Below are 142,176 nucleotides of genomic sequence, written 5' to 3'. Positions count from 1 at the left end.
GATCTTAGTGGAGCTTGCAGGGAGAAGCTGAGACTGTGATCCTGCCTCAGCAAAAATTGCTTGCAATGGGATGGATCAGGTCCCTGTCTAACCTGGGGCAAGCTCAAATATTCCTGAGGGTCTTCCTGCAAAATGCCAATGGGAGATTGGAAGAGCAGGTCTCGTGTGTGCATACCCAATAGCAGTCTTCTTAGGTCTCTAGGATAGGAAGTTAGAGGGTCTGAGACACCTTAAAACAAAACCCTCATCAGAGCAGAAATGTCCAGCTTCCTGTCAACACCAGCAGTTAAATAACTCAAGAGAAGTTAAAACAATTGCTTGGACCAGAGGCATTGCAAGCATCTTTGCTCCCCTAGTTAAAGACAACTCCATGAAGTCCCTGGAGAAGGGCAAGAACAAACATGGTACTTGTTATTAGACAAGTGAATTATTGTCCTCTACCCTCACAGATGGAAAGTGGTTGGTAGTGATTTACTGCTGAGGAAGAGTCATGGCATATGCTTTCCCAAATCAGATTTTCAATGTTATTACATAAATATTATTATATGTATCACTAATGGTGAAGGGTCAAATTAAGATTTGGAGTTTTCTTCCTCAATTACTTAGTTTTTCCCCTCATTTCCTCAATAGCTTTTACGTGATTGACGTCAGCAGAAAGCTTAGTTGTAGTCACAGGGTTATTTCATTGAAAATCATTAAATTACTGCAATTTTCTCAGAATTTGGGCTTATTCGCATAGTGTGTACGTCATTTCTTCCTACTAGACTGTTTCTTCTGCTTATAGAATCACAGAATGGTTTGGGTTGGAAAGGAACCGAAGATCATCCAGTTCCACCCCCCTGCCATGAGCAGGGCTGTATTTCCGTTTGACAGAGAAGATCCACACTAGAACTTCCGAATCGGGATCTTCAAAACTGAGTCCGAGTTCTGAATTTGAAACTAAGAATTTGTACCTTGGATCTCTTGGTGCTTTCATTGGACAACCCAGTTCCCAAATATGAACATTTCCAGTTCTCTTTTTGCTCTCCTGGCCTTTAGAATGTGTTTTCCACTCTATTTTGCACTAATGACTTGTTGGTTGTTTTTTCATGAGTGCTTGCAGAAGGCAAAGTTCAGCTACTAAACATGCAAATGTGTTTGCAGGAAGGTTTGTGCCAGACATTTTCATGGGTCGCTGTTCTGCTCCCGATAGAGCAACCACTGTGATTTATTCATTCTCCTTCTCCAATTTGGTTGAGAAATGATGGAGCAGAAAAGAGTTGGGAACAGGAAAACAAAAGTCCCTCTGACTTCCCCGCAAACAGAAATGTACCCGATGTTCTTTCATTGTCTCATTTTAAACAACCCGTTGCAAGGTAGCTGATTCGTGAGGAATTAATAGGCTTTTAAACCAAATGCTCTTGTGGGAAAAAGATTTGGGAGGGGTTTTGTGGTGAAATATTTTCTGTTCCTTGCATTGCAAGGAATTGGTGAGCAAATTGTGTAATAGTGAAGCTTTACTGAAATGTGCTTCTCCATTTCAGGCTTAGTTATCTTCCATACCTCTCACTTCCCCCATTAGTATCCTTCAATCTCTTTCTCTACTTCCCCTTGGCCTTCGAAAGAAGTAATATCAGTGACACAGAACATTTTAAGCCTGAAATAGTTCCGCTTCTAGGTTTTGAGTAATAAGAAAAGCAATTCAAGGACATAGTTATTACCTTCTTCTCCTTAATCTCCACTGGCATTGTTTAGTATTGACTTAAAAGACTAAAGATGTGGACAATGCAAACTAGTGCCAACCTCAGCATCACCTCACCTGCCCTCAGTCCCTGAGCTCACCCTCCCCTTTGCATTGCACAGCATGTTTAGTCTGTGTAGGTGTTGCTTGAGGAGCTTACATCTGGTTCATGTGCTGGGGCAGAACTGCTCTTGTTTGTTGTGCTCCTCAGGATAAAGTTTGACAGAGCTCAGATGTAGTAACAGTGCTTCTGTTATGCCAGAGACAGAAATAAAACCTATATTAGAGCTAGTTCAGGTGGTCAGCTGGGAGAACAGCGCCGTTTACATCAGCTCATGTGAGATCCTCTATTCCAAGCACACTTTCCCTCCATCCCTCCAAATAAAATGAGTTTTAAAAGCTGTATTGCCAAACGTGAAATTACCCAGCAAAGACCTGGAATATTAGCTCTGTATTCCCTAAAGTATTAAGGAAATTTAGATCAAATCCAACAGGACCAATCCAGATGCTGTTGGGAAGATCTAATTAGATTTTCCTACTTTTGTAAAGCACCTTTTATTTCTGAAAGGGCACGTAGCTGCTGTTACATCTCTCAGCAATAGTGTTTACAGCCGACAGTATTTGATTTGTGTGTGATATGGAAACTGAAGGCAGATATCCAATGTTCTAAGAGCTCTTTAGGCTGCACAGCAGCCCAAACAGAAAGCCAGCATTGCTGGGACCAACCTACAGTGTACTTCTCGGTACAGAAAAATTGGTGTGCTTGATGGTTCTTCTATCAAAGGGAAAAGAACAAATGGAGAACAAGGCTGAAAACCCTGTTAGTAAACACGTGGACAAATGCCTCCCAGCCCTGCCTCAAGTATCCACTTTTGCTACCTTGTGATGTAGTGGGGCCATCTGTAGATCTGACTTGCTGAGAGGTTTTCATTAAAGCATCAGTTGCTGTGGTAACAGCATGAAGAGCAGATCAAATGGATGCCAGGACCAGATGGGTTTCTCTAAGAACTCCACTCACAGGAATGGTTGGTGGTGACCCAATTCCAAAAGGTTATCAACACAGATTTACACTGCAGCTGACTTGACGTTGCCGTCTCCAGGGGTCTGGACCTTGTTTCTGGTCCTATGGGATGCTCATGAATTAGCAGCCCCTGGGGTTTCGTCAGATGCTCATGGACTTGCCACAAAGGAAATGCTGGTGGATTAACAGGAGTGATGCAGTTTCATACTCACATGTTTGTGCTGCCTTCTCATTGTCAAGGGCTGGGCTGAGCTGAGCCTTGGGCTCTGTCAAAGTGTTGAGTAATTATCACATGGTAATCACACACTGCAGTTTCTCCCAGGCTTAATCTGATTTCTGCACCCTGGTTGCTTCCAACCCACTTGAATTCCACCCACGTGTAATTTAACCACTATAACTGATTAGATTCAATTTTCCATGGTCAGAGCCATGTTATGTACAAGGTTCATCAGCAAGTATTTAACCTTTACTAAGGTCTTTGTGGTTGGTTCCTTCGCATTTTAAACTGGCTCCTTTGGCTCTTGTGAGTAGTTGGGTGAAACCAGTGATCTGGTGCCTACTGTTCAGTACAATCCTGACTTTCCTTTCCCTGTTTTGGAAGGTTTGGGTTTCTGTTTCGCTTTTGTTTCCCCCAGAAATGTGTGAAAGGAGTATGCATGTCATGGTTTAGACACAATTACATGGGCTGGGCTGGGCCAGTGTTCCAGCTTTATCTGGAAAGGGGATGGAAGGCAACTCCTTAAACATTGCTTATTTCCCTTCCTTTCCTACCTCCAAAATACATTCCAACCTGTTGATTTGCTGAAGCTTGATCCAATCTTAATTACGTTGGGGTTTTTGGAGAAATAATGTTATCTTGAAGGTTAGGGGGTATTTTGGAATACTCTCAGAACAAGGTCCTGCCTGTTCTGTATGGTAGATGTGAGTCCCTTGTCACTCTGGCCTGCCAACAGCATGTTGGCAGCTCCACTGCCCTGCAGTTGGGTAGATAAGGAGGTGTGGATCTTGGCTTAGAGGGGTGAAACTCTAATTTGTAAAGAGGACATTTTATATTTGATAAAAACACATCAAAGTTCATTCACAGAATTGGGGAAAGTTCTCAGTTCTGCTTTAAGCTGCTGCATGCTTACTAGTTTGGAGTTCCGTGTTAGACAATTCATGCCTAGGTGTGCCATGTAGGTGGCAAGATGTCCTCTGGTCTTTAAGCCTGTTGCTTCATGGCCTCGCCAGAAGGTGTTCAGCCCATGCAAATGGCAGGTGATTTTGGCCTCCTAACATTATCTTGTCCCTCGTCAGCAAGCACAGTTCTAAAAACGTCTCTGTCAGGAAGCTGGGAATAAGTCTCCACATCAATTAGATGCTCTCAGCTTTGCCAACCACTTAAATCAATTAGATCTGAGAACAGGCTGGCTAAATTTACATGGAGCACATCCTTTCTTCCTGCCTCTTTCTCACATGTATTAGATCGTGTTGCAGCTGGAGATAGACTGCTAGTACCAGAGAGCATGTTGTGCCTCCAGCTCTGGTCTGTGTGTGGAGAACAGCCCCCCAGTTCCTCTGGTCGTGTCTCAGCAGATCTGTGTCTCCATGTTGCTGTTATGAACCGTGATGTGCTGGTCCTCACAAGAGACAGGGTCTGCTCCTCCATGGAGAGAAGCTTCAGAAGTGATTCATTTCTGCATTGTTAGCTTTGTGCTTTGAACATACGGATGAAGAGGAAATACTGGGCAATTGGTAGAAAACCAGAGAGCAGCAGACCAAAAGAAACAGCAGAGCTGTGGCAAATACCTTGGAGTACATGGAGAGATTGGGGAATTTATGGAACAAGGTCAGTGAGTGAGTTGGTGGAATAGTTCATTTACATACCTGTGGCTTTGGACCTGATTTTATGTGACTGCAGCAAGTATGGGAGATGTTCTCATCTCTGGACTCAGAGTGTTCTCATTTCCACACCTTATGATGGAAATGGCAAGATTTCAGTATAGGGATCACTATGAGGGTGCTGAGGCGCTGGCACAGGGTGCCCAGAGAAGCTGTGGCTGCCCCATCCCTGGCAGTGCTCAAGGCCAGGTTGGACACAGGGGCTTGGAGCAGCTGCTCCAGTGGAAGGGGTCCCTGCCTGTGGCAGGGGTTGGAGCTGGATGAGCTTTAAGGTCCCTTCCAACCCAAACCAGTCTGTGATGATTTTATGATTAAGTTTAGTCTTTCCAGAGAGTCAAAGCTCAACTTGTCACGTTTGAGTTTTAGGCAGGCTGTTGGCTTTGTGCTGGCTGCAGATGCCATGCATCAGTGTTTGTCAGTAGGCTCAGTTATCTGTGTACGTGGAGCCACGTTGTTAAGTCCCTATGGTTGAAGCTGCCTCATCTTCAACTGAGACAGACTTTGCTTTTCCGAGGTTAATTTAGCTGTTGCTTGCTGAAGTTGCTCACTGCCTCGCAAATGAAGTAAAATTATCAGGTGATGGATTCTTCCCTTGGCAACTTGGCCATAAATTATTCCCAGGAGAAGAATCCACACGCAGCATCTGCATCACTGAAAGCTCCATTTGCGACCTGTTTTGGGGAGCTGATGGGTCTTAGGTCTCCTGAGCCTCATCTGGTGCGGGATGAGTTGTACTCACAGGCAATTACTAAATCAGCATTAAGATTGTTTCATAGATTGTCTTGATTCCTTGATCTTCCAGTGCAAGCTGTTCAATACAGCTCTGGGCTATTTAGGAGAATTTGCTGGCTGAGAGCCTTCTTGGTAACACTCCTGTGCTGGTTTCCAGACTGCTTTTGAAGCATTTTAAAAGGATCTTTAGATCTTGCTGTGCAGTTAAAGCTTCACGCTTCTCACTCCCATGTACAGATGTTTCTTGGATATAGAAAGTGGGAATGTGGAAAAAGCCCTTCCCATTAGAAGTTAGTGGATTTTCCCTGTTCTTGAGCTGTTTTTGGTCTGTTTTTCTTGATCTGCAAAATACACTGCACCAGTGAGCAACGTGTAACCACTGTGGAAAATTGGGATAATCTGAATTTCAACAAGAGCTTTTTGAGTCACTTAATGATGACCTTTTCACACTGTGAATTGGAATGAATGCCCAAATAAATGAATGTGTAAGGTTAATTCTGTGTGAAAGGCAAAGAAGCAGAACTCATCATTTAGATACAAATCTGAATTGGGGAAAAATATCCTTCTAATTCTAACATCTAATTAAATGTTGTATTTTATTTCAAGAACGCTTTCCTCCATCCTCTATGGTGGTTGCTGGTCACACATAACAGAACTGGGCTGCTTGGCATGGAGAACCCAGCACAAATCACACTCTCTTCACTTCTGCACTGAGCTGCTGATAAAAGAAAATAGCAGCATCATTTGGAGGTAAAATGAAACAGGAATGGGGCAGGGTTCCTAGTGTGGAATCTTGATTTGGAGCTCTGCAAGCATCTTCATATGTAGGTAAGGGAGATTTTAATCTTAATAATGTTCCTAAAATCACAGAATCCCGAGGGTTGGAAGGGACCTCAAAAGATCATCTAGTCCAACCCTCTGCAAGAGCAGGGTAACCTAGAGTACATCACACAGGAACTTGTCCAGCCGAGCCTTGAATATCTCCAATGTAGGAGACTCCACAACCTCCCTGGGCAACCTGTTCCAGTTGCTCTGTCACTCTTACAGTAAAGAGGCTCTTCCTGATGTTAACGTGGAACCTCCTATGCTCCAGTTTACACCCATTGCCCCTTGTCCTACCACTGGATACCACTGAAAAAAGCCTAGCTCCATCATCCTGACACCCACCCTTTACATATTTGTAAGCACTGATGAGGTCACCCCTCAGTCTCCTCCAAGCTAAAGAGACCCAGCTCCCTCAGCCTCTCCTCATAAGGGAGGTGTTCCACTCCCTTCATCATCTTTGTGGCTCTGCGCTGGACTCTTTCAAGCAATTCCCTGTCCTTCTTGAACTGGGGGGCCCAGAACTGGACGCAATATTCCAGATGCGGCCTCACCAAGGCAGAGTATAGGGGGAGGAGAACCTCTCTTGCCCTACTAACCACAGCCTTTCTAATGCACCCTAGGATGCCATTTGCCTTCTTGGCCACAAGGGCACATTGCTGGCTCATGGTCATCCTCCTATGCACCAGGACCCCCAGGTCCCTTTCCCCTTCACTCCTTTCCAGCAGGTCAACCCTGCTCTTCTTATATCTTTGAGATCCATCTTTGAGTACCCGTCTTAAAATACCAAGAGGGAGAAAAAGCTGGTGTTGTTAGGCTCACTGACATTGACTCTTACCTGGAAGGTAGGATATGTTACATATGTTTTATGTATATACATATTCTGGATGAGAATGTAACATAGGAACAGCCATAATAAGACAGAACATGTAGTCTCTGATAGAGGAAATGAAGAGGGCATGCACTCCATGACAGTCCTCCAGTACATCTTCATAGCAGCCAGTGCACTGTAGTAATGCTGCTTCTTCAGCTTTAACTGGGACCTCACATGGATTTTCCTGTCTTGGGTTTGCCTAATTGCTTCTTGAACTGGTAAAAACTTTAGCTGGAACTTGTACTGCTGCGAAAGGCAAGGAATTGAATTCTGAATGAGCTGCTGCATGCAGAAGCATCAGTTCAGAGGGATAAAGAATTGATCTCAGCAGCTAAGCCTGCCACCATGTGCTAACTGTGCTTAAGAACAATCTTTTGCTGCAGGTGTCTGGAGTCAGGCAGTAGGCAGTGGAAGGAAAGAATGGAGCCCCGTGTGAAATCCAGAGCCAGGGCACAAGCTTTGCAGGAAGAATGGCTATTCTTCTGGCCAAAGACAGGAAGATTTCACATCCTGCTTTGCTAAAGGGAGGCTTCCAAAGCAGAGATTGCTACCAGCTGAAGTGAAGCTTTCATATTATACACATACTAAACTGGGCAAACAAGCTGGCTTTTGAATGGGAATTTCCTTTATGTGCTGCAGGTTGGGTTTCTGAAGAGAATCTCCTTACAAAGACTACATACAGAAGCACTGACTTCTTCCCCATTCTCCTCCCAGCTAGCTCACTGGTGCTCTGCTCCTACGTTCCGTTGGCTGAACACGGAAAGGTAACTTGGAGAAGTAAATGATGCTTTCTTTGTGAGAGTCCTCATCTTGTTCTATAAAGAAAGAACCCACATTTGAAGTTTTTAATTGAAACTTCAATTTTGATGAAGACAAGAGAAACATTCATGGAAGGAAACGCCATTTGATCGATTGCAGTTATGAGTTTCACTCACTCATCACTGATCTTTGTTAATCCTTTCTCTAAGGATTATAGGAGAAAATCCTTACCTGTATTTTTGTAGTACCAGGTACTAATAACCAAGACCCAGGGAAATAAAGGATGCGGAATACTTTGTGTGAAGGGTGCAGTGAATGAAGGTAGTAAGCAAGATGAAATATGCATGTTTCCTGGGAAATAGATGGCTTGTAAGCCTTGAGTTTTACCTTTGCATTTTTACTGTGAAATATTTCTTCTGCCTTTTCTGATATAAAAAGGCACAACACAACAGGTTCCTTAGCCTGTTTAGTACCACTGCTGCTCTCCTGTGCAGCGTTTATGTCTTGCCTAAAACATCGTGTTTGAATTTCACTCACTGATGGAAAACTACATTTTCTATGAGACTTTTGATGTCGTGAGGCATTTTGTAGCATATACATGGTACAGGTGAGGAGGTAGCTGGAATGTTGTGCTTCTGCATGCAGATAGGGGTGGGTTTTAAAGGCATTTTGGGCTTTTTTATCAACATCCTTCTTATAGGAATGTTGATTTTTAACCATCCTGATATTGCCATTACACAGCCTGTTAGTGCTGTGTCAGGAACTCTCATCATCACGTTCTTAGGCTCGGCTCACAGCAGTGAAGAGGAAAACCAGCTCAGGGATTCCCTTTTCTCTATCCGAAGGAATGATTGTGACAGTTGGAATACTCGCAGGCAACAGGGATTTGGAAACTCCTAAGTCTGGAATCTCCCTGCGTCCTTCCTTTGTCAATGCATGCTGGAGACGCAGCCTGAGGAACAGGTTTGTATGAAACCATTTTGCATCAGCACACAAAGTGCAGCAGTGTGGCATGGGTGTCTTCCTCCAGCCCTGCACCCAGACAGCAGAAATGATGATGAATCATGTTTGCTTTGGCAACCTCCTACTCAGGTTCCTTCTCAAGCCTCCTATTGGAGATGGGTGCCTTTTGACATCCAAGTGGGAAAGCCGGCATCGTCACCCTTTACTCCTGCTGACATCTACTGGTAGAACAGCCTCAGCCTGTGCACTTGCAGAAGGTAGCTTAGTTATACATCAAGTTTAATATATGTATCTGAATGCAATGCAGAATTTATTAGTGGAAATGTTCCTGTATTTGGGTTATTCTGTGAGCAAACGGAGGCTGATTTGTAGCAGGACGGCAGGGTTTTGACAACATTAAAATGAGAACAGAATAAATCACTGCCGTGGGTTTTATAGGCAACACTTCAGCTGAGCTATGAATAAGTGGGATTATGCTATCGTTGCCTCTGTGTTCGTTTAGTTTGCTTGTTCTGCTTTCCTTACACATAGGATCTTTTGGTAGGATGTGTCACACTATGAGAGGTTACTGAAAGCCAGGTTGGCTATGGGAATCTGAGGTGGTACTTTTTGTTTCTAATCAATGCTTTCTGGCTGCAGCATGTCACAGTCTGTTGGTTTAGGAAACCAGGGTAAGGCTTTCTCTTTCTGCTTATGGCTTGTCTTATGTGCTTTATTTTGCAGGTTCTTGGCAGTAAAAATGAACCCCCTGATACAGAGACCTTCAGAATACATCAAAGAACAAAGATATAAGCGGAGAAAGAGCCCCAAAAGACATTTTTCTCTCAGCCCCTTTGGCAGCCAGAAAATAGGTATTTAAGGATGATATCCCTGTCCATCTTATTAGTGAGATTGTGTTTACTTTGTTCTATGGATTCAGAAGCAAAATGCACTGTAACTACAATGGTTTAGCTTGGGGGACAGGGGGCTTGAATTCTCTTCATGCACTTGATCTGGCTTTATCCAGGGTTAAGTCCTCTGCTTGTCCATCTCTTACTTTCCTCTTGTAAACTTGAACAAGGTACTATATGGCTCAGTTAGTGCTTCCTAAATGTGATACCCCCTGCTCAAGAGCTGAACTCAGGCTGGCTCTGTTCTGAACGCTCATCAGTATGCACCCAATTAAGCACAAGGGACCAGCTGTGTGATAAGTTCTTATTGACCCCTGTTCTGAAGCTCTGGAAATAGAATAGAAAAGGCTTCTTAGATTGAAAGCTCTTCACTGGTGGGAGAATAAAGGCATGCTCCATCACTGTAAAGCCTGGAGTTGGCAGGACATCCCCAGTGGTTTGTGCTTTTAGTAAGTCCCTACAGGAGGCCTAAGGATGGTAGTTGAGATGGAGTACTACTAAGCAAGGCAGAAGGGGAAGATAAGAAATTTAAGCTCTCTATACTTCAGGGACAAATATAGAGGTAAATTTGATATAGACAAGCACATTGATGGCCTGCTGAGAACTGGAGCTTAGGCAGACCTCCACATCCTGTGGGGCATATTTAGTGCCATGAGTAAGAAATGATCCTGTGCAAGGAAACTGGAATCATACGAGTTTTAGAGAGCCCTGGAAGACAAGATTGGTAGGAAAAGTCTGTGTTTGATGTATTATCCTCTATGAGTACATTTGGCTTTGCAAGAAGCAGACATAAAAACCCAACACAAATGTAGATTTTTGAGGACATGTGAGATGTAAAGACCTTTTAGATTGTTTGATGTCTTCTATAATAATAAGTAAGTTAGATATGGTTATATAAAAATATACTTAGCCCATAAAGCAACCATATCCTGGGCTTCATCAAAAGAAGGTCCAAGGAGGTGATCCTGCCCCTCTGCTCTGCTCTTGTGAGACCTCACCTGGAGTATTGTGTGCAGTTCTGGTGTCCTCAACATAAAAAGTACATGGAACTGTTGGAACAAGTCCATAGGAGGCCACGAGGATGATCAGGGACTGGAGCACCTCCCATATGAAGACAGGCTGAGAAAGTTGGGGCTGTTCAGCCTGGAGAAGAGAAGGCTGCATGGAGACCTCAGAGCAGCCTTCCAGTATCTGAAGGGGGCTACAGGGATGCTGGGGAGGGACTATTCATTAGGGACTGTATTGACAGGGCAAGGGGTAACGGGTTCAAACTTAAACAGGGGAGGTTTAGATTGGATCTAAGGAAAAAATTCTTTACTGTTAGGGTGATGAAGAACTGGAATGGGTTGCCCAGGGAGGTTGTGAATGCTCCATCCCTGGCAGTGTTCAAGGCCAGGCTGGACAGAGCCTTGGGTGCCATGGTTTAGTGTGAGGTGTCCCTGGCCATGGCAGGGGGGTTGGAACTGGATGATCTTAAGGTCCTTTCCAACCCGAACTATTCTGTTTCTATGACACTTTAGAGCTATATTCCTAGCTGTTAAGCAGGATGTTGGTATGTCCTCACAAAGTCAGGTCATTATACAGTATGTGCTTGAACTTGCCTTTTAATTATGGCTTGAGAAGATTTTATCCAGGAAGTTTACTAAACCAGGAAATACTGCTCCCAGGAAGACACAAATGCCAAAACAAGTAAGAGTTTACCCAGTGATGCAGGTACTTACTATGTTGTGAATGGAGATGGTTTTGCATGGGAGCGTTCTCTGTTTGCCTCCATTACTCTTGTATAAGAGGTGAAAAAGCCCCTGATGCACAGCTGGACAAAGATCATTCTGTTGCTAAAGAAAACTCATGGATGGTGATGAAATAGAGCAGCTCACCTTTGTCTGTGACTTTCCTGGGATGTGTCTCTGGGAATGGACCCACATTGGAAAGGGCTTTGAAAGTTTTGTTGTTCTGCCTCTGGAAAAGAGCAGTGTTTGTATACGGGCTTTTATTTTGCATTTCAAAAGCAAGCCAAACAGATGTCCTGAAATTGCCCCTACCAACAGAGCACAGAAGATAAGGGACTCCCAATAAGTCCTGTGCTCCAGCTGGACTATTCCATCTTTCCATATCTGTTTTCCACAGTTGTTATCTACTCCGTATAACTTACAGGGAATGACACATTTGTCACTGTGTGAAGACCATAATTACCATTGCAGGATAAATAATGCTGTGTTCTTACACAGTTCTTTCCTTCCCTGTGCATGCAGGCTGAGATCACAAGGTGGCTGGAGACGTCAAGGCTGTCTTGTGAGCACCTTTGGCTATTCCTGCCGACAAGGGCAGCTATTTCTGTCAGATGAACACCCAAATTAGGGGACTTAAGGATTCATTTTCTCTGTGCAAGATGTAAGAAAAGTAATGAGTCATCTCTTGATAGATACTTTAAAGATGAACGAGAACTCTTGTAATTAAACGCACTACTCTTAGTTAATGCTGTTAGACTGTGCCCTGTCTACACTAACTGTTCTCAGTCCTAGGAAGGTTGTAGATCTGGGAACACAGGCATTGAGTGGTGTTGTGTGATGGCCAAGTCAATGTTTGCCTGTGTGTTGTCTCACTTGTGTTCCTTGTTCTGTTTCCCTGCTGCAAATATTTACCTTGTTTTTCCTTCATTTCATTTCTGCGGCTAATGTCTTGCCATTTCCTTCTGCTCTCATAGAATCCCAGACTGGTTTGGGTTGGAAGGGACCTTAAGGCTCATCCAGTTCCAGCCCCCTTCCACTGGAGCAGCTTGCTCCAAGCCCCTGTGTCCAACCTGGCCTTGAACACTGCCAGGGATGGGGCAGCCACAGCTTCTCTGGGCACCCTGTGCCAGCGCCTCAGCACCCTCACAGGGAAGAGCAGTATTTTTGTCAGGTCATAGCAGTGGAAAGGCATAGTTAAAGGCACTAATTTTCCTTGAAGATCAAGCCTTTGGGAATGATGCTTTTCCTGCAGTGTTGTGCAGCAGCCGGGAGGTGGGGCACAGGCTTTGCTATTTAATGTTGGTGTGCCAAGAGGTTGCGCAGTCCTGATGCTGAGCATCAGTCTTGAGGTTTATCGGGTGCAGTGGAGATAAAGCGGCAGCAGGTCGCAGAATAAAGCTGTGAAAGTAAAATACTGGGATCTCAAACGGGACCTAAATGCAGCCAGTTCTTTTGCCTTTCTCTGAACCCCCCTATGGCACCTCAGCGTCTCTCTTGTAGTGAGGGGTCCAGAGCGGAACACAGGATTCAAGGTGTGCCAGTGCAGAGGGACAATCACTGCTCTGGTCCTGATGCCATGCTATTGCTGATACAGGCCAGGATGCTGTTAGTCTTGTCCAACTGGGCACTAGCTGCTCATGTGCTGCCACTGTCAACCAACACCTGCAGGTCCTTTTCCACCAGGCAGCTTCCCAGCCACTCTTCCCCAAGCCTGTGATATTGCATGGGGTTAATATATAGGTATATTGCACAACTTGTCGTAAAACCTGCTGGTAAATTACACAACCCTTCTGTCTATCAGAATTAAGCCTTATTAAATATTGCTCATACCCTAGAAACTGTCATCTTCCTCTGTCCCCCATTTTTTAGGTAAAGAAGAGAATTAACATCCCATTTTCAGTTACCGGTGCCACGATGCTATTCCTGACATTGCTGCCAATGCAATCAAAGCCGGTCAGTCTCCCTCAGGTCTGAGAGCCTAGTCTTTGGGAAGAGTGAGTAAAAGCAACTCCTCTAAGTCAGGTAAGGTCCTTCCTTCTCAGCTCACTTTTAATTGCTGCCGTCTTCCTTTCTTTGTGAGGGCTGCGAATCCAGTTGGGGATCTGGAGAGCTGATCTCTGACAATATCAGATGCTCTCAGAACTCTTAATCGAAGGCAGCCCATGAAAGCACCCCAGGGAGCGCTTTGTTCTCTGTGTTTAAAAGGACATGAAAGTACAATAGTTCTCTTTAGAAGGGTACAAAGCAGCCAATTGATCTTGTCAGTTTAATAAATAATACAATTGCTTCCATCAGACACTGTTAATAGACTCCTGTCTGGACTAATGTTGTACAGAATTGTACAAGTACAGAAATGTTATCTACCTCCTTCTGCCCTGGATTAACCACCTCCTCCTTTATCACATAGAGGCAAAGCTTCCAGCCGGAGTCCCTGAAGGGCATCAGGTCCAATGATCTTCATCTCTTCCTTCATTTTAATGTGTTCTCTTGGAAGAGACGAGCTAATTTCCTGATGCATCTATTGTCTGGCTGGTTCCTCGCATTTGTACAGCTTCAGAGAAGCTTGAGCATGTAAAATAAGCAGATTTGGGGGTTGTTGGGGGTTTTGTTTGCTTGCTTGTTCATTTTTAACCATTTACGGTGCAGTCTCAAGGCACAAACCTGGATCATGCTTTTCATACATTGCAAAGGTGCCAGGAAGCTCAGATGCAGCTTCTTACCAAGAGCATTATGAATACAAGGACAAGACATCAGCAAAACCGATGCAAGGCTTTGGTTCCTGGAGCTCACAGCTCAGGGGGTTGGGATGTATATACAAAACCCATTAAAATATAGGTATGTTTATACATGTAAATATATATTCACACACATATGTATAAATCTACTGTTTGCTGTCAGAATCCCCCCCGGTTGTTGCCTCAGATGACGAGAGACCAGAGATGCCTCTGAGTGTTGCTGAGTGCTCTGACTCAGCCTGTCAAAGGAGACACTGTGGTGAGTAAAAAGCTGGTTGATCAATCCCCTTCTGGGTGTTTGCAAGAAGAACACATGTGACCTTACTGCTGGAAGCAGTTATTCAATTGTTGATAACATATTGCTTATCTCTAATAACCTGATTGTATAAAGCAATGAGAAATGAGTAAAAAGAGCTGCTGTTGATAAGTTATTGAGATTCCTTCTGTTTTGATTTTCCCTGATGTAAAAAGTAAGAAGTAACAGTGCTGGAAATCAAAGGGGTGTTAGAAGGATAAATGCATGACTTAGATTGGGCTGCTGAGGTATTTTAGGTGCTGGGACAATACATGAAGCCAAAAGATTCGTACTTAAGCAGAGAGATCTTCTGATTGAGCAATGAGGTCCTACAGCATCAGGAGAAATCAACACATCCTTTTGGATCCATGGGGAAAGTGATTTGTGGGAATCGAATTCTTCATCCCAACAGCCTTTTCCCCTGGATCCCTGTGTGGTCAAGGCTGTGCTTGCACAGATACTGCTCTTGAGTTGCTGTTGTGCTGCTTGCAGAGAAAACACTCGCGCTGCTGCCCTCCTACTGTGAGATGAACTCAAACGCTTTGATTTTAAACTCAAAACCCAATTGTAATCCAGATTCCTTGGCTAGCTTCAGGTAGGACTTCAGAAAGAATAATCACTGCTTTAAATAATAGAACGCTCATGTTGAAAATCAGTTTCCTTTGCTCCCACATCCATTTTGAACGGAGGTTACTGTGTTTGAAGGGTAAGACCCAATAATGCTTCTAAAGTCACAATCAGCGGTTGAAAAGCAGCTCTGTGCTCTCCTTTGAGTGCTATTGATGCTTTCAGCTGTGGCATGAAAGACCTAGAACTCTGATCTCTGGTTTTGGCAAGTCAAGTCGCTCAATTCAATTTCAGAACCACGCAGCTGTGAAGCTTTACAGTATTTGATGTTTAAAAGTGAGGGATTATTTCTGTTCCCTGTGATTTGTGAGCAACCGCTGCTTCTGTTAGCAAACCCAGGCAGAAACCTGTCTGTCTGATGTGCATGGACTGTTAGTGATACCTGCACACACACCTGGGTAGGTATTACACATCTGGCTGGTATCTCGGAGATCAAAGCACTCTCTGATACTCTACTGCCCTTTGAACAGCATTTAATTGGCCATGAGACCATGTTTTAGGGCCCGGGACTGAGCTTTGCCTCCTTGGGTCACTGGGTGAATCCAGCCTAGGTCTGTAGGAAATTGGTGAGTGTTCTCAGCCTCCTTTCTAGCAGAGAGAGGGCTGTATTGTTATTCCTGTTGCTCCAGTTCTCTTATCTGCAAAGAGCTGTTGTGAAGATGCTGAGTTTGCAGTCCCTGCTCCTTATGTGGGGGGTTCTGCAGGTTGATGGAAGCACATTAGCATGGGCTTTTAGGTTGGTATAACCCAAACGTCAGAGTCTCCAAAACCCGGTTCCCTGGGGAGTAGATGATAGAATCCCAGCCTGGTTTGTGTTGGAAGGGACCTTAAAGCTCCTCCAGCTCCAACCTCTGCCACAGGCAGGGACCCCTTCCACTGGAGCAGCTGCTCCAAGCCCCTGTGTCCAACCTGGCCTTGAACACTGCCAGGGATGGGGCAGCCACAGCTTCTCTGGGAAGCTTATGAGAGATGGATGGGTGCTAACCTGGGTATGAAGCTGGAATTCAGGGTGAATGAACAAATCTGGTTTTGCAGCCACTCCTCACCCACCTCCTCCCACAGTGGGACTGGGAAATAATCCAACGGCCTTTTGCCAACCAACCTTGTGCTGGTGCTGTTGTGGAAGCCCCATTTGCACTGATAGAGAGGCACAGATGGGTGCCAACTGGTGCCTACCAGCCTCCTGAGCTTAGTGATGAGCCCTGAGCTTGGTGTTCAGTGCCTTACTGATGTGGCTTGGATGATGGGCACGCCTGGTGTGTGGTTGCCATCCATCCCAACAGATAACTGCAGCAGCCTTCATTTCCAGTGCTGTAAAACCAGCTCCATGATCTCATTTATGGGGGCTTCTCTCCAGGGGATTTTGGTGCATGCTCTTCTCTTTTCATTACAAATAGAGGCCATTTGGGTCAGCTGTCTACCAAAACAAGTGAATGGAGAGCAGGGATGTGAACACAGGCTCTGTTCTGCAATCAAGGCAGGCTCTTCCAGATATTGCTTCCCCTCCACTAAATAATGCAGCATTGCAAGCATGTCTGTGCTGGGTTGATGTGCTGCACACATCTTGCTGCAAAGACCAAACTGCTCTTTCATGTACCAAGGGAGAGGTACAGTGCAGACCTTGCTCATGGGACAGGGCAGGCTCTGATTGTTCCCAGTGCATACTAGAGGAAAAGGATCTGGCATTGAAGATAATGGTGTACCGGGGATTCTATGCAGGAAAACCAGTCTCTGCATGCTAACCCCACACGATGGACTGCCTGCTGCTATCTAAAGTACTGTTGTGCATTGCTGCTGAATGGCAATCTGTGACTCTTGACAAGCATGGTATTTATTGACCGTATGATGCAAAAAGCTGCTTAGGTCCTTCACAGATAGATCTGAGATCCAGGTCTCTTCCACTTTGCACATGTTGTGGTGAAGAAGGAGAGGGGGAGGAAGGTGGGACATGGGCACTATGGAAGGGAGAAATCAAAGTCATCCCACTGGATGTCACTTCTGAGCAATGGATGCTTCTAAAGCTCAATTTGGTGCTATTCTGCACCCTGCTGTTTGCTGCCAAGTCTAAAAGCACTGAGGATATCAGTGCCTTGCAAGATTAAGCTCTTTGATTCCTATCTCTTTAGCTAGAAAGCGTGTTGTTTTGTCTAATGCTTGTCTCTCTCTCTGTTTCAGGCTGTGGCGCCTGCTGAGAACAGGTATGCATAATGAAATGATTAAATCATGCGTCTCCAAATAATCAAAGTCACGCTGATCCAGCTATGCAGAAATCCTGTTCCTCTGACGAGATTCAGGCTTGCTTTGGGATTTGTATTTCTTAGAAGGACTCTGAATGAAAAAGAGGACCTGGTTAAGGCCAGTGCTTCTCTCCTGTATGCCCATGGCCAGACAGGGTGACATTCATATTCCTCTTGTGTCGCTGCAGACACAAAATAGCTTTGCAGTCTGATTTGATGCTCTAAAGGAAATCATTCACACTGTGACAGCACTTCAAAATATATTCAGTCCTTATTCTGTGTACGCTGCTGGCTACGACTGCAGTGCAGAGGAAAAACGCTTCACTGAATCAGGGGTTATGGGAAAGGGTAACATTTCCAAATCATTCCTTTCCATCTTCATTTCATAGCTAATTCCTCATCCCTGCTGTAGCTCCACTTTGAGGTTCCTCCCCTGTAACACTGCAAGCTCTGGCATCCCTGACATGGGTGCTCAACACTGCTTAAACATTGCGCATGGCAAGGTCAGAGGGTGCTTTATAGGCTGCTACCTATAGAACCACTTCCTGATCGTGGGAAGTCTCCCTAAGGAAGTGCACCCTGGAGCAAGAAGTAAAGGGAGGGTATCAGAAGTACCCTTATGATCAGAGTGCAGAAACTCCCTCCCATCCACTAAAGGTCTCTTTTTACAAGGATGCTGTCAAGGCTGACTGACCTAAAATGAAGCCTTATGAGCTTTTTTGAGGGATGGGTATGCATGTGTTCCCATGTTCTGCTGGTTTGGGTCACTCGTAGGAGCGTCTGAGAACCCAGCTGGAACCAAACAGGAATGTTGTTATCAAGGAGGACTCTGACCTCCCAAGTTCATGGATGTGACAGTGCACTGATGGAGGTTAATAGGCTTGTTTTAATGAAGGGACTGTATATACTGGGGAGGTGGCACAGCAAATACAAGGGGCTGCATCACCAGATGCTCTTACAGGTTAGTTTTTGCAGATCCTAAATACAGCCTCAGGGTGAAGAGAAGTTAGCAAGTCCCTCCCTCCCTCAGAGAGCCACATTTAGCAACTGGAATAACAACAGCAGTCTCTCTAAGAAGGCAAAGAAACTTAATAGGAAAATATCAGATCTCCATTTCAAACAGAGAAATTATCTTTTGGGGCCAAGCTGAAGAGCTTAATTTGAACAAAAGGAGTTATAAGAACTTATCTACTTTACCATAATGGAAACTGTCACCACCAGTCTCGTTTGTATTATGGAAGTGTTGCTCTGAGAGACTTCGGATCTCAGAACTGAAACACCTCGGACCAAATGACACCTGGCAGTTTGAGAGAGCCACAGCAAAAGAGCTGGAGACCACAGAGCTGGGATGCCTGCCTTGATCTGCAGATCAGATGTTGGAGACAATGAGGTGATAAGACAGAAGCATTACTCCAGCAGAAAGCATTAATCAGGGACATTGAAAATGACAAACCTGAGCAGCCATGAGCAGACAGCAGATGGAGATGGAAGAAAAGGAAATGATCAAATTCTGCATTAAGGCAGACACAGCTTAGACAACTGCTTGCGTTTGTATTCATCTTGTAAAGGGAATTTGCTAAGTTTTACTCTAGATACAGATTCCCTTAGATAAAACCCCAATGGGCTAACATACACACACAGCATAGCAGCAGTTCAGAGCAAACCCAGCATTCGGAAAGCAGAGCAGAGTCTTCCCTCCAGATGAACCAAGCTGGGTGGTTACATTGGTTGCCTTCAGCTTTTAAATGCTGCTGCAGAGCAGAGCTTGATGCTGCTCTCTTTTGCTCTGCCCACCATGGCTTTGTGGGACAGGGCATTATGGAGAAACCCATCTTCACAAAGCAGCTTGACAGCAACTCACAGACCTCATGTGAGGCTTAAGCCTTTCCCAGCTAGGAGTTAACCAGTGCCCACATTCCACCTCTTCCTTGCACAGTTCTGCCTCATCCATTCAACTGCTTTACCTCCTGCTTGAACCTAAGCTTTACCCAGCAGCTGAGAGGAAGAGTTGTGCTGGGTTTAGAGTCCTCAATGCCATCTCCTTGAAAAATGTCTATTACTAAAAGGTATAAAGCCTTTAGCAGTCAAGAGTACAATGACCTTGTGTAAATAACATATTATACCTGATTGTCCAGACTGATTTTTCTAGTCTGAGAAATGCCCAGGTCCAATGTGCTCTTTCTACAGATCAAAAGGTGATATTTCAGACACTCCAAACTTGGAAGAGCTAAACCCAAAGTTTGTCTTTCCCTGCTCCATCATTGCTGCAAATACAACCCTTACAGTGAAGACACACCTTACCTTGCCTTATCTTTGTGATGCTGATCCATAAAGCTTACTTTGTAAATGAGGAAAAAGCTTCCCAGCTCCATAAACCAGGCACGGCTCCAAAGAGCAATTGCAAGTTAAAGGCACAGCCATGTGCAGCTTGTACCCTCCCAAGCATCCCAAATGCTCTGGTGTATCGTGCACCCTGCTCCCACTGCCTGACCTACAGACTCAGCTCCCAGGGGACAGGAGCGTGTGAGGTCTGCACTCTTCTCACCAAGTGTGGATTTGTGCATACAGCATTGACAAGGAACACAGAGCACTGTGGAGCAAGGGATGGAATCACCTTAGGATCAGATGATCCCACTCTCAGGTTGGTACCTTCATTCTTAATGCACTGTGGGGCATACCCCTCCTCTGCTATGAGGTCCATCAGGAAGATCCTTCTTTCTGCCAAGGCATCAGTGATGTTGCTTGCTTGGGATCCATTGGCAGAGCTGGCATCAGTGACACCTCCAGCCCTGCAGAGGTGCAGGTTGTGAGGAAACCTGGAGTGGGCCTCACATCAAACCTACCTTAAGTGACATTGCACAGCCAAGATGATGGAGTTTAGGAGATGGATGAACTTAACATTCATGAGTGCACTCTGGGAGGATTCTTAACCTCTTTTCCACTAACAACAACAATAACAGCATTGGCATTTCAAAATACAGAGATGATAACAAATACCAAAGGGGCATCCTATTGAGGGAGAGAGGAAATCAAGTTGATTTGAGTCCAGAAATAAAAACTGAATACCTTGAATAGCTCTCTCTGCACAACTGATGTGTTTTTTATCATTATGGTCTTTCCAAACAAAAACTACACTTTAATTTTCTATTTTATTATTTCCAGCATTAATTCACTCTCTGGGTCACGCAGGAGGAGTGAATGGTGCTGGCTTTCATCCTTGGACTTTCCTGAGGAACAAACTTACCAACACAGAGGTGATGGTGACCAGGCCTGGACTAACAAGGCTGTAATAAGGTACAACCTGTTCTCTGAGGCTACATCAGAGCCTAGCCCATGCTTTTCTCTGACCTTAGACTTAAGGCCCTGTACCAGAGGTGGCACAGAGCCCTGTGGTTTCCAGGCTGCCATCAACAGTAGGGTTATTGATCAACCTCAAATGTCCAGACCGCAGAGCAGAGTCATCCTGAAACCTTTCAATGGGAAAGAAGCTCATTTTGGGCAATTCCTCTGTAAGAATTATATCTTACCAGCATGATGGGCTTTTCTGGTGTGTGGCACAAGCCCTTCTGTCCCCTCTGGGTTCCTTCCAGCCTCTTCTGTTCCAACCTCCCTGCTATTCTGCACCTGCATCTCTCCTTTGAGCCCCTTCCTTCCCAGCAGGAACTGGGGGGTGGCTTCCATCCCTTTTTCCCTGTTTCTTGTCAGTATGAGGGATCTCCCAGATATGAGGTTAGATCTGAATAGCAGACACCCTACAAAGACAAAGGGCACTGAGTAGTTATTTCCCTTCTCTGTTAAGTGTGCTGTGCCTTTTGTCTTCAAACCGAGCACTTGAACTCTCTTAGACCATTTATCTCTCTCATTCTTTTATAGTCTCCCACAGGAAGGTCCTGAAAGCTATCTAATAAACATGGATGTTATGACATCCTCCCACAATAACTCCAACTATCATATAGGAAACAGACCTAATAAGTGATATAACTACCGCAGAGAGGAAACCCAGCGCTCCTGCAAGCACACAGCAAGTTGCTTGTCATCTTGTCACGCAAGTGATTTCCTTATTTTACCTGGAGTGCTTTGGTTTGTCTTGCTTTGCTTTTCAAGCTCCTATTTTGCCTTGTTGCTTGTGCAAGAAATGTATATCCCCAGGCATAGAAACAGAAAGCATCACCAGGCTGAGCTGCCACGGGAATGCAGGTCCACCCAGTTCATTTTCCCCCATTGTATGGGGTGGAGTGGCTCTGCAGATCCACTCCCATACACACCCTGTCTTTTTTGGCACTGTTAACTATTTTAAGCTACTCTTCAGGTTGGTAGCATCACTTATTGCTGTGGACAAGGGGCAGTTTTTCTCCTTCTGTGGTGACTGGGAAGTTACGAAATGCTTTTTAGCTTGATTTATGCTGACTTCTGCCGTGTCTTCCTGATTTATCTCTATAATGCTCTAAAATAAGGCCAATTCAACCCAGCAGTTAAACCAGACAGAGAGAAGGGCATGCATTTCCCTGCCCAAAAGGTTTTTTTGAACCAAAAAGATGCAGTTTAAGCTAGTAAACAGTGTCTTTTGCTTTGAATGAAGGATGGTACCATACAATTATCACTGACACTGTTGTCACAGGCACATCACGTTATCACTCCGCTTTGCTTTGTCACCACATTCAGTCAAAGGGCTGCAATACAAAGGCAGAGGCTGCTCTGTCAAATGCTCCAAGGATGGGCTTGCTGAATTCTGTGTGTTAATAATCTGCCTTGTTCATATGAGTGGAGCCAGCCACAGCAAGAGCAGTTGTTGGCCAACCAAAACACAGCTGCTGCAGCTCAGTTTGAAGTGTACCAGCCTTTCTGCTGTCCCTTCTCAGTGATTAAGCCTAATCTACTGCATACAAGGTTTATGGTACCTTATTCCAGAGCACTTTCATTGACAGCCTCAGAGTGGGGTTTTTACCTCTTTGCCTCATCCTTTGTGGTTCTGGCAGGGAAACAGCTTTAATAGCAATGTAGCCAAAGCAAAAGTGTGTGGAACCTGTGTGGTTGTGCCACACAGCCAGGTCATGGCCATCAAATCACAAGCTCTTTGAGGGAAGCGCAGCCTGTTCCTTTGGTATGCTATTAAAAACTGGGTCAAGATGACCCTTGGTTGTGATCCGAGCCAACAGGCACATGCGTAAAACAGAAGCTGTGTTTTAATCTGGGGTTTAGTTCCATTTTCCTAGTGCTGCCTGAAATCCACGTGAAATTGAAGTGTGGGAAAGGAGGCGTCAATCTAATCCACATGGATCACAGTTTCATAAAGCACTAAGCGAGCGGCAGCAGAGCGGAGCAGCTGAGGCTCAGCAGCCTGCCTGCCTCTTCCCCTGGCCTCATCTGCAGCCTACAAAAGCCAAAGCAGAGCTAGAAGTAACTCCAGTGCCAAGGAACTCATCACATTGCTCTATCCAGAAGGGCTTCTGTACCAAAGATAGCCTCTGGTGTGTGGGTTACGCTTTGGGTCTGTTTTAGAAGAGAGCTGTTCCCAAGAGGGGCTGAGTGTCTGCCTCCAGGTCTGTGATTACTGTCAAAGCTGGGATTTGAGCTTTTCTTGCTGCAGCGCTTTGCTAATGACCACTGGTTGCTGCCTCAGTTGAAGTTTCCCAGCTTAGCCAAGAAAAAGAGGAACCCTCCACCCTTGGTTCTCTTTCATTTCATAATTATCTGCTGGTTCTCTAGAGCTGCTCTTTTATCCTCGTGTTTTCCGCTTGCCTGGATGTGCCCAGTGCCTTGCAGTTAAAACCAAGAGGCTCTGCACAGTTCACAAGCCACGATCACATGCTGCAGACCCTTGCTCATTAGAGCAATCCCACTGGATAAGGCTGTTTCACATCAGGTCTGCTTGCTTGGTGAAGTTTGGTAGGTTCTGACCTTAAGGTGCATGTTTTAAAACGTCAGCAAAACGTTCTCTGACTCACCGTTAATGGTCTAATCACTAATGGGATGAAGTTCTCTAAAACAGATGCAAAGATGCTTATATAACAATCAGAAAACCCTCATTCCTAAAGGGAAGGAATAGCTTCAGGATGTACTCTCAACATCACTTGTGTTTTGGCCTGGAGGTGTCCTACATGCTGTGCCAAACAGTAACCATTAAAGGGACATGCTTGACATGAAACTCAATTCACTGGAATTCCTTACCTGGGCTACTCGGCAATGCACTGGGGTTTGTAAAAGGGAGTTTGTTTTGCAGCATTTCAGCTCTTTGCTCTTTCTGCAAGTGCTCAGTTTTAAGGAGAAAAGCTGTTTTTCCCAGTTTCACATCCAGTGTGTGTCCCATCACTCGGTGTTCCTGTGCTGGATGTGTTCTGAATTTAAAAGACATCTGCTTCACTTCAGCTGCATCCCCTGCTGCCAGTCTTCACTTCCTCGTGTTATCTGCATGCTAAAATATCATTGGCATGAATAGGCAAGGAAAGTAAATGCAAAGCCAGCACCACAGATAATTGCTGATCCTTTTAAAGTGTCCAAAGCGCTCGTGAGGTCTTTGATGCAGAGGCGGTTAAACAAGACAGAGATTTTTGCCTGCTCTCTTTGCAAGCAACAAGAGGAAGCACCTGCAATTACTTTATGAAAACAAGCACTGGTGAGAATTACAAATCAATGCAAGCAATGTGCTGGTATATATTTACTTTAATAGAACCCTGCTTCACACACAGCATTTGCAGTTTCTCAGCTGCCTTGTTAAGATTCCTGGCATCGAGGCCTGGGGACAAAGGGGTGAGCTGGGATCGCATGGCTGATGCTGCAAGAGACCCTGCAAGTTTTGGTGATGGATTTTCTTGGTGTTGTGAGTAATTCCCTGGAAATCACAGCTCGCTGCGTAGCCAGGTGCTTGTGAGTAAAATGCAGCCCTGAGGAGAAGGACTTGGGAGTGCTGGTGGACCATGGAGCAGCTCTGCTCTGGAGCCAGGCTGAGAGAGCTGGGCTAGTTCAGCCTGGAGAAGAGAAGGCTCCTGAAGAGGAGACCTTAGAGCAGCTCCAGTGCCTAAAGGGGCTGCAGGAAACCTGGAGAGGGGCTTGGGACAAGGGCCTGCAGGGACAGGCCAAGGGGAATGGCTTTAACCTGCCCGAGGGGAGACTGAGCTGAGCTCTTAGGCAGAAGCTCTTCCCTGTGAGGGTGCTGAGGCTCTGGCACAGGGTGCCCAGAGAAGCTGTGGCTGCCCCATCCCTGGCAGTGTTCAAGGCCAGGTTGGACACAGGGGCTTGGAGCAAGCTGCTCCAGTGGAAGGGGTCCCTGCCTGTGGCAGGGGTTGGAGCCTTAAGGTCCTTTCCGACCCAAACCTATTCTATGATTCTATGAAAACAGTAAAGAGATCTGCATTTAAGTTAAAAGAAGAAAAAAGCTATAAAAACCCATCCTGCTGAGCTCACAGGCAGGCGCGACCCTCTTGGCAGCATCAGATCGAGCCAGATGGGCCGTTAGCATACAAGTTGTGCTGAGCAGATGTGCCCCGTCCAGATGTTGGCAGCCTTCGACATGGAGAGGAGGGAGCCACATCCCACCCCTGGTTTGTGCATGGGGGATCCAACCCATCACACCGGGCTCAGCACCATGCTCACACAGCCCAGCAGCTTCTGGCTTGGATCCGGGTTGCATGTGGCCAGCTAGAAACGTAGCCAGAGGAATTCATATCCATCTGCATCCACAGCCCATTAGTGCTCAGCGGCCAGTTGGAGGTTAAAGCTAAACCAATTCTTTTTCTAGGAACAATGCCCTGGGCAAAGCCTGTCCGTTCCAGGAGACTCGATGTTCTCAAGAGAAAATACAACAACCTTCCCTGCTTCAAAGCCATGCCTTTCCCCTCCTTATAGGGGTTGTAACAAGCACATCTCGTGATCTTACATGGTCAATCACAGCCTGAAGGCTGTGCAATAGCCTGCTCGGTCAGTGAACTCCTTGTAACGAGTCCAAAGGGGAGAAAACAGCCTAACACCAAAATGCCAGCAGAAGGTGTGAGGTCAGCTTGAGTCATGGATCTGCTTAGGAAAACCACGGCTTGCTCATGAGGAATGCTCAGGCTGAACTGGAGGATGTGGGCACCAAGCTGGTCTCTGCAAGGGAGACATCCCTTTCTCCTCATTGGGAGATGATAAAACAAGGACAGTGCACACTTCCTAAGGTCTGAGAAAGCATTATGGGATAAAACTATAACTGTTTAGGCTAAGTGTTCGGTTGGGTCAAAAGCCTATGGGAAGTGCTGTGCAAGAGCCAGGCCAGTCCATCCACCCTGGTTTTGTTATCAGGATTAATGACCTCGAGGGAAATGTCCCTCTGTTGACGACTTACTTCTGACTGATTTCAGCCACACATCCTCGGACGTGGCTCCTCTGAGCTTGCTGTGATTGATGGGCTGGCATGCATTGTGCAGGACATGAAGGGGAATTCGTTATAGTCATTCATGGCACTGCTGGGGGATGAGCACTCCTTTTCTCTGGATGCTTTGCTGTAGCTGTGATGCTCTTGTTTGGTTTTGTCTATGTGTTTTTAATGGAAATCTCTTTCAGCCTTGGTTTGTAATTCTTCACCATAACTACTTTGCTGCTGTTCTCCTTCTAGGGCTCAGTAATTGCCTGGCTTCTTTCCAGTTGATACTCTCCATGCACAAAGAGGGAAACGTGCTCTTCTGTATCAGGGCTTTCAGATCTCTTCCTTCCTCTGAATGAGATGAAGAGGGGGTGTGAGAGGGGGAGCCTACATTGCCCATGAGGTTCAAGGGTGAGTTTAGACAAGACTACAGGCACACGCAGGGGGTGCTTTGGGGGTGGTTTGTGGTGGTGCCTCTGTGGATGCGAGCAGATTTGGCAGCTTAGCGTGGCATCTCCTGCTGCTTTGGGCTGGCTGGGGGGGACTGGAGAGCACACGCTGCTCTTGGCTGCTCTTTAAAGAGCAGCAAAACCTCTCTGCAGATAAAGGTTGTCTTTGTGCTAGAAATGGCATTATTCCCACTGTTGTTCCGCAGCGTCCTGAATAGGTTTGGATGGAAATGCCCTGATTTAACAGCCTGAGCTTGCTCCACACTGGACTTGGCCTCCTGCTGCAGTGGGCACCCTTGGGAAGTGCAGGTTTGGGGATTAGAGTGTTCCTAGCATGGGGAGAAAGCTCAGTGCATCCCTGTGAATGGCCCCTAGGGAGAATGCCTCATTTTCATAGAATCATGGAATGGTTTAGGTTGGAATGGACCTTAAAGCTCATCCAGTTCCAACCCCTGCCACAGGCAGGGACACCTCACAATAGACCATGTTCTCTGCAGCTTTCCATTTCTAATGCCCACATGCCCAGGCCAGGCTGTGTGCTACAACACAGAACAGCATCACTGTGAGAGCTTCTCTGGATTGAATTGTGGGTGCACATGAGGGAGAACCTGCCGAAAGGGTAAAACCCCAGGCTACGAACCTGTGCTCGTGTTCTGCTGCACTGATAAGATAGGGTTTCCTGAGGCAAGCTGAAGCAAAGGGACAGGTTTGCCCTTTACTCTGGAAGTGAACTTCAAGTGAACTTACACTCGGAGATGTGCAAGTAAAAGAACCTGAAGAGAACAAAGACCCTTGGATTAGTAGCTGGAAGTGTCTTGCAGGAGATAACTTGGCAGGAGCCTAGCTGATTTCACATTAACACCCAGAAGGAGTAAAAGGCTGTGAGTTAACCATGAGAGATCATTAACTTCCCTCTCCTTTCAACCTAGGGGCAATTATCTTCCTCTCATCCCTCTGTTTTATGCCCCCTTTGAACATCCTCAAATGCCCTCATCTTTCCAATGCAGTGAAACCTTTTAATCCTGCCTGCCTATGCAACACTTCATAGACAGCGTGGCACTTCATAGGGAACCAAATGAACCCTTCTGTGTGCTCCTGAGCTGTGCGAGACCCCCAGTAAATACAACAGATCTGCAAATAGAGAGAATTTAGCAGCAGGATGAATGCTTTCCTTCCCCTTAGAGATGTGTTACCCTCCATGCCCCTGTGCATGCTCAGCCGCATGCCTGACTTCTCTGCGACTCTCTTTCCTTTTCAGAGCAGAAGCTGCTGTCCTGAGGACATCCTGGAATGGCAACGAAGGCCACATCCCATTGATCCATGCCCTGTGCTGCAGGAGGACTCCTCACCCTCACTGAGATATTTTGCAGGTCAGCAAACAGCCAGAACTGCTCTCCAGGTCTGTGATGTTCACATGGGATGGGTGTTCGGTACAAGCCAAGAGCAGGCTGCTTTTGGTGAGTGTGCAAGCCCATGGGTTTCACTTTGGGGGGTCCTTTGTCCCAGCATTGACACTGTGTGTTTGAAACCCTTTGTACTGGCATGTTAACACTGTTGCCCTAATGGGATGCAGGGCAGGCAGGAGTCCCCTGCCAACACCAGCACCCTCACAAAGGTGCTCTCTGCTCATCCTCAGGCACTGATCTCCAGCACTGAGCACTGGCTGTACCCTCCAGAGCAGGTAGGAAAGAGAGACTGGTTTGTAATAAACCTGGATGGCCCACAGCGAATGGGATTAGGAAGGAGCACAGATTAACATTTTGGAGTAAACCAAGAGGAATCAGGTTACCTTAATCCTCTATTTTGCTCTGTCAGGGACTCATTCTTCCATCAAAGCCAAGTCACTTCGCCCTGACGCAAGGATTAGGGAGAACATGCCTCCAGGAGAAAAGTCTGCCTCTTGCTTTTCCTGTGATGGCTCTGCTCACTGCCTGCTTTGTCCACGTTTGGTTGTCGTGGAGTTTTTCCTGTCTGGAAGAGGATAGTGTGGATTGGAAATGTCACAAGAGCCAAATGTGCAGCAGAGGCTTTAAAGCGGTAGTGAATGTGTCATTGGTTAAAGAGTTAAATGGAAAGGAACCTGTGGCTGCTAGTAGGGCACAGAGCTCCATGTTCTCACCTCATCAGCACACAGAAGCGTTTATGGGGCTCCTACAAAGCTTTCAAGATCCACTGTATGCTTAGCTGTGTTCTTTTTTTGCTATAAGCAGCCATAAATGAGTCGTGTTCCCCATGGCATTAACTTGTCCAGCAACACAGCCTCTTCTAAATCAAGTACTTTTATAATGGCATCACTAAAACCCTTGTGAGATTGCCATGAAGCATTGGGTACCCAGTTCCCCAAGCAGAAGTGTGGGGGGAAGCTGCTGACACCCCTGGGCCAGTGGGGTTTCCTCCTGCCTGTGCTGGCTGTGGAAGTTCTGCTGGATGTGTGAGCAGGGCTCTGCATCCACAGCCGCTTCCCTTTTGGTTTTACACAGGACTTGCTCCATGTGGTAACCTGGGACCAGTGGCTTTGGAAGGCTGCTGTTGCTTTGATGAGATACTTGGCAAGACTCCCTTTCCCCCATCTTTTGATGTGCTTGAATGCAAGTCTGATCCCAAAGGGCATTGCCCTGCAAACATCCATCCCAGTGAGTCTTCACTGCTCTTCCTGTTTGAAGTTACTTATTACAATTCACTTGTCTTGCTCAGGCAATAGCTACAAACCACTCTAGAATCTGGTTGAGAGATTAAATTCAACCCCCAGGATGCTATCATTGTACTAATCTCTTTACACAATTGTCAATCCAGTGCACCCACTGGGTGCTCCTTCTGTGCACCACTGTTTTCCATCATCTCCTTCCCAAATCTCAGTCCCCTACACAGCTCTGCCTGCATCTTTATACAAACTATACCAGCGCCTTCATCTTCAAGTTTCTAACACACAGAAAACACAGGACCTCTCTACCCACCCAGCCATGTCCCCTGATGTTTCCACTCCTGGCCTCTGTTGAAATGGGTAATAAAACTGCTGCTCGTTTCATCTTTATCAGGCTCTTCAGGAAGGCTTGTAAAGTGATGCTGCCTATGTGCAGGAGCCTCAGAATTCATGGGCTCAGTTCACTGCATGGATTAGAAACAACCTGGAAGGCTGGGCTTTTTGACTGTGAAGCTTTAATTCAACAGCCAGTGTAAGAGAAGGTGAAATGATGCCTCCCAACTCCAAGGAAAGAGCTGCTTTCCCTGACTTCCTTCCAGTGCTTTCAGTGTTGGTGATAACAGTGTCAGCCTTCACTTCTGTCTTTGCCATCACCACACCAGATTGCATGCATCTGGTACGTGATGCAGGTACACCACCTATTGTTACAAGAGACCAGCACTTCCAGCAGCAATAATTCATTTCAGATGCTTATTGCTTTGCCAAATTGCAGCTCTTTGGGTTGAAACTTCCCAACCAGAGAATGTCTGCTTTGTGCTGATTAATTAGCTTTAAATACCAGCAAAGGTGTTTCTTTGACCAAGATTAAGGTGATGTTTTGTTGAACTTGCTGCTTACTGGGCTATGCTGGAGGTATTTCTTCCTTTTGTAGAAGAAATTCTAACACCCAGATGTGTTGGGCATGAAGCTTATCATGTCTTGGATGTGTTTTCTGCTGTCAGACAGCACCGTCCTGAGAGCCTGTAGGAAACAAATGGTAAATCACAGCCCATTTCATTGCCTCCTGTTGCAGTCTGTCTCCTGGATGACCTGCTCTCCCTGCTCCTGTCCTCTCCTGCCATCCAGGACAAGCAGCTCACTGCTGTTTCTTCTCTCCCTCTCTTCACCAAATCTGAGGTCTCATCTCTCCTTCCTCTCTGTGTGGCAAGGCTGAATCCTTGTAAACCCATCCTTGGACCCTGAACTGGGAGGCAGTGATAGGAGAGCATCTCTCATGGTCAGAGGTACCTTTTTGCCCTCCCTAAAGTCAGCAAATGGGCTGATCTCAGTTGGTTGTATGAGACTGGGCAATCACACTTTGAACATTTCCCTGTTGTTACAACCCCTCTGGACTCAGCCACCAAAACTGGGAGATGGACGTTGCCTATTCCACTTTCTCTGTATAGTCCCTCGATGCCAGGTTCATTTTGCCTCAGAGCCCCAATCTAGCCCATGCCCAGGTATGTGTGTGGGTCTGGGAATGGGGACAGTTCAGACGCTGCTTTGGTACCAAGTCCTGTGCTGTCAAAAATAGCATCTTCCTCCTGCATCTGGAGAGGGCTTGGACATTGACCTTCTGGGAAATGCTCATGCTCAGGGGGTTTCTTCAGATTGATCACTGATTTCACAGCCGATATCCCTGAGGGCAGGGGGTTGAAAGGGCTTTTTGGACAAGGAGAAAAGCAGATTTCTGAACCTAGTTAAGGAAAGAGCCTTATTTTGCACTTATCCCCTATTTTGCACTTCTTCTCCCCCCTATTTTGTGCTTTATATGATTTAAATTTGGCAGGAAAGGCTCAGTAGAGGAGAACAGAGTTATTCACATCTGCCACGGAAACTGGAGGGGGCTTTCTGCGGGCAGCCCAAGAAGTCAGGTGCATTTGCTTTCACTGCTGTTGGATCCTTCTCCAAAGCACTGTTTTGAAAGCATTTGGTTCCCCAGCAGGATTTCCCGCTCTGGTTTCCATGAGATTAATTGTCTCACAAGCTGGAGTGGATGGAAAGTTCTGTTGGCTGAATCCATGCAGGAATAACATTACTTCTGTGTGCAGGAAAAGCTGATACTTTGAGCACTGCCATGTGTGTCTGTTCAGTGGAATATTTCCCTTGGCTGTTCCATATTCCTACTTTATTCAGGCATTATTTAACACATTAAGGAAGCACATGAAGGGCTTCAGATTGCTGTTGATTGATACCTTTTCCTTTATAGTCTTATAGTAATTTTTAAATTTTAAAACTTGTATATTATATAAGTAATATTACATATTTGTATATAAAATATAAATATATTATATATATTACACAGTACTATATTATGTATTCTATATAATTTACATATTATATATTATATATATATTATTACATTATATATTTTACTATTAAGTAATATTATATATAATATATAAAACCATAGAATCCTAGAACAGATCGGGTTGGAAAGGACCTTAAGATCATCCAGTTCCAACCCCCCTGCCATGGGCAGGGACACCTCACACTAAACCATGGCACCTGAGGCTTCATCCAACCTGGCCTTGAACACCACCAGGGATGGAGCATTCACAGCTCCCCTGGGCAACCCATTCCAGTGCCTCAGCACCCTTATCATAGATCTATGATTCTATGGTTCTATATATTACTTATAATTACTTATAATGTTATAATATAGTATAATATCTAGATCTTATATATATTATATATCTTATATATGAGATATATAATATTATATGTAAAATGTAATATTGCATACAATTACTTATAATATTACTTATAATAGTTTTTCAAGTCTCAGAGTCTCATACACAATATCCACATGCACTTGGATTCAGGATTAGGTTTCTCTCTACTGTGCACTTGTCCTGACTGATTGCAGAACACGCTTCAGTGCCTTCAGCTGGGAAGGTTGCATTATCTTGGCTTCTGCACAATCCAATGGAGACTTCACTGGAAAATGTTAACTACTAAAGCATATCTCTTCTTCAGCTAAAGCTGCAGCAGCCACACAGCTCTGAATTCCTGTGGAGTCAAACAGTGGCTCACGAGATCCATGGACTCATGCCCACTTTGTCAAGCTTTGGAAATCCTGAGGTCCTGGCAAGCCAGCATCAGCCCTGACTGCATGCTTGGCTGGTTTAGCATCACGAATCTCTGTTGGGCTCTGCAGGAATAGTTTGGCTGGCTACAAACCACCTACCGGAGCAAATACAGCTAAAAGAGCAGAACAGGAGAGGACAGTTGTCATGGTTTAACCCGGCACCACACAGCCACTTTCTAACCTCTCCCCTGCCCTGAGATGGGGGGAGACCTGGGGGGGGTGAAAGGCACGTAAAGCCATATATACTGCATTGCAATGTGGATGAGAATTAGCTGTCAGGATAACACATCTATTACATTTTTTCCCCAATTCCTAATCTTTTCCTTACATGGAGCCAGGGTCTATATTGTGGGCCAGCCCTGTTTCTAGATAATGTATAATCATGGTTCCCTCTCCCTGATTATCTTACTGTTTGGTTACAGCTGCTTTGCTGAAGCATGAAGTTTTTCCACACGGTCATGAGCTTGATGCTTTCATCCCAGAGGATGCAGCCACTGGATCTCACCAGGAGCCTCATCCTATACACACCATGCAAACTTAGACGAGGACCATATCCAAACTCTTCCCTGTGAGGGTGCTGAGGCGCTGGCACAGGGTGCCCAGAGAAGCTGTGGCTGCCCCATCCCTGGCAGTGGACACAGGGGCTTGGAGCAGCTGCTCCAGTGGAAGGGGTTAGAGCTGGATGAGCTTTAAGGCCCCTTCCAACCCAAACCATTCCATGATGCTATGTTGCTGTACTGCACTGATTTATGTTCCCATCAGAGCATGTCCCTTCTTTGCCACCCCTGCAATTTAAGCATCACTCTTCCATTTCCTCATCAGTTACTCAGTATTCCTTGTCTTGCTTTGCTAAACCCATGAGTCTGGGGGTGACTTCACTCCCCCATTCTCATGTCTGGGAGGACTGAAGGACTTGGGCACTGCAGCACTGAATGGTTGGGCAAGGGCATTTCAGGGCACCAGCCGTAGAGAGCCTGACTGAAGCACTTTGTTCAAGCTCCTCCGCTCCAATAGCTCCAGGATGCCAAATGGAAGCAAAACAGAGCAAGCCTCAGTGCAGCTCCCATTGCTTCGGGTTTTAAACACTACAACATACGTCTGAGTTATCTTGTACCGGGTCCAGCTGGTGCTTTCTGAACATGCCCCCACTGAAAGAGATAGTCATGTTTTGTTTAAATCCATTTCTGAGGTTTGAAAACCCATTTAAGGCTGCCCAGTTCACTGAACTGAACCTCTGCACAGTAGCGTATTCACTTTCTGCCATTGCTGCTTTAACCACAGAAATAACAGCCAAAGAGAAAAAACAAACCTACTATTTGCTTCCATTTCTTTTCCTAATATTCCATTCAATGACACTGGCTGCACTGTTAGTTAGAAAGAAGGCTTTGGGAAGGTGTATGACCATGCTTTCTTCCTCAGCTGAGAGAGGCATTTGAGTTCCCTCTGGCCCTGCTGAAATCATGGCATTGCTGAGAACATCTGTAGAAAAGAATTGCCTTTTTCTCTCCCTCCTTTACTGACAGCAAACTTCAGGGAAGGTCACACTCATGGGTGTTTCTGTGGGTTATTTTAGCTACACTGGAAAGCGTAGAGCCCATCTCCTTGCAACCAGCAACTGCTTAGAACATACAGGATTGAGGTGCTGTCAATGTATAGATGTGCTAGCAGTCAGACTGGTCTTTACCATTTGCAGCAGTGCTAACATTGTGAGCCAAGTGCTCCCGAGAGGAAGTTCAGCCATGCCCCAGCGCAGAGCATCACTAACCCAGGTTAAATGGGGTTCACCTTACAGGCCATGCTGGTACCTCCTCAAGAGTCACCCATGGCAGGGCAACAGGCATGTTCTCACCAGGCTGCAACTGAAAGCATTTGGAAACTGAGAGTGGGACCCAAAGACTGATGTTTCTGATGCAGAAACTCATGAATCATCATCCCATGCTTAACATCTGCCAGAAGAGGTTAAGCAGAAGCAAACCTTTGATCTAAGCTCTTTAGGCTCCAGTCTCCAGGGCTACTCTCTCCTGAACTAATTGTGGTAGTAATAAAAGCTCCAGACACCATGCCTCCTAGATACCCCTCCTAGATGTTATGGGTTGTCTGAGTCTAACAGTGCCGTAGTTCACTAATGCAGACATAATTCAATTAGGTCACCCAGAGGATTGCAGAAAAGCCTTTATTATTTTTAGTCTCCATAAAAATAGTATCTCAGGCTTCCCAGAACAGGGAAAACACAGTGGCATGGACAACTGCTGCACAAAGAATATTTATATGCCTTTTCAGCCAGCGTTGCCATGAAATCTGAGCTGTTTGGATTGGGTTTGACCAGCCCTGTCATGTCTAGGCACATGCAATTAGCTCTTTCTCTGTGGCAGTACGTGCAGGGTCCAGCCTCACAAATGCTATTTAGATGATGATTATTTTAATCGTCTCCCCTTTAGTAAACAAGAAGCTCTGGGGTTAGACACGAGGGAATGTTTCAGCAGTACTAAAGGGATTTAGGAATCTAAGGACTCCTCTGAATGTGCTCAGTGAGGGAAGGAGTGAAGTCAGATGGTTTTCCTTGCGAACATCACTCTGGACTGTTGTCTTCTTCTCTTCTCCTCTTCCTCCAGGGCCAGGCTGCTTCACTGTAGGCAGTTTCATCAGCATCAGTATTCCTGGATGGTCTGGTCATGCTGTCAGGGTATGGGGTGCTGAGGGGAAAAGCTTCCTGATGCGAGAGGGACAAGAACACACGGGACCTCTGTCCCTGCCTAAACAGCAAGGTTTGAAGGAGAAAGGGAAGTTTCTCAGCATGCTCATTGTGTGATCAAGGAGACTTTTCCAGCACTGCTCTGACCGCTGATGGCAATTTTATGTTGTTATTTACAGTGTGTTTTTCTCCCCTTCCCTTTGTATTTGGAGCCACATCAGACGGATGTGCACGTAATAGCAGCAATGTGACTGCTGCAGGGAAGGGAGCTCTCTCCAGCACACAATGCACTGTCAGCCTGAGAAGCTGCTTCATTTGGCCATGAGCACTTCTGGCCACAGTACAACCCCCACTTCACAGGCAGGGACCAGTTTGCCTTTGCTCAGACCTAGGGAGCTGCAGAATGAACCACCCCAGATCTCAACCTTGTGTTCATTGCTGCTGTGCTAAGAAAGGGGACTTTGAAGTCGAGGTATTTAAATGAAGGTCTCTCTCATGCTATACCTTGGCTGCTTGGATATAGAGGATCACAAGACCACATCATCTGGTCCTGGGGGTTCTTAGCATGAACAAGTCATTGTAAATAGCCTGAATTCCAGGGAAAAAAGGACTTTCCACAAACATTTCTGAGCAGTCTTTGCTGCTTGCTCTGCTCCTCAGGTACCAGCTTGTCTGTGCTATTGAGTCACACGCTCCTGAGCAAATAAAGCCCGGCTTAGAATAATCTGGTTTCTACCTTTTGTAACTATATCAAAGCATGCTGTTAAATTGCTTTCTATCTATAATGTATGTATAGACTTCCTGGATGTGGTCTCTCAGCTGGGATGAAAATGAATACAGCCTCTGACTGTATTTGGCTGCTTGTAGCAGCCAAAGCTCTGGCCTTTTCATTACAGGCTTCAAACTAACAATTCTGGGCTTGCAAATACATCAGCAAAGGCGCCGTGTTTGCATGGGCAAACACTGCCTCCCCCTTAGTTATCACCAGCTTCAGCCAAGTGGATTAAAGAGCAGAGGGTTCCAATTGCCCTGAAACAGGGAGAGAACTCCTGATGGCCTCCTAGACCTGGTTGCTCCAACCTGGCCTTGAACACTGCTAGGGATGGGGCAGCCACAATGGGAGGGAGAAATTCCCACCTCCAGAGGGGAACTTGAAGCAAGTGTTTTTCTTGCAAGACCTATTTGTGCTTGAAGTGCTCAGACTCCTCTTGCCAGGCACCATAACCTGTGTGAAGTGCACTGAGTGCACAAGTCCCTACTCTGTGCAAAGCCTTGCTCACAGGAGATCTGTGTGACACAGTAGAAAAATGACCTCTCCATCTTCTCCCTCTGAATTGTGTTTCCTTGCAGTGCAAGCAGAAGTTATGCATTGAGTCATTGGCTGTGCACTGACACAAGATGGGCAGTATCATAGCAGTAGCTTGCTCCAGGACTTTACAGGCTTCCTTGAGCAAAAAGGCAATCAGCTGGCTCCCATCTCAGCCACGTTACAGCATCACCTTCTCTCTGTATAACCCTGCCCACAGCTGTACAGGGTGGGCAGATAGAGATGACCAGTTGCAACCAGTGCTTTGGGCAGCAAGGAGAAAGGCTGCGGGTTTCTGCTGTGCATATGCAAGAAACAACACAGCATGAAGCAAACAGGGACCACAGGACTGAGTCTTGTGTTCCCAGTGGGAGGCTCCACAGGTTTCCTGCTCTTGCTGTCAGAGGGAACTGCAGTTCCCAACGCAGCGCTAAGATCAAGATCAATTGGCTTCCCAGTGTGTATCTGTAAATCACATCCCTTCCTCATGTGAGCCCCTAAATCAGACACCAGCAGCGAACAAGCTCCCAGGTGGTAGCTGTATATAAACTAATGGAACATAAATGCCTGATACAAAAGGCAGACACGGTCCCTAGCTGCCACCACTGAATAAAGCGCTTGATGGGAGTTTCCATCATGCCAACAGCATTCCAGTAGATGCAAGTCTTGCAGTCGGAGGGTAGCCCACGGAGCCTGTAATTTGGTTTGCTCCCAGCACCACTGATGCTTTTAAAAGGAAACAGCTGCTGCTTTTCCTTTCTTTTCCAACTGTGGCAGCAAGGAAGTTAAAGGACCAAGCTCTTGAAATCTGTTCTGACAGAGGCGAGCGTTTCACAACAAGGAGCAAGAGCCCAGTTTTTGGTTTCTGGGTATCATGGGCATTTCCCAGGAGATCAGGAGACAATTGCAAAAGGATCTTTTGAGAAGTGATTAGAGTTTGTTATGGGACAGAATGGTCAGCAAGCTATGGAATTCGCTGGGTTACAGTATTAACTACTCAGGACCAGATGCTATTCATGCTCTCCTAACCCATAGTACTTTCTTACTGACAAGCTTTGTGAGCCTGCTTAACTTCAGGCAACACATGCTGTCATACCCACCAGATCAGTGGGATTCCCAAGCGTGTGGAGTGGCTTCGGGATCAGCTGCTTATTCCCTACCCTGTCCCCCTGATACCAAGGAGATTTCTCAAGCCATCAGTGCTCCTTTTTATGAACAAGTACCAAAATGCAGCCATAGATTTAAAAGATCCATCAAGTGTCTTCTTTTGAGTACTCTTAATTTTCCAGAGGTATTTAAAGTAAATTCTAACCCTTTGTCCAACGTGTTTCTCTTATATACTGAGCCTGCAAGTGGTTACTCCAGCACTTAATGGTGAAAAGTCCACTCCAGCGTGATTCTCTTCTGCTTTCAACTATGGCTGTTGTCTACCAGTGCAAAGTGGGCATAAACGCTAGTGTTTTGGTGAAATAATGTTTGAAAACTCACATTCTGCCGGTTTAAAGGACTACAGGAGAGAGTGGAAAATCAATGCACTGCTTGAGAGAGCAAGGAATCTGGCTTGGTGCTCTGAGCAGACCTGACCTTTCCTAGTTAAGCCAAAAATAGGACAGAACGAGGCACTCTGCTCTAGTGGAAGGTGTCCCTGCCCATGGCAGGGGGTTGGAACTGGTTGAGCTTTAAGGTCCCTTCCAACCCAAACCATTCCGTGATCTCTGTGCATATGTTTCCAACTGCTGGTGCCTGAATAAAGCCTGTGCTCCATCACTGTAACTGCCTATATGTCTGCTGGAGCCGTTGCTAGCTGGGTGACACTGGGGGCTTTGGCAGCAAAGGCATCATGCACTGGTACCTGGCCACCTGCAGATGGAGGTCTCACCAGTGTGAGTCCAGAGAAAACCCAATTCCTGTGGCATTCAGGCTCTAGAATTAAATCACTGGGTGCAAAATCAGGATATCCCCTCTAAAGGCTCCTTTCCATAGTAGCTGGAAAACCGGGACTTGTAGGGGAGTACAAAAGATTCCCATTTCCAGCTGAAACTACCTGCTGTTTAATTACCATTCAACGTGGTCATCAGACCAAAGCCTGGGGTTAATCTCACTCAGTGGCACCAAGGTCCTGGGAAACTGAAGGCATTTGGGAGAAACCTGCTGAGAAGACAGTAAGGAGCACCACTAATGAGCAGGGAGGGAATCAGGCGCGCACTGCATCAAAGGCACAGCATCTTTCCGCAGGCAAAAAGCACTCCCTCTTCAGCTACAAGTCAGATGCAGTTCCAGCCTTTGGTAGTAACAATTTTCCTCCCTGCTGTGTCATTAATATCTTTTGACCATTACTTTTGGTTATTAGTATTGCCTTTACAGTCATAAATAGCTCCAGCCACAGCCTGAACCCCAGGGTTCAGGCACAGTGCAGAGAGGGAGCAGGATGGCCTTTCCAGTGGTGCCTGGGGAGGGAGAGAGTGGTTTCTCCAATGCATGCTGAATCTGATGATTCCCTTGGAAATAGGCTTGGGATAACAGTTTGGGAGTCTGAAAGCTTAAGTTTAAACCTGTGTTCATCTATGCTATCTTCTCTGTGAGCACCAGCCACTGTTGTCTGCTTTAGGGGCTGGGCTTGCTCTTTCCTTCCTTTATGGTTGGGCTGCAGGGGAAGAGGGATGGTACAAAACATCAGCATGTGGGACCAGGAGGGCTCTCAGACACACAGAGATAGGCAATAGCAAAGGTCTGACTCTTACCATAATGTACCTCTTCCCCCTTGAGAATGCATTTGTCCTAAAAAAGGTGTATTTGCAGCTGAACCCACACAGGAATCCCATGAAATCTCCATGGTGCGCTGCCCCTTCCACCCCCATGGATCTGAACAGCAATTCACCTTGGATGGCTGGAAGACCAGCCTTGCATATCTGATGTGATCCCAGATGGCCCCAGCCCTGCCCTGTGGGTGTGAAATACAGACAGCAGTCAGCAGGACTCAACAGGTCAGTGTCTGACTTCCAGCTGGGATGTTTTACTGTGTTTTCTTTTAAGGGATGTCCAACTATGGGTGAAGTTTGGTCACTTCCAGTGCTTGTAGTTCTTCAGCTGAACCTAGGGAAGTTGGGCTAAGGGGATGCCCTGGGTTCCCACTGCACGGACTGGATATGCCTTCAGTCTCTGAACCTTGCTCTGCTCCCTTGAGAGGTTAAAGGACAGCAGCACCAGATGTCCCTTTTGCTGTAATGGACACAAAGAGAACAGCTCTGGTCTCTTCTAATGCTGACAAAACCCTTGTCCCTGGGGTCTTTTATCCCATCTTTGCACGTAAGGCAGATCCCAGCTCTTGGCACACTTGCCAAGGGAGGCAGAATCGCTGCATTACTTGCAATAGAGAGCAACCTGCATGTGCAGAGCCATTCCCAGCCAGCAGCACGGCCTGTGGCAGAGGTTACAGTCCCTCCCTGTGGATATCAGACAGTTGCAGGGCTCAGGAGCTGAGGTTATCTTTTAACTGGTTACCGCAGACACTGGTGTGCCCTTGCAAGGAGCTGTTTCGGGGTCTCACTGGTGTTCTCATTTACATTGCCCCTCTCTAGGCCATCCAACAAGGACAACTTTTCCTCTGGTCTAGTGGCAAGCGTCCCTGCCTGTGGATGGGGGTTTGAACTAGGCAAGCTTTAAGGCCCCTTCCAACCCGAACCATTCTATAATGTTAAAGAGCTCTGTATGTTCATGGTCACAGCTCAACTTGGCCTTCAAGACACTGCTCAGGTTCTTATTTTGCTCCAGCTTCCTTCACTGCAATGAATTCCTCTTCCTGGTTTATTCTGCCTTAAACAAGGGCATAACGAAGCCCACCATGGCCACACATCTGGACTTTGTCATTTGTAGAGGCTCCTCTTTGAGTTGTTCTCTCTTTCTAAAACCTAAGTGTTCCAGGGATGAAGAGAGAAGCAGTGATTGACTGGTGTCAGTGGGATCCCAGCTCCCAGCCTGGCTTCCTAATGTGCCAAGCGGCCTTTGAGTACATCTTGAGTGTATTCTACACAGGTGGGTCAACAGCATTGCTGCTATTTCAAAACTGGGGCAACAGAAGGCTCAGAGCTTGTTTTCCCTGCAATTCCAGAGCCTGGAGGTTAGAGGACGTGGTGAGAGCGCTCTGTGCTCCTGCTTCCCAAAAAACATGGGTAGATTGGTAGAAAATTACTCTTCTTATAACTTTATATAATTAACCTTCAATACAACTTTATTGCTTGAGTCAGAATTAGGCAGAAGGGTTCTTGCTTTCGGTTGAAGCCTGCAGTGCCGGGGGCAGCCCGGAACACAAAGAGGAGCTCTATTGCTGTCATTTTAAGCCCACGAAACTTTGCGATGCTTACGAAATGCTGAGAGAAGTCCCCAGGAAGCTCCCGCACCCGTCGGCACATCCGTGACTCTCCCTTCTCCGTCCTCACCCTGCCACGGCCGTTCGGGGGCAAGCGCGGACCCGGCGCCGGGCAGGGCAGCGCCGCCGATCCCGACCCCGATCCCACATGGGGCGCCTCGGGGGCCGAAGTTCCCGTTCCCGCGGCTGATCCGCGGCGCGCTCACTTCCTGCCGCGGCGGGGCGGGGCTGGCGGGCCCTGTCCGCGGGGCGCTGCGCGGCCGCGGGATGCGGCGGAGCCGGGCGCCGCGGATGGCGCTGGCCGCCGGGCTCGGCTCCTTCCTGCTGGGCGTCCTGTACTTCCAGAGCAGCTTCCACCCAGGTGCGTCCGCTCGGAGCGGGGTGCGGGACCGCGGGCAGCGCTGAGCCGGCTCCGGCCGTCACCGCGGGGTCGGGGCGAGGCGGTGCGGTCCAGATGGGAGCCTCGCTGGCGGTGCGGGGCCGGTACCGCCTGCGGAGATTCGTGTTGCATTGTTAAAGCAAACTTCAGTGCGCTGCCCGTGCCGTCCGGTCAGAGCGGGGCACGAATGCTCCCGAGGCTGTGCCGGGGTAAAGTAGGGAAGAGCTGTTCTGTTCCATGAGTGCCCGTTTCACAGCCACGGCCACTGGAATTCCTGGGGAATCCGGTTGATTTGCTCAAGGGACTTCACTGCGTGCTCTTAGGAACGTCTTCCACAGTGGGAAATGATTCTGAGCTACAATATAAACAGTTTTGTTCTGGAGGTTCTTTATTTCCTTGCCTGCTTTTTGCTCTCTGGGGGAAATTGGCTCCTCTTCCCCTAAGAGACGTTACTGGGTAATGCCTGTAGTTTTAACAATGTACTAACGTTTTGTGCTTATAGCAGCCTTTAAAGTTCCACCTTAAAAGTCAGATGGCTGATTTGCCCGAAACGTTAGATTTTATCAGGGGGAACTAAATGAAAAGTGATTTTCCTTTTACAGGGGCTGCTCCATCACTTAAATGTGTTTCCTTCCCTAAAAATAGATATAGTCTTAACTTGTGGGCTGAATAAGATTGAAAAGCAGTTAGGTTTGGGCAAACATTTGCTATTTGTAGGAGAGCATGTGGAGTCTGTCAAATGCATTCAGTAATCCCAGAAGAGCAGGGTCAGCGCTGTATTCTGTAGTATGCGTCTAAACTTTAGTATTGGGACTCTATAAAGTGCAGCACTGAGTCAGCGCTGATCTCCAGGGATCCTAATGGGGAGATGGTTGTGTTTTACCTTAGGTTTGCTTTCCAGTATTTGACTGGAAAACGTGGCTCTTTTCAGGACTCTGCTTTTCAAATAGAGACTTCTTCATGTCTGAGTCAGCAGAACTTTCTGTGCTGAGCTGACTTTAATCCTTTGGGTGATCTCAGCACTGGTTCATGCAGTTGCCATCAGGTCAGAGAAAGCAGGTGATGGTGATGGCATCTCACCAGGGGTTTAGGGGTTGGAACGACCCCTTAAGAAGCACTAGATGAGGCCCTAGGAGGTGCAGCACCCTTCATGACCTGCAGATCTCTTCACCTGGAGCAGTGTGGTTGCTAAAGGTGCTGTAGATGGTCACAAGCCTGGGGTAGGACCCTCAGGTGGTGTTTGTCTGCAGTGGCAGCCCATTTGCGAGGGTGGGGAGCACATTAGAGGTGAATTCCAGTGATGCTCATGCCCTTTAAAACCCAGCTATTTTCTAGCCACAGTTACTTGTCTCTCTGGTTCCAGCCTTCATTTTTGTGCTGTTTCTTTTCCCTTATTCCACTTTACAGTTTTCCCTTTCCTCTCCAGTCCTGTGAAAACCTCACACTAACAGAGGAAAGGTCATTGCTATAAACAGAAAAGGAGCAAGGGAAAAAATGCTGCTTTTCTTTTTACCCCAAAGGAAAGCAAAACTGAGACCAATTACTTGAAGTTTCGAAGCTACAAGTCACAACAATAGGTAAAGAGTTTGCAGGCAAAAAAAAGTCATCTTTAAAGGGATGGTTGCCTGGAGGTTCTTTGGAGTTCTGGTTATCCGGTGTCATTTGCCTTCTGTACAATAATGAAGAAATATGCTAGGACCCTAACCCTAATGCTGTGAGTTTCCCCCTGGAACAGTCAGATCCTTTATCTTTAGCAGGCTTCAGCAGGTTGACTTGGCCACCCACAGTCTGTTACATACAATGTGCTGAATTAATTGCTAACATAGACAGTGAACCAATCAGTGACCAAGGCAAGGAAAATGACATGGGAAGAAAGATGGAATAACCAGAAACCTTTAAGTGTGAGCTCAGGGAGAAGGAAAATGGGAAGAAAACTGCTCCATTTGTATTTCCCACTTGTAGCTCCATTGGGGCAGTCGTGTGCTGGAGTGGTTTACGCTGCCCTCCATGGCTGTGCTGAAATAAGGGTTTCTTGTTCTGTCTTAGGAACACCCACGCTCCAGCGTGTGCTGAAATAGCTAAATGCCACCAAGTTGGTTATTTTGGTGCTGGGTATGCTTGTATTGGAGTCAGTAGCAGAATCCCCCATTGTTCCTCTCCTGTAGGTTGAAGTGGGCTCGGTGGGTTTGCCAACCTCAGGGATAGCATCACATAGAATCATAGACTCAACTAGGTTGGAAAAGGCTTTTAAGATCAAGTCCAACTTGTGGGTTCGTGTGCTTGAGGGTGCAGCCTGTTTTATCCCTGGCTGTTTTATGTTGGCTTTCCTTGCTGCTGGCTGTACCAGGGAGCAGACACAGGCCAGTCCTTGCTCTCCCGCATCCATGGGGTTTCCTGCTCACTTCAGGTTGGTGATAACCTGTCTGTCCTGTTGGCCTTCAGCTCACTCCAGGCTTACAGCCTGTGTAACAGGGCATGCTCTACTTCCTCTTGTTTCCAGCTTTTTCCAGCGCTGAATCACCTTCTCCAGTAAGAAAGAAACCCCCTCCATCTCAACATGCTGCTTTATTTCTGCTCCAGTTCTGTCTGACTGCCCCATCCTTACCTCTCTTTAGCAGCATGTAGCACATATCACAGGCAGGAAACCATGCCTTATCATTTTGGTGTGGTTAGCAGCCTTTTGATGTGCCAAGATGGATGTAGAAGATACCCTTTGCCACCACTCTTTGGGATGGTTTCCTATGGCCCAGCCCAGCATCTCCCAGCACAAGCAGGTCCTGGAGAAGCTCTTGCTTCTGATGATTGCAAACGTGGCCTTTCAGGTTTACTAAGCTATGCATCCATAGTCTGTGGTTGCTCTTGTGAACTCTGGGTCAGCTCCATCCTTGTGCCTAAAGATTTGTCCCTTGGGAGGGACAAATACTTGCAGATGTAGAGTTTATAAGTGATTTGATTGAGGACTCTCAACCTACAAATGTACCTATACCTTGCCTGAACACAGATACTGACATGCAGATGTTAGCAGACCCTTCCAAAGCGGGGATTTTTTTTCCCAGACAGGAAAGAGCCTATTTTAGACTTCAGTTCCTTCCCATTGTTTAAAGGTATTTTGAGGCTGAAATTCAGGCGTTGCCTTGGGACATGAGCATGGTTCACCCAGCCAATGCTTTCTGAGACCAGGTAGTATTTGCAGCTGGCTGATGCATGTCCTCACCCATCCAGATAATGCTGCTTTCACCCTGGTCAGTGTTGCAAGAGGGGCAGGGACGTGGAATCCAGGATGTGCTCTGAGATGGTTTTGGTTTTTCTTCTTTGGTTTGTTTGCTTTTGTAATGGGGCACTTTTGCCCAGCTCAGGTTCCTGGTCATGGCGCTGGGATGCCTGGAATGCAGGAGGAGCCAGTGCTCAAAGGACATGGATGTTTGTCAGCCAAGGCACTGGGTAAAGTGAGGTAGAAAGCTGTGTTTGAAGAAGACATGAAATGCTGTAGCTGTGACTTGCTGTGGTAAAAGAATCTGCCCGTTTCAGTGCTGAGGGCAGGGTAGTAATGAAGCCCATCTGCTCCTGAGAGCCAGGCTTTGGATGAGGAATGCTTTCTCTAGTCCTTCTTGGCTTCATATGGCTTCTGATAATCTCTGATCCGTGGGAGAGAGTTGGGAGGGGGAAGGAGGGCACTTGGCACACCCAGAGTTAACTCTCTGCCTGCAGAAGAGGCTTAATGTTTCGGTGGCTCTTCCAGGTGGATCCAGCCCTCTCATCCCTCCAGCATCCCTCTGGCTGTTTCTCTCTGGCAGCACATTCCACCTGCACTTTCTGCTTTGTCCCCATTCCCCAAACACCTTTTTATCCTGCAAAAGGGACTCCACAAAAACATATTCTGGGAGCATAAGTCCTTTGCCTGTGCAGGTGCAAGAAGGACCTTGTGGTGCTCATCAGCCAGGGAGATGAGTGCTCACACAGCGGCCAGGGCACTCCTGGGTTTATTACATGCTGGAGTTTCTTTCTTGGTCCTTGCATCCTTCAAGCATCCGAATGGAGAGCATGAAACCCTCCATCTTAATCCCAGTACAAATACAGCTGTCCTACCCAGGGCTTCTGTCAGGAGCCAAGAAACTACAAAGGCATTAGGTGCTTAACTCCTCTTACTCCCCCTTGGAGCTGAGTACCCAAAGAAGAGCTTAACTCCCCAAATACCTCTGTGGGGCCAAAGGGGGGATGTTTCACATTAAGGCTTTGAGGAACAGCTGGGCAGAGGCCCAAAACTTTCCTTGTTAAAGGCAGTTAAAGAATGTTAGTGGTCTGAGAGGGAGGGAGCATCGCTGGGATGAGCATCGCCATGCCTAGCTCCAGCTTGCACTGGTGCTGACAACAGGGAAAATGGAGCTAACTTAATATCTGAAGATATTTCCCCCCCCCCCCAGTAAAATCATTCATAGATGGAGGGACTGGCGTCCATGGAGAGTTGAACACAGAATTCCCACCCTCTGTGGTCCATAACAGTCTGCTCTCTCCCATACACGTACCTGCACATGTGGAGCTTGCACTGCTGTAAGCAGGGACACTGTCTCTGCCTCTGCAGCTTTGGGACAAGTCCAGATTCATCTATAAGCCCTCTGCTATTTCCCTGCTGTTTCACATGGATCTATTAGTTTTTCCCTTCTTCAAATACATCTGTCCCCTTGGCACTAAAATCCTTCCATGGGGGGATGGCTGGTGGGAGGTATTGCTAAATGCACCCTACGTATGCTGCTGCCCTATGCAGATGTCCCTCTTCCGTGATGCTCCTCTGCAGATGCCTTGCTTCAGAGCTGGTTTTCATGATTTATTCTGGCTGGCCCAGTTTTTGCTCTGTTTGCACCCCATATGATTCCAGTAAATGATCCACTAAAATCATTTGGAGAGCTCTGATAAATGGGGTTCAACCCCCAAATGTCTCCTTTGCAGCCTGGACTCACTCTGTTCTCCATCTCCCAATTGCCTGTGACTTCCACTGGGAAGCCAAAATCTCCGTCTAAATCAAAGCCCTACATGGGCAAAGGTGGGATGAAAGAGTTGCTCTGTATCCCAGGAGCTGGGTGGCCACTGCTCAGATAAACTCCTCTTTCTGCATGCCCTCCATAGGAGATCACCCAGCGTAGGAGGTAGTGCTGGAACATGTGGTTTGATTTTATTTCTCTTACAGCTTTAATGAGCCAGGGAGCAAAGACGATGCTTCATTTATTGCGTTGGAAGGAGAGCGTGATGCTCTGAGGGGGCACACAGAGGACATGGGAACAGGGAAGGGAAAGGGAGCCAAGGGATTCGGTGTGAGGAGTGGCTCTGTGATTAACCCAGCTTTGCATGGAACCAGCAAGCCAAGGAGACCTGGTAGCCAGATGCAGTGGTTAATATCCACAACTGACACCCCTCATTTAACAGCCCCCAGATTCCTGCTCCCCTCTTACTGGGCTGAACCTGGCAGAGCACAGCAGTGCCCTGCTGTGTGCTGTGAGTCTGAGCCCTGCAGACAGTGCAGGGATTGCAAAAAGCAAACAGCACAGAGTCCCTCCTCACACAGTGCCCTCAGCCCCAGGCTCTGACTTGTCCTGCCTAAAGAATGGACTTTCAGTGTGAGAAGTCTGCGCTCGCAGCCCAGAGAGCTAACTGTATCCTGGGCTTCATCAAAAGAAGCGTGACCAGCAGGTCAAAGGAGGTGATCCTGCCCCTCTGCTCTGCTCTTGTAAGACCTCACTTGGAGCATTGTGTGCAGTTCTGGTGCCCTCAACATCAAAAGGACATGGAACTGTTGGAACAAGTCCAGAGGAGGCCACGAGGATGATCAGGGGACTGGAGCACCTCCTGTATGAAGACAGGCTGAGAAAGTTGGGGCTGTTCAGCCTGGAGAAGAGAAGGCTGCGTGGAGACCTCATAGCAGCCTTCCAGTATCTGAAGGGGGCTATAAGGATGCTGGGGAGGGACTCTGCATTAGGGACTGTAGTGACAGGACAGGGGGTAATGGGTTTGAACTTAAACAGGGGAAGTTTAGATTGGATATAAAGAAGTTCTTTAAGGGTGCTGAGGCACTGGAATGGGCTGCCCAGGGAGGTTGTGAATGCTCCATCCCTGGCAGTGTTCAAGGCCAGGTTGGACAGAGCCTTGGGTGCCATGGTTTAGTGTGAGGTGTCCCTGCCCATGGCAGGGGGGTTGGAACTGAATGACCTTAAGGTCCTTTCCAACCCAAACTCTTCTATGATTCTGTGATTCTAAGTTGGTGATGGGCTGTGATCAGGACCCCAGCCATGCCATCGGAGAGCCACCTTGAACCTGGTGCTGTCCTCCTGCCCGCCCAGCCTGGCAGGACCAGTCGATGTGGGCACATCTTTATGCTGGTGGGCAGGTTACTGTGAGGGAAGCAAAGCTCTCCCCCAGCATAGAAATGAGCAGGTTTCATTTTCCCCAGTCCCTTTGCATTCCCCCTGGCTGGGGTGAATATCCTTTAAATACCCCTGCCTTAAAACCCTTTTCAGTTCCCACCTTTTGAAGGCTCAGAGGCAAAGATCTGCCTGCATTTCAATGGACCAAATCCTTGCCTGGGAAAAGGAATTCAAAATCCATTCAGTTTGCTCAAATCCACACCTTTTAGCTTGCAGGGATGGCACGGAGCAGGTTTAGCTTCAGGGCACAGAGGTGCCCAGCCTTGAGCCAGCCAGTTGGGAATTCCTGCAGCCTGACTTGCCTGCTCCTGCTTCCCCCTGAGCATAATGTTTGGATGAGCTTTGATTAGATAAACAGTTGTTAATTTACGGGCAGGCTGATGGGAACCTGGCTGGGAAGAGGTGGGAGTTGGTGTTCCCTGGGAGAAGAAAGCAGTGTTTCTCCTTGCAGGTTAGTACTGCAGCAGCTCTTGGGTTTGGCAGTGATATATGCATCGAGAGGGCTCATCACCATGCACCTGTGCAGGAAAGCCTGGCCACATAACCCACATCCTTCGGCAGCTCTGTGCTGAGATGAAAATCACCGTTTGGTAGTAGAAATGGTTGAGAATCTGATTTTGAGTGTGTGTGGATTCGGTGTCTGCCCAGGGTCCTTCCTGACCTCAGGCACCAGCCATTCCCAGCCTCTGCTTTGCCTCTACCCTGTGAGTGATGCTCCGTGATGCCCTGGAGCAATGAGAGACAAATGCAGTCAGTGTTCCCAGTGATGCTGCTCTGCCTGGTCACCATCACCAAGCCCTCATGATGATGTGTCATAGGTTTGAGCAACCTGCTCTAGCGTGAGGTGTCCCTACCCATGGCAGTGGGGCTGGAACCAGATGATCTTAAGGTCCTTTCCAACCCTAACTAATCTCTGATTTAAGGTGGCACTATCCCTGCAATGACTTCAGTGGCAGGTCAGCAAGGCTTTAGCCTGGGCACATCAGATGGGTCACTCTACTCATGGTACATTAGCATGGAGGTGTGCCATGGAATGTTCTGGACCTTCACAGCAGTGCATAGGGCATGGCATGTGGGTCCCTTGTCACCTGTAGGACAGAGGGATGCTGAGGCCTCTTGTCACAACAGTGCTCGCAGCTTGTTCTTCTTTGTAAACGCTAGTTGATTTATAGCCCTCCATCTCCTGGCTGCTCTCCCAGCCCTTCCAGGGATCAGGCAGTGGGTTTGAGTGGTCTGCCCTGGAATGCTGCTCTCCCTGTGGATTTGCGGCCTCACTACTAGGAAACCTGATCCAAGCCTGCTCTCCAGCCAGATATTGCTTCACTGACCTTGCATGAAGATGGGTGATGTTGACATGAGGTTCAAAGGTGATGTTTGTGTGGATCTGCAGGGAGTGGGTGCCTCTAGGGCTGGCTCCCCTGTTCTGAGGGCTCTTTTCAATGCAGGACCTGGGAAGTAAGCACAGATCAGTTGGGGGTCAGCAATTCCCCATCTGCACTCTTACTGTGGTGCCTTACGGGCTCTGCCCCCTCCCCTGGCCGTAGGGAGCATCTCTGCATGGTCATGTTCCTGTATGGTGCGAGCAGGCGGCGAGTTGAGTCCTGCACACGTCTGCAGCGCTGGGCTGCTCCTTCTGGCAATGGGGCAGGGTAGCACACTCACTGCTGGGGCTCCGCCAAGTTTCTTCTGGCAGTATTGGAGGGATTGATTTCCTTTAGCTTAATAGGATCAGCAGGCGCAGGCATTGTGAGCCTCAGACAATGCTGGGGGAGTTCTGCTTCAGATGCCCATGAACAGCTACTGCTGCGTGTAGGTGCAGGACCCCCACTTCCCTTCTTCCTGAGGTGTCCATTGATCGCTCATTCCCTGTAAAACAGAGATGTCTTCAGAGCATCTGCTGCCCTCAGGCATTCCCAAGGCTTCACAGACAACGGAGAGGCAAATCCAACAACCACTCAGGCAAGTTGCTACCAGTGCTGCTGGATCCATTGCGTCCCAGTGCTGCAGTGTCCCTGGAGATGCTTGTATCACACTAAACATGCTGGCTGGGGGGACAAGGCTCTTTGGTGGCCTCAGGCAATGCTCACTATTAAATGCAGCAGAAGCAGGCTGTGTGCTGAGAGGTTACGTGCTGGAGATGGCTCTCCCTAGTCTCCAGGAAGATGTAATTCACTCCTGGCCTTCTTTACAAGCTCATGCAGCTCTTCAATGCACTGTACAGCCTCTTGGTGTGTATCTTGTGGCAGTGTCTTCCAGGTTAACAACCTGCTGTCATTTAGAGAGGCAGGACACAGCCCCTCAGCTGCCCAGAGCATGGTGAGACCCATGGAGCAGAGCCAGTGCGTGCAGGGTGCTGCCTTGGGAAGGGTTTGCTGCATGTGCATTTCTTGCTCGATCTGTTCATTGAGGCTTCCGTCAATTGCAGAGCTGACAAGATGGCTTGAAGCACATTAAACAATCACATCCTGGAGCCATGTGATGCCAGACTCCTTCTTCCTATGTGTGTGCAGGTAACCTGTGTGCTGAAGGCATCTGCTGAAGCAGACCTGATTGCAGGCAGGTCCTGAGCAAGTCCTGGTCCCGCAGCACATGGCTTCAGCTGAGCAGAAGGTATCAGGCTGGTGCAGATGGTCTCTTGGCTTGGTAGATCCATGCTGCTCTCTGAGCCCAAGAGCTTTCTGCAGCAGTGACTTGCCTGAGCCTGTCCCGGTGATGGGTGCTGCAGAGGCACAGACAGCACCGCAGTGCACAGGGAGATGCTGGGTCTCTGATTCAGCATCACCAGTTGAAAATCATCCGCTGTGTATCCCGGCTGGAATCTCTGCTTTGGCACTACCAGCACAAGCCCTTCTGCTGCAATTCCTGCTGAGCAGCAGACGGGAAAGGAGGAGTTTATTGACAAGGAATGGAAATGCTGGCGGGTCAGGCTCGCATTATATATGCTGGCAGCCAGCTGGGGCCAGGAGAGCGACAGGCATAATGGGAAGGAGAAATTGCTCTTGGAAAGCTTCTGGCAGGGCTCTTAGGAGGAATTAACCATTTGGAAGCATGAAGTTGCAGGGTACTTGTGCACAGATATCTTATTTGCTCGCAGAGGGCTGTATTCCTGCTGGATACTGGGAATTCTGTTTCCAATAAAGATCTTAATCACAGTGCTTGTGACAGCAGAGAACTGGGCACACTGCCCCAGCAAAATATATCCCCCCTCCTCAGATGCTTGTGATCCTTCTATTAAACCATCCTGACATCTGGCTCAGGCTGGTACTAGGTGAGCAGAGCATCCTGCCATTGAGGAGACAGGAGAGTGTAAGAAGAAGCACTGGATGGACTGTCCAGAGTGTCCAGACCAGCTGCTGTTGGCTCCGTTCCCCACAGATGATGCCTTTGGCACGTCTCTTGAAGCAGCTGGATTCTTTCTGTCCCTTTCTGCATGATTTATTGTGAGCTAACCCCGTAGCTGTCAGCCTTTTCTATCACTTGATTACAGTTTCCCTGGATGATCCTGGACTCAAGTTGTTTAAATTGGGATTGAAAAGCCTTCCTTGACAAACAAGAGCCTGAGATGTCTCTGGGTATGTCCCTGGGTATGGCTGGTGACGCTGTGTTGGTCCAAGAGGTGCCATTAGTGAGAAGTGAGGAAACAAAGGCCGTGTGAGAAAGCAGGAGTCAAGAGAGGAAAGAGCTTTCATGAGGCTTCAGAGAAAACAAAGAGCTTCCGTATGTAATTTTAGTATCTTCCTAATGGCGTTGGCAGAACCTCCCGGTTCATCAGGAGTGATGCTCAAATGGTTTTAAAGCACATCCAGCAGACAGAGCTCTCAATCATAGTCGCTTCTGGAACCAGCGACTGCCAGTCTCTACAGCCCGCACTCCCTGAACAGGAGGCATCTGGCTGCAGCCTGGATGGAGCAGGGATGTCAGGTTCAGGAGTCTCTTCCAGGCACTTGGTAGAGGCTGGAGTTGTCTCCTGTTAGAGGGAGGGGGAAAAGAGGAGCAAAAATAGTTGGGATAATGGTTATTTTCCTTCCCAGTGTGTGAGACACTCAGCAGAAATCTGAACTAGTGCAGGCTGTGCAGACCCCATCCCATGTCAGGCGTTTCATGTTCTTTTTGTGGCGGCTTAAAACAATGCTGACAACACCCCCCCGACCTCCCAGTGCCTCTGTGGCTGCTGTCGGAGCAGTTTGTGCAGCATATGAAGGATGGAGCTGGCTGCAGACCCATTGCTCCTAACCCAGTGTTCACTGCAGGATGCTGAGCTCGCACTGCACATACTCTGTGGGCTGGGTTTGGCATCCAGGCACGAGAAGCAAAACACACACAGGAGCCCATTGTCCCTTCTGACACGTAAGTGTCCCTGCAGCCTAGTGGGATATGTCCATTGTAGGGTGCTGGTGGGACTGCCAGCAGGGTCACTCTGGCTTGCACACATCGGGTGGTGAAAGGCTAGCACCATGCCCTCTGCTTCCTGCTGGATCTGTAAGAGGATTCATAGAAGTGGACCATGGAGGTGACGTTGTCAGCAGTGCTTGCCATGGTTCTTTGGAGAGCATTCAGCAGAGATCCCTCTTTTTTAGTGGTTTGGAGGAAAACCAAAATAGCTCCGAATGCTGGCCTGCTGCCCCGCTCCCATCTCACATCCCCTGTGGTGCTGAATGGGACATGCAGGCTGTGATGTGGCAGTGGTTGGCCTCACCTTGCGTCCTGTTTCCAGCCATGGTGTGTGCCAAAGGCACAGCAATCCCTGAGGAGTGAATCATAGACCTTAGGCAGAAGCTCTTCCCTGTGAGGGTGCTGAGGCGCTGGCACAGGGTGCCCAGAGAAGCTGTGGCTGCCCCATCCCTGGCAGTGTTCAAGGCCAGGTTGGACACAGGGGCTTGGAGCAGCTGCTCCAGTGGAAGGGGTCCTGGCTCATGGCAGGGGTTGGAGCTGGAGGAGCTTTAAGGTCCCTTCCAACCCAAACCAGTCTGGGATTCTGTGGTTGAATACCCTTGAGGCTTCTGAGCTGCCCACACCTGTTTGCACTCAGACTTCTGTGCTTCAGGGCCCTGGGCTGTGAGTGATTTGCACTTTGTGGATGGTGTACGTGCCCCAGTGTAAGGCAGAGAGAGCTCCATCCCTCAGTGCAGCATGCTGGAGGCACTGCCATCCTGTGAGCCATGGCACAGGGTCCCAGACAGCAGATGACTCTGCAGACATCAAGGATCTCACAGACATCAGTCATCTCATGCACAGATAAAGGCAGGTGTACTTGGATGTTTGGTCCTACTTCAGTTCCCGAGGCTATGCATTTCCACCCCAGACATTCCCCACAACCTCTGGCAGGCTCGGCTGTTCCCTGTCTGGCTGGAATGAGAGCAGGACATGTACTCATCCCATCCATCACTTTCCATAGAGAATAGCTTAGGACATTCATCCACACCCTGCATTAACATTTCCTGAAGGCATCTCACTCCTTTGCCCAGGTCTTGCCCATGGACTGCTGCCTGCCAGCAGAGCACATCCCGAGAAGAGGGAATGGTTTTTCCCATTAAAGGAGGCATGGTCAGTCAAATTATCCCATGTAAAACAGTGAGTCATTGTCCCCTCTTCACAGTGTGGTTCTTGGCTGGATGGAGACAGTCCTTAGTGCCAGGGAGCCTGGCTGCTGCTACCATGCACTGGTGCCACACAGCCCTGGGACTCTGGAGAAGCTGCAAGGAAGGGATTGCACACCTTGTGATGATGCCCAATACCTTAAGATCTCTGCGTGCATAGGAGCTGTGTGGTTTGGGACCGGAAATGCTGCAGGAGGGTTTGCCCGGATGATAGTATCTATGGAGCATGTGCATTTGGAAGGAGGTTGGAAAATGCTCTCCCTCCTATCTGAGAGGTTTGTACAGCAGGGCTTCCTCAGGAGTGAGAAGTGCCACCTTAGGTGATTGCCTGTCATACCTCTTGTTAGAAACATAGCTGGAAAGGAGGTACTGGGGGTTCTTCATCAGCAGAGACATGGGCTGACAATGAGAGCTGGGGATGGGGTGTCCCATCACCTTTCAAGAGCCATCTGTGGCTGCTTGGAGTTGGCCTTAAGAAGGTTCCCAGAAAGCCAAAAGTGTCCTTTGGGGAAAAGGGGAGGAAGGTCTGTGCCATAGTGGCTGGTAGGGCTCCATCGTTGTGCAGCCTTCATCCCTCTTCTCACCCTGAAATGATACTTCGGCACAGCAGGTAAAACATCACTTTTAAGTGACGCTGGTACATGTGGTCTTCAAAACCGTCATCTCCCATATGGAAGCATATGTGGGGTCATCCATCTGAGCTGATGGGCGAAAAGCCTATTGTACCTGGGCTGTTCTCTGTGTAAACCTCCTCATAGGCACGTCCTGTCTTGCCCAGTTCAGGTTTGCCTCCAAGCTGCTTTTATCTGTGGCTTTTCCCTTAGCTTTGTGGGTAGCCTCTTTGCAATACATCCGTGTTTATCCCTCTGCAGTTTCTAAGTGCTGAAAGGTGGAATTACTTGGTTTGGCTGTTTCAGAAGGGCTGGCAGGGGGGGGATGGTAGGTGATATGTAGCGGTGGAAAAAAGCCTGAGCTAAGCTTTCAAGCATCCCTGTGCTGCTGGGACTCAGTTCTGTCTGATCCAGCAAAGTTCAAGTCACTTGGCTGGCTTAATTTCTGTCAGGACCACTTGAACCACCAATTGGAGCATTCTCCTGATGGAGAGCACTCCTGTCTCTGGGTATGATGCTGTACTCATCTCATTCAGCAGGACCTCTAAACAAGGAGCCAAAGGTCCCAATGATCTGTTGCTCAGCCCCAAAGCAAGCACAGGTATGTGTTTTACAGCCCAGCTCGTGTGGGTACCAGTGGGGAAGTGCCTTTTGCCAGCGTGTAGCAGTGATCTCATAATGGTGAAAGGAATGAAATACTCTTCATTAAACCCTTTGATGGACAAGCAGTTGAGCTTCAGACTCAGGTGTGTGTTTTAATCCCCATCCCTGTGGGAACAGGCCTGTTTGGGTTGTCTGTGTTCCTGGGGGGTGTGACACCAATGACAGTTGCCAAGATGCTGTGATGCTCCTTGTGAGAGGTGGCTCCTGGCTGGAGATGGAGAGGAATAACAATGGGGGCATCCATGTGGTGTCTGTGCTTGAAAATGGAATTGTATGGCCCAAACCCAAGCTACCTGGAGGCAGTTTCTGAGCCTGAAGGTTAGGATGCAATGCTGGTGAGAGAAAAACTGATTCAGTGGTTTCAGAGGGGCAGTTGAGCTTCCAGGTCCTATATTGATGCCTGGGGGTTGTGCTCAGCTGGTGACATGGAGAGATGCCGTTAAATCACTTGATGGCTTTGCAGGGGACAGGGATGAGCCTGCCTGCAGACCTGCCCCAGGAGCTGGTTGTGTCTGAATTCACAAAGCTGAAGGGTGCATTTAAGCAAATCAAGCCTGTGGCTGTTGGATTGCTTTTCCTTTCTAGCATTTCATGTTTCTTGTATCCCTGGCTTTTTAGATGCAGTACAAATGAGCAGTTGCAGGATTCCAAGTCAATTGGATTGCCTCTTTGCTGAAGCCAGAGGTTTGCATTCCCAACTCAAAACCTTACAGTAAGAGTAAAAATAGTGATGGGTGCTGGTTTTAACTCTCAGAGGTGCTCCCTTAACTTGGAGGGGGTGTGAATGACAGTATTACCGTGCTGTTTCACAGCTGAATGCAGCATGTAGAGTAGCAAGCGGTCACTGATTCGAGCATCTCCATCAAAGAAAGGTCACTATCTTCAGCAATGTTAAGTAACTGGAGTTTGCTGTGGGACTGTGGGTTTTGGGTCTCTGTTTCTCAATGTAGTTCTCTTTAAGATAAACCAACCCAACAACCAGCCCTTGTGCTTATGTGGAAGTGAACAAATGTGTTCTCCACCAGTATGAGCCCAAGCAGAAAAGCCAGAGCTTCTTAGAATGAAACCACTTCCTTGGGACCAGCACTGCTCAACCCAATAGCTCTGAGCCTTCCAAGCAGGGCTTTCGTTTCCCTCTTGGATGTTAAAATTGAGATTTGCAGCCAGCGGCTGCAGCAAGGGCTTGGCTTTGAGTAACTCTCTTAAATGAGATGGCAGGATCCTCTCTGTGTCTCTTGGGTACAGTTAGTTTAACAGCAAGGAGCCTGTCTCCATGAGGCTGCGTTTCTGCAGTCAGGGATGAGTGAGGCATCACTGCTATGACTGAAGCACTTGCTCATTGCCATTGCAGGTGCTGGAGAGGCGTCAGTGCTGTCTGGAACAGCTCATTGCTGTGTCCACAGAGATCCAGGTCCTCATTTCTGGCTCTCCCAGTGACTGATCCCTTTACACTATAGAGCTCTGGCTGTTGTTTCTCCTTTGGGTAAAGAGCAGTTATACTGTTCTTATTTGTTTCTCACTGGCAACTCTTCTTTCTCCCTGCTGCATGCATGCCATGTGTGCCAGGCAGCCAGTTCATGTCACTGATACCTTTCCCTATGTTCGGATCCAGAATCCATCACAAATGTGAAGCCATCACAAAGCCATCACAAATGTGAAGCCATCACAAACATGAATCCATCACAAACCCACCGCAAATGTGATGGTTTCACATCCCACTTCCCCAGGTTCGGAGGGGGTTTTTGGTCTGAGATAGAGCATCCGCTTCCCAGTGGGACTGCAATGGGAGCTGAGTCTTCCTGCAGCCCAAGCAGGCAGGAGCCCCAGTCACCCACAGGGAGCTGCAGGCTGTCATTATCCCTCAGCCAGATCATTTTGGGTGAGCAGGCACCACAATTTGCTGTTGTCTTTTTTTAGGTTTTGGGCAGACACAACAGGAAGTGAAGCTGGGGCTGTGAGACAGCAGCGGGGTCAGGATGAGCTGCTTGGGGCCCCTGGGTGCATTCTCATGGGTGCTGTCCCTTCACTTCTGTTGGCTGGAGACCACTGAATCTCCAGGTTTTAACCCTCTTCAGTGTTTCATATTGGAGACCACAAGTGTAGCTTTTGGCTCCTCGTGGCTGCAGGGTCCAGCCTGGAAAATGCCTTAAAGCTCCATCCTCCAGCCCAAAAGGAGTTGGGATTCTTCCTGCTGCATCTCGGCCAGACTCCCACAGAGCTGGGGTTTCCAGACCTCTTCCAAGTTGGCACTTCAGTCAGGGCATGAAGATGTTCTGCATGTGAAACACTTCCTATCCTTCTCTGCTGGCCTGTTCCCAAGGGACTCTCCCATTCTGGCTCAGCACACACATCCATGGGGAGCAAGTCCTGGGATCGCCTGATTGCCCCACAGCCCTTGTCATCAGCTCTGGGTCTGCCTTGGTCCCAGGAGAGCAGAGCTGTCAGTGCTGCAGGTGAGGGGTACCAGTGCTATGGGTAATAGTATTGATATCTTTTTGCTTCCGTGGCAAATACCTGGTATGTTTCAGGACTTCATTTGCCCTTTTAGATGACTGGAAGCTGATAGCTCAGAACTGATGCATCTGGGACCTCTTGCCACTTCCAGCAGCAAAGCAGCAGAAACTGCTGAATTCCAACATTGTGACATTAAACTCTATTGAATTTCCACTCCCCTGGTCCAGGAAAAAACTTGAGTTTCCCTGTTTGGTGTCTCTGCTCCCTGCCATGCCTGCCTTTCTTAATGCTTTGGCCTCATCAGTTCCTTCTATTTCTGTATCAACTCATTACTCCAAAGTAAAACATCAGAGATGGTTTACTGGACATCTGCCTTCTGCCCAGCATTTCCCATGTGCATGCTGCCTGCTTTCCAGTTGCTTGCATCCCTTGGAGTTCGCCTTTTAAACCTCATCTCCTCTGCCTGAAGTGCCTATTTCCTGCTGTCTGCTGTATCTCATGCGTTATATCTGGGTGAACATCTACCACATGAGCTTGATCTATGGGAATGGCTTATTTTACTCACAGATGAGGTTGCACGGGTATGAGCTGCGCTTTGCCAATGCCGTGTTGATTTTATTCCCCTATCTACTTGCACCCACGTCTTCTCCTTGTTTTCTGTCCTCCAGACTGTTTTCCAAAGCCGTGGTAATGCTGATGTCAGCCTGGCAGGCTTGTTGCTGCCTGAGCCCTGTCTCCAAGCCAAGCTCTTTGGTTCAGGCACTGGATTTGCTGTCGTCATTGCAGAGAACCTCCCTCCGTAACAAGGAGTCTCTGCAGCCAAAACAGCAAATCCTTTCTCTGGTGCTTCCAGAAGGCTGGAATGGGCATGATCCAGGCTTTCCCTCGCCTCACACATGTCTGGCTGTCTTTGCAATCAGCCAGCACACCTAAAGGTTCACTTTAGCCTTTTCCAAAGAGAGCTGGCGAGTCACTGAAACACGGATCCTGCTGCAGTGTCGGTGTCACCCCACTGCAGAATAACTTGGGGATTGATGGGGCAGATCTGTGCTATAGGGGGAAAGGCGGGAGGGAGCACGTTGCCTTTTTAAGCTCTGAAGGAAACACTGGAAGCACTGGTAGCACAGGAGACTGAAATGGGTCTGAGCTCCCTTTCAGGCTCATCTTCAGTGATTTCTCATCGATGATGGCATGGGGGTTTTTGGTCACTTGCTCTGCACCATCCTTATTTCCTTACCTCATCCTTTGAGGACACAAAGGGGACATTTCCTTTTTCAAAACGTTTTGGATTTGGGTCATGGACAAACACTGTCTTGGTACTCGTGATCCAAGTGGTAACCCAGCAGTTGCCAAGGGCTGATGTTTTCTCCTCCTCAGAAACTCGATATAATTTGGCTAAGTGCTATCTTTGCTTTCGGATGCAATTGTGGCAATGCTCAATTTTCATGGATTACCACTGCACGTGGTGGAATCTGGGAACCTCAGCAACAAGCTGTAAAGTCCGGAGGAAAGCCAGGATGCAAATATCTTGGCAACTCCCCCATGATGGGAGATCCTGCTGTGCTCAGGGCAGTGGTGCCAAAATGCAGCACCAACCATTACTTTACCCAGATGATACTCCCTCCTCAACACTGCCATATCTTTCAGTATTCCTTGGCCTTCCCAAACTTCTTGGAGTCCCAGGAGCATCCCAGGGGTGGGTAAGCACAGGGAATGGAGTGAGTGACTTGCTTTCAGAATGAATGAGTGGAAGAAGAGGGATGTGTAGGTGCCATTGCCCATCTGAACCATCGGATGGTTTGAGGATGCTCTGTGTACAGGCAGCCTGTCTCCAGTCTCCATTCAAGCACACATCCCTGGCTGTAGGTGTCTGTGGGTATCTGACCCCTGCAGAGGATGGATGCTTTGGTCCCAGGGGCACATACATTGGCTGCTGCCCTCCACATGCTGCGCATGGATGCGTCTGCTGCATCCCCCTGTGTCACAGGGTTTAGCACTGTGTCCAGACCTCATCTTCATGCCTGGTTTTCTCCTTGGGATGCTGGGTGCAGTATGAGCAGCAGTTTCTGAGGAGGTGGGAGGCTTCCCTGCAGCTGGAGCCTATGAAAACCTGCTGCTGGGAAAGAAGGGTTTGGCGTGTGCCTGCGGCAGGGATGGTGTCATTGCTTTGGATGACAGATGCAGTGAGTGTGGAGCACCGGAGTCATCCACTGCCAGCTCTGGCTCCTCCAGCCACACAGGAGCGTCCTGGTGATGTGGTTTTTACCTTTGTTGCTTTCTCTTCCCATTTTTCCTCCTGGAAGCCTGTAACAGCATGAGCACAGTGGGATCCCAAGGGGGTTGCTCCTGTCCGGAGAAGGCGCCTTGTTCCCCGCCAGCTCTTGCGCTGGGAAAAGGCTGGAGGAGATCCATCTTGCAGTATTTCTGCTGGGGCTGTTGGCAGGAGGCATGTGGAGTGCAGCAGGCTCTGGCCAGGCTTGTTCCTCTGCCTCAGCAGCACTGAAAGGTGTAGCATGGAGCAATCAGAGCATGGATCTGACCTGCCCAACCTCTGCCTGCTCCACTCTTTAACTGCAGATGTGCTTTTTGTTCACCCTAAGGAGCCTCCAGCCAAGCCAGCCTGCTCCATCCCTGCCATAGAATGGTTTGTGTTGGAAGGGACCTTACAGATCATCCACTTCCAACCCCATGCCACAGGCAGGGACCCCTTCCACTGGAGCAGCTGCTCCAAGCCCCTGTGTCCAACCTGGCCTTGAACACTGCCAGGGATGGGGCAGCCACAGCTTCTCTGGGCACCCTGTGCCAGCGCCTCAGCACCCTCACAGGGAAAAACTTGTGCCTTGTATCTAACCTGAACTTCCCCTGTTTAGGTTTAAACCCATTCCCCCTTGTCCTATCACCCTGCCCATGTCCTGTACCCTTGTCCATGACCTGACTCTACACCAGACGCTGAAGCCTTTCCTGGGATGGCATTTCCCTGCATCCCAGCGCAGCACCAGTAGGAGCAATTTGCATTTCTAGCAGCTTCAGGTCAGTGTGAACCAGCCAGGGTTTGTTATATCCTTCTTAAGTAAGGTTTTGTGGTTGATGCACGTGTTAATCTATAAACCAAACGCCTCCACTTTGCTTTACTAAATATAGGAGAAGTGTCTGCTGCGCTGCAGGGCTTGCAGACAGCGGGGTCACACTCTTAAACTAAACAGGAGTTTATCAGCCCCAGCAAGGAATGAGACTCGGGTTCAGTGCTCTCTGCTTGCAGATTGGACCTGCAGTGAGTTAAGTTTTCAAGGTCTATCTCATTCCATGTCATTTGCAGAGGGCTGAGCCTGGAAGTGTGAAACAGGGCACCTCTGGGATGAGCATCTTGCATACGTTGGGTCTTGCACTTATCTTTCGTTAGCACAGATGCTGTTTCACCCTCCTGTGGGGTAACTGATAGAGGGGATTGAGGAAGAACCCGAACCTTCATGTTGAGTCACATCTCGGTCAGTGCAGTGCTGCAGGAAGTGTCATTTCCCACAAGCACACAAGCATACCGGCACTGCTGATGAAATCTGGTGAGGTCAGGCCATTATTTCCCACTAATTACAGCTCCAGAAATGAAGGATGTTTCCTTTAGACCCTGGTGACTTTGTGCTTTTGGAGCAGTTTTCACTTAAAGCAAAATATAACACATGAAAATGAAGATGGGATTTGGATTTTTTTCCTTGTGGTTATTTAGGTTCAAAAGATGCCATCTGGGGCTTGTAGAACAAATGAGCTTCTGTCTGGTGGTGGTCAGTGAACTAAAAGATCTGATTTTTCTCTCTCCTTTTCCAGCAGAAGATGGGGTTATGGGATCAACCTGGCAGGGGAAAGCTGGACGCAGCCCACTCCAGGCCCTCTATGAGAGTGACCAGGTAAGGGAGATGATGGGTGAAGAGTGAATGGAGTGATGGGAGTTGATGCGTTCTTTCACTCCTGCAGTGTATGGGGCACTGAGCTGTCTCTGACTACCCCATAATCCCCATGGCTGGACCTCTGGCCATGTCCATAGGGAAGGATCACACTGCTTTGGAGTAATTGTAGATAAAGAACTTGGCTCTTGGGCAGATGCTTTCATTACTTGTGGGCTGAGCTGGGCAAACCTGGGAGGTTTCAGCATCTGAGACCTTCAAAACCAGCTCTGGGCCATCATGGCAGGGCGAGAGCATCATTACTGCATTTCTGAGCTAATAATGGGTAGATGCTAGTAGATTGAGTGCTATATATATGTACACGCATGTATATGCATATATATATAAACCTGGACCCAGCCATTTGGGGTTTATAATCCTGGTCTGTCTGAGCCCTCTCTATCACCTTGACCTGTGCCAGCCACTCTTGCTGAAGAAGGGGCAGCCAGGCACAGTCTGTGCAGGGAAGTGCTCCCTTCCAGGTTGGCTTAGTGGGTCCCTGCCTATGCAAGGATTATGCAGCAGGACAAACTGCAGTCACTGCTTGGCCTCATTTCCATACATGATGCTTTGTGTTACTGTCTAGGTTGATACTTTTATGTCTATAAGCAGCCAAATTAACATTTTCTCTGGGAAAAACAGCAAGCGTGGACTTCCTTGGCTGCGGTGCCCGCAATCCCTAATGCTACTGGAATGTCCTGATATTCCATCCTTAAAAGGGATAGTTAATTTCTCTGGCTTTTAAAGAGAAGGAAATGAAGGGAGCAGTTATGCTCTGAAAGAACTGCAAGACTTGCACTTATTCCTGTGGGTGGCTATTGAGAAGTAGTCACATTTCTTTGTTGCCATGCCTGCAGACAGGGTATGTCTGTCTACCTCTGATCCAACAGTACTGAATTATGGAATTAAGGGAAAAAAAATAATCACATTATTAGAATGCCTCTTTATTTCTTTAACACTTGCAAAAGGGGGTTCCAGTGATAAAAGGTGATGGACTATTGTCTCTTGTCCAAAATGAGCAAACTAAAGATGTTTCTACAGGAAGGATTGGCTGTGTTGCAGGGAGGTGAGCTATGAGAATGCTTCTTCAGCTATGGTGTTATGTGTCATTTCCTCTTCATATCCAAGTAATAACAGTGTCAAAGTCATGTCTTGATAGCAGTTCTTGTCCATTAACCTGCATTTCCTCCACCTAAACATTTTCCCTTATCATCCCCCTTTTGGAAGGAGGGATGGGAGGCTTTCTCCTGCCCCTAACTCAGGTTACTGCCTGTGAGCTTCCTGGAGAAAGTGGTGACTAAAGTGACCTGGACAAAGTTATTTCTTTTGAGGTCCATAATCCAACAATCCATCCCTTGCAGGAGGAGCTGTTGTCATGTTGCTACATGGGGGTCATTGCATTGCATTAGAGCAACATCTCCACAGGGCCAGAGCAGCCCCCGGGGTAAGAAACGGGTGGTGAAGCTGGTTGTGTTTGTGGTTGAGGCTGTTGGAGGTTTCCAGTGGTGATCTCAAGGCTGAATGTGAAACCTTTCACCCCTCGTGAGCAAGATGGGGAAGGAGTGGGCAGGAGGAGGAGGAGGAAGGGACATTCCCCCTCGGAGTTCCTGGAAACAGTTTACTTCCCCAGATGTTTTAATGATGTTTTGGGAGTTCTGATGAAAACCATGACAGGAAAGGTCACGTCCCCATATCTGGAGGGGGGAAGTCAATGCAGCAGCTGCCAGGCCTTAATGTAAAGGCCAGATGGGATAAAGACAAAGGACCATATGTGGACTCCTCATCCCTGTGGACAAAGGAGGCTGTGACCAGTGCTGAGGCATTGGACTGGCCCATATGGAAGAAACCTGAACCACTCAGGAAGGGCTCCACTGTCATCTTCAGCAGCACGTCCATTATGCCCTGCCACCCCACCTTACCTCCCAGTGTTAGCCCAGTATGAGGGGGATGCTGTAACAAATATTCCCTTTATTGACTCTCTGCACTACCCATTCTTCCCTCACCCCCTTTAACTTGCCTCCTCATCACACTTTATTTTTTCTTTTGCCCCCAGCAGATAGAAGGCTTAAATGCACCAAATCAAGCTGTGTTCAAAGTCAACACCATCCCCCAAAATCCCACAGGGGTGACTGCCATACCCAGGAAAAGGGGATGGAATGGGGACAGTCGTGGGCCAAGTCTTGTGTGTAGGGCATGACTGAAATAGAATCGTAGAGTAGTTTGGGTTGGAAAGGACCTTATGTTCATCTAGTTCCAACCCTGTTGCCATGGCCAAGCTGGTGACCATCTCTTTCTTTCCCCCTAGTTTGAGCAGTCGTCGCTGCAGGCAGTTCACCAGCAGAGACGGGAGCTGTTGAGCAACATCTGCAACCGCTACACCCGCAAGCGGCGTCTCCTGCGCCCGGATGACCTGCGGCACTTGGTGGTGGATGACACACATGGGCTCCTCTACTGCTACGTGCCCAAAGTGGCCTGCACTAACTGGAAGCGGGTGATGATGGTCCTGACAGGGCAAGGCAAGTACCGGGACCCACTGGAAATCCCTGCCAACGAGGCGCACGTCTCGTCCAACCTGCGCACCCTCTCCGAGTACAGCATCCCCGAGATCAACCACCGCCTGCGCAGCTACCTCAAGTTCCTCTTTGTGCGGGAGCCCTTCGAGCGCCTGGTCTCGGCGTATCGCAACAAGTTCACCCGCAGCTACAACACAGCCTTCCACAAGCGCTACGGCACCAAGATCATCCGGCGGCACCGGCAGGAGCCCAGCGATGCGGCGCTGGAGCGTGGCGATGATGTGCGCTTCGAGGAGTTCGTCTATTACCTGCTGGACCCACGGACGCAGCGGGAGGAGCCCTTCAATGAGCACTGGGAGCGGGTGCACTCGCTCTGCCACCCCTGCATCGTCCACTACGATGTGGTGGGCAAGTACGAGACCTTGGCTGAAGATGCCAACTACATCCTGCAGCTGGTTGGGGCCGACACGAGCATCAAGTTCCCGTCTTCATCCAAGACCACCAGGACGACAGATGACATGACGGCCCAGTTCTTCCAGGACATTAGCCCTTTCTACCAAAGGAGACTCTTTAATTTATACAAAATGGACTATTTGCTCTTCAACTACTCCATCCCCTCCTACCTCCGCATCCGATGAGGCAGGGACTGGGGGGAGAGGTGAGGGAGAGCTGGGTCACTCTCATCTTGCCACAGTTCCTCTCCTCCCACCCTGTGCAGATCTCTTGGTTGACTTCCTCCCTATGCCCTATCCATTATGGTCTCCTGATCCTGATGGTCTGCACATCCTGATGCTGTGTTCATGCACGGTTTGGAGGGAAGGCATCTCTCAAAACACGGGGGCTGGAGCTTTCCCTTCCCTTTCCCTCCACCCTTCATCATCTCCTGGGGATGGTGGTGGGACCGGACATTGCTGGGTGGGAGAGCTTGCCTTGGCTGGGGACTTTCTTTTAACTAAGAGACTCCTCTGTAGCTCCAAGTCTTGGGAAGGCTCCTTTTTCGGGCAGGATCCCTTGAGGTCTTTCCCCTCCTCACTGGGCTGTTTGGGGTGGGCATGGCATCTTGGGGAGGGGCAGGGTGGACTGTGTCAGAGACTTGCATAGCTCCTGAAATAAAGCAATAATTTAATGTAAGTTTTTCCTCTCATTTAAAATGGCTCCCATCTTTTCTTTTTGGCTTTATTCTTCTCTATCCTCCCCCAGCTTCCCACTGGGAAAGGCAGTGCTGTGTTACTGTGACCACGCATTTCTCCCCGACAAAGCCTGGAGGGCTTTTTTGTTCCTTTCCTTCCACATGGGATGCAAAATACTCCAAGCAGAGAGAGGAGCAGGTTTGCAGCAGGTATGTGCTGATAGAGACACAGTGCTGTCTCCTGAACAACAGTGGGGCACTCATTGCCTCTGTGTGTGTGTGAGGCTGGATTTCTGCTCAAATCCAACAACCTTCCTGGGTTTTAAGAGCAGGTGATGAGTGTTCTGCAGAGCTGTAGGTACAATCCATGTGCAGTGCCTGCTCAGTGAAATCACATCATCCACAGTGTCCTCCCATGGCTTTGCAGCTCATCGCCTGTCCCCATGCATAGCCAGGGCCTCCTGCATGGCACTTGGTGACCACATTGCACTGGGGGTGGTAGAGCAGGGGACATTATGAAGTGAGGAGGCTCATAACAGTGAGTTACAAAGTGCTTTGGGAAGCAGGAGATTGCTGTGGTAATGGAAAGGTGATGCTGGACTGGGAAGGCCAGAACAGAGTGCATCTGTGTGCATGCACAGACACGTGTCTTCGTATGAGAATACAAATGGGGACAGGGACACCTAGAGGAAAACTCCCCTTTGCCAGGCTGGCTTTGGGCAGTCCATTCCTTGAGGAAGGAATGGGGAGGAGGGGCGAAAGACAAAAGAAAATGACAAACACAGGATATGAAATTAAAACCAGGCAGAGGAGCTCTGTTCTAACCCCATGTTTCAGGCTTTCTGCATCGCCGCTTGGCTTCGGCTCAGTGGCTGCCTCTGTAAATAAACACGCTGGTAATAGATGCTGTGGAGTGTGTCTGCTGGCTGGGCTGTGAACACTTGACTTATTAGAGCAATACAATGGGAGGGTTTAGAAAGCCCCAGTGCTCTCAGGCTCTTCTAAAACCCAGTGTTTTCAGCTAATGACTTTTGGCTGTTGTATCTGTTTCCTCCATGTCTCCAATTGGCATCTATGTGCTGACACTCCCTCCTTGGTCGGTTCATGAGGAGAGTGGGTATAGCAAAGCAATGGAGAAGTACATAAAATTGCTGGTGCTCAGTTGGACTTAATCTTCCCAATCTGGAGTGGAGAACTCATGGACATGGCCTTTCTTTGTGCTGTCTTCATATCTCCCCATCTAGCTGGAGCTCAAAGCACAGTTTATGTGATGCAACAGATTTCATCTCCAGCACTCGGGCTTGGTGCATTCCTCTTTGCTTTCTCAGGAGTCTCCCATTCCCCCTTGGCACTGCTTGGAAAAATCATTTTTCAAGTCACCACAAGCTCTTTTCATCTCTTTTGGACATGAATCATCCATCATTTGGGGTCAGATTCAGAGTCAAAAAGAGCTGGAGGTTTGGATTCTTTTTCCTAAGTACTGTTCCCTGCTCTTAAAAGCTGATGGCTCAGTGAGGGGCAAGGACAGATAGATGGATGCTCTCCCCATTGGGCTGTCTGTGGCTGTTCAGGCAGTATCTGTCTGGCTAGGAGCCCGTTTGGGCTCTTTGGCCTGACAGGGAGGGAAGGGAATGCTCTGGGCTTTGTCTTTTAGGCAGCTGGTTTTTAACCTTGCTGCAATGGGTGGAAGTTGGAGAAGGTCGAGGTTCTGAAGTGCTGGTTGATTGCCTGTCCCCCAGCATCCCCATCAGACCTGACCCATTGCCCCAGACAGCAGCAAAACCACATGTATGGAGTGAATGCAGCCCTCCAGCCTCAGCCATGGAGTGCTGAGGGCAATTCCCTGCTGAGATTTAGTCTGAAACAGGGGCATTTTGGGTCATGTAGGACCTTTGGGAATACCCACCTCTGGGCTTTTCTAAAACACCCCCAGCCACAATCCAACCCATTTAGGTCATACCCTTGGCTTTTCCCCCCGACTAAACACTGCTTTCCAACGCAAAACCTGCCCATGCAAACAGAAAATGCTCACTTTGTATTAGTGAAGCACCTTCCATCCGGGTCTGAAAACGCTTCCCCCCTGCCAAAGCCCAGCACTAAGCACCTAAAAACGCTGCAGGGCTGGAGCAAAACGGAGTTAAGAGGACACCGTGTGACTATTGACCCCAACTGCAAGCATTTTCATTTCCTGCCCCACTTTGGGTGCTGGGAACCGTTTCTCTGAGGACCTCCCTAAGGTGTTTGTGGCTTTTTCAGCTGTTTCCCTGCATCCCTTTTCCTTGCTAGAGGAGAAATCATCAAGGTAGTCTAGGCAGCCTCTGGAGTGTAACTGGCATTGGTTTTCTGCTCTGGGAATGTGGCAACGCCTGATGTGCGGCAAGAACATGAAAGGCAAGGAGCAGGACATCATCCTGCACAGCATCCCACTGAAAGCAGAGAGTTTCCAGGAGGAATGCTGTGGTCCAGGGATGGAGGGCATAACTGCACCGCCAGGATCACAGAATCATGATGCTGGGCTGGAAGGGGCCTTAAAGCTCATCCAGTTCCAAACAGTGTTCAAGGCCAGGTTGGATGGGGCTTGGAGCAAGCTGCTCTAGTGGAAGGTGTCCCTGCTCATGGCAGGGGTTTGGAATGGGATGAGATTTAAGGTCCCTTCCAACACAAACCATTCCATGATTCTCTGATTCTATGTCCATATGTGCATATACATACAATGTAAATAACAATTCTATTATAATATATAATAGAATTATTACAAATAATTGAAATGTTTATAGGTGAGAATACATTATATTTAATATGTATATAGTATGTATTACAAGAATACTTGAACAGCATTATGATTATACTTACATAATTATATATTGGGTGATTATCTTTGCTTAAGATTATAATACTAGCCATTTGGTTTATGTATGTCTACATCTGCCTGTGTGTACAACATCATATTTACTACATATATACCCCCATCATAAAAGAGTGAGGCCCTTCCCCACCTTGCCTGTTCCATCCTGCTATGGAGCTGTTGGAAGCTGTTGAGTTTCTCCTTCCAACGGAACCAAACTGAGCTTCAGCAATAGGGAGCTTTCCTTCCAAAGCTTGCTGTGCACTGTGGATTGGGTTGTTTACCAGCTGGAGGACTAAACAGACTTCCATTGAAGGGAAAAAAGTATGTAAGTGCTTTCAAGTATGTCTTGGAAGCGGTGTCTCGCTTGGAGGAAGCTTTTCAGGCTTGCTTGTGTTTGCTGGCTGGCAATTCCCTTGTCCTTGGGAAGGATGCTGCATCTCACACCGAGTGGTTTCTGGAAAAATACTGCATTAGGAGGGAGGCAGCGAGTGGAAGCTGATGGGGAGAAAGAGGAATGCTTTGAGTAGCCCTGAAAACAGCTACTCTGGTAGCTGCCCCCATCTCTCTCTATGGCTGCTGACAGCCTTTTCTTTGCAAAGAGAAACTTTCTCTATCCAAGAACAGGGAGCCCCTCTGTTCTTGATGCACCCAAACACACCAGCCCTAAAGGGGTACGAGGCAGGCACCCATTTTCCCACCCCCTACCCCCCAAGCTCCAATGCCCTTCCTCAGTCCCATCCACTGACATGAACCTGAGATATAGTTCATTGGAGGATAAGTAGTGGCTAATCTCAGGAGTGAGCCTAAACTGCTCCACTGATCCAGTGGGAAGCCAAAACAAGAGATAGACAATGATAGATAGATAGATAGATAGATAGATAGATAGATAGATAGATAGATAGATAGATGATAGATAGATGATAGATAGATGATAGATACAAATACATCCCCATTGTTTCCCTGCCTCCTTCTGCAGCCTGAATGAGCTGCACAAAGCACTTTTCTTTCTATTTCTGCTCTGTACAAAACCAGTCAGTTTCATTCTGCTGCTCACACTCCACATTTACCTTTATTCCCCCTAGAGGTTAAAACAAGGTAAGCCTTTGACTGGCATCCCATAGCCTTTGATGGGTTTCTCAGTCCAGGGCAAGCTCTGAGCCCACACAGGAAGGGCAGCAGCCAAGGACTAAAGAGCAGCAAGAAAAGGAGCTTTCTTCCATCTCTTCCTTTTTAAGGATGTTGCTTATTTGGGAGCTGTGAGGATTTAACACAAAGTCCTGTCAGCTCAAAATGGGGTGCTGGTGATGGCAGTGGGGTGGCAACAGCCCAGTGAGGAGCTGGGCACAGCAGTGACACAGACACAGCAGCACAGGAGCAATACTCACCACCTACAGTGGCTTCCCCACTGTGTGAGATGAAAGACAGAAATCCCTGTTAAACATCCATCCCCTGCCTGGGCTCTCTGCCCTGTGAGTTTTGTGAAGGAAAAGGCAGAAAAGCAGCCCCCACTTCCCAACAAAATCACTCCAATACAACACAGGGCACAATAAAACCAGGTAGGGACTCCTGTGATGCTCTGAACCATAGAATGGCTTGGGTTGGAAAAGACCTTAAAGATCATCTAATTCCAACCCCCAGCTGAGGATCCTGCAGGCATTTAAGCATCAAATCTCTGCTTTTCAGAGGAGGGAAAGGGGATGATGCTTGCACAATGCAGTGGCTTCTTGCCCGGCTGTGCTTGGTACCAGGGGCAGGAGCTGTGCTGACAACTACTGGGAAGGGATGGGGGTGCTTCCTCAGAGGAGCAGGTCCCGATGGAATTACAGGAATGCTGATCCCAGCATGCTCCAGGGTTATGTATAATCTTTGTTAGCAAACATCCTTTCTCATTTGCACAGGGAAAGGAAGGAGGGAAGAGTCAACAGGCTGAAGAGCCAAATAATTACCCTTTCACTGCCCTTCGAAACAGCAAAGGGATAAAATTCCCTTTTTATTGAAACCATTTCCTTTGCTTACATCATTTCTTTGGAGGCTGGAAGCAATTTTCAGTCTTAAGCGTGCTCCCTGCACCAAGTGCCCGAGGCTGATGCTGCCTGCCCACCATGGGGTACCCTGGAAAACAGCACATCTTGCCAGGCCCTTGGTGATCTGCCCACATCAGCTCATAGCACCAGCACCTCCTGCAATGGGAGAACCCGGAGCCCAGCATGGGCAGGGTGCAGCACAGGTCACCCCATCCCAGCTGGGTCCCACAAGTAGGACACAGATGGCATCTATTACGTGTTCCCATCCGTGTCCTACGTCAACAGTGACAGCCAGAACAAGCCAAGCTCTGCCCAGAAATCCCTTATGAAGGGGTGCACCAGTGCCAGGGCTTTGTTGCAATCACATGGCAGAGGAGCACCAGTGTGCTGGGTATCGGGAATTGGTGCTGGAAGAGGGTGGCTGGCGCCTCCAGTCTGGGGCTTTGGGAGGATATAATAGCACAAATCTGTGCTATTAAAAGAAACCATTTCACGTATCCATGTCCCTGCAGAGGGCCGGGATATCCTCGGCATCTTTACCTTAAAACCAGCTTTACCCGATTTATGCCAGCAGCAAAAGCATCATAGTCTGGATAAGAGTCTCCGAGGTAGCAGGAACATGCAGCAAGGAGAAAAGACCATGTTGGGGTAGGAGTTATTTGCCAGGACTGCTGGGGCCAGTGCCAAAGAGCTAATAAAGGTTTACAAAACAAAACCCTAAGCTCCAGTTCTTATAATATAAATGTACCTACATCCTCATGCAGCCCCCTCAAACTGGGACTGGCAATCAGCAAGCTTTGCTTTCACTGCAGGCTCCCTCAGTTGCTGCTGTCATTATCACACGTGAGTGTCAGAGCAGAGCTGACAGCACCGGGCTGCAGCCACAGATAAAGCACTGAGGCTTGAGATGGGGAGAACATGTGCCTTGAATGCTGACATCTCCCCCACCACGGAGCTGGTGTGTGGGGTAATTCATCCTTTGTAACACAACAAGGAAGAGGGGCTTACCTTACGTTGTTCCAGGCAGTGCTTCTCCCCACGCCTAGCAGCCTCTTGCTGTTGGGGACCTTCAGCCACCTATTGATCCTATGCAGAGGACTTGGCTTTGCAGCAGCTCTGGCAGACTGGAGCAGCACAGGCAGCAGGGAACCACCCAAGGCCAGGAGGTACCCAACACTGCTCGAATAGATCTGTTTGAGAGCTGGTCCTTGAACAAGGCATCTGTATGGCAGGAGCATGGGGATTTGATCTCCCCATTTCCCTCCTCCAACACATACAAAGCAGATGATTATAGAAGTTGAGATCTAGTGGCATTTGATCCACAACCTCAGCTCCTGAGTCTTGAGCATCTGGAGGACCCTACTGCTTCTTCAATTCCAGTGAATACTGAATATCCAAGCCTCATCCAACCTTAATTCCGACCTGAAAGATGTGAGCTGCAGAAGGCTGCTCTTTTGTTAGGAAACACTGATTTTCCTGAAGCCCCGTTAAAACTGTGTGGTCCAAGCCTGAATGGACAAGAAAGAAGCAAGCAAGCAGGAGGTTCTACCTGTCAAGTTTGAACTAGGAACAGGCGGAGCCATGGCAAGGAAAACCAACCCCCAAATCCACAGCATTACCCTTTTTTTAACCACTTTGTTCATGTGTGTCCATTTTTAACTACTGGACAATTCATAAACCGTAAAAACAAACCCTTCTATCCCCAAAAAACACTCGATCCAGCTCGTCAGTCAGACAACAGTGACACTGCTGGGGCAGGTATCCCACTGGACACGAGCCAGCAAGGAGCTCACTGCATCAGATCCTCAGGATCTGTGTGATGGAGATGAGTTTCAAGACCTGGTTCCTCTCCTCCTCCAGGGATGCACCAGGAAAGGAAAGGAGGGTGAGTAAGGTATTTCCCTTGGTGGAAAGTCAGTCCGATGGAGAGGCTGTGACATCCCCTTGCAGGATCAGATGCAGTGACCTTGGCAGGCTTTGGAGCAGCCTCACAGGCTGTGTCCATGCTAGGACTGAAACCAACCACAAAGCTCCTTTGTTATACATGGTCCAATGCTCTTTATTGCCTGGTGGCTGGACACGTGGGCAGTGGGCTTGGGCACAAGTCTGTGGGTGATGCTCCCTTAGGGAGGGTGAGCCCAGCTGTAAGGCACAATGGGGAGGAGAGACAGGGCGATGGGGTGGGGAGGCCCAAACTGGTCTCTCAGTCCCCTTGGTTCACCTACAAGCCGTGGATAAGCCAAACAAGGTGGAAACAGCCAGCCAGGAGTGCCGTGCCCAGGAAATCCGCCAGGGCAGTGAGGTAGGGGATGGAGAAGTTATCCGGATCCACCTCCTTCCTCCACATCAGGCGCACAAGGACTTCAGTCACATAGAGCAGGATTCCCACCTGGGGAGAAGCAAGACAGGCAGCAGGGTAAGAGCCAGCCTCCCTCAGCTCACAGACAAAACGAGGTGGCCATGGCCAAGGTACCAGAGCTAACAGGGATTGCTGAGACTTAACACCTTCCCTGGACAGCTGCTGTTTCTCTTTGGGATGGAGCCGCACTGGAATGGGGTAACTGGCTCAAAGCCTTGGGCACTGCATTGCCTGGCATCACTCATAGTGCCACAGCACCCACGAGTGCAGGGACCACGCTTGAACCACTCACCAGCATCACATGGCCCAAAACAGGAGTGTGGCCACACCAAAAGCATCTCCTAAAGGTACAGTTCCCACTTCCCACACCATGAATGGGAGCACTTCCATTCACAACACCAGAAACAAGGCTGCTGTGAATATGTAGCCCCACAGGGTGAGTTTTCAGACAGACTTTTTCCCTTCATCCTTTTTTTTTCCATTAGAAATTCAGATTGTGTCTACTTTGCCCTTCCTACAAGTCTCAGTGGACAACTGGAATTTGAGGCAGTTTTTACATCAAAGTTATCCCAAGCAGCATTGACTTAGAAAAAGAAACCCATTACTTAGTTTTCATCTCAACAGTTTTTATATCTCTATTGTGATTTCTTTAAATTCCTATTTCATCCCCAATCCTGATAAACAGATGGAGGCAAACAAAATACTTTGGTTAAAGATTAAAGACTCCCTCGTTAATTGAATTAAGAAGGGAGAGAGTTTGCACCCCACATCCATGGGAGACCACAGCACAACAGGAACCAAAGCTACAGGCAGCATTTCTAGAGGTGAAAACTGCAAACTGGGAAGGGGGAGAGGGAGGAGGAGAGATGGTGAGGAACAGAATCACAGAAACTAAAGCTGGATGGAAACTCAGGAGTGTTCTATTGACCATTCCCCCGCCTCAAGACAGGATCAAATATGCCCACATCTTTCCTGATGGTCGTTTGTTTAACCTGTGCTAAACAACCCCCAGAGATGGAGATGCCACACTCTAAGCAATCAGTCCCAAGGCTCTTTTTCCCCATTCTTGTTTTTCCCCCCAAGGTCTAACATAAATCTGCCTTTCTTTTCCCCATTTAAATCCCATGATTTCATGTTTCCCCCCTGGTGACCACAGGGAAAATGTTATTGTGTCTCTCCCTACAGAAACTTGGGAGTTTCAAGGCTGTTAACCAGATTTTTCTCAAGCCTGTTTCCTTTACACTAGCTAACCCCAGCCCATTCAATCACTCCTCTCAGGTCGTGTTTTCTAGGCCTCTGATCATTCCCTTTGGGCTTCCTCCAGCTGACCCAAACTTCCCCCCTCTCCTTCTTTCTGTCTTCCTTCACAAAGTACAATGGAGGGGAAGACAGAACCAGGCTAGCCCTATTCTACTCCATGGGAATCTTTCGGGGTCAGTGGCGTTGCTGGGATTCTGCTCTTCCCCCTATCATTTATCCTGCGTATTTTCATGCTTGGCTCTGGTGAAGGAGTTACCTCGATGCATAAAGAGAAGGATAAATATTTGCCTTGACAACTGTGGCTGTGGGTTGTGCAAAGGTCAAGGAAAACGGATTGTTCACACACACAAGGAATTCCCCCACAGACACGAGGCTGCTTGTAAGGCACAGCGAGGAGGCACCTACAAGCTCACCCTGCAAGCTAATGAATCACTGCTGTAAAAGGGCAAGTGAAGTCAGAGCCTCTGCGGGTTCACTCATCAGCCCCATGCGTTTCTGAGTGAGGTGACAAAGTTTACAGGGCAGGCCAAAGAGCAAGAGGGAACAGGCAGAACACTGTGGATGAACTGCCCATTGCTTGCCCATTGACTTCTACTTTTGAAGATAAGCTGGGCTTTCCCTTTGCTTTTGACCCCTATGGCCTTGCCCAGAGGGATCCCTAAGGTCTTCACTGTCATGTGTGAAACTGGTTTCCAAAATGAGTGGGAAAGCAGTGAATAAAACAGTAAAACAATATAAATTACACACATTATTGCTATTGGTGAGAGGTTCATAGCTTCTCACTTGCCTCTGATTGGATGAGCAGGGACAATCTAGAAATAACTGGGGCTTAGAGAGTGACCATGGTAAAACAAAGTACCACCTACAGCAAGAGGAACTTCCTTGCTGAGTATGCCTCTGCACCCTTACTGCAGCGCAGGGGATGATGCCAACTTGTTCCTCATCTCACGTCTGATCCCTTGCTCACGCTAAAGGAACAGTCATGCTCGTGGGGAAATCAGACCCTGGAGTATTACTGGACCCACAGAAGACACATGATGCTTGGTAGGAAGCACACCTGAAATGGTTGGATATGTGAGGTTTCTGTGGGAAGCTCAGCTTGGAGACTGCTTTGTTTTCACCATATATAAGAGGTTCCTTTTGAGTGAGAGTTTGAGGTTTACCTGCAGCAGAGCAGCCATCAGATAGAACATCACAAACGGGAAGGACAGAGACACGTGGCCTCCGTGCAGCAGGCGGATAGTGTAGAGGAACACGAGGTGCCCTGGAAGAGCCAGGAAGAACAGGACTCGCGCCGACCGGGAATTCACTTCTGCAGAGGACACAGACAGAAAAAGCGATGACAGCAGCTGCCTATTTTACTGCACAGACTTGGGGCTGTTCCCTCCCACCAACCACATTGCTAACGCCTTCTCTAGATCACACAGCAATCTGGAGCACCTGCAGTATCAGCCCAGCAGCTTTGTCTGTCACTGAAGCTATGTGCCACAGACGCGCACCATCCTGACCCACTCCCTTATCAACACCCAGCTGCTCTCTGCCTCCCACTGCTTCCGCTCTGCCTTGCTGTAACCTGCTTCCCCAGTTTTCAGTGGGTTTGAGCAGTGACTTCCAACCTGGCAGGCAAAATCGAGAGGAGCCTGCAATCTAAGAAAACCAACAGACCCAAATCTCCTTGTGCTGATGCTTTGGTTTATCCCCTAGTGAAGATGGATGGAGGCACTGCTTGTTTTCAGCAAGGTTATGAGCTGGTCGTCCCCCCGTCCACAGGTGATGGCTGCCCGTGGTTAAAATGACTTTCTGTGAGATCAAATCTGAGATGCTTTTTCAGTTGCTTTCCTTAGTGCTCCCTAAAGGCCAGTTTCTCTGCACACCAGTAAGCAAGTGTACTGCAAGCATTTTCCAACTGCAAAGATGTTCCCTCTCCAATGTGAGAATCTTCCCTGTAAGGGGGAAAAGGAGTTCTGCCTTTGAAACCCACTTAGTCCTTCATCAACCAGGCTTGATAAAGGAGCTATTTGTGATGACAGGCCTTGAGGCATGGACACCTAAGGTTCAAGGTCTACCTGAGGAGAAGAATATGGTGCACGGGTTGGGCCAATTCTGCCTCATCTTGTATGGCAAAACTCCAGGCTTGCTCCATAAGTGCAGGAATGTGGAAATACGGCTGGCCTGGATGGCAACCAGGCTCCCTCCAACACCTGTCAGGACAAAAAGCAGTAAGCCTCTCAAGCACCTTCCCTGCAGCTGGAAACATCAGTCTAAAACCTAGCCCAAGGGGAGTGGGTCTGCATTCACAAACCAGTTCACTGCGAGCAGCAGTGAAAATCACAGTGAGTGATTATATGTCTGTCTGAAGGCAGCTAACAGACTTTGTTAAATGAGAAGGAATCATAGGAGAATGAATTAGAGGCCAAATATGTTAGGTAATTAAAAGGAAATTAATTCCTTCCCGACTGATTAATTCTAGCAAACATGAAAAAGCACCTATGCTTTCCTAGCAGAAAATAGTGGGATGATGATCTATGGAGCAAACCTCCGTCACCCTCAGTTATTTGCAGGGTAGAAACGACACAGAAAAGACAACAGTGATGTTTGATGTTATGAAAGGTATCAACGTAGCTCTCAGACACAACTAGCAGATGCTCTTAACCTTTCCCACAGCTCTGCCAGTATTTTTCAGCCCTGCCTCCTATTTTGCTCCAGAGACACTTGGAGACATCAATAAGTAGGGATGTAATGGGGATGAGCAGCTTCACTTCCACTGTGATGGGAGCAGGGATTTGAACACAGACCTTTGTGCTGGGGCAACAGTAGATAACAGAAACCTTGGGGAGGAGGGGAAGGTATAAACAAGAGCATGCATATAACCCCCCCTGCCCAACCTACCGTTCATCACAGGTGTGAAAACTGCCATGCCTTCAAAGTTTGGGTTAGTTACAGTTTTGTCCAAGATAAGCCCACCGATGCTGTTAAAAAAGGACAGGCAGTGAGAATGGATCAATCCCCCATCCCAGTGCAATTCCTGATCCTATTCACCATTTACTCCTTTACAGCTCACTTTTCACCAGCAAATAGCCTTACAGCTTTTGTAAATGGCACATTAAGATCACGAAGACCTTGGCTCATCCCTTGAGCAAAACTGACAGTAGCCAGGGAAGCTTTAGCAACCTTCCACCAGTTTTGCTACACCTCTATCCTGCTCTTATCAGTTCCATTGCATTCTCTCCCGGACCTCAGCTGGGTCTGAAAGATGTAGCACAGGGGAATGAACTACCTGGCTCCACATTCACCAGCCTTCTGTCACTACAGCTGGATAAAAATGAGGTGGAAGTCTATTTGTGACAGTCATCATCTCCCTTTTTCGGACTCCTGGCTTGCACCCACATGGTTCACGGGTGTGTGAGTGAGACTTAGAATGAGGACTTGCTTTTTCCAGTCATCTGGGGGCTCCATATCTACCTTGCAGCCTGTTGGAGGCTGTCCATGGCTGAGGACCACTGCACAAATACCCTTGCGCTACCCCTTCCAGTTTCACTTTGATGGCTTTCTAAAGGAGCACAGGGTCTCTGCTGTGGGCACAAACACGTGGGCTCAGGAGCAGCTCCTTGGCTTACCTGCTGATGATCATAGCAACAATGACCGGCAGCCATCCAGATTTCAGGACTTTGGCAACGGAAGGACTTCGCTTGGCGGCACAAACCCAGAAAGGGGTCATGATGATGAATACAGCACAGACCAGAGGAGGAAGCCATGTCATGTCTGGTAAGAAAGACATCTTGCATTAAATTCCCATTAAAAGCTTGCCCAAATCCTACTGCACAAAGTCTGCAAGGAAGTCAGACTCAGTTACATTAGCATAAAAATCACAGGAACCAAGATATTCCCCCCAAACCACCTTCCTCCACCACAGAGATCCATAAGGAATCCCTGAACCTCGCTGCTAAAGGATGTTGTTTGTAAATCAGCAGGATTCAAAGCAAGTTATATTCGAAGATGACAAGTCTCCAGTTCTATCTGGCCTGTCCCTTACTGCACACTAGGAGGGAACTGGATTTATTCAAGCACCACCAGCAGTGCCTTCCCCCTACCTGCTTCACTTCATGCTCCCAATGACCTGGTGCCTATGTGCTGAGTATTTGCTGGCCCATGAGTCTATTTAAAGTACCCTGAAAACATCACAAATGTTCTCTGATCACAACCATAGATGTTGTCACCTTGTTCTGCCATATGCTCCCTGGGAGATGCTATCAGAGGCACAGTGACTGAAAGACAAACTGGCATTACAGAGGCAGGGGTGATGGCATCATGGAAAAAAACCTGTTCCAATGCACCTCTGAAACTCCAGGAGGATGGAAGAGACTCGTGGGCCTCTCCCTGTTCCCTCACCTGCTGGCATATGGAAGGAGTTACACAGACACCAGCTGCCTGCCTGCCTGCTTCTGCTCATAGGCAGAAGCACCACTTTGGGTTTCAAATGGGATTGAGTTTACTGGATCCTGTTTCTGTTCCAGGTTAGGCTCACAGTGAATAGGCCACCGCTGTACAAGCAGGACCAAGCACACACCACCAAGCTGCAAGATGCTTTGAGCTTTCCACTGTCAACGGGTACCTAAGTCTTTGCCAACCAGCAGCAGAGGCAACCACACAGCCACAACTCAGCACCCTGTAAGCATAAACCAATACAGCACTGCCTCCTTCCTCCAGTTTGATCACATCATGTCATCCATGACTCTCCACATGAGAAGTGAGAAGACAAATGCCAACCCCCTGACACTGCTTTGTGAGGACGGTCCTGCTGTTACCCATGCACAGCCTGGCTAGCAAGAGATGCAGAAGCAGAGGTCAACCTTCTGTTCCAAAGCTACGCAATATATGTTGGCCATTTCTTTGATACATCCCAGTTGTGTTTCTTAGGCTCTGCCTTCCCTCTTGCTCCTAAAAGAGAGCCTGGAAAAGCATCTTTGGACATTTTTCTACCCCAGTGGCAGCCCCCATCCCGGAACATCCCAGAAATTCCCTGCAGCAATTTTACAAGGATTCACACACACACACCCCACCACCCCTTAAGCTGCAAACTGCTGCTAAACACTGTACCTATGCATTCGAAGAACAAACTGCTGAATGCCGACAGCACCCAAAGCGTTATCAAGTCTCCAAGGCTGGCTGCAAGGGGTGTGGCAACATTGTCTGGATTGATCCCAGCTTTCCTGGCTCCAGTGATCACACCAATCATCAGCAGACCTAGGAAAGACACAGAGCAGGCATCAGAGAACACATCCCACTGCGTTCCACCCCAGAGCTGCCCTTCTGCTTCCCAAAAGGATGCAGGGTGTGGGAAAAGCAAGCAGCACGTTGCCGTAGCAGTACCACACAGCAGGAGATTGGACATCCCCAAGAACTCATCCTCCTGCTGTCACCAACCTGCAGAGCGTGGCTCTGCCTCAGCGGCCCACAGGCACACAAGCAAATTCCAGGCAGCAAAGGAGATGCCAGCAGGCAAATGGAGAACCTCCCCTCCTGAGCAGCTTAATCTTTGCTGCCTTGAAGCAGGAGCAGGCATGAAACACACTCATAGATAAGCACACAGCACCCCTGGTGCCATCCCCTGCTCTGGATTCCACAGCACAAAGATGTTCTCCACATTAGACCAAAGTGTCTCTCAGTTTGAACCACCAAGGAGCAACGATCTCCCTTACAGTTGCCTGACTCAGCCTTACAGCCCAGCCATCAGACCCAGACTCATGTCTTTGGGGCTGCTTTCATTTGCACTGGGTGGATGCTGATGCTGTGAGCAGCTCCAGAGTTAAGGGCTTATGGAGGTGTCCCACATCACTTCTTTTTCCCTGTCCTCTGAGCTGCACCTGGAAAACTCCACTGCTCTTCAGCACTGTAGGAGAGGAGGAAAGCTTTGCTTGCCCAGGTAACTTAAGGAGAACAAACCCCAAACCCTGATGACCCTCTGGGAATTCCTCAGCCAGCCACCTGCAATAAACCCTTCCTGGCCATTCCCCAGTGCTGTGTGACTGGCAAGGGCAGCCTGAGACACATGACAACTCCTCAGTGTCCTTTTTGCGCCTCATAGGATGCACCAAAGGCAGCCTGAGAAACGGAATCGTGGAATCATAGGTGGTGGTTCCTCCAGCCCACACCCTCTCTATGCCTTGTTCTCACGGGACCACCAAACCTGAGCATGCACAGGAGCATCAGCTCTCCCATAAGGAATGCCACTTATGCATCTTCCTGTTACAACATTCCCATACAGAAGCACACCCTCACACAGCGTGGCATTATCCACAGAAGCCTTCCCAGAAGCCTCTCCATAGCACAGTTCACGCTGCTTCCCCTCCTTGGCCATAAAAACAACAGCTTCCCATCACGCACACACACATCCAGGGAAGCAACTAACGCTGGCTGAAAGGCTGGGCTGGTGCAGCAGCAAAGCCTCTGTGCATCACACCGAGCAGGGAGACTGAAGGGAAGGCTTTAATGAAAGCTGAGCTGCTGTTTTTTTTCTTTCAACAACAGCCTCATTCCATGTTTTTCATCAAAGGCATCTACAATCGCCCTTTGACTCCAGCTTCAGGATATGCACTTGCTCTAACTTGTCCCTGTCATTTAGAAGACTTGCTGCATCCCTCTCACCCAGCTCCCTCTATTCAAGGTATCATGCTGCCCTCGTATGGCAGACCTACAAACTGATCTTCCTCAGGAGACAGCAGCTCCCAACCATCCACCCCATCGGCTTCCAAGGGGAATAGCCAGAGGAACGGATGGCTCAGAGCTTGTATCAGACAAGCCACAGGGATGGCCACAGTCCTCCGCATGGCACTGGGTGACCCAAGGCCATCTCAAGATAGGTGACCCATCTCCATCTCTCTGAAGCTGTTTTAGACTCTCAGTACTCTGCTTTCTGCATAAGCATTAGTTCACTCTCCCCAGAAAGGGACAGATAGCTAACTTGTCACCCAAGACATATAGAGAAAGTGTTTGCATGTGTATGTGCACCCACACATTGTATGTGGCATTTCCCTGTGTGTGTCAGGTGAAGTGGGACATTCTGCCTGCTGCTGTGGATGCCAAGAGACCAATAAGAAGAGAAACAAAGGCAGGATGCTGAGGAGGTAAAAGCAGCAGACCTAGGACCAGTGATCCCTGCATCCCTCCTCCTTGTGCTGGACCAAAGGGATGTCAGGTGGGCCTCACTGGCAGAGGGGACAGCAATACCTGAGTGCTGCATATTGGATCTGAGGAAACAGAAGGACTCACCAAGGCAAAGTGCAGCTAGGAAGGCCGTGAGGACACTGCTGGCACACAGCACAGCAGCATGGCTCAGATCCACAGAGCCCTTGGAGATGGCTTCCAGGATCACAGCAGCCAAAGCAGCCAGAAGTCCAACCACAGTGGCCTGGAGCTGGAGACCAAAAGACAGCCGGTAAGGAACCATCTGCATCTTACAAGGGCCTGCAGGGGTAGGACAAGGGGAGTGGCTTTAACCTGCCTGAGGGGAGACTGAGATGAGCTCTTAGATAGAAGCTCTTCCCTGTGAGGGTGCTGAGGCACTGGCACAGGGTGCCCAGAGAAGCTGTGGCTGCCCCATCCCTGGCAGTGTTCAAGGCCAGGTTGGACACAGGGGCTTGGAGCAGCTGCTCCAGTGGAAAGAGTCCTTGCCTGTGGCAGAGGTTGGAGCAGAACGAGCTTTAAGGTCCCTTCAACCTAAACCATTCCATGATTCTATGATCTGCTCCCAGGCAGTCCTGGCTCATCGTTGCCACAGAGCAAGGCAGACAAAGCCTTGCAGAGATGCTGATTGCTTCTGTATGTAGCAGCATCTCTGCAAGGCTCCACTAGATTAAACCTAAAATCCTGACAAAAGTTTGGAGGAAAGCGCTGGATGCCTGTGAAAGGCAGATAAAACACTTCAGGAAAGGACACTGAGGCCATCAGCAAAGGAATAGCCCTGGTCAACGCAGAAATGGGCTCCCCAGCAACAGCACTCCAAGCAGGCTGAAAGCTGTGGAAGGGGTAAGGGAAAGCACACAGACATGTATTGCAAGCCCTGTAACCTCTAGGCTGGTTGCTGGGGTTTAACACACAGAAAGACCTACAAGAGGCTCATTTATCCCATCTCTCCCCCCCTCCCCCCCAAAGCTGATTCCCAAACACTGCCAGTAAACGACAGGCTTTATCTAGGGGCTGTTGTGAAACAGGGATAGTGCCACAGCTGCCCCTGCAAAAGGACGGGTTTTCACCCTTTCACTTTGGCCACAAAGTGAATTTCTGTGGATTTCTGGATGTGTTTTGCAGTGAAACTGCAAGCTTTGAGGTCAGCTCCTAGGCTCTGCTTGGCTCTGGTGAGGATATCAGCCCCAAACAGCTCTGGATCCAGCTGAGAAGAGATGCTGTTGGGCTGCAGTGTAGCAAGAAGGAAAGAGCCTGCAGTGACTCACCTGGATTAGGGCTAGATTGCAGGTGATGATTTCCCATCGGTCAGAACGGTCATCCATCTGTCCGGCGTTAGCCTGGGAGCCAAGAGAGACACTGAAAACCTGCTCCTGCGGCACAGGTCTCTGCTGAAGGCAGTTTCCCCCTATCCCTGTGGGAAAGGGGCTGCTAAAGCCAGAGAGGTGAGTGCAGGCCAGCATTTCCCAGCACATCCTTCTTGACACATCTCCATTACGCTCCAGCCCAGTGTCCCGGGGGCATCAGAGGCTCCCATGGAGGTGCAGGGCACCCAGCTACAAGTGGAGGAGGCATATCCACCACATCCCACACAGGCCAAAACCTGAACAAATTAAACCATTTTCCCTCTTCCATTCCTCATTCATTGCTCTGTTAAGCTCCCATTTCTCCCAAGACATGCAATACAAACAACCCAAAGTCAACAAAACTGCTATGGAAGAAAGATCCAGTCCAGGGTAGCAAAAGCTACTGCAGGTCCCAAGAAGCCTTGTTCTGATCCCCCCAAGGCAGGAATGCTGGGAAGCCCTGGATCTCTCAAGGATCTATACCCACAGAGAAGCCAGTAGTGAAGCTGACAGTAAGGGAGCTCTGGCTTTGTCTCCTTCATGTGCCACAGGGCCCCAGGGATGAATTCACCTTCAGAGCACAGGTGGGGATTCTCCGTTCCAGTTCCAAAATGAGGGCACACACATTATTTGAACCCTCACACCCCACTGGTTTCTGCCTAGCAGAAAAGGGCACATCTCACCCACACACTGTGCTTACACAGAAGCAGCATCTCCCGATGTCCTCTGCTAACCCCCCCCCCACCACACACACACCACCACCATCACCCTGTTAACACTCACAGCAGTAGAGAGCCTGGATGCCAGTGTCATCTCCAGGTTTCCCTTCAGGCCAAGCAAGGCAGGAACCAGGATAAAAATTTCCGTAATTGTTTGGAATACAGGCCAGTGCTGGAAGAAAACAAGGGATCGACCTCAGTTTGTGATGCCAACCAGTCCAGTGCTGCTGCTTCAAAGGGGAGCGGGTTCCTCTCTCACCACCTCCTCTACCAGTGTCTGCTGGGCACATGGGGCAGATGCTGCATTTGGGGAGTGAAGGAAGGAATTCTTAGCTTGCAAAAGTCTTTCTGAACCCTTGCACGGCAAAGCCCCATCCTGACGGCAGGAACTTGCTTCCTGAAGGCTGCAGATCTTGGAAAGTCCCGCATTAAAAATGTACCTTTAGCATCAGCCAAGAACACCACGAAAAGTCATTAGGGTCCATAAGCCAAATGAAATACAGTGTGTTCTCCATCCTTTGGAATGACAGTAGATACAGGAACCCCTGTTGCTATCCAGGCCCATTAACACAAAGATCTGGAAACCATCTAACAACAAGAAGTTGTGTCTGTCTTGTCTTACCACACTTCTAACTGAGCAGCTATGACTGGTAGTGGGAGGGAAGGGGATTTTTCCTATCTCTTCTCCACACGCAGTTTCCAAATCTTCCTGTTACCAAGCATGCTCCCAGCACAGCCCGAAAAAGGATTTTGAATTAAGATATACCATAAGCTTGAAGTGCTGGGAAAATATCTCCATTATCATCGCTCCTCTGAAGCTGAGCTGCACAAAGCTGTGGAACCAGCTGCAGCCCTAGCAATGATCTGAAACCTTAAGAAACAATGTTGATTAACACACGTCCTCCCTCACTGATCTACCATACAGTGCCTTGGAAGGTTATTTATTCACCCCTTATGCATTCATGGATGTTGGCAAAGTCGCACTGTAACCAGAGAGGTTGACATCAGGATGAAATCACAGTAAAACCAACTAGCCCAGCATCTAAGAGCAGAATACAAGAAGAAAGGAGCAGATCTAATAGCCAGAGCAGAGATACATCCAACCTATCCTTATCTCCACCAGGGCTTAAATTCAGGTGCATAAAGCAAGAATCTACATGCATGACAAATAGACCAGATCATTCTCTACTGAGCCAGTGGGGTTTTCTGCCCACTTAGCACTGTTCAAAGGATTTCCCTTTCAGGTACAATTCCAATCCCTCCAACCCCTGTGCCCTCCTGGGGCAAACACTTCCATAGTTTAGCTGCAGGAGATGGGAAGGATCAAGGTGTTCATTCATTCTGTCACCGGCTAGTATCACCCAATGGTCTCAAATCCTGGTGGGAAAATGAACAACAGATCCCTGCCCACCTTTCTCCACATCCATTGGGATTCTATAACCTTAAAAATCCAGGGGGTTGGATACTCTAAACGTCACCACGTTCAGCTGTTGGGAAACACAAACAAGGTGCAACAGGCCCGTGTTTTGCTCTGGCTGTGCCATGCATGGGAGGCTCACAGCTTCCTCCAGAGTCAGGATGAATGAAAGTGGGGCTGAGCGCCAAGCACGTGGTACAAGACACTCCTCAGGGATGCAGATAACAGGCAAAACATGGTTGTCAAAAGAAAAAGGCACATTTCCTGGCAGCGATGACCTGGAAATAGGCAGGGTTCAAATAGGAAGTTTCAGCTTATGTGGTGTGTTTTTAGGGGGACTCTGCCTTACATGTAATTACAGTGAAAAGCTTTGAATGACTAATAGAGAATCACACAACTGTACTAATAAAACCAGCTGAGTTAAGTGCCTCCACTTGAGTCTCATCAGTGACTCATCAAGAGCCTAAGGACAGATTCATAATGATTTATACCCCAGTAGCCAGGACTCCACTGTGTTAGAGACTGCAGAAGTACAGGATATGCAGATGATCCCTGTGCCATCCCTTTGCAGCACTGTCAGCTTGAGGAGCGGATGAATGAGGCAGGTCAGAGCTGCGCATCTGCCTCAGTGATGGCAGTTGGGTTAAGCCTAGGCTGCATCTCTGTCCTTTGAGATGAAAACTGGCCTAGGAGGCATGCAAACATACCCTGCAGCATTGCAAACCCACACAGGGACACTGAAAACCTTTCCCACTTCATGTCCCCATAATGGATTAAAGCCCTGAAGCTCAGCTCTGAAGAAACCTGGTTGCCCCGTAACCCACTGCAGTTGGTACCCATGCAAGGTGGATCTGCTCAGGGGGTCCCACAGAGGAGGAGAGGCTGTGATGCACTGGGACAGGCTCTCCAGCTGCAGTCTAGCCCTGCTGTCCCTCTTTACGCTGCCCTCACAGTCCCTGCCATGTCCTGCTACCTCTCCAGTGCATCCATCCATCCATCCATGGCTGCAGCTAAGAAAGCTCACAGGTTTTCCATTGCCCTGAACAACATAAAGATCACAAGATCCTGGACCAAAAAATAAGCAATTCAAAATCCTTTTCAATGCTAGTCATTTCATGGGCTTTTATCAAAGGACAAGGATCTCTTCTATCTGTGACTTTTACTTGGACTATGTCCCAAATGTGGACTATGTGGAAGAGGAGAATGAGAGGGAAGCTTTCTTCCTGAAGCTGAAATCTGATCATCCAGCTTCAAGCTGATTCTTCACCTTACTGTAAAAGACTGGGCCAAACACTGGCAGAGCCCTGCGAGGTCTCCAGCAATGCCAGCCAGCCCGGAATCCGGATGGACCAGCTGGCCAAGGATCACTGGAGCAGAAGCGGAAACATCCAGACCCATGCCATGCTCCCAGCCCTGCAGAGAGACTGCATCACCTGCACAACCAGGGAGACAATTTGCAAATGGCTGTTTCTTTGGGCACCCTTTTATCACAGTAGGAGACACCCAGGTTTGAACCTTGGAGTCAGCTGGGCCACACAGATCTCTCCTGTGATTTTGGCTGGGGTGTTTTTACACACTAACACGAATGGTTTCTGGTTTCATTCCAGAACTGATTAGAAACTGCTAAAACCCTGATAGTTTGATAGGATGCAGACAATTTCCACTCTGCTCTTGACAACATCAGCCTTGTACTTCCAGCACAGAACTGTGTTATTTCAAGACATTTGGTAGGGAACAAAACAAGGGCAGCACCATTAAACTCACACATATGCTCTAGATACCATCCTAAGCTTGTCCATGTATCTCCCTGCCAAAGGCAGACATGGAGCCACCTAAGAATGTTTTGGAGTGATTGCGAATAAGGAAAGCATTCCTCAGCCAGACCATCCCCTGGAAAATGGGCAAATCACAGACTCGGACTAGAAAAACCCATAGTTTCAGCACATGAACCCTCATGATTATCAATATGAGCCTTATGGTACCTGGCCTCAAGCAAACAAACTTAAGTCTCAAGTTTTAGTTGGGCAGGACAGTGAATTCCTGGCTCTCACAGGAAGAAAAGCTGAGAGCAGGCAGCTGAAAGGCAAAAAGGCACAGAAACATGATCCAAGCCTTTAAAGGCCAATACCCCTGGGTATTCCCAGCTATGGGACTGGTTTTAAATATGGGGTTGTTGACACCATGGCAGCTTCCCTCGCTAACATCTCTCCTTATGCCAGCTGCGACTCTCAGTGCACCAACTCCCTCCTCTGGGAGCTGAACTCAGTGACTGATGGCTTCTAGTTCAGTATAGCTGGAGACACGGTCACCAAAATACACACTTCCTATGCTTGTGCTTCGTGCATGACCCCATTTGTAAGAGTCTAGTGAACAAATACATAAAGCAGACTGCTCTCTGGTATTTAAAGGACACAGGCAACGTAGGTACACGCAGCTCGTGTTTTCCATCACTTCAGATACAGTCACAGGGCCCAATTCTTGGCAAGCGCATCTAATTTCTTTTAGACAAAGCCCTATTCACCTGCCAAGGTTTGGGTATGTCCTATGTATGTATCCTTCTCTGAGATAACTGCTCACTGTTAGCACAACATCCTGGGTAGTCTGAGAACCTCTGTAATGCTGCAAGACAGGTCTGTGCCTAAACACAGCACAAGGTGGGGACGACAAACACAGCGTGTGCCACTCCGCTTAACCCTTCTCTATAGTCCTCATCTTCCCTTTAATTTAGCTTCTCTGCTTCCTTTGTTTCTTCCAACACAAGAAAAAACAGCAAGGTATTGTCTTTCCAAACACTCAAGTAGCCATATTTAGCTCCCTCTGTGGTACTAATGCCAGAGAAGCCAACGTACTCCAGTGAGATCAGAGCGCACAATATATCCTTGGGAAGCTCTGCCAGCGTTTTGATTTGTAAATCCACTGGCATGAGATGCCCAAACTAGCTCAAATTTTGCATTTCTACTCATGCCCCAAGATGGGGCAGATTCTGGTTGTGGGCACAACGCTGTAAATCCAGCAGCACTGCGTGGAAGTCAGTGGAAGGGTAAATATTCCATCCTTACACCCTCCTCAGAATCTGGCCAGGGAGCACTCAGCTGGGAGTCAATGGTAATCTTTTGCTGCTGGCATGCCTCTCAGCACAGCATCTAAATGCCTTCTAGACCAAAGATTACATTAGGTTGCTTGCAAAGAACTGAAAGCATAAGCTTGCCTCTCAGTAAGACAGGTAGTTAATAACAGCCCTGACCCAGATCTCCTTATCAGCATTTTCTGAAGGAAAGAAACAATACCATGCAACAGGGGAATATGTGGCAGTCTGGTCCCAGTTGCTTCATAGCCGTTGTCATCCAAGTGTTCAGCCAGATACAGTAAAGGAAGCACCCAGTTCAATGCTACAAGTCTGAAAGCCACTCTCCCACTTTAAAAGGAGCCCTTGTGCTGATCTAAGGGAGATGGATAGTGTCTCCCTAGCACAAGAAAAGTCTAGAGCCCTCCTGCTGACTGGTTATAGGACCACATGTACTCAAACCAAACCCATATAGATACTCAAGGTCAGTGAATTAGCCCACCCTCTCACTACAAAGCAGTCTAACCACATGTACCTACCTGAACAGTATCCATTAAGAGGCCAGTAGCTACCATGCCCAAGCCAGACAGAAGGAACGGCAGAAAAACCTGGCTTGCAATGGAGAACGAAGTCTCCGGCAGAAACCCATTGGCCAGCCTGGTCACCTTGCATTTGAACCCTCGTAGCTTCTGACCATGGAAGCACAGTTCCAGTTCTACATTGGTGAGCACCATGGTCAAACACCGAGACCAGGACACCCCACAGATCCTCCTCGTAGGTCTCTTTGCTTCCAGCTACTCCAATGATGCCAAATTGCTTTATCTTCTTCTCCTCCTCCGAGCACGTCCAGAGGGCTGCAGCAAAGGTATCCTCCAAAATGGATTCAGCCGGGTTGACCCCAGGTGGCAGCAAACGGGACGGACCCAATTCCTCTGATTTATATCCCGGGGGGAATTAAAAAGAAGAAAAGAAGATTGTGGAGACGTCTGTGGACGAATAGAAACGAGCCCACACCCCATCCAGCTCCCACCACCTCGGTAAAAACCAGTAAGACCTGCTCAGGCTACAGCACTGAAAGAGTGACAGGTCATGCCAGAATCCCTCAGCGTGCTCAAACGCACTAGTGTCCTTTCTGCTCAGGTTACACTTCTTGTCAGCCCGCAGCTCGCCGTTGATACGATGGTTTAATGTGTAAGCCTGCTGCGAACCAGCCCCGGCTCCCTCACTCCCACCATAAGCAACGTTGAACTTTTCTCACTGTTCCAAGGCCGAGGAGGTGGGCAGTTAACAACCAGGATCGGTTTTGGATTGCCTTGAAGGTGAAGGAAGGTCAAAAGCAACACCAGTTCACGTTCCTCGCGACTGACGATCTGACGCAGGTCTGGAGTTCTGGCCAGTGACACAGCTAAGCATGGTGGTGAGAGAACAATGGGTGTTCTAGAACCTGGTCCTTGTTGTCCCTTCCGTGGTATCCATGGGAATGGAATGGTGGGGCTATGCCAGCCTTACCTCTGAACGACTGGCTTGGGGCGGGGGGAAATAAGCCAGAGAACCCGGAGCCCAGCATGGGCAGGGTGCAGCACAGGTCACCCCATCCCAGCTGGGTCCCACAAGTAGGACACAGATGGCATCTATTACGTGTTCCCATCCGTGTCCTACGTCAACAGTGACAGCCAGAACAAGCCAAGCTCTGCCCAGAAATCCCTTATGAAGGGGTGCACCAGTGCCAGGGCTTTGTTGCAATCACATGGCAGAGGAGCACCAGTGTGCTGGGTATCGGGAATTGGTGCTGGAAGAGGGTGGCTGGCGCCTCCAGTCTGGGGCTTTGGGAGGATATAATAGCACAAATCTGTGCTATTAAAAGAAACCATTTCACGTATCCATGTCCCTGCAGAGGGCCGGGATGTCCTCGGCATCTTTACCTTAAAACCAGCTTTACCCGATTTATGCCAGCAGCAAAAGCATCATAGTCTGGATAAGAGTCTCCGAGGTAGCAGGAACATGCAGCAAGGAGAAAAGACCATGTTGGGGTAGGAGTTATTTGCCAGGACTGCTGGGGCCAGTGCCAAAGAGCTAATAAAGGTTTACAAAACAAAACCCTAAGCTCCAGTTCTTATAATATAAATGTACCTACATCCTCATGCAGCCCCCTCAAACTGGGACTGGCAATCAGCAAGCTTTGCTTTCACTGCAGGCTCCCTCAGTTGCTGCTGTCATTATCACACGTGAGTGTCAGAGCAGAGCTGACAGCAACGGGCTGCAGCCACAGATAAAGCACTGAGGCTTGAGATGGGGAGAACATGTGCCTTGAATGCTGACATCTCCCCCACCATGGAGCTGGTGTGTGGGGTAATTCATCCTTTGTAACACAACAAGGAAGAGGGGCTTACCTTACGTTGTTCCAGGCAGTGCTTCTCCCCACGCCTAGCAGCCTCTTGCTGTTGGGGACCTTCAGCCACGTATTGATCCTATGCAGGGGACTTGGCTTTGCAGCAGCTCTGGGAGACTGGAGCAGCACAGGCAGCAGGGAACCACCCAAGGCCAGGAGGTACCCAACATTGCTCGAACAGATCTGTTTGAGAGCCGGTCCTTGAACAAGGCATCTGTATGGCAGGAGCATGGGGATTTGATCTCCCCATTTCCCTCCTCCAACACATACAAAGCAGATGATTATAGAAGTTGAGATCTAGTGGCATTTGATCCACAACCTCAGCTCCTGAGTCTTGAGCATCTGGAGGACCCTACTGCTTCTTCAATTTCAGTGAATACTGAATATCCAAGCCTCATCCAACCTTAATTCCGACCTGAAAGATGTGAGCTGCAGAAGGCTGCTCTTTTGTTAGGAAACACTGATTTTCCTGAAGCCCCGTTAAAACTGTGTGGTCCAAGCCTGAATGGACAAGAAAGAAGCAAGCAAGCAGGAGGTTCTACCTGTCAAGTTTGAACTAGGAACAGGCGGAGCCATGGCAAGGAAAATCAACCCCCAAATCCACAGCATTACCCTTTTTTTTAACCACTTTGTTCATGTGTGTCCATTTTTAACTACTGGACAATTCATAAACCGTAAAAACAAACCCTTCTATCCCCAAAAAACACTCGATCCAGCTCGTCAGTCAGACAACAGTGACACTGCTGGGGCAGGTATCCCGCTGGACACGAGCCAGCAAGGAGCTCACTGCATCAGATCCTCAGGATCTGTGTGATGGAGATGAGTTTCAAGACCTGGTTCCTCTCCTCCTCCAGGGATGCGCCAGGAAAGGAAAGGAGGGTGAGTAAGGTATTTCCCTTGGTGGAAAGTCAGTCCGATGGAGAGGCTGTGACATCCCCTTGCAGGATCAGATGCAGTGACCTTGGCAGGCTTTGGAGCAGCCTCACAGGCTGTGTCCATGCTAGGACTGAAACCAACCACAAAGCTCCTTTGTTATACATGGTCCAACGCTCTTTATGGCCTGGTGGCTGGACACGTGGGCAGTGGGCTTGGGCCATTCACCTACAAGCCGTGGATAAGCCAAACAAGGTGGAAACAGCCAGCCAGGAGTGCCGTGCCCAGGAAATCCGCCAGGGCAGTGAGGTAGGGAATGGAGAAGTTATCCGGATCCACCTCCTTCCTCCACATCAGGCGCACAAGGACTTCAGTCACATAGAGCAGGATTCCCACCTGGGGAGAAGCAAGACAGGCAGCAGGGTAAGAGCCAGCCTCCCTCAGCTCACAGACAAAACGAGGTGGCCATGGCCAAGGTACCAGAGCTAACAGGGATTGCTGAGAGTTAACACCTTCCCTGGACAGCTGCTGTTTCTCTTTGGGATGGAGCCGCACTGGAATGGGGTAACTGGTTCAAAGCCTTGGGCACTGCACTGCCTGGCATCACTCATAGTGCCACAGCAGCCACGAGTGCAGGGACCACGCTTGAACCACTCACCAGCATCACATGGCCCAAAACAGGAGTGTGGCCACACCAAAAGCATCTCCTAAAGGTACAGTTCCCACTTCCCACACCATGAATGGGAGCACTTCCATTCACAACACCAGAAACAAGGCTGCTGTGAATATGTAGCCCCACAGGGTGAGTTTTCAGACAGACTTTTTCCTTTCATCCTTTTTTTTTCCATTAGAAATTCAGATTGTGTCTACTTTGCCCTTCCTACAAGTCTCAGTGGACAACTGGAATTTGAGGCAGTTTTTACATCAAAGTTATCCCAAGCAGCATTGACTTAGAAAAAGAAACCCATTACTTAGTTTTCATCTCAACAGTTTTTATATCTCTATTGTGATTTCTTTAAATTCCTATTTCATCCCCAATCCTGATAAACACATGGAGGCAAACAAAATACTTTGGTTAAAGATTAAAGACTCCCTCGTTAATTGAATTAAGAAGGGAGAGAGTTTGCACCCCACATCCATGGGAGACCACAGCACAACAGGAACCAAAGCTACAGGCAGCATTTCTAGAGGTGAAAACTGCAAACTGGGAGGGGGGAGAGGGAGGAGGAGAGATGGTGAGGAACAGAATCACAGAAACTAAAGCTGGATGGAAACTCAGGAGTGTTCTATTGACCATTCCCCCGCCTCAAGACAGGATCAAATATGCCCACATCTTTCCTGATGGTCGTTTGTTTAACCTGTGCTAAACAACCCCCAGAGATGGAGATGCCACACTAAGCAATCAGTCCCAAGGCTCTTTTTCCCCGTTCTTGGTTTTCCCCCCAAGGTCTAACATAAATCTGCCTTTCTTTTCCCCATTTAAAACCCATGATTTCATGTTTCCCCCCTGGTGACCACAGGGAAAATGTTATTGTGTCTCTCCCTACAGAAACTTGGGAGTTTCAAGGCTGTTAACCAGATTTTTCTCAAGCCTGTTTCCTTTACACTAGCTAACCCCAGCCCATTCAATCACTCCTCTCAGGTCGTGTTTTCTAGGCCTCTGATCATTCCCTTTGGGCTTCCTCCAGCTGACCCAAACTTCCCCCCTCTCCTTCTTTCTGTCTTCCTTCACAAAGTACAATGGAGGGGAAGACAGAACCAGGCTAGCCCTATTCTACTCCATGGGAATCTTTCGGGGTCAGTGGCATTGCTGGGATTCTGCTCTTCCCCTTATCATTTATCCTGCGTATTTTCATGCTTGGCTCTGGTGAAGGAGTTACCTCGATGCATAAAGAGAAGGATAAATATTTGCCTTGACAACTGTGGCTGTGGGTTGTGCAAAGGTCAAGGAAAACGGATTGTTCACACACACAAGGAATTCCCCCAGACACGAGGCTGCTTGTAAGGCACAGCGAGGAGGCACCTACAAGCTCACCCTGCAAGCTAATGAATCACTGCTGTAAAAGGGCAAGTGAAGTCAGAGCCTCTGCGGGTTCACTCATCAGCCCCATGCGTTTCTGAGTGAGGTGACAAAGTCTACAGGGCAGGCCAAAGAGCAAGAGGGAACAGGCAGAACACTGTGGATGAACTGCCCATTGCTTGCCCATTGACTTCTACTTTTGAAGATAAGCTGGGCTTTCCCTTTGCTTTTGACCCCTATGGCCTTGCCCAGAGGGATCCCTAAGGTCTTCACTGTCATGTGTGAAACTGGTTTCCAAAATGAGTGGGAAAGCAGTGAATAAAACAGTAAAACAATATAAATTACACACATTATTGCTATTGGTGAGAGGTTCATAGCTTCTCACTTGCCTCTGATTGGATGAGCAGGGACAATCTAGAAATAACTGGGGCTTAGAGAGTGACCATGGTAAAACAAAGTACCACCTACAGCAAGAGGAACTTCCTTGCTGAGTATGCCTCTGCACCCTTACTGCAGCGCAGGGGATGATGCCAACTTGTTCCTCATCTCACGTCTGATCCCTTGCTCACGCTAAAGGAACAGTCATGCTCGTGGGGAAATCAGACCCTGGAGTATTACTGGACCCACAGAAGACACATGATGCTTGGTAGGAAGCACACCTGAAATGGTTGGATATGTGAGGTTTCTGTGGGAAGCTCAGCTTGGAGACTGCTTTGTTTTCACCATATATAAGAGGTTCCTTTTGAGTGAGAGTTTGAGGTTTACCTGCAGCAGAGCAGCCATCAGATAGAACATCACAAACGGGAAGGACAGAGACACGTGGCCTCCGTGCAGCAGGCGGATAGTGTAGAGGAACACGAGGTGCCCTGGAAGAGCCAGGAAGAACAGGACTCGCGCCGACCGGGAATTCACTTCTGCAGAGGACACAGACAGAAAAAGCGATGACAGCAGCTGCCTATTTTACTGCACAGACTTGGGGCTGTTCCCTCCCACCAACCACATTGCTAACGCCTTCTCTAGATCACACAGCAATCTGGAGCACCTGCAGTATCAGCCCAGCAGCTTTGTCTGTCACTGAAGCTATGTGCCACAGACGCGCACCATCCTGACCCACTCCCTTATCAACACCCAGCTGCTCTCTGCCTCCCACTGCTTCCGCTCTGCCTTGCTGTAACCGCCTTCCCCAGTTTTCAGTGGGTTTGAGCAGTGACTTCCAACCTGGCAGGCAAAATCGAGAGGAGCCTGCAATCTAAGAAAACCAACAGACCCAAATCTCCTTGTGCTGATGCTTTGGTTTATCCCCTAGTGAAGATGAATGGATGGAGGCACTGCTTGTTTTCAGCAAGGTTATGCGCTGGTCGTCCCCCCGTCCACAGGTGATGGCTGCCCGTGGTTAAAATGACTTTCTGTGAGATCAAATCTGAGACGCTTTTTCAGTTGCTTTCCTTAGTGCTCCCTAAAGGCCAGTTTCTCTGCACACCAGTAAGCAAGTGTACCGCAAGCATTTTCCAACTGCAAAGATGTTCCCTCTCCAATGTGAGAATCTTCCCTGTAAGGGGGAAAAGGAGTTCTGCCTTTGAAACCCACTTAGTCCTTCATCAACCAGGCTTGATAAAGGAGCTATTTGTGATGACAGGCCTTGAGGCATGGACACCTAAGGTTCAAGGTCTACCTGAGGAGAAGAATATGGTGCACGGGTTGGGCCAATTCTGCCTCATCTTGTATGGCAAAACTCCAGGCTTGCTCCATAAGTGCAGGAATGTGGAAATACGGCTGGCCTGGATGGCAACCAGGCTCCCTCCAACACCTGTCAGGACAAAAAGCAGTAAGCCTCTCAAGCACCTTCCCTGCAGCTGGAAACATCAGTCTAAAACCTAGCCCAAGGGGAGTGGGTCTGCATTCACAAACCAGTTCACTGCGAGCAGCAGTGAAAATCACAGTGAGTGATTATATGTCTGTCTGAAGGCAGCTAACAGACTTTGTTAAATGAGAAGGAATCATAGGAGAATGAATTAGAGGCCAAATATGTTAGGTAATTAAAAGGAAATTAATTCCTTCCCGACTGATTAATTCTAGCAAACATGAAAAAGCACCTATGCTTTCCTAGCAGAAAATAGAGGGATGATGATCTATGGAGCAAACCTCCGTCACCCTCAGTTATTTGCAGGGTAGAAACGACACAGAAAACACAACAGTGATGTTTGATGTTATGAAAGGTATCAACGTAGCTCTCAGACACAACTAGCAGATGCTCTTAACCTTTCCCACAGCTCTGCCAGTATTTTTCAGCCCTGCCTCCTATTTTGCTCCAGAGACACTTGGAGACATCAATAAGTAGGGATGTAATGGGGATGAGCAGCTTCACTTCCACTGTGATGGGAGCAGGGATTTGAACACAGACCTTTGTGCTGGGGCAACAGTAGATAACAGAAACCTTGGGGAGGAGGGGAAGGTATAAACGAGAGCATGCATATAACCCCCCCTGCCCAACCTACCGTTCATCACAGGTGTGAAAACTGCCATGCCTTCAAAGTTTGGGTTAGTTACAGTTTTGTCCAAGATAAGCCCACCGATGCTGTTAAAAAAGGACAGGCAGTGAGAATGGATCAATCCCCCATCCCAGTGCAATTCCTGATCCTATTCACCATTTACTCCTTTACAGCTCACTTTTCACCAGCAAATAGCCTTACAGCTTTTGTAAATGGCACATTAAGATCACGAAGACCTTGGCTCATCCCTTGAGCAAAACTGACAGTAGCCAGGGAAGCTCTAGCATCCTTCCACCAGTTTTGCTACACCTCTATCCTGCTCTTATCAGTTCCATTGCATTCTCTCCCGGACCTCAGCTGGGTCTGAATGATGTAGCACAGGGGAATGAACTACCTGGCTCCACATTCACCAGCCTTCTGTCACTACAGCTGGATAAAAATTAGGTAGAAGTCTATTTGTGACAGTCATCCTCTCCCTTTTTCGGACTCCTGGCTTGCACCCACATGGTTCACCGGTGTGTGAGTGAGACTTAGAATGAGGACTTGCTTTTTCCAGTCATCTGGGGGCTCCATATCTACCTTGCAGCCTGTTGGAGGCTGTCCATGGCTGAGGACCACTGCACAAATACCCTTGCGCTACCCCTTCCAGTTTCACTTTGATGGCTTTCTAAAGGAGCACAGGGTCTCTGCTGTGGGCACAAACACGTGGGCTCAGGAGCAGCTCCTTGGCTTACCTGCTGATGATCATAGCAACAATGACCGGCAGCCATCCAGATTTCAGGACTTTGGCAACGGAAGGACTTCGCTTGGCGGCACAAACCCAGAAAGGGGTCATGACGATGAATACAGCACAGACCAGAGGAGGAAGCCATGTCATGTCTGGTAAGAAAGACATCTTGCATTAAATTCCCATTAAAAGCTTGCCCAAATCCTACTGCACAAAGTCTGCAAGGAAGTCAGACTCAGTTACATTAGCATAAAAATCACAGGAACCAAGATATTCCCCCCAAACCACCTTCCTCCACCACAGAGATCCATAAGGAATCCCTGAACCTCGCTGCTAAAGGATGTTGTTTGTAAATCAGCAGGATTCAAAGCAAGTTATATTGGAAGATGACAAGTCTCCAGTTCTATCTGGCCTGTCCCTTACTGCACACTAGGAGGGAACTGGATTTATTCAAGCACCACCAGCAGTGCCTTCCCCCTACCTGCTTCACTTCATGCTCCCAATGACCTGGTGCCTATGTGCTGAGTATTTGCCGGCCCATGAGTCTATTTAAAGTACCCTGAAAACATCACAAATGTTCTCTGATCACAACCATAGATGTTGTCACCTTGTTCTGCCATATGCTCCCTGGGAGATGCTATCAGAGGCACAGTGATTGAAAGACAAACCGGCATTACAGAGGCAGGGGTGATGGCATCATGGAAAAAAACCTGTTCCAATGCACCTCTGAAACTCCAGGAGGACGGAAGAGACTCATGGGCCTCTCCCTGTTCCAAAGCTACGCAATATATGTTGGCCATTTCTTTGACACATCCCAGTTGTGTTTCTTAGGCTCTGCCTTCCCTCTTGCTCCTAAAAGAGAGCCTGGAAAGGCATCTTTGGACATTTTTCTACCCCAGTGGCAGCCCCCATCCCGGAACATCCCAGAAATTCCCTGCAGCAATTTTACAAGGATTCACACACACACACCCCACCACCCCTTAAGCTGCAAACTGCTGCTAAACACTGTACCTATGCATTCGAAGAACAAACTGCTGAATGCCGACAGCACCCAAAGCGTTATCAAGTCTCCAAGGCTGGCTGCAAGGGGTGTGGCAACATTGTCTGGATTGATCCCAGCTTTCCTGGCTCCAGTGATCACACCAATCATCAGCAGACCTAGGAAAGACACAGAGCAGGCATCAGAGAACACATCCCACTGCGTTCCACCCCAGAGCTGCCCTTCTGCTTCCCAAAAGGATGCAGGGTGTGGGAAAAGCAAGCAGCACGTTGCCGTAGCAGTACCACACAGCAGGAGATTGGACATCCCCAAGAACTCATCCTCCTGCTGTCACCAACCTGCAGAGCGTGGCTCTGCCTCAGCGGCCCACAGGCACACAAGCAAATTCCAGGCAGCAAAGGAGATGCCAGCAGGCAAATGGAGAACCTCCCCTCCTGAGCAGCTTAATCTTTGCTGCCTTGAAGCAGGAGCAGGCATGAAACACACTCATAGATAAGCACACAGCACCCCTGGTGCCATCCCCTGCTCTGGATTCCACAGCACAATGATGTTCTCCACATTAGACCAAAGTGTCTCTCAGTTTGAACCACCAAGGAGCAACGATCTCCCTTACAGTTGCCTGACTCAGCCTTACAGCCCAGCCATCAGACCCAGACTCATGTCTTTGGGGCTGCTTTCATTTGCACTGGGTGGATGCTGATGCTGTGAGCAGCTCCAGAGTTAAGGGCTTATGGAGGTGTCCCACATCACTTCTTTTTCCCTGTCCTCTGAGCTGCACCTGGAAAACTCCACTGCTCTTCAGCACTGTAGGAGAGGAGGAAAGCTTTGCTTGCCCAGGTAACTTAAGGAGAACAAACCCCAAACCCTGATGACCCTCTGGGAATTCCTCAGCCAGCCACCTGCAATAAACCCTTCCTGGCCATTCCCCACTGCTGTGTGACTGGCAAGGGCAGCCTGAGACACATGACAACTCCTCAGTGTCCTTTTTGCGCCTGATAGGATGCACCAAAGGCAGCCTGAGAAACGGAATCGTGGAATCATAGGTGGTGGTTCCTCCAGCCCACACCCTCTCTGTGCCTTGTTCTCACGGAACCACCAAACCTGAGCATGCACAGGAGCATCAGCTCTCCCATAAGGAATGCCACTTATGCATCTTCCTGTTACAACATCCCCATACAGAAGCACACCCTCACACAGCGTGGCATTATCCACAGAAGCCTTCCCAGAAGCCTCTCCATAGCACAGTTCACGCTGCTTCCCTCCTTGGCCATAAAAACAACAGCTTCCCATCACGCACACACACATCCAGGGAAGCAACTAACGCTGGCTGAAAGGCTGGGCTGGTGCAGCAGCAAAGCCTCTGTGCATCACACCGAGCAGGGAGACTGAAGGGAAGGCTTTAATGAAAGCTGAGCTGCTGTTTTTTTCTTTCAACAACAGCCTCATTCCATGTTTTTCATCAAAGGCATCTACAATCGCCCTTTGACTCCAGCTTCAGGATATGCACTTGCTCTAACTTGTCCCTGTCATTTAGAAGACTTGCTGCATCCCTCTCACCCAGCTCCCTCTATTCAAGGTATCATGCTGCCCTCGTATGGCAGACCTACAAACTGATCTTCCTCAGGAGACAGCAGCTCCCAACCATCCACCCCATCGGCTTCCAAGGGGAATAGCCAGAGGAATGGATGGCTCAGAGCTTGTATCAGACAAGCCACAGGGATGGCCACAGTCCTCCGCATGGCACTGGGTGACCCAAGGCCATCTCAAGATAGGTGACCCATCTCCATCTCTCTGGAGCTGTTTTAGACTCTCAGTACTCTGCTTTCTGCATAAGCATTAGTTCACTCTCCCCAGAAAGGGACAGATAGCTAACTTGTCACCCAAGACATATAGAGAAAGTGTGTGCATGTGTATGTGCACCCACAGATTGTCTGTGGCATTTCCCTGTGTGTGTCAGGTGAAGTGGGACATTCTGACTGCTGCTGTGGATGCCAAGAGACCAATAAGAAGAGAAACAAAGGCAGGATGCTGAGGAGGTAAAAGCAGCAGACCTAGGACCAGTGTTCCCTGCATCCCTCCTCCTTGTGCTGGACCAAAGGGATGTCAGCTGGGCCTCCCTGGCAGAGGGGACAGCAATACCTGAGTGCTGCATATTGGATCTGAGGAAACAGAAGGACTCACCAAGGCAAAGTGCAGCTAGGAAGGCCGTGAGGACACTGCTGGCACACAGCACAGCAGCATGGCTCACATCCACAGAGCCCTTGGAGATGGCTTCCAGGATCACAGCAGCCAAAGCAGCCAGAAGTCCAACCACAGTGGCCTGGAGCTGGAGACCAAAGACAGCCGGTAAGGAACCATCTGCATCTTACAAGGGCCTGCAGGGATAGGACAAGGGGAGTGGCTTTAACCTGCCTGAGGGGAGACTGAGATTGTGATAAATGGAGTCTGTTCAATCAAACTGGTCTTACAATTTGAGAGAATTATATTGTAAAAATTTAGAACACTTTTTGTAAACTTAGAATATTGCTTAAATAAAACCAACTGAAACAAGATTGTAACCGTAGGCATTGTAATAAAAGAGAGAATGCTTGTTAATCAAATCATGCTTATGCTAGTAAAAAAAAAAACCAAAACAACGGATGTTGACCGTAAACAGATAAGGAATAGGCCTTTTATCAGCCACAGACATCCGGTAACGTAAAGAATACTTGTGCAAGCTCTGTATTTTTGCATGACATAATGAATCACCATTTGTTAAGGGAAGGTCACAAGACAATTACAAGAGAAAGACTTGGGGCCTTCATCCCAGCGACCACCGGGAGGCAGGAAAAGACCCCCTAACAACAGACTGGTGCAGACACACAGTACACCAGGGAAGGACACGTATATTGGAAGTAAAGGACTATAAGAACCACAACATCAATGAAGGGGTTGCACGCTGTTGGCGGAGCGGAGACTCCCCAGCCGCCCAGTGCTGTTTTGCTTACTATTGCTTGCTTAATAAATTGATTCATTTCAAATAGCCTGTCTCTGCTCCTTATTGAGACTCACTTATAACAAGATAAGTTCTTAGGCAGAAGCTCTTCCCTGTGAGGGTGCTGAGGCACTGGGACAGAGTGCCCAGAGAAGCTGTGGCTGCCCCATCCCTGGCAGTGTTCAAGGCCAGGTTGGACACAGGGGCTTGGAGCAGCTGCTCCAGTGGAAGGGGTCCCTGCCCATGGCAAGGGTTGGAGCTGGAGGAGCTTTAAGGTCCCTTCAACACAAACCGAGAGCTGGGCAGACAGCACGGCAGGGGGTGGCACAGGGATTTCCCCCCCAAAGGCTCAGGAGGGGTTCAGATGGACTCGATAACGTGGGGATCAGCCCAGGTCTCCAACCCCTGGGTCTGCCTCCTCCTTGTCTCCTCCAAAGAGCTCTTCCATGTCCCTGCAGCACAGCAGGGCTGCTTCTACAGAAGAATGGCTTCCTGGGAGCCTGCTTCTGCAGCATCATCCACCTGCCCCCACAGGACAGCCAGTGCCCCAAGGCTTGGCTCTACTGCAAGGTATGCCCTGGTGTGAGCCAAGGGAGCTCCCTCTCCTAATGAAATAGGGGAATACTAAGATTTAAAACTTGTTGCTGGTTGGGTAATAAGTCTTGATTTGCATTATTAATGTAATTAGTGATAATATACCTTATCCTCATTGTGAGCGCAACTGAAGGGTTAACAAAGTGCAGGACTCAAGGCTCATGAAGTTAGGGACATTTGTAACTCTTGAGGTAAGCTCAGCCAATCCAAGGAGAGACTGAGCCCGCGCAAAAGAACACAACCGGCTGAGACCGGCTTTGTGGTCTGGCCACGATCCAAGGAGCAACTGAGCCTGCGGGAGACTGGCGGTGAGCAAGAGGATCCGTTAGCCTTCATCCCTACCACCAGCACCAGAAGGCACTGCGCAAGCGCAGTAGGAGGAGTTTTATGGCAATATTCATTATCATACCAAGCGGGGACAGACTATGAATATGTATAGCGGTCTCATGAATATGTAACCACAACGCTATATATAGAGGATAAACGGGCTGCACCGCTCACGACTTTCCTGGGACAACCTAACATACAACCTTACTGTCTGATTGGTTGTAAAGCCCTTTCACTGCACGTCAGGCCGGCCCCTCGCGGTCAGAGCGGGGCCACGGCTGCGTTGCTCCCCCAGGCTGCCAGGGCTGCCCTCGAGGCCCTGTTCCCTTGCAGCCCCTGTCCGCGATGGGCAGCCTGTTACAGGTGCTGGTGTGCAGTGCCGGCACTGTCGGCATCCAGGAGCTGCACAACATCTTCAAGGCCTGGCCTTGGCACAGGGTCCCCTTGGCAGTGACCTCCGGCTTGAGTGGTGCCCGCCCCACCATCCCCTGCCTGCAGGCTGCTGCCAGAACCCCCTCAGCTCCAGCGCACCCTGCTCCTCGCCCACTGCCTGTACTGCACAGCCCTCCAGACGCAGCTGCCTGTCTGCAAAGGGGAGCCCAGCCCTGGGGCTCTCCCCCTGCCGCTTCACGGGCCATATCCCAGAGCCCCACCACAGGTCCCCAGGGCTGGGCCACCCCAAAGCCTCGGGAGCCTCAGGGGAAGCGGGTGCAGGGAGGGACCTTTTCTGAGGGGCGGTGAGTGCACAGCAGCAGGGCAGCAACTGCAGCGGGATGTGCCCAGAGGAGCCCCATAACTGGCAGTGTTCAAGGCCAGGTTGGACACAGGGGCTTGGAGCAGCTGCTCCAGTGGAAAGAGTCCTTGCCTGTGGCAGAGGTTGGAGCAGAACGAGCTTTAAGGTCCCTTTAACCCAAACCATTCCATGATTCTATGATCTGCTCCCAGGCAGTCCTGGCTCATCGTTGCCACAGAGCAAGGCAGACAAAGCCTTGCAGAGATGCTGATTGCTTCTGTATGTAGCAGCATCTCTGCAAGGCTCCACTAGATTAAACCTAAAATCCTGACAAAAGTTTGGAGGAAAGCGCTGGATGCCTGTGAAAGGCAGATAAAACACTTCAGCAAAGGACACTGAGGCCACCAGCAAAGGAATAGCTCTGGTCAACACAGAAATGGGCTCCCCAGCAACAGCACTCCAAGCAGGCTGAAAGCTGTGGAAGGGGATAAGGGAAAGCACACAGACATGTATTGCAAGCCCTGTAACCTCTAGGCTGGTTGCTGGGGTTTAACACACAGAAAGACCTACAAGAGGCTCATTTATCCCATCCCCCCCAAAGCTGATTCCCAAACACTGCCAGTAAACGACAGGCTTTATCTAGGGGCTGTTGTGAAACAGGGATAGTGCCACAGCTGCCCCTGCAAAAGGACGGGTTTTCACCCTTTCACTTTGGCCACAAAGTGAATTTCTGTGGATTTCTGGATGTGTTTTGCAGTGAAACTGCAAGCTTTGAGGTCAGCTCCTAGGCTCTGCTTGGCTCTGGTGAGGATATCAGCCCCAAACAGCTCTGGATCCAGCTGAGAAGAGATGCTGTTGGGCTGCAGTGTAGCAAGAAGGAAAGAGCCTGCAGTGACTCACCTGGATTAGGGCTAGATTGCAGGTGATGATTTCCCATCGGTCATCAGGATCATCCATCTGTCCGGCGTTAGCCTGGGAGCCAAGAGAGACACTGAAAACCTGCTCCTGTGGCACAGGTCTCTGCTGAAGGCAGTTTCCCCCTATCCCTGTGGGAAAGGGGCTGCTAAAGCCAGAGAGGTGAGTGCAGGCCAGCATTTCCCAGCACATCCTTCTTGACACATCTCCATTACGCTCCAGCCCAGTGTCCCGGGGGCATCAGAGGCTCCCATGGAGGTGCAGGGCACCCAGCTACAAGTGGAGGAGGCATATCCACCACATCCCACACAGGCCAAAACCTGAACAAATTAAACCATTTTCCCTCTTCCATTCCTCATTCATTGCTCTGTTAAGCTCCCATTTCTCCCAAGACATGCAATACAAACAACCCAAAGTCAACAAAACTGCTATAGAAAACAAGAGAGATCCAATACAGGGTAGCAAAAGCTACTGCAGGTCCCAAGAAGCCTTGTTCTGATCCCCCCAAGGGTCTTTCAAGGATCTATACACACAGAGAAGCAAGCCAGTACCGAAGCTGACAGTAAGGGAGCTCTGGCTTTGTCTCCTTCATGTGCCACAGGGCCCCAGGGATGAATTCACCTTCAGAGCACAGCTGGGGATTCTCCGTTCCAGTTCCAAAATGAGGGCACACACATTATTTGAACCCTCACACCCCACTGGTTTCTGCCTAGCAGAAAAGGGCACATCTCACCCACACACTGTGCTTACACAGAAGCAGCATCTCCCGATGTCCTCTGCTAACCCCCCCCCACCACACACACAGCACCACCATCACCCTGTTAACACTCACAGCAGTAGAGAGCCTGGATGCCAGCGTCATCTCCAGGTTTCCCTTCAGGCCAAGCAAGGCAGGAACCAGGATAAAAATTTCCGTAATTGTCTGGAATACCGGCCAGTGCTGGAAGAAAACAAGGGATCGACCTCAGTTTGTGATGCCAACCAGTCCAGTGCTGCTGCTTCAAAGGGGAGCGGGTTCCTCTCTCACCACCTCCTCTACCAGTGTCTGCTGGGCACACGGGGCAGATGCTGCATTTGGGGCGTGAAGGAAGGAATTCTTAGCTTGCAAAAGTCTTTCTGAACCCTTGCACGGCAAAGCCCCATCCTGACGGCAGGAACTTGCTTCCTGAAGGCAGCAGATCTTGGAAAGTCCCGCATTAAAAATGTACCTTTAGCATCAGCCAAGAACACCACGAAAAGTCATTAGGGTCCATAAGCCAAACGAAATACAGCGTGTTCTCCATCCTTTGGACTGACAGTAGATACAGGAACCCCTGTGGCTATCCAGGCCCATTAACACAAAGATCTGGAAACCATCTAACAACAAGAAGTTGTGTCTGTCTTGTCTTACCACACTTCTAACTGAGCAGCTATGACTGGTAGTGGGAGGGAAGGGGATTTTTCCTATCTCTTCTCCACACGCAGTTTCCAAATCTTCCTGTTACCAAGCATGCTCCCAGCACAGCCCGAAAAAGGATTTGGAATTAAGATATACCATAAGCTTGAAGTGCTGGGAAAATATCTCCATTATCATCCCTCCTCTGAAGCCGAGCTGCACAAAGCTGTGGAACCAGCTGCAGCCCTAGCAATGATCTGAAACCTTAAGAAACAATGTTGATTAACACACGTCCTCCCTCACTGATCTACCATACAGTGCCTTGGAAGGTTATTTATTCACCCCTTATGCATTCATGGATGTTGGCAAAGTCGCACTGTAACCAGAGAGGTTGACATCAGGATGAAATCACAGTAAAACCAACTAGCCCAGCATCTAAGAGCAGAATACAAGAAGAAAGGAGCAGATCTAATAGCCAGAGCAGAGATACATCCAACCTATCCTTATCTCCACCAGGGCTTAAATTCAGGTGCATAAAGCAAGAATCTACATGCATGACAAATAGACCAGATCATTCTCTACTGAGCCAGTGGGGTTTTCTGCCCACTTAGCACTGTTCAAAGGATTTCCCCTTCAGGTACAATTCCAATCCCTCCAACCCCTGTGCCCTCCTGGGGCAAACACTTCCATAGTTTAGCTGCAGGAGATAGGAAGGATCAAGGTGTTCATTCATTCTGTCACTGGCTAGTATCACCCAATGGTCTCAAATCCTGGTGGGAAAATGAACAACAGATCCCTGCCCACCTTTCTCCACATCCATTGGGATTCTATAAAAATCCAGGGGGTTGGTTAGTCTAAATGTTAACACGTTCAGCTGTTGGGAAACACAAACAAGGTGCAACAGGCCCGTGTTTTGCTCTGGCTGTGCCATGCATGGGAAGCTCACAGCTTCCTCCAGAGTCAGCATGAATGAAAGTGGGGCTGAGCGCCAAGCACGTGGTACAAGACACTCCTCAGGGATGCAGATAACGGGCAAAACATGGTTGTCAAAAGAAAAAGGCACATTTCCTGGCAGCGATGACCTGGAAATAGGCAGGGTTCAAATAGGAAGTTTCAGCTTATGTGGTGTGTTTTTAGGGGGACTCTGCCTTACATGTAATTACAGTGAAAAGCTTTGAATGACTAATAGAGAATCACACAACTGTACTAATAAAACCAGCTGAGTTAAGTGCCTCCGCTTGAGTCTCATCAGTGACTCATCAAGAGCCTAAGGAGAGATTCATAATGATTTATACCCCAGTAGCCAGGACTCCACTGTGTTAGAGACTGCAGAAGTACAGGATATGCAGATGATCCCTGTGCCATCCCTTTGCAGCACTGTCAGCTTGAGGAGCGGATGAATGAGGCAGGTCAGAGCTGTGCATCTGCCTCAGTGATGGCAGTTGGGTTAAGCCTAGGCTGCATCTCTGTCCTTTGAGATGAAAACTGGCCTAGGAGGCATGGAAACATACCCTGCAGCATTGCAAACCCACACAGGGACACTGAAAACCTTTCCCACTTCATGTCCCCATAATGGATTAAAGCCCTGAAGCTCAGCTCTGAAGAAACCTGGTTGCCCCGTAACCCACTGCAGTTGGTACCCATGCAAGGTGGATCTGCTCAGGGGGTCCCACAGAGGAGGAGAGGCTGTGATGCACTGGGACAGGCTCTCCAGCTGCAGTCTAGCCCTGCTGTCCCTCTTTACGCTGCCCTCACAGTCCCTGCCATGTCCTGCTACCTCTCCAGTGCATCCATCCATCCAGCCATGGCTGCAGCTAAGAAAGCTCACAGGTTTTCCATTGCCCTGAACAACATAAAGATCACAAGATCCTGGACCAAAAAATAAGCAATTCAAAATCCTTTTCAATGCTAATCATCTCATGGGCTTCTATCAAAGGACAAGGATCTCTTCTATCTGTGACTTTTACTTGGACTATGTCCCAAATGTGGACTATGTGGAAGAGGAGAATGAGAGGGAAGCTTTCTTCCTGAAGCTGAAATCTGATCATCCAGCTTCAAGCTGATTCTTCACCTTACTGTAAAAGACTGGGCCAAACACTGGCAGAGCCCTGCGAGGTCTCCAGCAATGCCAGCCAGCCCGGAATCCGGATGGACCAGCTGGCCAAGGATCACTGGAGCAGAAGCGGAAACATCCAGACCCATGCCATGCTCCCAGCCCTGCAGAGAGACTGCATCACCTGCACAACCAGGGAGACAATTTGCAAATGGCTGTTTCTTTGGGCACTCTTTTATCACAGTAGGAGACACCCAGGTTTGAACCTTGGAGTCAGCTGGGCCACACAGATCTCTCCTGTGATTTTGGTTGGGGTGTTTTTACACACTAACACAAATGGTTTCTGGTTTCATTCCAGGACTGATTAGAAACTGCTAAAACCCTGATAGTTTGATAGGATACAGACAATTTCCACTCTGCTCTTGACAACATCAGCCTTGTACTTCCAGCACAGAACTGTGTTATTTCAAGACATTTGGTATGTAACAAAACAAGGGCAGCACCATTAAACTCACACATATGCTCTAGATACCATCCTAAGCTTGTCCATGTATCTCCCTGCCAAAGGCAGACATGGAGCCACCTAAGAATGTTTTGGAGTGATTGCGAATAAGGAAAGCATTCCTCAGCCAGACCATCCCCTGGAAAATGGGCAAATCACAGACTCCCGGACTAGAAAAACCCATAGTTTCAGCACATGAACCCTCATGATTATCAATATGAGCCTTATGGTACCTGGCCTCAAGCAAACAAACTTAAGTCTCAGGTTTTAGTTGGGCAGGACAGTGAATTCCTGGCTCTTACAGGAAGAAAAGCTGAGAGCAGGCAGCTGAAAGGCAAAAAGGCACAGAAACATGATCCAAGCCTTTAAAGGCCAATACCCCTGGGTATTCCCAGCTATGGGACTGGTTTTAAATATGGGGTTGTTGACACCATGGCAGCTTCCCTCGCTAACATCTCTCCTTATGCCAGCTGCGACTCTCAGTGCACCAACTCCCTCCTCTGGGAGCTGAACTCAGTGACTGATGGCTTCTAGTTCAGTATAGCTGGAGACACGGTCACCAAAATACACACTTCCTATGCTTGTGCTTCGTGCATGACCCCATTTGTAAGAGTCTAGTGAACAAATACATAAAGCAGACTGCTCTCTGGTATTTAAAGGACACAGGCAACGTAGGTACACGCAGCTCGTGTTTTCCATCACTTCAGATACAGTCACAGGGCCCAATTCTTGGCAAGCGCATCTAGTTTCTTTTAGACAAAGCCCTATTCACCTGCCAAGGTTTGGGTATGTCCTATGTCTGTATCCTTCTCTGAGGTAACTGCTCACTGTTAGCACAACATCCTGGGTAGTCTGAGAACCTCTGTAATGCTGCAAGACAGGTCTGTGCCTAAACACAGCACAAGGTGGGGACGACAAACACAGCGTGTGCCACTCCGCTTAACCCTTCTCTATAGTCCTCATATTCCCTTTAATTTAGCTTCTCTGCTTCCTTTGTTTCTTCCAACACAAGAAAAAACAGCAAGGTATTGTCTTTCCAAACACTCAAGTAGCCATATTTAGCTCCCGCTGTGCTACTAATGCCAGAGAAGCCAACGTACTCCAGTGAGATCAGAGCGCACAATATATCCTTGGGAAGCTCTGCCAGTGTTTTGATTTGTAAATCCACTGGCATGAGATGCCCAAACTAGCTCAAATTTTGCATTTCTACTCGTGCCCCAAGATGGGGCAGATTCTGGTTGTGGGCACAACGCTGTAAATCCAGCAGCACTGCGTGGAAGTCAGTGGAAGGGTAAATATTCCATCCTTACACCCTCCTCAGAATCTGGCCAGGGAGCACTCAGCTGGGAGTCAATGGTAATCTTTTGCTGCTGGCATGCCTCTCAGCACAGCATCTAAATGCCTTCTAGACCAAAGATTACATTAGGTTGCTTGCAAAGAACTGAAAGCATAAGCTTGCCTCTCAGTAAGACAGGTAGTTAATAACAGCCCTGACCCAGATCTCCTTATCAGCATTTTCTGAAGGAAAGAAACAATACCATGCAACAGGGGAATATGTGGCAGTCTGGTCCCAGCTGCTTCATAGCCGTTGTCATCCAAGTGTTCAGCCAGATACAGTAAAGGAAGCACCCAGTTCAATGCTACAAGTCTGAAATCCACTCTCCCACTTTAAAAGGAGCCCATGTGCTGATCTAAGGGAGACGGATAGTGTCTCCCTAGTACAGGAAAAGTCTAGAGCCCTCCTGCTGACTGGTTATAGGACCACATGTACTCAAACCAAACCCATATAGATACTCAAGGTCAGTGAATTAGCCCACCCTCTCACTACAAAGCAGTCTAACTACATGTACCTACCTGAACAGTATCCATTAAGAGGCCAGTAGCTACCATGCCCAAGCCAGACAGAAGGAACGGCAGAAAAACCTGGCTAGCAATGGAGAACGAAGTCTCCGGCAGAAACCCATTGGCCAGCCTGGTCACCTTGCATTTGAACCCTCGTAGCTTCTGACCACGGAAGCACAGTTCCAGTTCTACATGGGTGAGCACCATGGTCAAACACCGAGACCAGGACACCCCACAGATCCTCCTCGTAGGTCTCTTCGCTTCCAGCTACTGCAATGATGCCAAATTGCTTTATCTTCTTCTCCTCCTCCGAGCACGTCCAGAGGGCTGCAGCAAAGGTATCCTCCAAAATGGATTCAGCCGGGTTGACCCCAGGTGGCAGCAAACGGGACGGACCCAATTCCTCTGATTTATATCCCGGGGGGAATTAAAAAGAAGAAAAGAAGATTGTGGAGACGTCTGTGGACGAATAGAAACGAGCCCACACCCCATCCAGCTCCCACCACCTCGGTAAAAACCAGTAAGACCTGCTCAGGCTACAGCACTGAAAGAGTGACAGGTCATGCCAGAATCCCTCAGCGTGCTCAAACGCACTAGTGTCCTTTCTGCTCAGGTTACACTTCTTGTCAGCCCGCAGCTCGCCGTTGATACGATGGTTTAATGTGTAAGCTTGCTGCGAACCAGCTCCGGCTCCCTCACTCCCACCATAAGCAACGTTGAACTTTTCTCACTGTTCCAAGGCTGAGGAGCTGGGCAGTTAACAACCAGGATCGGTTTTGGATTGCCTTGAAGGTGAAGGAAGGTCAAAAGCAACACGAGTTCACGTTCCTCGCGACTGATGATCTGAGGCAGGTCTGGAGCTCCCTCAGTTACTTCTGTCATTATCACACGTGAGTGTCAGAGCAGAGCTGACAGCAACGGGCTGCAGCCACAGATAAAGCACTGAGGCTTGAGATGGGGAGAACATGTGCCTTGAATGCTGACATCTGCCCCACCACGGAGCTGGTGTGTGGGGTAATTCATCCTTTGTAACACAACAAGGAAGAGGGGCTTACCTTACGTTGTTCCAGGCAGTGCTTCTCCCCACGCCTGGCAGCCTCTTGCTGTTGGGGACCTTCAGCCACGTATTGATCCTATGCAGGGGACTTGGCTTTGCAGCAGCTCTGGCAGACTGGAGCAGCACAGGCAGCAAGGGAACCACCCAAGGCCAGGAGGTACCCAACACTGCTCGAATAGATCTGTTTGAGAGCCGGTCCTTGAACAAGGCATCTGTATGGCAGGAGCATGGGGATTTGATCTCCCCATTTCCCTCCTCCAACACATACAAAGCAGATGATTATAGAAGTTGAGATCTAGTGGCATTTGATCCACAACCTCAGCTCCTGAGTCTTGAGCATCTGGAGGACCCTACTGCTTCTTCAATTTCAGTGAATACTGAATATCCAAGCCTCATCCAACCTTAATTCCGACCTGAAAGATGTGAGCTGCAGAAGGCTGCTCTTTTGTTAGGAAACACTGATTTTCCTGAAGCCCTGTTAAAACTGTGTGCTCCAAGCCTGAATGGACAAGAAAGAAGCAAACAAGCAGGAAGTTCTACCTGTCAAGTTTGAACTAGGAACAGGCGGAGCCATGGCAAGGAAAACCAACCCCCAAATCCACAGCATTACCCTTTTTTTAACCACTTTGTTCACGTGTGTCCATTTTTAACTACTGGACAAATCATAAACCGTAAAACCCTTCTATCCCCAAAAAACACTCGATCCAGCTCGTCAGTCAGACAACAGTGACACTGCTGGGGCAGGTATCCCACTGGACATGAGCCAGCAAGGAGCTCACTGCATCAGATCCTCAGGATCTGTGTGATGGAGATGAGTTTCAAGACCTGGTTCCTCTCCTCCTCCAGGGATGCGCCAGGAAAGGAAAGGAGGGTGAGTAAGGTATTTCCCTTGGTGGAAAGTCAGTCCGATGGAGAGGCTGTGACATCCCCTTGCAGGATCAGATGCAGTGACCTTGGCAGGCTTCGGAGCAGCCTCATAGGCTGTGTCCATGCTAGGACTGAAACCAACCACAAAGCTCCTTTGTTATACATGGTCCAACGCTCTTTATTGCCTGGTGGCTGGACACGTGGGCAGTGGGCTTGGGCACAAGTCCGTGGGTGCTGCTCCCTTAGGGAGGGTGAGCCCAGCTGTAAGGCACAATGGGGAGGAGAGACAGGGCGATGGGGTGGGGAGGCCCAAACTGGTCTCTCACTCCACTTCATTCACCTACAAGCCGTGGATAAGCCAAACAAGGTGGAAACAGCCAGCCAGGAGTGCCGTGCCCAGGAAATCCGCCAGGGCAGTGAGGTAGGGGATGGAGAAGTTATCCGGATCCACCTCCTTCCTCCACATCAGGCGCACAAGGACTTCAGTCACATAGAGCAGGATTCCCACCTAGGGAGAAACAAGACAGGCAGCAGGGTAAGAGCCAGCCTCCCTCAGCTCACAGACAAAACGAGGTGGCCATGGCCAAGGTACCAGAGCTAACAGGGATTGCTGAGACTTAACACCTTCCCTGGACAGCTGCTGTTTCTCTTTGGGATGGAGCCGTACTGGAATGGGGTAACTGGCTCAAAGCCTTGGGCACTGCACTGCCTGGCATCACTCATAGTGCCACAGCAGCCACGAGTGCTGGGACCATGCTTGAACCACTCACCAGCATCACATGGCCCAAAACAGGAGTGTGGCCACACCAAAAGCATCTCCTAAAGGTACAGTTCCCACTTCCCACACCATGAATGGGAGCACTTCCATTCACAACACCAGAAACAAGGCTGCTGTGAATATGTAGCCCCAAAGGGTGAGTTTTCAGACAGACTTTTTCCTTTCATCCTTTTTTTTTCCATTAGAAATTCAGATTGTGTCTACTTTGCCCTTCCTACAAGTCTCAGTGGACAACTGGAATTTGAGGCAGTTTTTACATCAAAGTTATCCCAAGCAGCATTGACTTAGAAAAAGAAACCCATTACTTAGTTTTCATCTCAACAGTTTTTATATCTCTATTGTGATTTCTTTAAATTCCTATTTCATCCCCAATCCTGATAAACACATGGAGGCAAACAAAATACTTTGGTTAAAGATTAAAGACTCTCTCGTTAATTGAATTAAGACGGGAGAGAGTTTGCACCCCACATCCATGGGAGACCACAGCACAACAGGAACCAAAGCTACAGGCAGCATTTCTAGAGGTGAAAACTGCAAACTGGGAAGGGGGAGAGGGAGGAGGAGAGATGGTGAGGAACAGAATCACAGAAACTAAAGCTGGATGGAAACTCAGGAGTGTTCTATTGACCATTCCCCCGCCTCAAGACAGGATCAAATATGCCCACATCTTTCCTGATGGTCGTTTGTTTAACCTGTGCTAAACAACCCCCAGAGATGGAGATGCCACACTAAGCAATCAGTCCCAAGGCTCTTTTTCCCCATTCTTGTTTTCCCCCAAGGTCTAACATAAATCTGCCTTTCTTTTCCCCATTTAAAACCCATGATTTCACGTTTCCCCCCTGGTGACCACAGGGAAAATGTTATTGTGTCTCTCCCTACAGAAACTTGGGAGTTTCAAGGCTGTTAACCAGATTTTTCTCAAGCCTGTTTCCTTTACACTAGCTAACCCCAGCCCATTCAATCACTCCTCTCAGGTCGTGTTTTCTAGGCCTCTGATCATTCCCTTTGGGCTTCCTCCAGCTGACCCAAACTTCCCCCCTCTCCTTCTTTCTGTCTTCCTTCACAAAGTACAATGGAGGGGAAGACAGAACCAGGCTAGCCCTATTCTACTCCATGGGAATCTTTCGGGGTCAGTGGCGTTGCTGGGATTCTGCTCTTCCCCCTATCATTTATCCTGCGTATTTTCATGCTTGGGTCTGGTGAAGGAGTTACCTCGATGCATAAAGAGAAGGATAAATATTTGCCTTGACAACTGTGGCTGTGGGTTGTGCAAAGGTCAAGGAAAACGGATTGTTCACACACGCAAGGAATTCCCCCACAGACACGAGGCTGCTTGTAAGGCACAGCGAGGAGGCACCTACAAGCTCACCCTGCAAGCTAATGAATCACTGCTGTAAAAGGGCAAGTGAAGTCAGAGCCTCTGCGGGTTCACTCATCAGCCCCATGCGTTTCTGAGTGAGGTGACAAAGTTTACAGGGCAGGCCAAAGAGCAAGAGGGAACAGGCAGAACACTGTGGATGAACTGCCCATTGCTTGCCCATTGACTTCTACTTTTGAAGATAAGCTGGGTTTTCCCTTTGCTTTTGACCCCTATGGCCTTGCCCAGAGGGATCCCTAAGGTCTTCACTGTCATGTGTGAAACTGGTTTCCAAAATGAGTGGGAAAGCAGTGAATAAAACAGTAAAACAATATAAATTACACACACTATTGCTATTGGTGAGAGGTTCATAGCTTCTCACTTGCCTCTGATTGGATGAGCAGGGACAATCTAGAAATAACTGGGGCTTAGAGAGTGACCATGGTAAAACAAAGTACCACCTACAGCAAGAGGAACTTCCTTGCTGAGTATGCCTCTGCACCCTTACTGCAGCACAGGGGATGATGCCAACTTGTTCCTCATCTCACGTCTGATCCCTTGCTCACGCTAAAGGAACAGTCATGCTCGTGGGGAAATCAGACCCTGGAGTATTACTGGACCCACAGAAGACACATGATGCTTGGTAGGAAGCACACCTGAAATGGTTGGATATGTGAGGTTTCTGTGGGAAGCTCAGTTTGGAGACTGCTTTGTTTTCACCATATATAAGAGGTTCCTTTTGAGTGAGAGTTTGAGGTTTACCTGCAGCAGAGCAGCCATCAGATAGAACATCACAAACGGGAAGGACAGAGACACGTGGCCTCCGTGCAGCAGGCGGATAGTGTAGAGGAACACGAGGTGCCCTGGAAGAGCCAGGAAGAACAGGATTCGCGCCGACCGGGAATTCACTTCTGCAGAGGACACAGACAGAAAAAGCGATGACAGCAGCTGCCTATTTTACTGCACAGACTTGGGGCTGTTCCCTCCCACCAACCACATTGCTAACGCCTTCTCTAGATCACACAGCAATCTGGAGCACCTGCAGTATCAGCCCAGCAGCTTTGTCTGTCACTGAAGCTATGTGCCACAGACGCGCACCATCCTGACCCACTCCCTTATCAACACCCAGCTGCTCTCTGCCTCCCACTGCTTCCGCTCTGCCTTGCTGTAACCTGCTTCCCCAGTTTTCAGTGGGTTTGAGCAGTGACTTCCAACCTGGCAGGCAAAATCGAGAGGAGCCTGCAATCTAAGAAAACCAACAGACCCAAATCTCCTTGTGCTGATGCTTTGGTTTATCCCCTAGTGAAGATGAATGGATGGAGGCACTGCTTGTTTTCAGCAAGGTTATGCGCTGGTCGTCCCCCCGTCCACAGGTGATGGCTGCCCGTGGTTAAAATGACTTTCTGTGAGATCAAATCTGAGATGCTTTTTCAGTTGCTTTCCTTAGTGCTCCCTAAAGGCCAGTTTCTCTGCACACCAGTAAGCAAGTGTACCGCAAGCATTTTCCAACTGCAAAGATGTTCCCTCTCCAATGTGAGAATCTTCCCTGTAAGGGGGAAAAGGAGTTCTGCCTTTGAAACCCACTTAGTCCTTCATCAACCAGGCTTGTTATCAAGGAGCTATTTGTGATGACAGGCCTTGAGGCATGGACACCTAAGGTTCAAGGTCTACCTGAGGAGAAGAATATGGTGCACGGGTTGGGCCAATTCTGCCTCATCTTGTATGGCAAAACTCCAGGCTTGCTCCATAAGTGCAGGAATGTGGAAATACGGCTGGCCTGGATGGCAACCAGGCTCCCTCCAACACCTGTCAGGACAAAAAGCAGTAAGCCTCTCAAGCACCTTCCCTGCAGCTGGAAACATCAGTCTAAAACCTAGCCCAAGGGGAGTGGGTCTGCATTCACAAACCAGTTCACTGCGAGCAGCAGTGAAAATCACAGTGAGTGATTATATGTCTGTCTGAAGGCAGCTAACAGACTTTGTTAAATGAGAAGGAATCATAGGAGAATGAATTAGAGGCCAAATATGTTAGGTAATTAAAAGGAAATTAATTCCTTCCCGACTGATTAATTCTAGCAAACATGAAAAAGCACCTATGCTTTCCTAGCAGAAAATAGAGGGATGATGATCTATGGAGCAAACCTCCGTCACCCTCAGTTATTTGCAGGGTAGAAACGACACAGAAAAGACAACAGTGATGTTTGATGTTATGAAAGGTATCAACGTAGCTCTCAGACACAACTAGCAGATGCTCTTAACCTTTCCCACAGCTCTGCCAGTATTTTTCAGCCCTGCCTCCTATTTTGCTCCAGAGACACTTGGAGACATCAGTAAGTAGGGATGTAATGGGGATGAGCAGCTTCACTTCCACTGTGATGGGAGCAGGGATTTGAACACAGACCTTTGTGCTGGGGCAACAGTAGATAACAGAAACCTTGGGGAGGAGGGGAAGGTATAAACGAGAGCATGCATATAACCCCCCCTGCCCAACCTACCGTTCATCACAGGTGTGAAAACTGCCATGCCTTCAAAGTTTGGGTTAGTTACAGTTTTGTCCAAGATAAGCCCACCAATGCTGTTAAAAAAGGACAGACAGTGAGAATGGATCAATCCCCCATCCCAGTGCAATTCCTGATCCTATTCACCATTTACTCCTTTACAGCTCACTTTTCACCAGCAAATAGCCTTACAGCTTTTGTAAATGGCACATTAAGGTCACAAAGACCTTGGCTCATCCCTTGAGCAAAACTGACAGTAGCCAGGGAAGCTTTAGCATCCTTCCACCAGTTTTGCTACACCTCTATCCTGCTCTTATCAGTTCCATTGCATTCTCTCCCGGACCTCAGCTGGGTCTGAAAGATGTAGCACAGGGGAATGAACTACCTGGCTCCACATTCACCAGCCTTCTGTCACTACAGCTGGATAAAAATTAGGTAGAAGTCTATTTGTGACAGTCATCATCTCCCTTTTTCGGACTCCTGGCTTGCACCCACATGGTTCACGGGTGTGTGAGTGAGACTTAGAATGAGGACTTGCTTTTTCCAGTCATCTGGGGGCTCCATATCTACCTTGCAGCCTGTTGGAGGCTGTCCATGGCTGAGGACCACTGCACAAATACCCTTGCGCTACCCCTTCCAGTTTCACTTTGATGGCTTTCTAAAGGAGCACAGGGTCTCTGCTGTGGGCACAAACACGTGGGCTCAGGAGCAGCTCCTTGGCTTACCTGCTGATGATCATAGCAACAATGACCGGCAGCCATCCAGATTTCAGGACTTTGGCAACGGAAGGACTTCGCTTGGCGGCACAAACCCAGAAAGGGGTCATGACGATGAATACAGCACAGACCAGAGGAGGAAGCCATGTCATATCTGGTAAGAAAGACATCTTGGATTAAATTCCCATTAAAAGCTTGCCCAAATCCTACTGCACAAAGTCTGCAAGGAAGTCAGACTCAGTTACATTAGCATAAAAATCACAGGAACCAAGATATTCCCCCCAAACCACCTTCCTCCACCACAGAGATCCATAAGGAATCCCTGAACCTCGCTGCTAAAGGATGTTGTTTGTAAATCAGCAGGATTCAAAGCAAGTTATATTCGAAGATGACAAGTCTCCAGTTCTATCTGGCCTGTCCCTTACTGCACACTAGGAGGGAACTGGATTTATTCAAGCACCACCAGCAGTGCCTTCCCCCTACCTGCTTCACTTCATGCTCCCAATGACCTGGTGCCTATGTGCTGAGTATTTGCCGGCCCATGAGTCTATTTAAAGTACCCTGAAAACATCACAAATGTTCTCTGATCACAACCATAGATGTTGTCACCTTGTTCTGCCATATGCTCCCTGGGAGATGCTATCAGAGGCACAGTGACTGAAAGACAAACTGGCATTACAGAGGCAGGGGTGATGGCATCATGGAAAAAAACCTGTTCCAATGCACCTCTGAAACTCCAGGAGGATGGAAGAGACTCGTGAGCCTCTCCCTGTTCCCTCACCTGCTGGCATATGGAAGGAGTTACACAGACACCAGCTGCCTGCCTGCCTGCTTCTGCTCATAGGCAGAAGCACCACTTTGGGTTTCAAATGGGATTGAGTTTACTGGATCCTGTTTCTGTTCCAGGTTAGGCTCACAGTGAATAGGCCACCGCTGTACAAGCAGGACCAAGCACACACCACCAAGCTGCAAGATGCTTTGAGCTTTCCAGTGTCAACGGGTACCTAAGTCTTTGCCAACCAGCAGCAGAGGTAACCACACAGCCACAACTCAGCATCCTGTAAGCATAAACCAACACAGCACTGCGTCCTTCCTCCAGTTTGATCACATCATGTCATCCATGACTCTCCACATGAGAAGTGAGAAGACAAATGCCAACCCCCTGACACTGCTTTGTGAGGAAGGTCCTGCTGTTACCCATGCACAGCCTGGCTAGCAAGAGATGCAGAAGCAGAGGTCAACCTTCTGTTCCAAAGCTACGCAATATATGTTGGCCATTGCTTTGACACATCCCAGTTGTGTTTCTTAGGCTCTGCCTTCCCTCTTGCTCCTAAAAGAGAGCCTGGAAAAGCATCTTTGGACATTTTTCTACCCCAGTGGCAGCCCCCATCCCGGAACATCCCAGAAATTCCCTGCAGCAATTTTACAAGGATTCACACACACACACACCCCACCACCCCTTAAGCTGCAAACTGCTGCTAAACACTGTACCTATGCATTCGAAGAACAAACTGCTGAATGCCGACAGCACCCAAAGCGTTATCAAGTCTCCAAGGCTGGCTGCAAGGGGTGTGGCAACATTGTCTGGATTGATCCCAGCTTTCCTGGCTCCAGTGATCACACCAATCATCAGCAGACCTAGGAAAGACACAGAGCAGGCATCAGAGAACACATCCCACTGCGTTCCACCCCAGAGCTGCCCTTCTGCTTCCCAAAAGGATGCAGGGTGTGGGAAAAGCAAGCAGCACGTTGCCGTAGCAGTACCACACAGCAGGAGATTGGACATCCCCAAGAACTCATCCTCCTGCTGTCACCAACCTGCAGAGCGTGGCTCTGCCTCAGCGGCCCACAGGCACACAAGCAAATTCCAGGCAGCAAAGGAGATGCCAGCAGGCAAATGGAGAACCTCCCCTCCTGAGCAGCTTAATCTTTGCTGCCTTGAAGCAGGAGCAGGCATGAAACACACTCATAGATAAGCACACAGCACCCCCAGTGCCATCCCCTGCTCTGGATTCCACAGCACAAAGATGTTCTACACATTAGACCAAAGTGTCTCTCAGTTTGAACCACCAAGGAGCAACGATCTCCCTTACAGTTGCCTGACTCAGCCTTACACCCCAGCCATCAGACCCAGACTCATGTCTTTGGGGCTGCTTTCATTTGCACTGGGTGGATGCTGATGCTGTGAGCAGCTCCAGAGTTAAGGGCTTATGGAGGTGTCCCACATCACTTCTTTTTCCCTGTCCTCTGAGCTGCACCTGGAAAACTCCACTGCTCTTCAGCACTGTAGGAGAGGAGGAAAGCTTTGCTTGCCCAGGTAACTTAAGGAGAACAAACCCCAAACCCTGATGACCCTCTGGGAATTCCTCAGCCAGCCACCTGCAATAAACCCTTCCTGGCCATTCCCCAGTGCTGTGTGACTGGCAAGGGCAGCCTGAGACACATGACAACTCCTCAGTGTCCTTTTTGCGCCTGATAGGATGCACCAAAGGCAGCCTGAGAAACGGAATCGTGGAATCATAGGTGGTGGTTCCTCCAGCCCACACCCTCTCTGTGCCTTGTTCTCACGGGACCACCAAACCTGAGCATGCACAGGAGCATCAGCTCTCCCATAAGGAATTCCACTTATGCATCTTCCTGTTACAACATTCCCATACAGAAGCACACCCTCACACAGCGTGGCATTATCCACAGAAGCCTTCCCAGAAGCCTCTCCATAGCACAGTTCACGCTGCTTCCCCTCCTTGGCCATAAAAACAACAGCTTCCCATCACGCACACACATCCAGGGAAGCAACTAACGCTGGCTGAAAGGCTGGGCTGGTGCAGCAGCAAAGCCTCTGTGCATCACACCGAGCAGGGAGACTGAAGGGAAGGCTTTAATGAAAGCTGAGCTGCTGTTTTTTTCTTTCAACAACAGCCTCATTCCATGTTTTTCATCAAAGGCATCTACAATCGCCCTTTGACTCCAGCTTCAGGATATGCACTTGCTCTAACTTGTCCCTGTCATTTAGAAGACTTGCTGCATCCCTCTCACCCAGCTCCCTCTATTCAAGGTATCATGCTGCCCTCGTATGGCAGACCTACAAACTGATCTTCCTCAGGAGACAGCAGCTCCCAACCATCCACCCCATCGGCTTCCAAGGGGAATAGCCAGAGGAACGGATGGCTCAGAGCTTGTATCAGACAAGCCACAGGGATGGCCACAGTCCTCCTCATGGCACTGGGTGACCCAAGGCCATCTCAAGATAGGTGACCCATCTCCATCTCTCTGAAGCTGTTTTAGACTCTCAGTACTCTGCTTTCTGCATAAGCATTAGTTCACTCTCCCCAGAAAGGGACAGATAGCTAACTTGTCACCCAAGACATATAGAGAAAGTGTTTGCATGTGTATGTGCACCCACACATTGTATGTGGCATTTCCCTGTGTGTGTCAGGTGAAGTGGGACATTCTGCCTGCTGCTCTGAATGCCAAGAGACCAATAAGAAGAGAAACAAAGGCAGGATGCTGAGGAGGTAAAAGCAGCAGACCTAGGACCAGTGATCCCTGCATCCCTCCTCCTTGTGCTGGACCAAAGGGATGTCAGGTGGGCCTCACTGGCAGAGGGGACAGCAATACCTGAGTGCTGCATATTGGATCTGAGGAAACAGAAGGACTCACCAAGGCAAAGTGCAGCTAGGAAGGCCGTGAGGACACTGCTGGCACACAGCACAGCAGCATGGCTCAGATCCACAGAGCCCTTGGAGATGGCTTCCAGGATCACAGCAGCCAAAGCAGCCAGAAGTCCAACCACAGTGGCCTGGAGCTGGAGACCAAAAGACAGCCGGTAAGGAACCATCTGCATCTTACAAGGGCCTGCAGGGGTAGGACAAGGGGAGTGGCTTTAACCTGCCTGAGGGGAGACTGAGATGAGCTCTTAGATAGAAGCTCTTCCCTGTGAGGGTGCTGAGGCACTGGCACAGGGTGCCCAGAGAAGCTGTGGCTGCCCCATCCCTGGCAGTGTTCAAGGCCAGGTTGGACACAGGGGCTTGGAGCAGCTGCTCCAGTGGAAAGAGTCCTTGCCTGTGGCAGAGGTTGGAGCAGAACGAGCTTTAAGGTCCCTTCAACCTAAACCATTCCATGATTCTATGATCTGCTCCCAGGCAGTCCTGGCTCATCGTTGCCACAGAGCAAGGCAGACAAAGCCTTGCAGAGATGCTGATTGCTTCTGTATGTAGCAGCATCTCTGCAAGGCTCCACTAGATTAAACCTAAAATCCTGACAAAAGTTTGGAGGAAAGCGCTGGATGCCTGTGAAAGGCAGATAAAACACTTCAGGAAAGGACACTGAGGCCATCAGCAAAGGAATAGCCCTGGTCAACGCAGAAATGGGCTCCCAGCAACAGCACTCCAAGCAGGCTGAAAGCTGTGGAAGGGGTAAGGGAAAGCACACAGACATGTATTGCAAGCCCTGTAACCTCTAGGCTGGTTGCTGGGGTTTAACACACAGAAAGACCTACAAGAGGCTCATTTATCCCATCTCTCCCCCCTCCCCCCCAAAGCTGATTCCCAAACACTGCCAGTAAACGACAGGCTTTATCTAGGGGCTGTTGTGAAACAGGGATAGTGCCACAGCTGCCCCTGCAAAAGGACGGGTTTTCACCCTTTCACTTTGGCCACAAAGTGAATTTCTGTGGATTTCTGGATGTGTTTTGCAGTGAAACTGCAAGCTTTGAGGTCAGCTCCTAGGCTCTGCTTGGCTCTGGTGAGGATATCAGCCCCAAACAGCTCTGGATCCAGCTGAGAAGAGATGCTGTTGGGCTGCAGTGTAGCAAGAAGGAAAGAGCCTGCAGTGACTCACCTGGATTAGGGCTAGATTGCAGGTGATGATTTCCCATCGGTCAGAACGGTCATCCATCTGTCCGGCGTTAGCCTGGGAGCCAAGAGAGACACTGAAAACCTGCTCCTGCGGCACAGGTCTCTGCTGAAGGCAGTTTCCCCCTATCCCTGTGGGAAAGGGGCTGCTAAAGCCAGAGAGGTGAGTGCAGGCCAGCATTTCCCAGCACATCCTTCTTGACACATCTCCATCACACTCCAGCCCAGTGTCCCGGGGGCATCAGAGGCTCCCATGGAGGTGCAGGGCACCCAGCTACAAGTGGAGGAGGCATATCCACCACATCCCACACAGGCCAAAACCTGAACAAATTAAACCATTTTCCCTCTTCCATTCCTCATTCATTGCTCTGTTAAGCTCCCATTTCTCCCAAGACATGCAATACAAACAACCCAAAGTCAACAAAACTGCTATGGAAGAAAGATCCATTCCAGGGTAGCAAAAGCTACTGCAGGTCCCAAGAAGCCTTGTTCTGATCCCCCCAAGGCAGGAATGCTGGGAAGCCCTGGATCTCTCAAGGATCTATACCCACAGAGAAGCCAGTAGTGAAGCTGACAGTAAGGGAGCTCTGGCTTTGTCTCCTTCATGTGCCACAGGGCCCCAGGGATGAATTCACCTTCAGAGCACAGGTGGGGATTCTCCGTTCCAGTTCCAAAATGAGGGCACACACATTATTTGAACCCTCACACCCCACTGGTTTCTGCCTAGCAGAAAAGGGCACATCTCACCCACACACTGTGCTTACACAGAAGCAGCATCTCCCGATGTCCTCTGCTAACCCCCCCCCACCACACACACACCACCACCATCACCCTGTTAACACTCACAGCAGTAGAGAGCCTGGATGCCAGCGTCATCTCCAGGTTTCCCTTCAGGCCAAGCAAGGCAGGAACCAGGATAAAAATTTCCGTAATTGTTTGGAATACCGGCCAGTGCTGGAAGAAAACAAGGGATCGACCTCAGTTTGTGATGCCAACCAGTCCAGTGCTGCTGCTTCAAAGGGGAGCGGGTTCCTCTCTCACCACCTCCTCTACACCAGTGTCTGCTGGGCACACGGGGCAGATGCTGCATTTGGGGAGTGAAGGAAGGAATTCTTAGCTTGCAAAAGTCTTTCTGAACCCTTGCACGGCAAAGCCCCATCCTGACGGCAGGAACTTGCTTCCTGAAGGCTGCAGATCTTGGAAAGTCCCGCATTAAAAATGTACCTTTAGCATCAGCCAAGAACACCATGAAAAGTCATTAGGGTCCATAAGCCAAATGAAATACAGCGTGTTCTCCATCCTTTGGAATGACAGTAGATACAGGAACCCCTGTTGCTATCCAGGCCCATTAACACAAAGATCTGGAAACCATCTAACAACAAGAAGTTGTGTCTGTCTTGTCTTACCACACTTCTAACTGAGCAGCTATGACTGGTAGTGGGAGGGAAGGGGATTTTTCCTATCTCTTCTCCACACGCAGTTTCCAAATCTTCCTGTTACCAAGCATGCTCCCAGCACAGCCCGAAAAAGGATTTTGAATTAAGATATACCATAAGCTTGAAGTGCTGGGAAAATATCTCCATTATCATCGCTCCTCTGAAGCCGAGCTGCACAAAGCTGTGGAACCAGCTGCAGCCCTAGCAATGATCTGAAACCTTAAGAAACAATGTTGATTAACACACGTCCTCCCTCACTGATCTACCATACAGTGCCTTGGAAGGTTATTTATTCACCCCTTATGCATTCATGGATGTTGGCAAAGTCGCACTGTAACCAGAGAGGTTGACATCAGGATGAAATCACAGTAAAACCAACTAGCCCAGCATCTAAGAGCAGAATACAAGAAGAAAGGAGCAGATCTAATAGCCAGAGCAGAGATACATCCAACCTATCCTTATCTCCACCAGGGCTTAAATTCAGGTGCATAAAGCAAGAATCTACATGCATGACAAATAGACCAGATCATTCTCTACTGAGCCAGTGGGGTTTTCTGCCCACTTAGCACTGTTCAAAGGATTTCCCTTTCAGGTACAATTCCAATCCCTCCAACCCCTGTGCCCTCCTGGGGCAAACACTTCCATAGTTTAGCTGCAGGAGATGGGAAGGATCAAGGTGTTCATTCATTCTGTCACTGGCTAGTATCACCCAATGGTCTCAAATCCTGGTGGGAAAATGAACAACAGATCCCTGCCCACCTTTCTCCACATCCATTGGGATTCTATAACCTTAAAAATCCAGGGGGTTGGATAGTCTAAACGTTAACACGTTCAGCTGTTGGGAAACACAAACAAGGTGCAACAGGCCCGTGTTTTGCTCTGGCTGTGCCATGCATGGGAAGCTCACAGCTTCCTCCAGAGTCAGGATGAATGAAAGTGGGGCTGAGCGCCAAGCACGTGGTACAAGACACTCCTCAGGGATGCAGATAACGGGCAAAACATGGTTGTCAAAAGAAAAAGGCACATTTCCTGGCAGCGATGACCTGGAAATAGGCAGGGTTCAAATAGGAAGTTTCAGCTTATGTGGTGTGTTCTTAGGGGGACTCTGCCTTACATGTAATTACAGTGAAAAGCTTTGAATGACTAATAGAGAATCACACAACTGTACTAATAAAACCAGCTGAGTTAAGTGCCTCCACTTGAGTCTCATCAGTGACTCATCAAGAGCCTAAGGACAGATTCATAATGATTTATACCCCAGTAGCCAGGACTCCACTGTGTTAGAGACTGCAGAAGTACAGGATATGCAGATGATCCCTGTGCCATCCCTTTGCAGCACTGTCAGCTTGAGGAGCGGATGAATGAGGCAGGTCAGAGCTGTGCATCTGCCTCAGTGATGGCAGTTGGGTTAAGCCTAGGCTGCATCTCTGTCCTTTGAGATGAAAACTGGCCTAGGAGGCATGCAAACATACCCTGCAGCATTGCAAACCCACACAGGGACACTGAAAACCTTTCCCACTTCATGTCCCCATAATGGATTAAAGCCCTGAAGCTCAGCTCTGAAGAAACCTGGTTGCCCCGTAACCCACTGCAGTTGGTACCCATGCAAGGTGGATCTGCTCAGGGGGTCCCACAGAGGAGGAGAGGCTGTGATGCACTGGGACAGGCTCTCCAGCTGCAGTCTAGCCCTGCTGTCCCTCTTTACGCTGCCCTCACAGTCCCTGCCATGTCCTGCTACCTCTCCAGTGCATCCATCCATCCATCCATGGCTGCAGCTAAGAAAGCTCACAGGTTTTCCATTGCCCTGAACAACATAAAGATCACAAGACCCTGGACTAAAAAATAAGCAATTCAAAATCCTTTTCAATGCTAGTCATTTCATGGGCTTTTATCAAAGGACAAGGATCTCTTCTATCTGTGACTTTTACTTGGACTATGTCCCAAATGTGGACTATGTGGAAGAGGAGAATGAGAGGGAAGCTTTCTTCCTGAAGCTGAAATCTGATCATCCAGCTTCAAGCTGATTCTTCACCTTACTGTAAAAGACTGGGCCAAACACTGGCAGAGCCCTGCGAGGTCTCCAGCAATGCCAGCCAGCCCGGAATCCGGATGGACCAGCTGGCCAAGGATCACTGGAGCAGAAGCGGAAACATCCAGACCCATGCCATGCTCCCAGCCCTGCAGAGAGACTGCATCACCTGCACAACCAGGGAGACAATTTGCAAATGGCTGTTTCTTTGGGCACCCTTTTATCACAGTAGGAGACACCCAGGTTTGAACCTTGGAGTCAGCTGGGCCACACAGATCTCTCCTGTGATTTTGGTTGGGGTGTTTTTACACACTAACACGAATGGTTTCTGGTTTCATTCCAGAACTGATTAGAAACTGCTAAAACCCTGATAGTTTGATAGGATGCAGACAATTTCCACTCTGCTCTTGACAACATCAGCCTTGTACTTCCAGCACAGAACTGTGTTATTTCAAGACATTTGGTAGGGAACAAAACAAGGGCAGCACCATTAAACTCACACATATGCTCTAGATACCATCCTAAGCTTGTCCATGTATCTCCCTGCCAAAGGCAGACATGGAGCCGCCTAAGAATGTTTTGGAGTGATTGCGAATAAGGAAAGCATTCCTCAGCCAGACCATCCCCTGGAAAATGGGCAAATCACAGACTCCCGGACTAGAAAAACGATAGTTTCAGCACATGAACCCTCATGATTATCAATATGAGCCTTATGGTACCTGGCCTCAAGCAAACAAACTTAAGTCTCAGGCTTTAGTTGGGCAGGACAGTGAATTCCTGGCTCTCACAGGAAGAAAAGCTGAGAGCAGACAGCTGAAAGGCAAAAAGGCACAGAAACATGATCCAAGCCTTTAAAGGCCAATACCCCTGGGTATTCCCAGCTATGGGACTGGTTTTAAATATGGGGTTGTTGACACCATGGCAGCTTCCCTCGCTAACATCTCTCCTTATGCCAGCTGCGACTCTCAGTGCACCAACTCCCTCCTCTGGGAGCTGAACTCAGTGACTGATGGCTTCTAGTTCAGTATAGCTGGAGACACGGTCACCAAAATACACACTTCCTATGCTTGTGCTTCGTGCATGACCCCATTTGTAAAAGTCTAGTGAACAAATACATAAAGCAGACTGCTCTCTGGTATTTAAAGGACACAGGCAACGTAGGTACACGCAGCTCGTGTTTTCCATCACTTCAGATACAGTCACAGGGCCCAATTCTTGGCAAGCGCATCTAATTTCTTTTAGACAAAGCCCTGTTCACCTGCCAAGGTTTGGGTATGTCCTATGTCTGTATCCTTCTCTGAGATAACTGCTCACTGTTAGCACAACATCCTGGGTAGTCTGAGAACCTCTGTAATGCTGCAAGACAGGTCTGTGCCTATACACAGCACAAGGTGGGGACGACAAACACAGCGTGTGCCACTCCGCTTAACCCTTCTCTATAGTCCTCATATTCCCTTTAATTTAGCTTCTCTGCTTCCTTTGTTTCTTCCAACACAAGAAAAAACAGCAAGGTATTGTCCTTCCAAACACTCAAGTAGCCATATTTAGCTCCCGCTGTGGTACTAATGCCAGAGAAGCCAACGTACTCCAGTGAGATCAGAGCGCACAATATATCCTTGGGAAGCTCTGCCAGCGTTTTGATTTGTAAATCCACTGGCATGAGATGCCCAAACTAGCTCAGATTTTGCATTTCTACTCGTGCCCCAAGATGGGGCAGATTCTGGTTGTGGGCACAACGCTGTAAATCCAGCAGCACTGCGTGGAAGTCAGTGGAAGGGTAAATATTCCATCCTTACACCCTCCTCAGAATCTGGCCAGGGAGCACTCAGCTGGGAGTCAATGGTAATCTTTTGCTGCTGGCATGCCTCTCAGCACAGCATCTAAATGCCTTCTAGACCAAAGATTACATTAGGTTGCTTGCAAAGAACTGAAAGCATAAGCTTGCCTCTCAGTAAGACAGGTAGTTAATAACAGCCCTGACCCAGATCTCCTTATCAGCATTTTCTGAAGGAAAGAAACAATACCATGCAACAGGGGAATATGTGGCAGTCTGGTCCCAGCTGCTTCATAGCCGTTGTCATCCAAGTGTTCAGCCAGATACAGTAAAGGAAGCACCCAGTTCAATGCTACAAGTCTGAAATCCACTCTCCCACTTTAAAAGGAGCCCATGTGCTGATCTAAGGGAGATGGATAGTGTCTCCCTAGCACAAGAAAAGTCTAGAGCCCTCCTGCTGACTGGTTATAGGACCACATGTACTCAAACCAAACCCATATAGATACTCAAGGTCAGTGAATTAGCCCACCCTCTCACTACAAAGCAGTCTAACCACATGTACCTACCTGAACAGTATCCATTAAGAGGCCAGTAGCTACCATGCCCAAGCCAGACAGAAGGAACGGCAGAAAAACCTGGCTCGCAATGGAGAACGAAGTCTCCGGCAGAAACCCATTGGCCAGCCTGGTCACCTTGCATTTGAAACCTCGTAGCTTCTGACCATGGAAGCACAGTTCCAGTTCTACATTGGTGAGCACCATGGTCAAACACCGAGACCAGGACACCCCACAGATCCTCCTCGTAGGTCTCTTTGCTTCCAGCTACTGCAATGATGCCAAATTGCTTTATCTTCTTCTCCTCCTCCGAGCACGTCCAGAGGGCTGCAGCAAAGGTATCCTCCAAAATGGATTCAGCCGGGTTGACCCCAGGTGGCAGCAAACGGGACGGACCCAATTCCTCTGATTTATATCCCGGGGGGAATTAAAAAGAAGAAAAGAAGATTGTGGAGACGTCTGTGGACGAATAGAAACGAGCCCACACCCCATCCAGCTCCCACCACCTCGGTAAAAACCAGTAAGACCTGCTCAGGCTACAGCACTGAAAGAGTGACAGGTCATGCCAGAATCCCTCAGCGTGCTCAAACGCACTAGTGTCCTTTCTGCTCAGGTTACACTTCTTGTCAGCCCGCAGCTCGCCGTTGATACGATGGTTTAATGTGTAAGCCTGCTGCGAACCAGCCCCGGCTCCCTCACTCCCACCATAAGCAACGTTGAACTTTTCTCACTGTTCCAAGGCCGAGGAGGTGGGCAGTTAACAACCAGGATCGGTTTTGGATTGCCTTGAAGGTGAAGGAAGGTCAAAAGCAACACGAGTTCACGTTCCTCGCGACTGACGATCTGACGCAGGTCTGGAGTTCTGGCCAGTGACACAGCTAAGCATGGTGGTGAGAGAACAATGGGTGTTCTAGAACCTGGTCCTTGTTGTCCCTTCCGTGGTATCCATGGGAATGGAATGGTGGGGCTATGCCAGCCTTACCTCTGAACGACTGGCTTGGGGTGGGGGGAAATAAGCCAGAGAACCAACCAACAAGGTTGAAAAGCGAGCACCCTTATCTGCTGTCATCACTTCAACTTTCTGCTAGTTTGCAACAGCCAAGATAAGATTCATAGCTGGAGCTTATTTAAGGTAGCTCTGTAATCTCAGTGCACAGCAGGCAAGGCAGAGAAAGGGTGAATGTTTCCCTGGCATGCTGTGAACTGGGCTCCCTTCCTGTCCTAAAGGGAAACACATTGCTGCTGCACAGTACTGCCTTTAAGAGAGGGGGTCTCACCCCGGCATCTCCATGGTCAAACAGCCAACACAAGGTCAAGCACCAGAGCTGGACCATGGCTGCGTACAGCTGAAGAGTTAAGTGTCCTGGTCAGTAGAGACTTAAGCTCAAAGTCACGCACACAAGGAAGAGAGTTGGGGTGTTTTGTGGGGGCTCCTTTCTGATAGTGAATTTGGGCAAACTAATTGGATCTGAGGCGATTTAAAAGCACCATTTAGGATGGAAGGGTTTAGTACCTTGGCAACTGAGCTTTTTCCCTATCCAACCACAGGTTCAAACCCAGCCATGCCCCAGTGAAGGCAAATGGTGAAAGCAAGTATTCAACAATGGGCACAACAGATACAGGTTACTCAGTCCAGTTCAAATCCAGTGTTTAAACCGCATTGTCTTATTTACACTTCCTGTACTAATCAACCCCTTCCCTGACACCCTCTGCAGAGAGACCTAAAGATTAATGGCCTGTGGACTCTGTCCTTGTGACAGGGTCCCCAGCTTGGAGCTAAATGCATTGGCAGGGTTAGACAGAATAAAACATGTGTTTGCCTCACAGGTAAACAGGGAGATGGGAGACTCTATCTGTCCTCTGCTGCTTCCTAGGCTGATGTGTTGGTACAGCCATCTCCACTCCCAACGTTCCTGGTGTGGATGTGTGTCACCTCCAAGCTGAAAGCTAACAAAGGAATATATTTTGGCTAATATAACTGGGAAAAGAAAGCCCATAATAGCTGGCAGAAGGAGGCTAATGAAAACCCTGTAATAACCACACATGACCCAACCTCCTTACACCAGCCAGGAACTGAGAAATGACAGCATGAAGGTCCAATTCTGGTTAAATACTCACAGAGGCCTCAAGGAGAGACCCTTTCTGTGCATCCCTAGTCCTGTATGCCACCTTGTCTGCCAACTGGATCCCTGACAGGCAGAAACATGAACGTAAAGGAAACAGTAATGAGCCTGAATGACTCAAATGCCATTGAAACATGCCAGCAGCAATGCAGCCTGTACTAGGTAGGGTTTATGGGTTTACCAAGCTTCAGCTCTCTCTGTTTCCAAGCAAGCACCGTAAAAAGCCTTCAAGCAATGAATCAGTATGAAGGGAAGGTAATGGGCAGAGGTGACCTGTGTGTGTACACTGGGTGATTTTATTGCGTGTTTAAAGAGCCTCTGATAAAGATCCGCACCGTATTTGTCAGCATAGAGATGCATCATGTTTTCCTGGCACAGAGACCATATTTGTCTGCAAAGAGATGCATCAGGTTTGAGGAGAACACAGCTGAACAGTGGGATAAAGATCAGAACTAGATGGGAAAAGAACAAACCAACCAATTCATGGCTGCACAGCCTGGTACATCATAGCAAAACCTGGGGAGGAACACCGTGTCCCTGTGCTTTGTAAACCAGCAAACAGGTTGCATTGCCCTGGAGAAAGCAGAAACAGGCTCTTTGGTGGGCCCTGACCCTGGCCTAGGGCATCCATCCAACTCCACAGTACAGAAAGATGACAAAGTGCCAAAGAGCACAGTTTCAGATGGATCTTACCATCCCTGCAGAGAAGGGACAAGGGATAACAGGGAATGCTCTTAACAGTATGGCACGGTTAGCAACAGATAGGGTTCTCCTGATACCCGAGGCTCATGGGTGGAGGATGCTGTTCAGGAACCATATGTCCCAGTTGGAGAACTGTCATGCCTGACTCTGGTGGCTCCATTACAGCTCAGTTTGTGTGGGTTTGTTTCTTACCTTGCTCTTCTCTTCCCCGCTTTAGGGAAGGGCAGAGAAGAGAGCTTATGTGGAGAGATTGAGGGCAAGATGGAGAGTGCCTTGGACCCAAAGCCTTGCAGCATCTCCTGTTGTCCCACAGAAACAGCAGCAGAGGCCAGGACTGGCTTAGAAAGGAAGGGCAGCTCCTGACAGCAGCAAGTCCACACACAGTCCATGATCATGCCTGAAAAGTCACTGTGCTAACTGCCAAAGGGCTGCTTTTCCTATGAGATGCTGTATGGGTTGGTTTCCCAGGCTCTATGCATTAACATGAAAGCTGTTTGTGAGCTCTTTGCGTAAAACAGAAACCAGACTTTTGTGGTTTCAGAGGAGTATGATGCTTACTTCACATTCTGTTCATATTACTGGCCCAGTCCTTCGTAGAAATCAAAAAGAAACCCAAACCACACTCCCCCAACATCATAAACCCATCTGCAACCTATTTCATGCTTCAATATCTCACAATAGGTGGTAACACGCACCTAATGTCCAAGATCCTTAGGAATGGGCAGGTTTGAGCAGGCTGAAAAATGAAAGTGGCTGCTCAAGGCTCAGGACTCTCACAATGGCATCTAAGGACACAAAAAGCAGTTTGTCGCTGGGTCCTGGACTTGCCTTGGTGTTTTCTGATTGAGGAGGCATGCTGCTGGGTACTGAGTACATGGTAAGGTCAGTTAAGGATACTGTGTCACCCGTAAGCCTTCATAGCTCTTCTAGCTTAGGGAGATCAGCGCAGGGCTAACAGCAGAAGTACACAGCTCCAGATTTGTGCAAGCACAGGAGTCTCAGTGCCACTGTATCAGATAGGTTAGGGCAGTCTGACCCAACAGCTAGCCAGGCAAATAACCAGGGTTATCAAAAACACACGCAGCACTGAGATAGCCATTTATAACCTGGAAATTAACTGCAGCTTTAAACTAAGATTAGGTGCCTACCACTGCCTTAGAGCTCTGTATTGCTGCACCATAGGAGGAAAGGTCTGGTCCAGATTGTAACAGGATTAGAAATCGCACTGGAAGAAGACTCAAGGATTTGAGTCATCTGCTACAAAGCCTTGGAAAAGGATGTGGAGCACAAGCAGGGCCGGGCTGGTTGTGTGAAGCATGAACAGTGCTGGCCTGGGTGGCTCCTTGCACAATGAAGGAGGGGTTGCAGAGCCAGCCAGAGCTACATCCAGCAGTGATACAGCTGGAAAGTGCTGCACCACCACAGCCCTTGGGGCTGCAGCCCAGACACCCTCTACCCAGGACCAAGGTGAGACCTTTGCACTGGCCTGCACCTCCTGACACAGATGCCTCAGATCCTTCACGTGCTCTTTAGTCCATTACTGTCTTTTATCTCCAAAGAGAAAGGGCCAGAACACCACCACATGCTGCCTCCTGCACAAAAGCACGGAAGAGCTGACTTTGAAGGACATGTTGGTATGTGAAAGTGCTGCAAAATGTCCTTTACATCGCCATCCCCAGAGCAAATCCCCTGCCTCTGAAGAAAAGTTCCCCACCTATCCCAATGCCAGGTAGCTCCAGTCTTTCCCTTACCTGAACATGATCCAAAACCATGCCTGCCAAGACCATGCCAAGCCCAGCCAGGAGGTATGGCAGGAGCACCTGCAGGCAAATGGTGATGGCTGACTCTTCCTGTGCCTCTGCCATGGCTGCTTTCTCCTCGGCCAACAGCTTCTGCTGTGTGTGCAGAGAGACATCCTCTGCCTCCTGGCTGCCAAGTCGGCTCTCTCTGTGTTTACCCTTGCTCTTTGCTTTGTGCCTGGATCGCTCTCCATTCCTAGTCCTGCCCTCTTTTCTCCTCAGCCGAATCTCTTCACCTTTCATGGTGGCTTTCGTGAATCACAGAGTTTCTCTGAAAAACAAAGTCAGACACAAAGAGATAATGAGAAAAGGCATCAAATGGGTCAGAGGTAGGAAACTCTTTGGTGTTTTGCCCACTCCACTAACCTGGAGGCAAACTACCACCTACTTGCCATGCTCTAGATGCTCTCCTGACCCAGATACTGGTACTTAGTTTACCTTCAACTTTGCATTGTATCAAGTCCCTTTCTGTAACTGCATCTCTTCCTGAGCTCGTGTTCACACTGGAGTGCTGCTGTGCATCACGGATCTCATCCTGAGAACACCTAGAAGGATGTGGAAGATGCTGCACACAGCCTGAATTCTGGACCCAGCACTGGGAATCATGAGAACTGAGGAGCAGAGCAGAATCCAACCCCTTTAGGGCTGCAGTTGTAGCTGTGAAATGGAAGCAGGTCACATGCTAGCACAGAATCCCAGACTGGTTTGTGCTGGAAGGAACCTTAAAGTTCACCCAGTTCCAACCCCCTGCCATGGGCATCCACTACAGCAGGTTGCTCCAAGCCCCATCCAGCCTGGCCTTGAACACTGCCAGGGATGGGGCATCCTGCAGTCCAGCAAAGGACAGACATACCTAGCACACTACAGGTATGTACTACGTGCAGTAAGTAGCACCTACCACAGCACAGCTAGCTGTCCACCACTGCTTGACAACACAATTCTTTGATCTTCTTTCTCATCCGGATACTTTTTCCTCCTTTTGTGCCTTAGCTGACACACATGCACTACATGACTCATCTAGCTACAGAGAAGATGCCACAACCCCACTGCATCTTACAAGAAAAAAACAAACATGCACAATTGTTACTAGCCACCCTTTTCCTCCCATCACATCTCATTTCTTGATATCCTGTCATTCATCCTGCTTTCTCAGGCAGTGCCCCAAATCCTTCCCCATCACCTCCTGCCAGCACTCATCCGGGTTAACCACTGACAAATGTCCCCTGATGCTCTCGATTTCAGGACTGGCCCCTAGCGCCCTAAACCCCTGCACAATCAACCCTCTTCTTGCTCAATATCTGGGGAGCAGAGGAAACTGCTGGGAGGCCCCAGTGACGGCCGAGAGGGAAAGGAGGGACAAGGAATGGACAAAACAAAGTCCCCCCTGCGGGCGGAGGAACCCCGGCCCCAAGACCCGTCCCCACCCCATCGCTTACCGGCTCCTGGCCCTGCCCGTGGCACTGCCCTGCGCGGGGCTGCGCCCGCAGGGCCGCGGCAGGAACGGTGCCAACGCGGGAGGCGCCCGCCACATCTGGAGCGCGACGGCGCGGCTCGGAGCCCGCCCTGCTCGGCCGCGGGTTCGAGCCCGGCCCCCGGCCGCTCGGCGGAGGAGGCGGTGCGGTGCCGTGAGTGGCAGCGGGAGGGCCGGCCCCGGCCGCGCTCTGCGGCCCGGCAGCACCGCACCGGTACCGCTATGGTACCCCCATGGTACCCCCTTCGGGCACACCCGCTGCCACACGGGGACCGGGGGCTTGTGTGGGGCACTGGAGCGCTCCAGTGGGGACGGCTCCTGCTGGGAAACAGCCCCTGGAAGGAAGCGCTGGGGAGCGGAAAGGGGATGTGTCCAAACCCCCGGAGCTGCTGCCGCTCCGAGAGCCCGCGTTGATAGAGAGGGGGGACAAGGTTCAGCAGGGGCAGACGAACGGGAGGCTGCAATGATGAGCTCAGGAAGGATGTTTCTTCTATGGGGTGTTTGAGTTTGGGCTTTTTCTCTGCTTATCCTGGCATTTGTAAGAGCTCTTGTGTCAAGCTTCCTGTGCAGAGCCCTGCAAAAGCCACAATCGCAGCAAAACTCATGTTGATTTGATATATTCCCCCTCCCGTGTTGAATCAGCAGGTTAGAAACTTGATCATCGTATTTAAGCACACAAATCACATTAAGCACTGAAGTTAACCGCGCTCATGCAAGTGTCCTGACACATGCAGCTTAACTCCCAGGAGAATGGAGGGTGTTGAACCATACCTCAGTACCAGAGCACTCCTCTATCCTGCTGAAGTCTCGCAGATGTCATGCTACACTAAAGGGCTCTTGGTGACACAGTGGTGCCTCTGGGCCTGCGAGTTCTGGCTCAAAGCTGGGCACACCAAAGGTTTTGGTAAGTGACAGTAACAAACCCTTGCAGCTGCTGCGTGTGGAGGGTGCATGTTAACTGCTAAATGTCACTGCTGGGATGTGAGACTTGGATTTCAGCTCACTCGGTGTAATTTTATGTCCTCACTTCGCAACTGATGCTTCCCCAAGAGCGGTCCGAAGATGGTGTTTGCCTGTGGGAAGTAAGAGGGGAAGGGATGTGGATTAAGAAAATAGCACTCTTGCCAAGACAGTTTTAGAGCTGTTAAACGTGTTCTGCTATCACTTTACCACTGAGCTTCAAGAAGCATCTACAGAGCAAGCAGAAAGTCTCCTTGGGGCACTTGCTTGACAGGGGCATTTCAGTACTGGTTCCAGCTGAGGAACATCACCATTCTGCAAAGGATCTAACCTGGGTCTAAGCAGCAGTTACACCAAGAGCTCTCAGCATCCTGCCAGATCTGCTTCTGTGTGCAGAAGACATCACTGTTGTCTTCATCCCGCAATCACTGGTGTCTCACTAGTGGGTATCACCAGCGACACAAAGCTTCTTTCTCAGAAGACAGATCCTGGCTTTGACGTAAGGGAACAGTGGCTGCACCCTGATTGCAAAAGGAGCTCCTGGGACTCTCTAGATAGGATAACTCAGCTGCTCCCTGCAGTCTGGGAACTGTTTGTGGCCTAACACTGAGCAGCCTCATGCTAAAATGTTCTCACTCCCCACTGAGAATCCATGTGTGCTGCTTCCCTCTGCTCTCTCACACATGTGCAGGTGGAAGCAGCAGTTACAAGGGTGTTTGAGGACTCTCTGCACTCAATTCTGTTGTTCTCCACAGTGCTTTGAAAGACTGTTTCCTCCAGTAGGAAAATAAAAAGTAGTTTGGTATTCCCTTCTTTTCTTCCATGTTCCTTCATTCCTGGACTTCCTTTCCAGGAGCTATTCATAGAGTCATAGAAGAGTTCGGGTTGGAAAGGACCTTAAGATCATCCAGTTCCAACCCCCCTGCCATGGGCAGGGACACCTCACACTAAACCATGGCACCCACGGCTCTGTCCAACCTGGCCTTGAACACTGCCAGGGATGGAGCATTCACAACTTCCCTGGGCAACCCATTCCAGAGCCTCACCCCCCTAACAGTAAAGAACTTCTTCCTTAGATCCAATCTGTTCCTCCAGCCAAGCACAGGGGAATTTTACAGCTTTTTCCAGTATTCTGCCCAGAGACATCACATTTTTCTTCCCATTTTCCTGGTATAAAACAGCATTTCTTTGGTGACTAAGGACTACGTTCATCAAATCTGAATCCTGATTTATGACTACAGTCAGCCCTGGTGACAGCCTATGTGTGACTGCTGGGCCATGCAAGCTCCCATGTCACTGCTGGGACTGTTCTAAGGCTGCTTCATGGCTCACTGGCTGTCGTCCCATCACAGAACACATCTCTGGGTACCCAGTGGCTGCACTGCAGTGACGCATAAGAAAATATAGTTTATAACCTTTATCCTCTGTGAGATAGTGTCAGCTAGTGGGGCTTGAAAGGATGATTTAGAGACCTGTGTGTAAATAGAAACAGGCAATGCAAACCTTATGCATGAGGAATACTTACTAACTTATAAATATGGGGTTTTAAGCACAGGAAACACAGCAGGAACTTCCCAGAGTTGGGCAAAGGTTTTTCTCCTTTATGTCTTAGTTGAAGGAAATGGATTTTATTCTGTTAGCTTTTGGACCAAATAATTTACAGATCATTTACAGGTCGTAGAACCCCAGCCTGGTTTGGGCTGGAAGGGACCTTAAAGCTCCTCCAGCTCCAACCCCTGCCACGGGCAGGGACACCTTCCACTGCAGCAGCTGCTCCAAGCCCCTGTGTCCAACCTGGCCTTGAGCACTGCCAGGGATGGGGCAGCCACAGCTTCTCTGGGCACCCTGTGCCAGCGCCTCAGCACCCTCACAGGGAAGAGCTTCTGCCTTATCTCTAATCTCAATCTCCTCTCTGCTATCTTAAAGCCACTGCAATTGTGAGTTAATTTTGTTCCGGTCTCCACCTCCTTCTCTCTCTGTAACAAAGTTCCTGGAAGTGCAGATGTTTGTGTTCACCAGTGGTACTTCAGAAGATTAGAAGTGCCATCTACCTACCTACCTACCTGCCTACCTACCTTCTCTCAGCACCTCCCCTTGCCAACAGGCCCCCAGTACTCAGTTACCCTTGGGACAGTTGTTAAGCCAAGTTATAATCACAGCCTTTCACTCAGGTTTCCTCTATGGAAATCAGCCAGCATAGGAGAGCAAAACCAGTATGAAGATCTGCTTTTTGCAGCTCTTACTTAATCTGCAGCACAACAGGCCTTTGTCAGACTACTCCATAGAGGAATAAAGCCAGCCTAAATCACCATGCTTCCCAAGCTTTCTTAAGGGCTGAGAATTACTTGTACACACGCTCTAGGCTGCCAAGGACAAGAGGAAGCCTTTCCACTCCCCATCTGCCATTAGATGGCAGCAAATGAACGTGGAATAAAGGCAAACGCAGCTCTGGAGCTCAGTTTATCCCGTGGCTTGAGCAGGGATTTCAAGCTTTTCACTTCTAGGTCAATGATTCAAATCTGGCGCAGGTCAGGAGGGGCCAGAGATCTTTATAACCCGGCAGCTGCTCAGCAGGCTGAGCGAGGGCAGTCTGCAGTATCCGATCCTGTGGGTGGGTGTCCATCCCATCTCTGGCACTAATGGGTACCCTCTTGATACAGCAACAAAGAGGAGGAAGATGCTTCAAATAGATCGAATTCTCCTCCCTGCACTCCAGATGATTCGACCAAGGGGAGCACTCCTCTCTGTGCACAAGCCTGCCCTCGGTAATGATGCCAGAAGAATGTGTTGGCTCCGTTCCTCCTGTAAGCAAATAAGGGCCCAAAATGATCTCATCCCGGACAGGAGGGTGACAGTTGGGGTCTTTTCAGCAGATAGAATTAATTTGTTATTAATTTGGGTGATGATATTCAGATAGACGAGTGACGGCGCCATGAAATCCCATTGAACGTGTTGTAACACCTATTTATTTACAGCCTCCCGAGCTGCAGGGACAAACCCCATCCAGCACTGCCTTACAAGGTGACCTAATTTGGAAAAGAGAACAGATAGAGAGTTTTCTCACGTTAGGAGATACCTCACTGTGACTCCTTCCCTTACAAATGCAAAACCCTGAGAGGGACTGGAGCAACTGATACTCTCCAGAGAAACCCATGAGATAAGACATGAGCCTAGCAAGCACGTGATTGTGATATAGTTCAAGCCCAAATGTGTATCGCTCAGCTTGCTCTGTTCAGATTTGAGGATCGTGTCACTACATAAATCCCTTTGGGCAGCTGGGCACCCCTCCAAAGCACAGATTTCCCTTGCTGCTAATGAATCAGCCTCTTTTGCTAACTTACCTCCAAACTCGTTTACTTGGAAACCAAAGGAGCTTAGGGAACAGGGTTCTCTCCATGCATAACAATGACCTATTTTAGATCCTTCTCCTCACACAGTCATGGAGAAGGGGCAGCACGAGAGAGTGCTTCTATCCAAAAGGCATTTCCTGGAATCGGTCCTAAACAATGCTGGGCTATTTCCATTTTGAGACCTGACATTTCGTGGTGCCAATGCCGCCACGCAACAGAAAATGCCCATCCGAGCCAGGAATGGGATCCAGCTGCTTCATTCCAAGGACACGCACCCAAGGCCTCTGCATACATGGTTGTTATTCTTACAAACAGCCCCCTTCCCATGGAAATCAGTAGCACGCAATGGGAATGCTTCACAGCAGTCCTGAAGCAGGATGGCAAATGGGACTAAGGGCATGTTTTCCACCTCTAGGCATGTTTACATCATTGGGCTTTCTCAGGTATCATAACCAATATGGTACAGGAAACAGCCATGCATTAGGGAATCTGTCCTTCCTCACCAAGCCCTGTGCTGCTGGAAAAATGTGTCTGGTATCCCAACAAGGAATGCTTGAAAACAGGAATTGTTTCACGTTCCATCTCATCCCCAAGGTGTCAGCTACCGCCTGAGACACTTCATGGTTTTCCCATTTTTTTTTTCTTAAAGAAAAGTTCACTGCTGCTAATTCCCAAGTTATTTTCATTGATGAGTCACATCTAAACTCTTCCATTACTTTGACTAACGGCACACTCAGCTCTCTTAGTGACACACAGCACAAACCTTCTTCCTGCTCTCCTGAAACAGCCCTATTCTTTGCTGCCCTTGCAGGGTCCACATCTCTCCATCACTGGCAGCTAAGGCTACTGAGTCAGAGAGGGAGAAAATAACAATAATAATAGTGTTCTCCTAGCTACCAAGAAGCAGCTATTCATTTGGCTTCATCTCCCAGATTTACTGATGGCAACACCAAATAGGCTCTATTCAGGTGATGCCATTTTCAGCATTAAAAATGGACTCATCTTCCTGACCCCTGCAAATTCAATAAGATATCATGATGAATGATTACTCTTAGTCATCTCAGCATGCTTAATTTAGCATAACTGCACCTTTGCTAAGGAACAAGATGACTCTATTTGTGCCAAGCACTGAAATTAGTTCCCTGTAGTGCACATCAGAACATGAGTAAAAGCTGGCAGTACTCAGTGTTTCTCTGGCTCCCAGTTTGTAGTGAGCACCTCAAGATAACTTGCAGAACCATTCAGGAATGTTACAGCTGGACTATCTTGATCCAGGACACGGTCTTGTGACTGGTAACACTCATCTGTGGGTTTTTAGGTGCTTTGAGTATGATGAAGGCAGCAGTTGGAAGCCTTTCTCATGGGGTGAAGGAGTAGGTAACAGGAGCGTCATTTCTGCCATTCAGTTGGTATCTGAATGATATCTTGAAGCAAGGTGACAATCCTTTTACTGTGTGTTTTTTGTAGCTGTTAAAATAAACCATCTTTCAAAACCACTCCGTTTTGCAGAATGTTGGGCACTATTGACTATATTTGAAGCTATATTATTGCCGCGAAGGAAAAGGAGCAAAGCTATCATCCAGCATCCTTTTTGCCCAGAGAAATGCCTCTTATTTAAGAGGAATTAAATCTAGACAGTTATTCTTAGGGCACAGCTTTGCCGAAGTGATTTTATTAAATGACTTACAAATGAGCATTTTGAAATGCCTTTCTGGTTTGTTGGGATGTTTCCTCAGGCCACCGTTTCCTTCTTGCCTTTTGGTAATCTGTATTATGAGTCTTTACATTGGATTACTTAGCTGTTTGCTGCTGGAAATAACAGCAAACATTCCTGTCTGAGCTCCTTCCAGAAAAGCTGAATCTTTCTGGAGAAGGGATCTGGGAAGCCCAAACATTATAGTTTAGCAAAACAAGGAACACAGTCAAAGTGGTTTGGGATTTCTGAATAGCAGAGGGAATTAGTGAAGGCAAGAAGAAACCCCTTCACTCCCAAGTTACCAACTACAGTTGTATGCAGGGCAATAGTGGCTAGGAGTCATTAGAAGCTAAGGATTGCTTGGTGGCATCTGGAAGGAGTTGTTGGTCTGAGTCCAGCTCCTGCTTGACAGGTGTCCTAGAGATCACCATGAGAAATGGCCTCAAGCTTGGCCCAAGTCTACGAGTGGTAGTAGAAAACGCAGGCTCAAAGCTCAGCCTTCATGCTACACGAATACTGAGCGCGGACACATTCATTACCAAAAAGAGGCTTTTAAAAGTGCATTTATAGCTATAGACTTTCAGAAGCATTTTTTCTAAGTTGTTTTCTAACAAGGCAGGTGTAGTTTGTGTAGCCTGTCACAAGGCTTACCCAATCCATATGCAAACTGCACATAGTTATTATACGAATGCACTTTAATCCTCAAACATCCCAACACAAAACTCCCATAACACAGCACTTAGACCTTTTGGAAACCACGGGAGACACCAAGCTCAACCCAACTCAGCCTTTCTCCTCTCCACCCCATGGCTGAACATGAGGCACACACCAGGACATCTCTGACAACACCCTCTTTACCCAGCCAACTGTTGGTCACCAGGAAAACATCATATTACCATTGCTGTAGATCAGACACACAGAACTGGTACAGGTTACCTTTTACATGCAGAATCTGTTTGTCGGCAGTGTAGCAGTGAAGATGTATTAGTAGCATGAGAATAACAGAGACATGTTTTCTCCCTCCTTAGTGCTTTCTACCCAAGGACCCTTGGGCAATTTACAGGCTTCCTTAAACAGATTATTGCAAGTAGTATATTGAAAAGAAGATAAATGTTACATAAATGTCCTGATTCCATTATTATTAAGCCCAAAAAGGCAGATTACGTATCCAGACTCAGTCTACACCAGACTGCAGGACAGCGCAAATAGTGAGTTTTTACTTCTCGCCATCCATTAGAACACATTCCAATGCTCCTTCCCAGCTGTAGGCCTGCACACCCATAGACTCTTGCTCACCTTCCCATTTATTTATGCAAGCCCAAATCTCAGCCTCTCCTCAGTGAAAACCACCAGCAACAACTTGTTCAGCATCTCCAGTTCTGTTTCAGTCACGACTTTTCTCCTTTCTCTCCCACACAACAAGCAAAGCACCAAATTCCCTCTGGTTTCTTTTCCCCACCGATGTATTCTCCTCCACAGGAAGGACAAGGGGACAATCACTATAGCCCTGAGCTCATCCTTAGCCTCTGCAGCCCTGCTCGGAGCATCTCACCTACAGGAAGAGAAAATCAAGGGGGAAATGGTGTGTCCCTGCTCTGCAGCTCATCAGCCTTTCCATGTATTAGGTAGGTTTGCAGCAGCCTGAGGCTGATCAGGTTCATCTGGGGCTATGCCAGGCTCTCCTGAGAAATAAAGGTATTTATTTATAACTGGCTTGTGAGATGGAAAACTGGTTTCTATATTTAATAGGAAGTGCTCCGAGCACATTAACCATAAAAGTGTTGGGCTTGGGGAGCTGTTGGGTTCTTTAGAGTATGAGCTATTACACTTACATATTTCTAGGTCTAATCATTCATGGATCCAGGTTTGAATAGCACAGCCATTGACTGCTGAGAGAGGGGCTAATCTATGCTCAAGCCCTCAGAAGATCCAGACTGAGAATGGTACAGTCTGCAGGAATGGGAGACAGGAACTTCCAAGGTTTTACTGAATCTTGTTTTAATTTTAAAGAAAGAAAACTAGTATTTGAATACACTTTTGATGCTGTGTGCTGCAGCCATAGGTACCGCTTGAACCCCTGTCCTATGATGCTATAGGTATCTTCCGCATTTTTAAGCCAAATTCAAGGGCACATTCCCATCTAAACAGCAAGGGTAACTTGTTTCTGGCACAGAAACACTGTACCAGATCTTTTGGGGGGATGCACACTTTGATTTGTTCAAGTATTTCTCATAGCTGGGAAGTCACTGGGTACCTGCAGCCAGGTGATGCAGTAGCTGCCATGCACATCTGCAGGTCACAGCTGGATGCAGGCAGATGCTTTGCTCACAGTTGCTGCTGATGCCAATGCAATGCAGCATCCCTGGGGTCAGCCTTCTGCAACCATAACACAAAGGCACAAGGCACTGTGAGAGGAGGGCTGTCAAACATGGGTGCAGATGGAAGGAATAAAGCTGTGATGATCTCCCAGCCCCAGCCTGGGTAAGGTGCATTCTTCAGCTTTGCATCACCATTTCTTCTCCAAAGGTTTGCAGTGCTGATCTCCCTGTCCTGCAGTGAGCTGCTTTAACATCTGGTCCCAGGCACAGGTACATTCCAGGAGCAGGGGACACTATTTCTGTGTGTTTCCTTCTACCTGGACCAGTGAAGCTTGTTTTGAACCTCACTTTCTATTTGTGAAAGACTTTGGGGGTACTTGGCTAAATTACATCCACAGATCTCCCTTTACAACTTGGGTTGTTCCCCTTGAGGTACATTTAAGGAAGCTGATAAGCAAGGTTTTCTATCTAACTCATGTGAAGCTACAGATGTACCAGCAGAAGACCGCAAGCAGTAGAAGCATTTTCCTTGTTTAAAGTCTGTAACCCCTAGATTCCATCTCCTTCCATTAGTTCCTGCTCTCTTGTTGTCTAGTTCCTTCTCCCTCATAATGAGGAACAAGTCTCCAGGCTCAGACTCTAACCTGGAGATCTCATGCTGACAGAGTATCTGGGCTTGACCCATCCAAGTAGCTTAGAAATGTGATTACATGCAAGCATATTTATGTAAGATTACAACACACGAGACCAATATCATTCTAGGAAATCTTGTTCCTTCATTTGCAGCCTGGACAAGGGGAAAAGACAACATGTTCTGGTTGGCATGCCACCACTCATTTGGTGCATGGAAAAGCTGGGCTCCTGAATGTAAGAAGTGCATGGACCAAGTCTGCAAGAGTGGATCAAGAGCTGGCCTGTGGGTATACAGTCCACATGCTGCCCCTGACTCTCATGCCAATATGCTGAGAGCAGCCATCACATCAGCTTTTAAGGAAGCTGCACCCTCAATATTACCTAAACCTCTCTGTGCCTCTGGCCATAAGCAGAACTATTGCTTCCCTTTATCAGCAGTGAGTGGTTTATATTAGATTCAAAGCCCTTCTGATTCAGAAACAACGAGAAGTCGGAGCACATGTTATATGCTAAGTAGCTATTTAAAGTGTTTACCAAAAGCTTCGATATGACCCTGAAGGATATGGGCACCACTGCACACTTGAGAGGCAGCAAGGTCCACCTATTGGGAAAGACAGCTTGGAAGAGATCAGGCAGAGCCACATTTACATGTGCTGTTTGTCTGAGCAGCAGTTCAGCCTTCTGTGTTTTCTCATTTGTGATACCAGGATAATCTCAGTTAACAACTGAGTGTGGTAAAGCCTTCCTGAACATTAAAGAGAGAAAACCTGTAGACACATCTGAGATTGCATTTATGGATTTTTACTCCATTAGTAGTTAACTTCTGCCACAAATAGGAACCAAACCACCTTTGATATCTTAAGGTGAGATCTATTTATGTATTTCTGTGCTAAGCAAAAAACAGAGTCCTTGAAATGATAGGCAGATAGGTTTCTCTGTTTGGACATGAAGGCTAATAGAGCACCAAACTGCTGAGCACTGGGTGTTTAATGCTCCCCTCTGCCACCAAAGAGAAGGACTGGGGTGAAGGGAGCCTGCCCTGCTCCATGTGGAAACTGAGCTGGCAGCAAAGTGGTTCAGAGTAACAAGAGCCATAATAGGTAGTAGGTCCTGAGCTTTCCATATCTGTGAGTGGAGCCCACGGCAGCAGTGGCGGCAGTGCATTACATCTTGTGATGTGCTCTGCAATAATAAGCCTGAATGGACACTGACATTAAGGCTGGAGGGGGGAAATGTATTGCAGTGTGCAGTCTGCAATGAGGGTAATCATTTAATGGTGCTTCAGAAGAATTTGCACCCTCCCAGAGAACTCTGGCTGTGAATGAGCACTGAAAGAGCTCCCTTCCCATCTGGAACACCAGGGACCAGTGCTCTCACTGAACAAATACCAGGTCACAAGGCTAAAAACAGCACCAGAGAGACCCTTGTACAGGTGCAAAAAGGATCTTCCTGAAGTTCCCCTTACTTTTCGAATCTCTATATAATCAAACCTATTTCATTAACTGAAGCTGGGAGAGCCCTTCAAGAGTGCTTTGCCATTTTTCACACAAAACAGCTTAAAATAAAACAGGAAATGCTTCAATTCCACGAAGAGAGCACTTCTTAAACCATCTCTTTAGTACTGCAGACAGCCACTATCTTGTCACTGCCAAAATCGAGCTATGTCTGCAGATGCACTCTGAGCATCCTTTCTCCTTCTCTGCCTGCTTAAACAACCTTTGGGAATCTTTGTGTATTAACTGGGAATTAAGTGTATTAATTGCTGTCCATTAATATGTTTAATTGTCTGTGTTGAAATGCTAACAAGCATCCAGGAAGACACAGTAAGCTGGATTTCAGCTTGGGAAGAGATTTCAGAGTTAATGATGTGTTAGGCCATCATGCTTCAGCAATGGAGTTCTTTGAAGGCATAAGCATCCACACACAGGTAACTACAGCAAAGGTGGCTTTTAGAGTTCCCTTTCCACTCTACAATTTACCAACTATGCTAAATACTGATGAGTTGAAACAGGCTGGATCAAACCCATTCAACATGAGGAAGGTAAGAGAGTCAGGGGGAAATTCACCACCCATCTTAAACACTTCAGTTGGATCTCTCTTAAATGCTTTTCTTTCTCTTCTGACTATAGAAGGAATCTGCTTCAAACACTGAATTTTAAAGGGCAGCAACGAGACAATCTGAATCTTAGGTGAAAACATCTTCAGCACTAAGCAAAGTTATCGAGTACACCCCATTATCTGAAGACAATTGCTGATTCTGTTCCAGTAGTGGATG

The 142,176-nt window shown here is 48.5% G+C and overlaps 3 protein-coding genes across 10 annotated transcripts; 1 reads left to right on the top strand and 2 right to left on the bottom strand.

Moving 5' to 3' along the window:
• The first annotated feature begins 27,381 nt into the window (after positions 1–27,381).
• CHST13 (carbohydrate sulfotransferase 13) lies at positions 27,382–63,903 on the top strand. Of its 4 annotated transcripts, none has more exons than XM_031042951.2 (3): positions 27,382–27,440; positions 60,145–60,221; positions 62,563–63,903. In XM_031042951.2, exons 2-3 carry the CDS (start codon positions 60,156–60,158, stop codon positions 63,406–63,408), a joined length of 912 nt encoding a protein of 303 aa, XP_030898811.1. In that variant the 5' UTR covers positions 27,382–27,440; positions 60,145–60,155; the 3' UTR covers positions 63,409–63,903. The 4 variants fall into 4 exon arrangements, with proteins under 4 accessions (XP_030898811.1, XP_033921793.1, XP_033921792.1 ...); XM_034065902.1 differs by lacking the exon at positions 27,382–27,440 and adding an exon at positions 38,613–38,823 and having other exon boundaries at positions 60,142–60,221; XM_034065901.1 differs by lacking the exon at positions 27,382–27,440 and adding an exon at positions 40,126–40,566.
• A 2,869-nt stretch (positions 63,904–66,772) lies between these two features.
• Positions 66,773–131,056, bottom strand: LOC115946681 (solute carrier family 41 member 3). Of its 5 annotated transcripts, XR_004549977.1 has the most exons (12): positions 130,910–131,056; positions 129,426–129,744; positions 81,702–81,809; positions 80,841–80,912; positions 79,660–79,804; positions 77,488–77,634; positions 76,008–76,152; positions 75,280–75,359; positions 74,457–74,591; positions 73,554–73,702; positions 69,780–71,160; positions 66,773–67,242 (listed from the first exon to the last, which is right to left on the bottom strand). XR_004549977.1 is itself a non-coding variant. In XM_034065896.1 (11 exons), exons 2-11 carry the CDS (start codon positions 129,714–129,716, stop codon positions 109,196–109,198), a joined length of 1,440 nt encoding a protein of 479 aa, XP_033921787.1. In that variant the 5' UTR covers positions 129,717–129,744; positions 130,910–131,056; the 3' UTR covers positions 108,519–109,195. The 5 variants fall into 5 exon arrangements, 3 of the variants coding, with proteins under 3 accessions (XP_033921787.1, XP_033921789.1, XP_033921788.1); XR_004549978.1 differs by lacking the exons at positions 129,426–129,744; positions 130,910–131,056 and adding an exon at positions 86,658–86,880; XM_034065896.1 differs by lacking the exons at positions 66,773–67,242; positions 69,780–71,160; positions 73,554–73,702; ... (5 more) ...; positions 80,841–80,912; positions 81,702–81,809 and adding exons at positions 108,519–109,363; positions 111,753–111,901; positions 112,662–112,796; ... (4 more) ...; positions 119,043–119,114; positions 119,903–120,010.
• LOC101868852 (solute carrier family 41 member 3-like) lies at positions 89,592–107,347 on the bottom strand. Its single transcript, XM_034065899.1, has 10 exons — positions 106,944–107,347; positions 101,992–102,099; positions 101,145–101,216; positions 97,798–97,942; positions 95,628–95,774; positions 94,624–94,768; positions 93,896–93,975; positions 93,073–93,207; positions 92,166–92,314; positions 89,592–89,776 (listed from the first exon to the last, which is right to left on the bottom strand). Exons 1-10 carry the CDS (start codon positions 107,136–107,138, stop codon positions 89,609–89,611), a joined length of 1,344 nt encoding a protein of 447 aa, XP_033921790.1. The 5' UTR covers positions 107,139–107,347; the 3' UTR covers positions 89,592–89,608.
• Positions 131,057–142,176: the final 11,120 nt, after the last annotated feature.

The sequence above is a fragment of the Melopsittacus undulatus genome, chromosome 9 (genome assembly GCF_012275295.1).
Source record: "Melopsittacus undulatus isolate bMelUnd1 chromosome 9, bMelUnd1.mat.Z, whole genome shotgun sequence".
NCBI lineage: Eukaryota > Metazoa > Chordata > Aves > Psittaciformes > Psittaculidae > Melopsittacus > Melopsittacus undulatus.
This window is presented reverse-complemented; position numbering and strand designations above follow the sequence as displayed.

What these genes read in the sequence shown, in the direction of transcription:
- CHST13 (XM_034065900.1), top strand. Translation starts at nt 40,473, where the DNA reads ATGCGGCGGAGCCGGGCGCCGCGGATGGCGCTGGCCGCCGGGCTCGGC. An exon ending in CCAGAGCAGCTTCCACCCAG is followed by an intron (nt 40,567 to 60,141) that starts GTGCGTCCGCTC and finishes CTCCTTTTCCAG; the next exon opens with CAGAAGATGGGGTTATGGGA. An exon ending in CCCTCTATGAGAGTGACCAG is followed by an intron (nt 60,222 to 62,562) that starts GTAAGGGAGATG and finishes CTTTCCCCCTAG; the next exon opens with TTTGAGCAGTCGTCGCTGCA.
- LOC101868852 (XM_034065899.1), bottom strand. Translation starts at nt 107,138, where the DNA reads ATGGTGCTCACCCATGTAGAACTGGAACTGTGCTTCCGTGGTCAGAAG. An exon ending in CCTAGCTGCACTTTGCCTTG is followed by an intron (nt 95,775 to 97,797) that starts GTGAGTCCTTCT and finishes TGTCTTTCCTAG; the next exon opens with GTCTGCTGATGATTGGTGTG. An exon ending in GTTGCTATGATCATCAGCAG is followed by an intron (nt 93,976 to 94,623) that starts GTAAGCCAAGGA and finishes CTTTTTTAACAG; the next exon opens with CATCGGTGGGCTTATCTTGG.
- LOC115946681 (XM_034065896.1), bottom strand. Translation starts at nt 129,716, where the DNA reads ATGAAAGGTGAAGAGATTCGGCTGAGGAGAAAAGAGGGCAGGACTAGG. An exon ending in TGGTTTTGGATCATGTTCAG is followed by an intron (nt 120,011 to 129,425) that starts GTAAGGGAAAGA and finishes GTTTTCTTCCAG; the next exon opens with CACTGGCCGGTATTCCAAAC. An exon ending in GTTGCTATGATCATCAGCAG is followed by an intron (nt 113,565 to 114,212) that starts GTAAGCCAAGGA and finishes CTTTTTTAACAG; the next exon opens with CATTGGTGGGCTTATCTTGG.